The sequence below is a fragment of the Cetorhinus maximus genome, chromosome 32 (genome assembly GCF_964194155.1).
Source record: "Cetorhinus maximus chromosome 32, sCetMax3.hap1.1, whole genome shotgun sequence".
Taxonomy (NCBI): domain Eukaryota; kingdom Metazoa; phylum Chordata; class Chondrichthyes; order Lamniformes; family Cetorhinidae; genus Cetorhinus; species Cetorhinus maximus.
Window position 1 is genome coordinate 15,131,825 of NC_135910.1, and position 134,884 is coordinate 15,266,708.

At 46.5% G+C, this 134,884-nt stretch overlaps 6 protein-coding genes and 1 long non-coding RNA gene across 10 annotated transcripts; 3 read left to right on the forward strand and 4 right to left on the reverse strand.

Annotated features, from left to right (window-relative positions):
• Positions 1 to 23,917: 23,917 nt before the first annotated feature.
• On the reverse strand, positions 23,918 to 31,977 carry mrpl28 (mitochondrial ribosomal protein L28). Of its 2 annotated transcripts, none has more exons than XM_078533344.1 (6): positions 31,917 to 31,977; positions 30,342 to 30,643; positions 28,634 to 28,786; positions 26,680 to 26,814; positions 25,584 to 25,670; positions 23,918 to 25,043 (listed from the first exon to the last, which is right to left on the reverse strand). In XM_078533344.1, exons 2-6 carry the CDS (start codon positions 30,627 to 30,629, stop codon positions 24,945 to 24,947), a joined length of 762 nt encoding a protein of 253 aa, XP_078389470.1. In that variant the 5' UTR covers positions 30,630 to 30,643; positions 31,917 to 31,977; the 3' UTR covers positions 23,918 to 24,944. The 2 variants fall into 2 exon arrangements, with proteins under 2 accessions (XP_078389470.1, XP_078389471.1); XM_078533345.1 differs by having other exon boundaries at positions 31,839 to 31,925.
• Positions 31,978 to 37,602: 5,625 nt separating this feature from the next.
• Positions 37,603 to 42,684, reverse strand: LOC144671300 (proton-coupled zinc antiporter SLC30A1-like). Its single transcript, XM_078533110.1, has 2 exons — positions 42,192 to 42,684; positions 37,603 to 38,316 (listed from the first exon to the last, which is right to left on the reverse strand). The coding sequence occupies exons 1-2, from the start codon at positions 42,682 to 42,684 to the stop codon at positions 37,640 to 37,642; spliced, it is 1,170 nt and encodes a 389-aa protein (XP_078389236.1). The 3' UTR covers positions 37,603 to 37,639.
• A 4,777-nt stretch (positions 42,685 to 47,461) lies between these two features.
• On the forward strand, positions 47,462 to 59,262 carry LOC144671441 (uncharacterized). Its single transcript, XR_013573937.1, has 2 exons — positions 47,462 to 47,497; positions 56,310 to 59,262. It is a non-coding gene; the product is annotated as an uncharacterized LOC144671441 (long non-coding RNA).
• Positions 50,187 to 81,266, forward strand: opa3 (outer mitochondrial membrane lipid metabolism regulator OPA3). Of its 2 annotated transcripts, none has more exons than XR_013573935.1 (3): positions 50,187 to 50,352; positions 53,150 to 54,600; positions 54,748 to 55,138. XR_013573935.1 is itself a non-coding variant. In XM_078533347.1 (3 exons), the coding sequence occupies exons 1-2, from the start codon at positions 50,211 to 50,213 to the stop codon at positions 53,473 to 53,475; spliced, it is 468 nt and encodes a 155-aa protein (XP_078389473.1). In that variant the 5' UTR covers positions 50,187 to 50,210; the 3' UTR covers positions 53,476 to 53,506; positions 81,245 to 81,266. The 2 variants fall into 2 exon arrangements, 1 of the variants encoding a protein (XP_078389473.1); XM_078533347.1 differs by lacking the exon at positions 54,748 to 55,138 and adding an exon at positions 81,245 to 81,266 and having other exon boundaries at positions 53,150 to 53,506.
• Positions 59,007 to 88,768, reverse strand: ccdc61 (coiled-coil domain containing 61). Of its 2 annotated transcripts, none has more exons than XM_078533341.1 (13): positions 88,528 to 88,768; positions 86,821 to 86,903; positions 84,364 to 84,524; positions 80,724 to 80,876; positions 79,468 to 79,684; positions 76,537 to 76,619; positions 71,902 to 72,197; positions 69,372 to 69,450; positions 67,938 to 68,074; positions 66,495 to 66,573; positions 64,975 to 65,038; positions 64,189 to 64,261; positions 59,007 to 62,430 (listed from the first exon to the last, which is right to left on the reverse strand). In XM_078533341.1, the coding sequence occupies exons 1-13, from the start codon at positions 88,673 to 88,675 to the stop codon at positions 62,336 to 62,338; spliced, it is 1,668 nt and encodes a 555-aa protein (XP_078389467.1). In that variant the 5' UTR covers positions 88,676 to 88,768; the 3' UTR covers positions 59,007 to 62,335. The 2 variants fall into 2 exon arrangements, with proteins under 2 accessions (XP_078389467.1, XP_078389468.1); XM_078533342.1 differs by having other exon boundaries at positions 69,372 to 69,438; positions 71,896 to 72,197.
• Positions 88,769 to 99,273: 10,505 nt separating this feature from the next.
• Positions 99,274 to 105,088, reverse strand: LOC144671486 (gap junction delta-2 protein-like). Its single transcript, XM_078533429.1, has 2 exons — positions 105,010 to 105,088; positions 99,274 to 100,126 (listed from the first exon to the last, which is right to left on the reverse strand). Exons 1-2 carry the CDS (start codon positions 105,078 to 105,080, stop codon positions 99,274 to 99,276), a joined length of 924 nt encoding a protein of 307 aa, XP_078389555.1. The 5' UTR covers positions 105,081 to 105,088.
• A 13,265-nt stretch (positions 105,089 to 118,353) lies between these two features.
• Positions 118,354 to 130,018, forward strand: LOC144671488 (NF-kappa-B inhibitor alpha-like). The gene is made up of 6 exons (XM_078533432.1): positions 118,354 to 118,629; positions 122,797 to 122,896; positions 124,386 to 124,611; positions 125,941 to 126,029; positions 127,557 to 127,817; positions 129,410 to 130,018. The coding sequence occupies exons 1-6, from the start codon at positions 118,361 to 118,363 to the stop codon at positions 129,458 to 129,460; spliced, it is 996 nt and encodes a 331-aa protein (XP_078389558.1). The 5' UTR covers positions 118,354 to 118,360; the 3' UTR covers positions 129,461 to 130,018.
• Positions 130,019 to 134,884: the final 4,866 nt, after the last annotated feature.

The window sequence follows — 134,884 nt, forward strand, 5'->3', positions numbered from 1 at the left end:
AGGTGGCGGCACCCATGGGATCCAAGCCCCAGCAAGAGGGGGAAGAGGAAAAAAGAAGTTAGAGCCCTGAGGGGCAACCTGTGCTGATGCTAACTTGAGTGTATTTCCATAACAGGGCACCAATAAAAAGTTTCAAAAACAAGATTTGGAGTTTGCTAGTTGCTAAGCAACACCTTGTCGGAGGGATTTTCGTGGTCCTCAGTTTCATATGCTTCACCTCAATAACAATTGACCAGAGTGTTGCCCCATGGAAAGCCCCACGGTAGGGGGATTCCCCACAACAACGATTATCTAGGGAATCTTAGCAACAGAAAAAAACAGACAATCCCGGAAACTTAGTGCATATTAACCCTTTGTGACCCGGAGGTCTCTGCACTGCCATTCAGATCAGAAACAAACCGACACTGCTTTTGAAACCTGTCAACAGGTTGCATTTATACGGCGCCTTTAATGTAGTCAAGTGACCAGAGGCACTTCACAGGAACATTATCAGGCAAAATTCAACACTGAACCACATTAGGATGTCTTAGGTCAGGTGACCAAAAGCTTGGTCAAAGAAAGAAATGTCTTTTTTTTTAAACTACTCGCTCATGGGATGTGAGCATCGCTGGCACGGCCAGCATTTATTGCCCGTGCCTAATAATCCCTCGAGAATGTGGTGTTGAGACGCCTTTTTTAAACTGCTGCAGTTCGGGTGGTGTAGGTGCACCTGCGGTGCTCTTAGCGAGGGAAATCCAGCTATGTGACCCCCGTGGTAGTGGAGGATCGGTGATATAGTTCTTAAAGGGGAGAGAGAGAGAGAGAGAGAGGTGCAGAGAGGCTGAGGGAGGGAATTCCAAAACAAAATAATGCAACTCTCAGAGTTGCACCCAAGCTCTCGCTCTATGTTCTGTGCAGCCTCAGTGTTCCTGGTGGTTACAGTAAGGAACCACATTGTCATACCTGACAGGTGTCACAATTCTGAACTACTCAACAAAGCGCAGACAGGGAGAGTCTGACCTCACCCACGTGGGGAATCGACTAACACCCCATGCTGCAGCAGACACATTTTGTGGGTTTTGTTTTGAAACTCTGATGTTAAAAATGACAGCGGGGAAGATTTCCTTTCTCAGTTTTTCCGTTGCTTGTGGTCAACTTTGACTTGGGCAGGGCTGTTTGGAACAAGATCGTCACCTTTAGCGCCCTCTTCCCCCCCAGCAGTTAACCCTTTGCCAACCCCTCTATAGTAAAAGAAAGGATTGGCATTTCTTACAACCCCAGGATGTCCCAAAGCACTTTACCGCCAGTGAAGTACTTTTTGAAGTGCAGTCACTGCTGTAATGTAGGAGCGGCGGCAGCCAATTTGCGCACAGCAAGATCCCGCAAAGAGCTATGTGATATTGACCACAGCATCTGTTTTTTGTGAAACAGAAACAAAAATACCTGGAAAAACTCATCAAGTCCGGCAGCATCTGCGGAGAGGAATACAGTTAAAGTTTCGAGTCCGTATGACTCTTCTGAGTTTTTCCAGGTATTTTTGTTTTGGTTTTGGATTTCCAGCATCCGCAGTTTTTTGCTTTTATCTTACTGTTTTTTTGTGACGTTGCTTCAGGGGTAAATATTGGCCAGGACCCTGGGGACAGCTCCCCTACTCTTCCTAGAAATAGTGCCATGGGATCTTACTCATCCGCCCGAGAGAGCAGACAGGGCCTCAGTTTAATGGCTCATCTGAAAGTCAGCGCCTCCAACAATGCAGCACTCCCTCTGTGGAAGCGTCAGCCTGGATTTTATGTTCAAGTCTCTGGAGTGGGGATTTGAATCCACAGCCTTCTGGCTTAGAGGGAGAAATACATCTTATTGCTTTCTCCCCATCATATTCCTGCCTCATAGAGGTCTAGAGTCTGGATGATGGGCTCTCTGCCCACTCAGGTGAATGTAAAAGATTCCATGGCACTATTCTGAAGAAGATACAACATTTGACCAACATCTCATCCTTTGTCCAACATCTCAAAGGGATGTTTGCTGTGTGCAAACCATTCCAACAGCCATTACACTCCAAAAGAACTCCATTGACTTTAAAGTGCTTTGGGACGATCAGAGGTTGTGAAAGACGCTATATAAATGCAAGTCCTTTCTTTAGTAATAGGTTGACTTAAACATGCATTGGGCCCACAACCAGGTCTCTGGGTCTGCAGGCAGTGCCAGCCAATGGCTCAGTGAGTAGCACCCAGACCTTCTTGAGTTAGAAGGTTCTGGGTTCAAGACCCACTTTGGAGACTTGAGCACAAAAATCTAGGCTGACGTGCCCAGTGGAGTACTGAAGGACAGCTGCACTGTCAGAGGTGCCACTTTCAGATGAGACAATAGAGGCCCCGTTTGCCCCCTCAGGTGGAGGTAAAAGATCCGACAGAAGAAGGAGAAAAGTTGGGGAGTTCTCCCAGTGTCCTGGCCAATATTCATCCTTCAAACTACGGTCTTAAAGAAAGATAATCTGGCCATTATCCCATTGCTGTTTTTGGGAGCTTGCTGTGTGCAAATTGATTGCTGCATTTCCTACATTACAACCGTGACTGCACTTCAAAACTACCTCATTACAGAATGGTTACAGCACAGGAGGCCATTCAGCCTGTCATGTCTGCATCCGCTACTCGAAGGAGCAATGCACTTAGTGCCTTCTCCCTGTAACCCCGCACATTCTTCCTTTTCAGATAGTAATCCAATTCCCTCTTGAATGCCTCAATTGAACCTGGCTTCATTACCCTCTCAGGCAGTGTGTTCCAGATCTTGGCCACTTGCTACATGAAAACGTTTTTCATGTCACCATTGCCTCTTTTGCCAATTATCTTAAATCGTTGCCCTCTTGTCCTCGATCCTTCCAACAGTGGGAACAGTTTCTCCCTATCTACTCTGTCCAGATGCCTCATAATTTTGAACACCTCAATCAAATCACCTCTCAACCTTCTCTTCCCCAAGGAAAACAGTCCCAACTTCTCCAATGTACCTCTGTAACTGAAGTCCCTCATCCCTGGAACCGTTCTCATGAATCTCCTTGGCTGTAAAGCGCTTTGAAATGTTGTGAAAGGCGCTATTCAAACGCAGGCCTCTCTTTTCACAGTGAGTTCTCTTGTTAGCATAGTCAAGAAAGCGTGAGATGACGAAAGATAGGGGACTACCCAGCCAACATCTCGAGTCAATTTGGATGAAGTTGTGATGAATGCAATACCTGAGGAACAAAGGGACCTTGGTGTGTGTGCCCATAGGTCTCTGAAGGCAGAGGGGCATGTTAGTGGGGTGATGAAAAGGGCATATGGGACACTTGCCTTTATCAATCGAGGCATAGATTACAAAAGTAGGGAGGTCATGTTGGAGTTGTATAGAACCTTGGTGAGGCCACAGCTGGAATACTGTGTGCAGTTCTGGTCGCCACATTATAGGAAGGATGTGATTGCACTGGAGGGGGTGCAGAGGAGATTCACCAGGATGTTGCCTGGGATGAAACATTTAAGTTATGAAGAGAGGTTGGATAGACTTGGGTTGTTTTCGTTGGAGCAGAGAAGACTGAGAGGTGACCTGATCGAGGTGTACAAGATTATGAGGGGCATGGACAGGGTGGATAGGGAGCAGCTGTTCCCCTTAGTTGAAGGGTCAGTCACGAGGGGGCATAAGTTAAAGGTGAGAGGCAGGAGGTTTAGGTGGGGGATGTGAGGATAAACCTTTTTACCCAGAGGGTGGTGACGGTCTGGAATGCACTGCCTGGGAGGGTGGTGGAGGCGGGTTGTCTCACACCCTTTAAAAAGTACCTGGATAAGCACTTGGAATGTCATAACATTCAAGGCTATGGGCCAAGTGCTGGTAAATGGGATTAGGGAGGTAGGTCAGGTGTTTCTCACGTGTTGGGTGCAGACTCGATGGGCCGAAAGGGCCTCTTCTGCACTGTGAGATTCTGTGAACAGGGTCAGAGAGGTAAAACAACACTGTGAACCAACCCAGGCAGGAGAAACTGCCTCGATATCTGGCTGCTGTCCTTGAGTTACAGCCTCACATACCATGCCGTCACCTCAGGGCCATCCCTAGGTGGGGGGTCCCAGGGCAAATCACACCGTGTGGGCCCCACGTAACATTTTTATATAAGTTTCCTCTGATGGCTGGACCCCTGAGCGTGTGTGTGAAGCGTCCCAGTTACCGAGCGCTGGGTGCCAAGCACGTACTGCACCACTGACTGTGATAAGTGTGTCGCAGGTAAAACTACACCTTGCTTCCAGGACTGGAACATAATTGTTGGCTCTCCTTGTGTTAAGGAGAAATCCATGATCTCGAGGGGATTCCACTATAACCTTTTACACAAACACACCCCACACCCCAGCTGGACCAAACTTTGCGGCCGGAATTTTCCAGCCCCTTACACCCCGCGGGATGATCAGGTCCCTGCCCATGTGGACAGAGATTTCAATGGTTTGCCAGCCCCACCGCAGGGTGGGGTGGGTGGGGGGCTGGGGAATTCTGGCCTAAATGTTGGAGTGAGGACATTCACTGCGTTCAACTTTTTTAAAAAAAATGATTACAGATGCGATGCAATAAAATAATGACGACTTTAAAAAACAAAAAAAAATGATTGTCCACCTTCCAACGTTAAGCAAATGTTAGTTGCGAATGTGTACTGGAAGAAAAGTGAAATAAGAAGCAGAGGGTTTTAAATTGCCCGGGACCAAAAATTAACACAGCAAAGTGAGAGACATACCCCGCAGATCAGACGCGATGCGCTGAATGCCCCCTTTAAAGATGCTTAACTAGTTCCAAACAGCATTACATCTGACACTGTGATGACAGAGTGCGGGGGCCCCAAAGCCATAGCCTAGGGGCGGCTCTGCTCCCCTGAAATAATAACCCAGGCACCGAGTGGCAGAGCAGGCCTCGACTGACATGCTTGCGGAAATTCATAAACCTGTATCAGTGCGGTGGGGTAGTGCTAAAACCAACAGGCAAGCTGCTACAGAATGGAAACAAACTCGAAGCTGTCCAAAAGCCACACTGGAAGAGGGTTCCTCCCAATTTGCCACAATCTCAGTAGTCCTGACAAGCCCATTCAAAGAAGAGCAAGAGGTGTTCTCCCCGATTTATCCCTCAAACAACATCACTGTGTTGCCACAGAGAGCGGCAGGGCCAAGGACATCAGGTCCATTTGGAGAAGCTGTAAAGTATTGCAATAGGGGAAGAAATGGAATCACAAGAGCTTCCTCATCGCAACCCAATTGTGGGGGAAGTGTAGCAAGAATATAAAATAAAAACGGGTCCCTCCCGTTAGTTTTTTTTAAAAAAACTCATTCATATAAAGTTCAGTTTGAATTTGCACCTCTGGCAACACAAGAGCACGTGGTTCCCACAGTGTGGGCTGTGGGCCACTGCTGGTCAGTGAGGGTCCTCCAGGCGGTCAGCGGGCTGGTCCAAAATGCTAAGTCGCAATGCCAGGGCCGAGGCCATACAAGTGAACAGACCAGAACCCACGACCCCACCACCCACAGGACGTTGCACTATCAGACCAGCTCTTGTGAGAATGGCACAAGTTGTCATATGTGTGAGAGACAGCAATGTTGTTTTATCAAAGAGATTTACAGCACTGTTGATTTTTGTTCCACATTGATATCGACGTAAGGTAAACATTAGTTTCTCAGGCGTAGAATATGGTGATAATTTTGTAACATATTAGAATGTTTCAATTAAACAAGTTCTCTCGTAGTATCAATATTTTTGATATGAAAACGTCTATGCTTTTGTGTCTGGCATGAATTAATAGTCTACTAATGATATTTGGTAAAACAAAAGTGCACATAAATTTAATTTATTTAGCAGTGAAAAGGCAACAAAATATTTATAGTTTCCAAAAGTTCCCTTGAATTCTGATGAGTACTTCGGGGTTGGCAAGCAAATGCATGTGGGGTAGGATCATTAGGTCTCTTCTGTCCTAAGTAGTCCACAGACAAAAATGTTTGATAACCACTGCATGATGGCATAGTACTATTGTCACTGGACTGGTACTCCAGACACCCAGGGTAATGCTCTCAAACCCGGGTACAGATCCCACCATGGCAGACTTTAAAATTTGCATTCAGCAAAAAAATCTAGAATTAAAAGTCTAATGATGACCATGAAACCACTGTTGATTGTCATAAAAACTCATCCGGTTTACTAATGTCCCTTTAGGGAAGGAAATCTGCCGTCCTTACCCGGTCTGGCCTACACGTGACTCCAGGCCCACAGCGATGTGGTTGACTCTTAAATGCCCTCTGAAATGGCCTAGCAAGCCACTCAGTCCTCAAGGGCAATTAGGGATGGGCAATAAATACTGGCCCAGTCAGCGACACCTACATCCCATGAGCGAATAAAAAAAAAAACATTTTTTGGTTTGTCCATTGTTCATTAAGTTACCCAAGAAACCTAAAGCGATGGAGTGTAATCATTTAAGAATTATAAGCTCAATGAGTCATCTCATTAAAAATCCTGAAAATCATAATGGAAAACACTTGAAGCAGAAATTGATGAAGCACAGTCTGGATTTAGACTGGAGTAGGAACAAGAGGGAGAATATTTAACTGAAGAATAATCTTCGCTAAATATCGAGAAGTGAACAAGAATATTTACATATGCTTCATGGGCTATGAAAAAGCAATTGATTGTTTTTAATCACCATATGTTAATAGACATGTTGCTGAAATGTGACATTGACAGTAAAGATGTGAGATTTATCCAGAGCCTATATTACAGCAAGCATCAGGCTAGAAGAGAGGCAATCAGATATGTTTCATGTAGAGAGAGGAGTACGACAAGACTGTGTACTGTTGCCAAAATAATTCAAATCCATAAACAGAACAATTTTCAGAGAATTAGATGTAGTTCCAGGGGTAAAAATTGGAGACAGGGACATAAACTTGTGGTACGATGACTTACAGAGTCAGAAGAGGCCCTACAAAATGTCACAGATCTGGAAACTTAGAATATGGATTGAGTATTAACACCAAAATGACAAAAAGAGTGATCGTTAGGAGGAATACATTAGAAGAAACTACAGTGAAGATTGAAGTGGATGGTGTCATACTGGAACAAGCAGATAAGTTTATCTATTTAAGACAAAGGATAACAGGATACGGCAAATGTGATGCAGAAGTTAGAAGGATTGAAATAATTTTGTGAAGATGAAGGATGTGTTAGCAACAAGAAAACTCAAGCTTGTAACAAGGGGAAAAACTCCTAAGATGCTACATTCTATCCACTTTCCTGTCTGCCTCAGAAACCTGGACAATAAATAAAGATCTGTGGAAGAAAGTAGAGGCCTTTGAAAGGTGGATGCTAAGACATACATTAAAAATTCTACATACAGACCCCAAGACAAATGTCAGTATCTTGTCCATTTAATCAGAGCTGAAAAGTTACGGAGATCTCTCCTGGAGGGAGAGTGGAGGGCAGCAGAAAGAGGGGTCGATCTAGGTGTAGTCGGATGACGGACGTCACAGAGCGGTTTCAGGCGAGTTATAGTGGATGTGTGAGGAAGGCGCGAGACAGACGGGTGTGGTGAGCCATGACAGCAGATCTCCTGGTAGGAGTAGCTACAAGCAGCAGCAGCAGCATCAAGGGAGAAGGAATGGAGAGAGTGCAGACTAGAGAGTAACAGTGCAATAAAATGTCAAAAATTTTCCTTACGTTACTCATACACAAATCCAACTGGAATTTCCCTTCAGATCCGCATTTGAGTAGTGACGATCGACCAAAGAGCAATGTCTATTACAGAGCTCAGTCATTAAAAAGATAGAGAATGCAGGGTTGCTGATTCTCCTGCTCCCTCAATGTAAGCCTTGGTCCAGTGCATGGGCGTTTGGAAGAATGGGAGGTGTTCTTGTTGAAACAAGTAAGATTCGGAGGGGGCTTGACAGGGTTGCTTTTGGGAGGATGTTTCCCTTGGTGGGGAAGTCTAGAACGTGGGGCACAGTTTTGAATAAGGGGTCTCCCATTTAAGACAGATTTGAGAAGGAATTTCTTCTCAGCCGGTTGTGAATCTTTGGAATTCTCTACCCCAGACAGCAGCGGAGGCCAGGTCATTGATTACATTCAAGGATGAGGCAGACAGGCTGTTGAGCTACAGGGCAGTCAAGGGTAATGGGGAACAGGCAGGGAAGTGGAATTGAGGCCAAGATCTGATCAGCCACGGTCTAATCGAATGGTGGAGCAGACTCGAGGGACTGTGTGGCCTGCTCCTGCTCCTATTCCTTGTGCCACTCCAGCCCATGCACATGCCAAGGAAGGCCTGAATATTAGTACCTAGCCCAGTAGCTAAATGGAACCGTGAGAGATTTAGAAAAATTCACTTAGGGTCGAGCCCTCACAGCCCCTTCACATCCCTGAGCCAGTTGCCAGTATATCTTGGAACCGTATATAGCTCATGATCTCATCTGCTCCCATTTAGTTATCTTGGCCCACAGCCAGGGAAACTCCGCACAATTGGCTTTCTGTCATTTACATTCCAGCTTCCTTCAAGGCTGTGACACAGTTTCCAGTCAACCGAAGAATAGGAAGACATTGATTCTAATATAAGCATTTCAAGACTTTGCAAAGCAATCTGACAAAACAGTGTAATCAGAAAAGAGCTTCATAGAATCGTAGAGATTTGCAGCAGGGAAGAAGGCCATTCAGCCCATTGTGTCTGTGCCAGCTGGTAACTAGCCATTCAGCTTAGTCCCACTTTCTAGCTCTTGGTCTGTAGCCTTGTACAATCAGAGAAGTGGAGAGTGGTGACAGCACAGAAGTGGGCCATTCGGCCCATCGTGTCTGTGCTGTCACTCTGTGAGCACAATGTACCGACTGTCACTCTCTTCCTTGCCTTTTTCCCTGTAGGTCAGCACGCTTTTCCTCCTCAGATAATGATCTGAGTCTCTCTTAAAAGCCGCGATTGAATCTGCCTCCACCACACTCTCAGGCAGTGCACTCCAGACCCTAATGACTCGCTGTGCAAAGAAGCCTTTCCTCGTGCATATCCAAGTGCTTTTTAAAATGTTACCACCTTTTCGGGCAGTGAATTCCAGACACCCATCACCCTCTGGTTGAAAAATATTTCTCCCAAATCCCCTCTAAACCTCCTACCGCTTAATGTAAATCTTTGCCCCCTGGTTATCAACTTTTCAAACAAGGGGAATAGATCCTTCCAGACCCCTTATAATTTTATACACCTCAATTAAATCTCCCCTCAGCTTCTGCTCCAAAGAAAACAATCTTATCCTGTACAATTTTTCCTCATAACAAAAAACCCTAGTCCAGGCAACATCCTTGTAAGTCTCATCTGTACCACATCTTTCTATGGTGCGGTGACCGGAATTACAAGCAGTACTGGAGCTGCGGCCTATTGAGTGTTTTACACACGTCCAGCATAACCTTCCTGTTCTTACATTTTATGCCTCGGCCAATAAAAAGCATCCCGTACGCCTTCTCCACCAGCTTATCGACCCGCCTGCCTTGCATTTATTTCACACCTCATCAGGTCCGCAAGTGTTTCACCGCCAATAGGTTGCTTCTGAAGTGCAATCACTGTTGCTATGGAAGCCACGTGGCGCCAAGTGTAAAGCAAGATCGCACAAAGAACAAATGGGTAGATGGTGGCCTGTCGGTAATGTTACTGGGCTAGTAAGCAACAGGCCCAGGCTAAAGTTCTGGGGACATGGGTTCAAAGCCTACCGCAGGAGCAGAAAGCTGGTAATGGTGACCATGACAACTATCATTGATTGTTGTAAAAATTCATCCACTTCACCAATGTCCTTTAGGGAAGGAAATCTGCCACCCTTACCTGGTCTGGCCTACATGTGATTCCAGGCCCACAGCAAAGTGGCTGACTCTTAACGGCCCTCTGAAATGGCCTAGTAAGCAACTCAGTTCAGGGCAATTAAGGATGGGTGACAAATGCTGGCCTTGCCAGCAACCACCACACCCCATGAAAGAATAAAGAAAAAAAAAATGGCATAAACGTCCAGATAAATCGGTATTGTTGGTGTCATTGTTTGAGGGGGGGGGGAATGCCAAGAGCAAAGACTTGGGCCAGAATGTTTCGCTCATCAGGTGGGCGCGCGCCCGAACGAGCGTAAAATGACGCGCAGTGGCGTCGGGTGAGCGTCCCGATGTCATTGCGCACTCAGGCGATATTTTGGTCGGCGGGCATGTGCGGGGGTCGGAGCTGTGCCCGCCATTAATTAAGCGGCCCTATTAAGGCCCTTAAGAACCCAATTGACTCGCATTCTTCGCTGCCCGTCCAACCGTTCGGTGGGCGAAAAGGCCAAGCGGCCTTTGTATTTTTGGCGAAACCTCATCCGCGGGCGGGATGAGGTTTCGACCAAGTGCTTAAGAAACTTTTTAAACTTTTAACGGTCATGTTTAACATGTCCCTGCTCACGTGACAGGGTCGCATGAGGGGACCTGTTTTCATTATTTTTAATATGTTTGTTTTTATTGTTAAAAATCTTCAGCTTCCTGAGGCACTCTGGGCTTTTAATGTGCATACCCCTCCTGTGCATGTGCACACTTCCACACTCACGTTCCTCCTCCCCCCCCAACCCCGGCAGCGCTCAGCGCGTGTTTCACGCTCGTTGCCCGTTAATTGTCCAGCCGACGTGGAATCCATGTCGGGGCCTGATGGCGGGCAGCTTCGCAACTGCGCCCAGGCCCGTCCACCCGACAAGGGCAAGATTCCGCCCTTGCCCTTATATAGCATCTTGGCCGTGCTTGAAACTCCAGCACTAAGCTACTATCTGAATGCAGGCTTCTAACTAATAGATCCTCCCAGTAATATAACATCTGAGCTCCACTGAGCTTCTGAAGCAGAACTGTTGGTTGCGATAGTCCGTGGTATGAGGAACCTGCATACAAACGCGCTCTGTGGCATGTTTCTAACAAGCAGAACCCAGAACCACAGCTTGCATTTATACAACACCTTTAACATGATTCAAAAACAACCTCAAAGCGCTCCACACGAGCATTATTAAACAAAACCTGGCAGTGAGGTGCAAATGATATTCGGAGCGGCGAATAAAAGCTCGGTCAATCGGTTCGATTAAAGGACCATCCTAAAGAAGGAGGCAGAAGAGGTTTAGGGAGAGGATTCCAGCGCTCAGGGGGCCCAGGTAGCTGCAGGCATGGCCGCCAATGGTGAATCAAAGTAAATCAGTGATGTGCAAGAGGCCAGAATTGGAGGCGCGCAGGGATCTTGGGAGGGTTGTAGGGCTGGAGGTGACTACAGAGAGATTCGAGTACAGGTTTGAGAATGTTTTAAACTGAGGCCCAGTTGAACTGGGAGCCAATGTAGGTCAATGAGCACAGGGGTGAAGGGAGGGCATTGCAAGTTAAAGTGCGGGCAGTGAGCGTGGCTGGAAATGTCACAGAGGACTGATCTGAAACGTTTACGGAGATGAACGACAGGTCACTGTACAGAAGAGGTCGGTGGGGTAACAAAACATGGACGTTTGGGTGCCATCTTCCAGTTTTACTGCACAAACCTGTGGATGCTATGGTGACAGAGCTGGCCCTTTGCCAAGTTTCGACTGCCAAGGTCAAAGAGATTATAGTTTTCATGTTGCATTTCAAAACAAAAGGCAGTTCAGCTTCAGGGGTCAGGAACAATAAGATGAGTCAATGCAGAGAAAGGCTGGAATCCAGGTTTGCATTTTTTTTTAAGATTAAAATTACATGTGGCTTTTCTGGGAGAGAAACATGGAACATTCCATCCATCAACATTGAGCAAGCACTGGCTGGAGGCAATGTCACAGAGGCACTGATCTGAAACGTTGCTCAATATTAAAAGGGTGATATAGGCTGGATTAAAGCCTGTTAATGAGGGATCTGAATGGGGTTTATCAGAGTGTTACAGTGAGGGGTGTGGGGTATATCAGAGTGTTACAGTGAGGGGTGTGGGGTATATCAGAGTGTTACAGTGAGGGGTGTGGGGTATATCAGAGTGTTACAGTGAGGGGTGTGGGGTATATCAGAGTGTTACAGTGAGGGGTGTGGGATATACCAGAGTGTTACAGTGAGGGGGTGTGGGATATATCAGCGTGTTACAGTGAGGGGTGTGGGATATATCAGAGTGTTACAGTGAGGGGTGTGTGATATATCAGTGTTACAGTGAGGGGTGTGGGATATATCAGAGTGTTACAGTGAGGGGTGTAGGATATATCAGAGTGTTACAGTGAGGGGGTGTGGGGTATATCAGCGTGTTACAGTGAGGGGTGTGGGATATATCAGAGTGTGACAGTGAGGGGGTGTGGGATATATCAGCGTGTTACAGTGAGGGGTGTGGGATATATCAGAGTGTTACAGTGAGGGGTGTGCGATATATCAGAGTGTTACAGTGAGGGGTGTGGGATATATCAGAGTGTTACAGTGAGGGGTGTGGGATATATCAGAGTGTTACAGTGAGGGGTGTGGGATATATCAGAGTGTGACAGTGAGGGGTGTGGGATATATCAGAGTGTTACAGTGAGGGGTGTGGGATATATCAGAGTGTTACAGTGAGGGGGTGTGGGATATATCAGCGTGTTACAGTGAGGGGTGTGGGATATATCAGAGTGTGACAGTGAGGGGTGTGGGATATATCAGAGTGTTACAGTGAGGGGGTGTGGGATATATCAGAGTGTTACATAGAGGGGTCTGGGATATATCAGAGTGTTACAGTGAGGGGTGTGGGGTATATCAGAGTGTTACATAGAGGGGTGTGGGGTATATCAGAGTGTTACAGTGAGGGGTGTGGGATATATCAGAGTGTTACAGTGAGGGGTGTAGGATATATCAGAGTGTTACTGTGAGGGGTGTTGGGTATATCAGAGTGTTACAGTGAGGGGTGTGGGATATATCAGTGTGTTACAGTGAGGGGTGTGGGATATATCAGTGTGTTACAGTGAGGGCGTGTGGGATATATTAGAGTGTTACAGTGAGGGGTGTGGGGTATATCAGAGTGTTACAGTGAGGGGTGTGGGGTATATCAGAGTGTTACAGTGAGGGGTGTGGGGTATATCAGGGTGTTACAGTGAGGGGTGTGGGGTATATCAGAGTGTTACAGTGAGGGGTGTGGGATATATCAGAGTGTTACAGTGAGGGGTGTGGGGTATATCAGTGTTACAGTGAGGGGTGTGGGGTATATCAGAGTGTGACAGTGAGGGGTGTGGTATATATCAGAGTGTTACAGTGAGGGGTGTAGGATATATCAGAGTGTTACACTGAGGGGTGTGGGGTATATCAGAGTGTGACAGTGAGGGGTGTGGTATATATCAGTGTTACAGTGAGGGGTGTGTTGTATATCAGGGTGTTACAGTGAGGGATATGGGGTAATTCAGTGTTACAATGAGGGGTGTGGAATATATCAGAGTGTTACAGTGAGGGGTGTGGGGTATATCAGACAGTGTTACAGTGAGGGGTGTGGGATATATCAGAATGTTACAGTGATGGGTGTGGGATATATCAGAGTGTTACAGTGAGGGGTGTGGGGTATATCAGAGTGTTACAGTGAGGGGTGTGGGATATATCAGAGTGTTACAATGAGGGGTGTGGGGTATATCAGAGAGTTACAGTGAGGGGTGTGGGATATATCAGAGTGTTACAGTGAGGGGTATAGGATATATCAGAGTGTTACACTGAGCGGTGTGGGGTATATCAGTGTTACAGTGAGGGGTGTGTTGTATATCAGAGTGTTATAGTGAGGGATTTGGGGTATATCAGAGTGTTACAGTGAGGGGTGTGGTGTTTTTTTAGAGTGTTACAGTGAGGGGTGTGTTGTATATCAGAGTGTTATAGTGAGGGATTTGGGGTATATCAGAGTGTTACAGTGAGGGGTGTGGTGTTTTTTTAGAGTGTTACAGTGAGGGGTGTGGTGTATATCAGAGTATTACAGTGAGGGGTGTGGGGTATATCAGACAGTGTTGTGTTACAGTGAGGGGTGTGGGATATACCAGTGTTAAAGAGAGGGATGTGGGATATATAAGAGTGCTCCATAGAAGTGTGTGGGGTACTTTAGCGTTACAGTGAGGGTTATGGGGTCTATATATTATGTATATTATGGTGTTATATTGAGGGGGTGTGGGGTACATCAAAGAGTGTTACAGTGAGGGGTGTCGGGTCTATCAGTGTGTTACAGTGAGGGGTGTGGGATATATCAGAGAATTAGAGAGAGGGGTGTGGGATATATCAGAGTGTCACAGTGAGGGGTGTGGGGTATATCAGTGTTAAAGAGAGGGATGTGGGATATATCAGAGTGTTACAGTGAGGGGTGTGGGGTATATCAGAGTGTCACAGTGAGGGGTGTGGGATATATCAGAGTGTTACAGTGAGGGGTGTGGGGTATATCAGAGTGTTACAGTGAGGGGTGTGGGATATATCAGTGTCACAGTGAGGGGTGTGGGACATACCAATGATACAGTGAAGGGTGTAGGGTATATCAGTGTTACATTAAGTCTATGGGTTATATCAGTGTTATAGAGAGAGGCATATGGGACATGTTCCAGTTTCCTGGAAAAACTTGGTTGCCTTTTGGCAGGTATATACCAACCCCCGCCATGTCTGAATGGTGTCCAGGATTTACGAGCTAGCAGCAAGATGGAATGATGTAACGCTAGTTCAGTGAGTGAGCTTCAGTCATGGGGAAACTCCAGCACACACATTACCGAGTCACAGGTTAACCAGGATTCGATTTTTATTTGACGTGTCCCAGATCGGAGGGGGTGGTGAAAATTCCACATGTACCACAGCCAGGGAGCACTGCACTCCCAAACCTCTAAGATACAAATGATTTCAGCAGGAAAGAAACTGAGAGTAAATGAAGAACTTGCATTTATATAGCACATTTCGCAGGTTGTCCCAAAGTGTTTTACAGCCAATGAAGCACTTTTGAGGTGTAGTCACTGCTCTAATGTGGGAAATGCAGCAGCCTATTTGTGCACAGCAAGCTCCCACAAACAGCAAATGTGATAATGGCTGTATAACCCTGTTATTGTGATGTTGATTGAGGGATGAATATTGCCAAGCACACCCCGGGAGAACCCCGCCACTCTTCTTCAAAATAGTGGCTGTGGGTTCTTTTATGTCTGCCTGAGAGGGCGGATGGGGCCTCGATTTAACATCGCATCTGAAGGACGACATCTCCCCGAGAGTTCTGCACTCCTTTCTAACTGCAGCGGTTAATGTGCCTGGACGATGAGCTCCTGGAGTGAGGCTCGAACCTACAACCTTGATACTCAGAGGTGAGAATGCCACGCAATGAGCCACAAGGCACTATGTGGTGGGGGTGGGGGGTGGGTGGGGGTAGATAGGAATGAAAGGCAGGCTTGCATTTCTACAGCACTTTTAAAATTCTCAGGATGTTCCAAAGCACTTTACAGCCAATGAAAACCTTTCAACATCCTGGAGGTTACCGTTGACCAGAAACTGAACTGGGCCAGCCATATAAATATGGTCACATTAAGAGCAGGTCAGGGACTGGGAATCCTGCGGAGAGTAACTCACCTCCTGACTCCCCAAAGCCTGTCCACCATCTACAAGGCATAAGTCTGGAGTGTGATGGAATAATCTCCACTTGCCTGGATGAGTGCAGCTCCAACAACGCTCAAGAAGCTGAACACCATCCAGGACAAAGCAGCCCCGCTTGATTGGCATCCCGTCCACTACCTTAAACATTCACTCCCTCCACCACTGATGCACAGTGGCAGCAGTGTGTGTACCATCTACAAGATGCACTGCAGCAACTCGCCAAGGCTCCTTCCACAGCAACTTCCAAACCCACGACCTCTACCATCTAGAAGGACAAGGGCAGCAGATACATGGGAACACCACCACCTGGAAGTTCCCCTCCAAGCCACTCACCATCCTGACTTGGAAATATATCGTCATTCCTTCACTGTTGCTGGGTCAAAATCCTGGGACTCCCTCCCTAACATCATCGCGCGTGTATCTATACCACATGGACTGCAGCGGTTCAAGAAGGCAGCTCACCACCACCTTCTCGCAGACAATGAGGGATGGACAATAAATGCTGGCCCAGCCAGCGATGCCCACGCCCCCTGAAAGAATAATAAAAAGTGTAATCACTGTTACAACATTAAGAAAGAGTGACTGTCTGGGCTGCGCACACCCGAGGGCACCTGCTGCTTGTGGGGCTGGACCTTGCCAAGAGCCAGTGCCTCTGGGGAAGGAAGGAAAGGGGAGAAACTGTGGAAGAAGAGGTGACAGCAAACCCTTCTATTGCAGGCCCAGTGGTGTGAGCAGATCTCCCTCTAGAGGAGCTCGAGAGGTCTCGGGTCTGACTTCTGCAGCAGTCTCAGCTCGGAGCGCAGGACGGGGAGAGGAAGGGGAATCAAAGTGGCGAGCCACTTTCCTGTCCTCCTCCCTTGTTGGCAGGTCACGAGCATAGCAGCTGATGCCCTAATGGGTGACAGTGTGGGGGTGGGAGGGGGCGGAACTTGTAACACAAATCTTGGCTTGTCAAGCTGAAAGGCCACCTGAGTAAGTTGCTTTCCTGACACTGAATGGAAATCTACATCATGTGCAACTCAGATGACTGCGACAATGTGTCACCAAGACTAAATTTGAACCCCGTTTACTTTCTGCCTCCCCCACACAGCAGTGACAGCTGGGCACAGACCACATACATCAGCTGATTTACCTGTATTTAATATCAGCAGCTATTAACAATCATAAAAACATATTTTCTGCGATGATGTTTCCTTCGGAGTTGTCAACACCAGCTTTTTACAAGATACGGGGTTTCTGGGGGAGTGTGTCAACGCTTGAGGGGGTCCCATAAGACCATAAGACATAGGAGCAGGAATTAGGCCATTCGGCCCATCGAGTCTGCTCCGCCATTCAATCATGGTTGCTAAGTTTCTCAACCCCATTCTCCCGCCTTCTCCCCGTAACCTTTGATCCCCTTACCAATCGAGATCCTATCTATCTCGGTCTTAAATACACTCAATGACCTGGCCTGCACAGCCTTCTGTGGCAATGAATTCCATAGATTCACCACTCTCTGGCTAAAGAAGTTTCTCCTCATCTCTGTTCTAAAAGGTCTTCCCTTTACTCTGAGGCTGTGCCCTTGGGTCCTAGTCTCTCCTACTAATGGAAACATCTTCCCCACATCCACTCTATCCTGGCCTTTCAGTATTCTGTAAGTTTCAACCAGATCCCCTCTCATCCTTCTAAACTCCATCGAGTATAGATCCAGAGTCCTCAAACGTTCCTCATATGTTATTCCTGGGATCGTTCTGGTGAACCTCCTCTGGACCCTCTCCAGGGCCAGCACATCCTTCTTGAGATACGGGGTCCAAAATTGCTCACAATATTCTAAATGTGGTCTGACCAGAGCCTTATAAAGCCTCAGCAGCACATCCCTGCTTTTATATTCTAGTCCTCTCGAAATAAATGCCAACACTGCATTTGCCTTCCTAACTATCGACTCAACCTGCAAGTTAACCTTAAGAGAATCCTGGACTAGGACTCCCAAGTCCCTTTGCACTCCAGATTTCTGAATTCTCTCCCCATTTAGAAAATAGTCTATGCCTCTATTCTTCCTACCAAAGTGCATGACCTCACACTTCCCCATGTTGTATTCCATCTGCCACTTCTTTGCCCATTCTCCTAACCTATCCAAATCCTTCTGCAGCCTCCCCGCCTCCTCAATACTACCTGTCCCTCCACCTATCTTTGTATCATCTGCAAACTTAGCCAGGATGCCCTCAGTTCCTTCATCTAGATCATTAATGTATAAATTGAAAAGTTGTGGTCCCAACACTGACCCCTGCGGAACTCCATTAGTCACCGGCCACCATCCTGAGAAGGACCCCCTTATCCCCACTCTCTGCCTCCTGCCAGACAGCCAATCTTCTATCCATGCTAGTACCTTGCCTCTAACACCATGGGCTCTTATCTTACTGAGCAGCCTCCTGTGCGGCACCTTGTCAAAGGCCTTCTGGAAGTTCAAGTAGATAACATCCATTGGCTCTCCTTTGTCTAACCTACTCGTTACCACCTCTAAGAATTCTAAAAGATTTGTCAGGCATGACCTCCCCTTGATGAAACCATGCTGACTTTGCCCTATTTTACCATGCACTTCCAAGTATTCTGAAATCTCATCCTTAATAATGGACTCTAAAATCTTACCAACGACCGAGGTCAGGCTAATCGGCCTGTAATTTCCCGTCTTTTGCCTCACTCCCTTCTTAAACAGGGGGGTTACATTAGCGATTTTCCAGTCCTCTGGGACCCTCCCTGACTCCAGTGATTCCTGAAAGATCACCACTAACGCCTCCACTATCTCTTCAGCTATCTCCTTCAGAACTCTGGGGTGTAATCCATTTGGCCCAGGTGATTTATCCACCTTCAGACCTTTCAGTTTTCCTAGCACCTTCTCCTTTGTAATGGCCACCATACCCACCTCTGCCCCCCCAACTCTCTTGAATTTTGGGGACATTACTCGTGTCTTCCACCGTGAAGACTGACGCAAAGTACCTATTCAGTTCCTCCGCCATTTCTTTGTTCCCCACTACTACTTCTCCAGCGTCATTTTCCAGCGGCCCGATGTCCACTTTTGCCTCTCTCTTACCCTTTATATATCTAAAAAAACTCTTGCAATCTTCTTTTATATTACTGGCTAGTTTACCTTCATATTTAATCTTCTCCCTCCTTATTTCTTTTTTAGTTGTCCTCTGTTGGTCTTTGTAGGCTTCCCAATCCCCTGGTTTCCCACTGCTCTTCGCCGCATTGTATGCTTTCTCTTTAGCTTTTATGCTGTCCCTGACTTCCCTTGTCAGTCATGGTTGCCTCGTCCTCCCTTTAGTATGCTTCTTCTTTCTAGGGATGAATTTTTGCTGTGTCTCCCAAATTATTCCCAGAAACTCCTGCCATTGCTGTTCCACTGTCTTTCCTGCTAGGCTCATCTCCCAGTCAATTCTGGCCAGCTCCTCCCTCATGCCTCTGTAGTTGCCTTTATTCAACTGTAATACCGTTACATCTGATTCCAGCTTTTTCCTCTCAAATTGCAGGGTAAATTCTATCAGTCCCCTGGAATATGCCAATGTTTAAGGGGTACCCAAAGACAAGCCAGCAATTGAGAGGGTCCCCAGGAATGTCCCAGTATTTGAGAGCCCCCCCCGAGAGTGTGCCAGCATTTGAGAGGATCTCCGGGGGATGTGCCAGTATTTCAGAGGGTCCCCAAGAGCGTACCGGTATTTAAGGGGTCTCCAACTGTGTGCCAGTATTTGAGAGGGTTCCTGGGGGGATATGCCAGTATTTGAGGGGAATCCCTGGGAGTGTGCAAGTGTTTGACGGGGGTACCGGGTTGGTATTTGCCTGGTACCTTCTGCCATTAAACCTGGTAAGTAGCTGTGCTCCGACTCTCTCCTAGGGGAAGACGCTGCATCTCAAACGTGGGCATCAGCAGAGTGTCCTGTTCAGAGAGGTGTGGTGAGGTGGGGCCGTGGGTAGTGACTGTCTGAGCATGTTGCTTATAGTGTCCTAGAACACTGGGGATAGTTACCACCCTAACACACTGGGGCAGTGACCGTCCTATCATACAGCTGTGGGATCAGTCATTCTTTTCAACAAAAAAGCAAATTTAATTACATGCGTCAGAATACATCACAAGCAACATATTGTACCAAATAAAGAGTTCACTTGCAGATTAATCACAGACCATGCAATCGACACACTCAGAACTCAATCTGGCTGTTCGCTTTTAGATTTTAATTGCAAGATTAATGCAGCCTCCACTAAAAGATCCCTCTACGATGTGACCAATGGATTTTAACAGCTAATGTATAGTCCAAGGTATTGTTGTTTAACTTCCAACCTGGATATTTCCTTAATCGCTGCTCTAAATAGACAAATCCTGCTAATTATTTCAACTTGCAAACAGATGAGGTCAACCAGAGAGCAACTTTATAGAAGGAAAATACTGTGAATGCTGGAAATCTGAAATCGAAACAGAAAATACTCAGGAGGTCAGGCAGTATCTGCAGAGAGAGAAACAGAGTTAATGTCTTAGATTGATGATCTCGCATCAGTTCTGACGAAAGAACGGTTCCGGGGATGAGGAACTTCAGTTACGTAGATAGATTGGAGAAGTTGGGACTATTTTCCTTGGAGAAGTGAAGGTTGAAAGGAGATTGGAGAGAGGTGTTCAAAATCATGAGGGGTCAGGACAGAATAGAGAGGGACAAAGTGTTCCCATTGGTGGAAGGATCGAGAACCAGAGGGCATAGATTTGAGATAATTGGCAAGAGAAGCAATGGTGACATGAGGAAAGACTTGCGAATGGTTAAGGTCTGGAATGCACTGCCTGAGAGTGTGGTGCAGGCAGGTTTAATCGAGGCATTCAGGAGGGGATTGGTCTGTTATCTGAAAAGGAAGGATGTGTAGGGTTGTGGGGAGAAGGTGGGGAGTGGCACTAGGTGAATTGCTCTTTCAGAGGGCTAGCACAGACATGATGGGCTGAATGGCCCCCTCCTGTGCTGTAACCATTCTGTGATTCTAAGGTCATCGATCTGAAACGTCAACTGTTTCCCTCTCCACAGGGAGCAATTTTAACTGTTTGGAAATTTCAAGCCCGCAGGTCAACTAGCTGTGTTTGTTCACATTTGCAACAAAATGGCAGCTGGAGTGTAATAGTTGGGCACTTGACAAGAGTCTTTCTGTTTAAGATATTTGAAAACGTATTGTGAGTGGGGATTCACAGGATTCGCTGTTTTACAATAATTTAGAAGACAGAGAGGCGACTTGATTGAAGAATCTATTCACATAGAAATTCACATTTCTATGTGAATAGATTCTTGTTAGGCGAGGGAATCAAAGATCCTAAAAGGTCTCAACAAGGTGGACATTGAAAGGATATTTCCTCTTGTGGGTGAGTCCAGAACTAAGGGGCACTGTTTTAAAATTAGGGGTCGCCCTTTTAGAACAGAGATGAGGTGAATTTTTTTCCCCTCAGAGGGCTGTGCGACTTTGGAACTCTCTGCCTCAGAAGGCACTGGAGGTGGGGTCATTGAATATTTTTAAGGCGGAGATAGATAGGTTCTCTGAAGAAGGGTCATACCGACTGGAAATGTTAACTCTGTTTCTCTCCCCGCAGATGCTGCCAGACCTGCAGAGATTTTCCAGCATTTTCTGTTTCTGTTTCAGGTTTCCAGCATCCGCGGTATTTTGTTTCTATGTGAATAGATTCTTGTTAGGCGAGGGAATCAAAGGTTATCGGGGGTAGGTGGGAACGTGGAATTTGAAACACAAGCAGATCAGCCGCGACCTGATTGAATAGCAGAGCAGGCTGGAGGGGCTGAATGGCCTACTTTTGCTCCTATTTCGTACGTTCGAATATCAGATCAAACACTTGTAAAAATGTGCGTAGGTGCCCATCTCAAACTTGAAAGTCTAATTCGCATTAAGTAAACAATGGGCGAGCTCGAGCTAAGGGAAAGAGGGTACAGAGACTATGGTTCTAGTAGTTTCTGTTGCTGGAGATTAAACATTGCAAATAACCCCGTTAGGTTTCTGCATACCAAAACAAATTTGCAGTAGAGACTACATGATGTCTGTGGTTTTGGAATTTTTGTGGCAAACACACGCAAGTTATTATAAAGTTTGGAAATATGTATTTCAGCAACATCCCACTCACTTTGGATATTTGTCAAATCTCGGAATGAAACACCACAGGAGGTCATTCGGCCCATTGTGCCTGTGCTGGCTCTTGGAAAGAGCTATCCAATTAGTCCCACTCCCTCTGCTCTTTCCCTACAGCTCTGCAAATCTTCCCCCTTCAAGTATTTACCCAATTCCCCTTTTTAAAAAGTTACTATAGCATCTTCTTCCACTGCCTGTTCAGGTAGTGTGCTCCGGATCACAACAACTCATTGAGTTAAAAAAAAAATGAACAACTTAAGAAAAGGGAGCAGGAGTAGGCCATTTGGCCCCTCGAACCTGCTCTGCCATTCAATACGAACACGGCTGATCTTCTGCCTGAACTTCTCTCTCCCACCCGCTCCCCATATCCCTCGATTCCCTCGAGATCAAAAATCTTTCTACCTCAGCCTTAATATATTCACCGATGGAGCATCCATAACCCTCTGGGGTAGAGAATTCCGAAGATTCACAACCCTTTGAGTCAAGTAATTTCTCCTCATCTCAGGTCCTAAATGATCGGCCCCTTATCCTGAGGCTGTGTCCCCTTGTTCTAGATTCCTGAGGCAGGGGAAACAATCCCTCACTATCTATCCTATCGAGCCCCTCCAGAATCTTGAGTGTTTCAATGAGATCACCTCCCATTCTTGTAAACTCCGGAGAATATAGACCCAATTGGCTCAGCCTCTCATCATAGGACAACTCCTCTCATCTCAGGGACCAACCTAGTGAACACTCATTGCACCATCTCCAATGCACGTATATCCTTCCTTAAATATGGGGACCAAAGCTGCGCACAGTCTCCTTTTACTGCAGTCACTTGTCTCAGTTGCATTCCTTTCCTCCTCACTTGTTGGTTTATAAAGGACAGTTTGAGAATTGGTGAAACGCTGTGACTTTTATGATCATTAAAGCCTCTTTCCCCCAGCACATCCACCTTGAACAGCAGAAAATTCAGCACAATTTTCTTTTCAATCTAGTGCTCTGCTTTAATGCTAATTACTCCTCTTCTCCTTTCTCGATTAAAAGAAGCTTCATTTCTATAGCAAAACAAAAGCAACAGATGCTGGAGGTTGGAAATAAAGACAGAAAATGCTGGAAAAACTCAGGTCTGCATCTGGGGAGAGAGAAGCAGAGTTAACGTTTCAAGTCTGTATGACTCTTCTTCAGAGAACTCTTCTTCATTTCTATAGCAACTGACACAACCTCAGGACGTCCCAAAGCCCTTTACAGCCAATGAAGGACCTTAATGAGATGGAGTCACTGTTGTAATGTGGGAAACACAGCAGTCAACTTCTGCACAGCAAGCTCCCACAAACAGCAATGCGATAATATGATTTTTTTAAGCGATGGTGATCGAGGGATGTTGGCCAGGACATCGGGGAGAACTCACCAGCTCGTCTTTCAAATACAGCCACAGGATCTTTTACTTCCATCTGGGAGGGCGGGCAGAGCCTCGGTTTAATGCCTTATCCCAAAGGCGGCACCTCCGACAGTGCAGCACTCCCTCAGTACTGCATTGGGTGTGTTGGCTTAGATTGTCTTGGCCTAATTTCTGGGGTGGGACTCAAACCCAAAGTCTTCAGAGTCAGAGGTGAGAGTGCTACCAACTGAGCTACAGCTGACTGTGTGGGTTGACTCCCTCAGTCGCCATTGGTTCTCCAAAGCTCTGCTGCCATGGAGAAGACAATTGAGAGTTGCCAGCCATACACAATCGCTCAAGTAAGGGATAATGGTCAGGAACAAGAACACTGGCCGATGGCCTCCATGCCCAGAAAGTGGCAAACTATAGCACCTTGGTTAAGACCAGGTAAGGCAGCACTAGCTAGGGCTGGAACCTGGACATGCTAAGGTCTGCATAGCTTACTGTCGGAGACCCTGCATCTGACCTATTGAGGCAGCAGTGACCTGATCTATTCCATCTCAAGTGACTTCAGCTCATTGCGTTTCAAACACTGCCCTTCACCCCAAATAAGATGATCTTTTCATACACATTTCTATTGATATGGAGCCAAAAATTTACAAGGAACTGCCAACATGTAGACTTTTCTCACCAACAGCGATTAACTCTGATTGGCTTCAAACTTTATAGGTGAGGTCAGCTGCACCTTCACACAGAATGTTCACTTGTTGCAATGCTCCTTTGGCTAGGAAATGAAACGTTTATGCTTACATAGCATTTTACCTGAGAATCTTGCTGAAAGGAGAGACATGTTGCCAAAGTTTTTCATCTTGCACTCATCAGGACAAACACAAGAATACCAAATTTCAAACAATCACAACGATTTATATTACAGGAAAAAAGGGTGCTGATTGGTTGGTAAGTTGGCTCTGATTGGACGAGCTGTTGCCATGGAGAAAGCCACGGGGAACTATAGGCTTCCCAAGCTCCCGGGTAATTCGAAAAAGGTGCAAGGCTTAAACATATTCCTTTTGTTTGCAGAGAATGGGTCCCTTCGTATGATTGCTTCTAGCATATGTAAATGAGCCACATTACAAGCTTGACTGATTATCCTAAATTGGTTGCTACTTAGGAAACATCCCATAGTGCTTCAACTGCAACAGATTAATGTGAAGTGCAGTGCCCATTATACCTGTATAAGTAAGATCGGCAGCTATTTTATGCACAGTAAGCTCCAACCACAATGCCGGAAAAGAGAGACATGTTGCTGAAGTTTTTCCACTTGCACTCATCAGGACAAATGCAAGAATACCAAATTTCAAACAATCACAACAATTTATAGTATAGGAGAAAAGTTGCCAACCAATCAGCACCCCTTTCTCCTGTCGCATAAATTGTTGTGATAATTTGAAATTTGGCATTCTTGCATTTGTCCTGATGGGTGCAAGACGGAAAGCTTCAGCAACATGGCTCTCTTTACAGCAATACGCAGGTTCTGTCCTACCAAACGAAAGGTAACTTAAGTGTCTGTACCCATTGGATGTTTAAAAGGGATCCCAGTCGCGTTTCCCTGATAGAATGAGAAACACCAACACATTAAAATATTCTTCATCTTATTATTGTTAGGAAATAATGTTAATTAGCAACCACATTTTACAGGGTGGATGCGCTGACACCTTGGACACTTTTAAAAAAAAACCTCAGCGTTTTAATTTGGGAGTTCGGGTCAAGAGTTCGTCGTCACTTTAACCTTTGCCCCTTGGCCTTTGAGGCAGTTTTGTCGGCGCTCTCAAACAGGTAGGCTAACATCAGGGAGCAAGTGTTGTCAAAACAAATCTTTCTTTGGTTATATAACCTGCGGCTCTGAAGATCTTAATGGGCCCAAGCTGAGTTACGACTTCTTTCCTATAATCGCTGGCTCCGACAGTTTCAGCATGTTCAGTTTGTGGACGAGTTCCTCAGTGTAAACCTTAAACAGTGGCAGAGGATCCTGAAATACAATTTTCAGAAAGGTGTTAGGATCGCCTGGGTGGCAGCCATTTGAAAGTCACTACCCGAGATTCCGGTCACTTAAGAGGTCAACTGTTCAGTTTGTCAACTGGACAAGAAGCTGGACATGCAAAGGGGGGTTTTCATGTTGTAGCTGAGAAGCAGGCACATCATTCAGAGTCTGTCTGACATCTTTAACAAGTTGGGATGTGTGGAGCCTTGTAATATCTTGTATTTAAATAAACAGCCTTTCCCAGCAACTTTAACACTGCAAAATCCAGCCACCATGAGCTGAACTTGCTTTTCGTAATTCTTTATGTAAATGATCAAATTCCCTTTTCGTGGAATGATACAAAACCGAAGGAGGCCATTCTGCCCATTGTGCCTCTGCCAGCTCGTTGGACGAGCTCTCCAATTAATTCCTGCTCACCAGGTCTTTCCCCCGTGGCCCATTTTAGATATAAACGTAACCTAGAATTTTTAAAGGGGAAGGGGGCAGTCGACACGGGGTTAAAGATTTAACTGGGATTTTCTCCCTTACCGTCTTCTCCAACAGCCTCTGTTTCTCCACAGCTTCCTCGAGGCTCAGACCGACCCATTCCGCCTCCTCTTCAGGAATTACAAACTCCTGCAACTCAAAAGAATTCGACACCAGTTTAACTTCGGAGCATCATACAGCACAGAGGAGGCCACTCGGCCCACCACATCTGTGCTGGTTCTTTGAAAGACCTATCCAATTAGTCTCACTCTCCCTTGCTCTTTCCCTGCTCCCCCGCATATATCTTTCCTTTTCCAAGGACTTAACCAATTCCCTTTTGAAAGCTCCTGTTGGACTTGCTTCCACCAGCCATTTAGGCAGCACATTCCAGAACATTATAACTCACTGCGTAAAAAAAGATCCTCATCTCTTTTGACAATTATCTTAAATCCATGTCCCTCCCTGCCAGTGGAAATAGTTTCTCCTTACTGGCTCTATCAAAACCCCTCATGATTTTCAACACCTCTATTAAATCTCTCTTTTTTTTTTCTTTCATGGGGTGTGGGCTTTGTTGGCTGGGCCCAGCATTCATTGCTCATCCCTAATTGCCCTTGAGAAGGTGGTGGTGAGCTGCCTTCTTGAACCCCTGCAGTCCCTGTGGTGTAGGTACACCCACAGTGCTGTTAGGGAGGGAGTTCCAGGATTTTGACCCAGCGACAGTGAAGGAACGGCCGATGTATTTCCAAGTCAGGATGGTGAGTGACTTGGAGGGGAACTTGCAGGTGGTGGTGTTCCCAAGCGCCTGCTACCCTTGTCCTTCTAGGTGGTAGAGGTCGCGGGTTTGGAAGTTGCTGTTAACAGAGCCTTGGTGAGTTCTTCCGTACTCTAAGGAGAACAGCCCCAGCTTCTCATGGAGTTAGGTCGCAGATCAGTCTTGATCTTACTGAATGGCAGGACAGCCTTGAGGGGCCTCCTCCTGTTCCTTAATTCAAATGTCCCTCAGCCTTGATCTCCACATCCCCCCCACACATCTCTTGCTCTAAACAGAATAATCTCAGCTTTTCCAGTCTCTGCGTGTAACTGTTCCTGCAAGGGAAATTTAAAACGTCCCCGCATTTTAAAGCTAATTGTGGCACACATCCCGAGTCTAGAGTCGTACCTTATATTTGTTGTAGACGAGCTCCCGCTTCTCCGCATCGTCGGGGTAAAGCTCGGTGTCCTTGCGAGCAAGTCTCAGCAGCATCGCACGTTTCAGGTCCATCCCCAGCTTCGAATTCAGGTCGACCTTGGGGGTCTAGGGAACAATTGGCACCAAAAGAAAATAATAAACTCCAGCTCTCCCTGGGAAGTGAAGTTCCCACAATAATCCCAGGCCGGCCCAATTTCCTGGAATCGAGCACATAATCCAGGCCGACACTCTCAGTGCAGTACTGAGGGAGCGCTGCACTGTGGTAAGTGCTATCTTTCGACTGACAATTTAAACCGTCCGCCCCCCTCAAGCGAATGTAAACAAACCCCACGACCACCATCTGTAATAAGAGCAGGGGAGGTCTTCTCTGTGCCCCGAGGTCAATATTTATCCCTCAACGATTATCATTAAAATGGACTCATCCGGTCATTCATTCATTCAAAAGGAAGGGGTTAATTCCCTCCCTAAATCTGTGTCTCTCTTTACTCCTTTTAAGGTGCTCCTTAAAACTTACCTCGTTGACCAAGCCTTCAGCCTAGTAGTCCTGAAATCTCTTGAATCCCACCTCCTATCGCCGCTATCTCTCTCGACACAACCACACAAAAGTAAATTTGCGATGGAATGGCTCTATTCCGCAAGTAAGATACAGAAAGAACGGACTACGAGGCAGCCCAATCCCCTACTTTATCAAACTCGTAAATATAATGTAAATGATTGAGAATTTAATGAACTCAGACTGGCTACATGTGATCTATGGACTTTAATACAAAATGCAGAAAGCAGCAGACCTTTCATTTTTATTCTGTAAATTAAGGGGACCTGCATCTTGCAACGTTTTATAATTATTGTATGTTCATAATTGTACAATCCCTTTTATTATTTTAGGGGAGATGGTGGTGTAGTGGTAATGCCACTGGACTAGTAATCCAGAGGCTCCAGGCTAATACCCTGGGGTCACGGGTTCAAATCACCACCACAGCAGCTGGTGGAATTTAAATTCAATTCGGAAAATCTGGAATATTAAAACTAGCCTCAGTAATGGTGACCCGGAACTATCATCGACCCATCTGGTTCACTCATGCCCTTTAGGAAAGGAAATCTGCCGTCCTTGCCCGGTCTGGCCTACATGTGACTCCAGACCCACAGCAATGTGGCTGACTCTTAGCTGCCTCTCTGAATTGGCCGAGCAAGACACTCAGTTCAAGGGCAATTAGGGATGGGCAACAAATGCTGGTCTTGCCAGCGACACCCACACCCCATGAAAGAATAAAGAAAAATATATGCTTTATTTTTATTTCAACGATTGCCTATGAATTATGATTACTTGTTTCATTTGTATTCATTACAATTTGGTACCCGTCACCAGGATGATTTTCCAAAACCATCTCTCTCTCTCTCTGTCTATCCATCTCTATCCTTACGGAGCTCAATGTCAGATTTGTTTGGTAATGCTCCAGTGAACCAACATTCCCTCTAAGCTGGGTGGTTGCGTGGCTACATAGCGACGGCCCACGCAGTTCAATAGGCCATGTACCACGATCATTCCTTTTAAGATGATGGGCTTGCAGCCATCTTAAAGGGGCCTCACAGCGCACGCAAAGCGGAAAAAAGTTAGAGGGGGCATTGCTGTGAAGAGCTTTGGGGCATTTTACTGGTGCAAATTATTGCTAGGGATTTGCTTTCTCTTTTTACACGGAGGGTTATCAGGACAGTTAGAACGAGAGGAAGTGAGTGGGCTCTTTCAGACAGGTGCCCTAAACGCTGGAAAATTCTATGATTCCGTCTTCCGCTCCCCCCCACCCCCCTCAACCACCCCCTCACTTCGGCTTTCCTGGTTTCAGGCCTCCGGAAGGTTGAAGGAGAGAATGGGTGTCTGATCGAGCAAAACATTCTCCAGCTCAAATCAATCCGAGGAGCCTCTTACCTTCAAGATATAGAAATCGAAACCGTAGCAAGTGTCCACCAAGTCTAGGGTCCGCATGGTCACCTGGATGGTGAAGGTTTTGTCCAGGATTTCACTGTAAAGCTCTCGCACAAACAATTGCGGCTTCCAAGTTTTCCTCAGTCGTGTGGAGAGCTGCGGAGGAGACAAACAGAAACGGGCTGTGACAGGCCGAACTGCACCAGACCGGGCTCCAAACGGAAATGCAGCCAAAACAATCCATAACCCTCCAATCCTGGCCTCTTGCACACCCCCAAGTTCCATCGCTCCACCATCGGCGGCCGCCCCTCAGCTGCCTGGGCCCCCAAACAAGTGGAGCTCTCCCCCCCCCGCCCATCTCCTCCACTTCAAGGTGTTTCACTGGAGAATTATTAGACTAAATTTTGACGCCAAGTCACAACAGCCGACAGTTTAAGGGATTTCTTGACGGAGGAGGGAGAGGTGGAAATTCCGGAGCTCGGGGCCCAGGCAGCTGAAGGCACGGCCGCCAATGGTGCAGTGATTAAAAATCAGGAAGGCGCAGGGGGGTCAGAACCAGAGGAGCGCAGAGATCACTGAGGGTTGCAGGACAGAAGGAGGTTCCAGAGATAGGGTGGAGGGATTTGAACACCCACCAGAATGAGAATTTTAAATTTGAGGTGGGGATTGCCCAGGTAGCCAAGTACTGGGATTCTGTGTCGATCTCCAATAGAGGACGGAGGAGATGGTGCTGAAGTGCTAATGTCACTGGACTAGTAATCCAGGGGCCCAGGCTAATGCTCTGGGGACATGGGTTCAAATCCCACCATGGCAGCTGGTGGAATTTAAATTCAATTAATAAATCTGGAATTGTCTCAGTAGTGGTGACTGAGAAATGATCATCGACTTGTAAAACAAAAACAGAAACAGACATACCTGGAAAAACTCAGCAGGTCTGGGCAGCATCGGCGGAGAAGAGCAAAGTTGACGTTTCGAGTCCTCATGACCCTTCAACAGAAACGTCAACTTTGCTCTTCTCCGCCGATGCTGCCAGACCTGCTGAGTTTTTCCAGGTATTTCTGTTTCTGTTTTTGTTTTGGATTTCCAGCATCCGCAGTTCTTTGCTTTTATCGACTTGTAAAAACCTGATTTGGTTCACTAATGTCTTTTAGGGAAGGAAATCTGCCGTCCTTACCCGGTCTGGCCTACATGTGACTCCAGACCCACAACAAAGTGGTTGACTCTGAACTGCCCGAGCAAGACACTCAGTTCTCTCAGGCTGAAGTGACACCAATTTTCTTTTCTCTTTATTCTGTCACGGGATGTGGGTGATCGTAGCAAAGGCAGCCTTTGGTTGCCCGTTCCTAATTCCAATTGCTCTTGAGTGTCTTGCTCGGCCGTTATTGGGGGGGGTCTGGAGTCACATGTAGGCCAGACCAGGTAAGGATGGCAGATTTCCTTCCTTAAAAAGGACATTAGTGAACCAGAGGGGGTTTTTATCACGATCAGTAATAGTTTCGCAGTCACCATTACTGAGGCCAGTTTCCAATTCCTGAATTGTTGATTTAGTTTAAGTTCCACCAGCTGTTGGGTTTGAACCTTTAAACCCAAGCGATTTAGCCTGAGCCTCTGGGTTACTCGCCCAATGACATTACCGTCACCGCCATGTCCCTATTCAGGGAAGTTAATGCAAAAATTAGTCAACGCTGTGGGTCATATTGTGACTCCATACCTTGTCGTTGTTAGCATATCTGAATCCTCGTACGTAGCCCTCGCCCCCCCACAGCCCCTGCTGTGACTCTGGTGGGTGGTAGATGGGAATCGGTATGTCTTGCACGCGTTCTGGCTGCCCGGTGTGTGGGTTCCGTTCGTACTTAACCCCGTGGGGTTTAAAGTGAACGGGCGTGGGCTCCTGGGTCTCCTCGAGGGAGCGGAGGTAATGAGCCGGTAACCGGGCGTAGATTCCCTGCTTCAGCCGCAGTGCCTGCCAGATCCGGGGTGGGTACTTGTGGAGGGGCATCGCTCAGCTGTGACCTAGGGTGGAGTCGGAAAGAGGGTGGTTCAGAGGAAGGTTACAATACACAAGCGAGACTCAGCTCCTGTCTATTCCGGTGCTAACATTGCAGCCTCAGAGCCAGAAGGCACTGGGTTCAAGTCCTACTCGAACATTTACTCCAGCTGGCGCCCCCGGTGCAGTACTGAGGGAGTGCTGCAGTGTCAGAGATGCCGTAGGTAGCTTCTTCCCAAATGAGTTGTTAAAGCGAGACCCGGTCTGCCCTCTCGAGTGGATGTGAAAGATCCCACAGCCACTGTTTCGAAGAAGAGCAGGAGAGTTCTCCCCAGTGTCCTGGCCAATATTTGTCCCATAACCAATACCTGAACCAAATTATCTAACCATTTATTTGATTGCTGTCTATGGGATCTTGCTGTGCGCAAACTGGCTGCCACGTTTCCTACATTACAACGGTGATTACACTTCGAAAACGTACTTCATTGGCTATGAAGCGCTTTAGGGCATCTTAAGGTTGTGAAAGGCGCTACATAAATGCAAGTTCTTTCTTTCTATACCTGGCGCTATCTGAAGAAGTAAATATCACTGCCAGCTAGATGAGGATAAAGCAAGGGGTGGGGGGAGGGTGCGACTAGCTGGGTCGCTCTTTCAAAGAGCCAGCACAGGCATGAAGGGCCAAATGGCCTCCTTCTGTGCTGTATGATTCCATGGAGCCTTTCATAAACACCCAGCCCAACCAATTCCCCCCCATTCCTCGCAATCCAGCCTTGATCTAATGGAACAACTGAGCCCGGGTTGAGGGGCTGAATGGCCTCCTCCCGTTCCTGCGACCAAAGTACGGACAACAGAGGCAGGTCTGGAGCTCCCTCTCCCATTATAAAAGCCCACGATGCTGCCTCCAATAGCCCCTTTTGCCTTCACCTTTTGGGTTCGGTCCCACGAGCACTTCCACATAGGTGGCCTATTCAACCACAGTAGGCATCACAGACTATGTTTTGACCCCCCTCCCCCCCATGCCCTTGGATGGCATTTCCAGCAAAGGAGGGGAGAGTAGATGGAGGGTCACTGTCCCCACTCTCTCCACCCCCAACCCCCCCCCGCCGGGCTGGTTTATTACCCCCACCCCCCAGGGTACTGAGGACCACAACCCCCTCCCTGAGGGCAGCCAGCTCAGGAAAGGCCGGGGATGCAGCCGGGTGCCAGGCCCAGAGGCCTCACCTAAGGGGGGGCAGAGGAGCCTCCCTCAGACCCTCCTCCTCCTCATCCCCACCTCCAACCTGGGCTCCCCTCACTTACTCGAGCCTCAGGCTTCACTCTGCCCACCAGGCCGCGCCGGCCAGCGACCGGAAATCCCGCCTCCCCGTGGCTTCTCATTGGTCAAGCCCCTCCGAGATCTGCACTCTGATTGGATGCGGGGTGCGTCGCTCACAGCGGAGACCCGCCCCTCACGTCTAGGGACCGTCTCAGAATTGGCGCCCAGTTTAAAAGCAAGGGAACGTCACCAAATTGCATCAGCTGCCAAAAACGCAAAAAAGATTAAAACCCTGCAATCATGGGTTAATGAGTTGCTTAATATTTATTTTATCTTACAATTAGTAATTAATAAAGTGTTTATTTATAGTTGCTTGATAGTACAGAATTTGAGTATTTTTGAAAAAAGAGAGGCATGCTGTCGTCGCTTTTTGTCTTGTGCTCATCAGGACAGATGCAAGAATACCAAATTTCAAAGGAAGCCACCATTTACATTGCATAATCATGGGAGCAAAATGCTGTGGGCGCTAGAGATCTTTCCAGCACCAGATTTCCAGCTTGAGATTTTTCTGTTTTTAATTTATATTGCATATTTGGTTGGCAAATTGACTCTGGTTGGTTGAGGGGTTTGATTGGTAAGGGGATCAAAGGTTATGGGGAGAAGGCGGGAGAATGGGGTTGAAAAACTTATCAGCCGTGATTGAATGGCGGAGCAGACTTGTTGGGCCGAATGGCCTAATTTCTGCTCCTATGTCTTATGGTCTTATGGTCTTATTGCCCCCAAGTTTTTGTTTAATTCAAAAAAGGCGCAAAACTGGACATGCTCTTTCTACTTCCAGAGGACAAGTCCCTGCACATGTAGCTTGTAGCAAGCATAAGTGAGCTACATTGCGAGCCCAAGTGATAATCTTAAATTGGCTGTTAGTATAATTCTTAGCACACTAGGGAGTTTTCAGTAAGTGCTGTCCAATTGAGGAATCGCACTAACATTAGACATTATATCCTGAATTTTACAAGCATGGGATAGTTAAGTACGCTCAGTACACTACCTGTTGCGAGCAGCCAAAGGGATGTGTTGCTTGGTATGAACCGACAGTCGCTGGAACATAAAGAAACTATTAAAGAGCTGCTTCATATTTATTTCATCCTACACTTGGCACTTAATAAAGCGTTTATTGTTAATGTTACTTGGAGAGGTAAGGGAGAACAATAACATATTTTTGGGGCAAGGTGACAGGATATAATGATATAATAATCGATGACGGGTCAGGACAGAGTAGATGGGGAGAAACTGTTCCCTTTGGCAGAAGGGCCGAGAACTAGATACCGGTTTAAGGTGATTGGCAAAAATAAACAAAGGCAACATGAGGAAAAACATTTTTTAGGGTTCGGTTCTGGAATGCACTGCCTAGGAGTAAAGTGGAGGCCGATTCAATTGAGGCTTTCAAAAGGGAATTGGATAATTATCTGAAGAGAAAATAAAGGTGCGAGGCTATGGGGAAAAGGCAGGGGAATGAGACTAGCTGATTTGCTCTTGTAGGGAGACAGCAGGGACTTAAAGGGCCAAATAGCCCCCTGGCTGGGCTGGTAACCATTCTATGATTCGATGATAACCTGTTCCCTGTGTTAATGGAGAGGGATGCCAAGGTTCTGGAACCCGGAGTCACTGTGGGGTGTAAACTGGGAGCCCCTACAGACCAGCGTAAGCTAAAGAAAACCGACAGAAGACATGAGACAGGCAAGTCCACCATTTCTATTACATCGGGGGCAATTTTATTGCAAAGAAAATTTATCCATAATCTGAGCTTTTTAATAAAGGTGATCACAGCCAAAGGGTTTGAGGTTAGCAACAGTGTCTGAACCTCAGCAAACAGTCTAGCCCAACGCGTGAAACCAGCTGAAGGTGGCAGGACTTGCATTTATATAGCGCCTTTCGCAGCCTCAGGATGACTCAAAGCGCTTTGCAGCCAATGAAGTACCTTTTTGAAGTGTAATCGCTGTTGTAATGTAGGAATCACGAGCAGCCAATTTGCGCACAGCAAGCTCCCACAAACAGTAGTGTGATAGTGGCTGCGTAAATAATCCGTTTTTGTGATGTTGATTGTGGGATAAGCGTTGGTCAGGACCAGCGGAGAACTCCCCTGCTCTTCTTCAAGATAGTGCCACCGGATCCTTTACACCCACCCGAGCAGGCAGCTGGGCGCCTCAGTTTAATATCCCATGCAAAAGACAGCGCCTTCAACAGTGCAGCACTGCTCTGGAGTGTCGGCCTTGCTTTTTTTGGCTAGTGTGCAGGTACAGCAAGTAATGAGGAACGCTATTGTTTATTCTGAGGGGAATTGATTACAAACGTAGGGAGGTTATGCTTCAGTTGTATAGGACACTGGTGAGATCACATCTGGAGTACTGTGTACAGTATCGGTCTCCTTGTTTAAGGAAGGATGCAAATGCGTTGGAAGCAGTTCAGAGAAGGTTTACCAGACTCATACCAAGAATGGGCGGGTTGTCTTGTGAGGAAAGGTTGGACAGGTTAGGCTTGTATCTGCTGGAATTTAGACGAGTGAGAGGCAACTTGATTGAAATTCAATGTCCTGAGGTGAGTCTACTCCTGCTCCTAAATCAGATGTTCTAGATGTCCTGGTGTGGGCCTTGAACCCAGAACCTGGATGATTCAGAAGCAAGAGAGTAAAGAAGTGATCCACAACTCAGCTGATTCATGGCGGCATTGATTCCCTGGTGTTTACTCCTGTCACAGTGAGTTCCAGAACGTTCCGCTTATTTGATCGGGGGGTGGGGGGAGGGGGCTGCAGGCTCCGAATTGTGTGCACATCAGCGGGGGCCAGAGAATCAGCGCCCGGAGAGGGAGGACTGGGTGCCGGGGGGGGAGGTGGGCAGGTGGGTAGTCACTCTGGTAAAAGATGCAAATGTTCAGGTAAAAAATGAGCAAGCCAGGAATAAAGCTGTGACATTGGAGGGAACTTCTTGACTTTGAGAAGGTCTCGGCTGTGGTTCAGACACTCTCGTCTTTGAGTCAGAGGGCTGTGGTTTGACGTCCTGCCTCAGAAACCTCAGCACAAAATCCCAGCTGACAGGCCAGGAGAAGGCTGCACTGTCGGAGGTGCTGCTCTTTTTGGTGCGACGTGAAACACAGGCTCCTGTCCACCCTCTGCGATGCATTTCGAAAAAGAGCAGGGGGACCCCCTCCGCGGTGTCCTGGCCAACATTTACCCCCTCAACCCGACATCACAAAAACTGATCATCTGCTCATTTTGCTGCTTGTGGGAGCTTGCTGTGCACAAATTGTCGGCCGCGTGTCCGACATTATAACAGTGACGACACCTCACTGGCTGTGAAGGGTTTTGGGACATCTCGGGTCTGTTTAAATTCGAGTCCTTCACCCTCTCTCTGGCATTTTTAATGCGGTGGAAACATCACAAAGCTTTACATGGACAGAAAGAACAAAATAAATACTAAAAGGTAATACAAAGGCTGAGAAGGAGGTACTTGAGCCTGATTTTAACTCACTCGAAACCCATTCTCTTACACACGGTTAAAATTAGGTGCTCGAGAATGTACAACAGGAGGCTTGGCCACAGGGCGGGTTTTAAAGGGGATGTCACTGTCCCTCATGTACATTCCCGCAAATACAAACATGAGCAAACACGCATAATCATGTACATTCCCGCAAATACAAACATGAGCAAACACGCATAATCATGTACATTCCCGCAAATACAAACATGAGCAAACACGCATAATCATGTACACTCCCACAAATACAAACATGAGCAAACACGCATAATCATGTACATTCCCGCAAATACAAACATGAGCAAACACGCATAATCATGTACACTCCCACAAATACAAACATGAGCAAACACACATAATCATGTACATTCCCACAAATACAAACATGAGCAAACACGCATAATCATGTACACTCCCACAAATACAAACAGACACAAATACACATAATCATGTACACTCCCACAAATACAAACATACACAAATACACATAATCATGTACACTCCCACAAATACAAACATACACAAATACACATAATCATGTACACTCCCACAAATACAAACATACACAAATACACATAATCATGTACACTCCCACAAATACAAACAGACACAAATACACATAATCATGTACACTCCCACAAATACAAACATACACAAATACACATAATCATGTACACTCCCACAAATACAAACATGAGCAAATACACATAATCATGTACACTCCCACAAATACAAACATACACAAATACACATAATCATGTACACTCCCACAAGTACAAACATGAGCAAACACGCATAATCATGTACACTTCCACAAATACAAACATGAGCAAATACGCATAATCATGTACACTTCCACAAATACAAACATGCACAAATACACATAATCATGTACACTCCCACAAATACAAACAGACACAAATACACATAATCATGTACACTCCCACAAATACAAACATACACAAATACACATAATCATGTACACTCCCACAAGTACAAACATACACAAATACACATAATCATGTACACTCCCACAAATACAAACATACACAAATACACATAATCATGTACACTCCCACAAGTACAAACATACACAAATACACATAATCATGTACACTCCCACAAATACAAACATACACAAATACACATAATCATGTACACTCCCACAAGTACAAACATACACAAATACACATAATCATGTACACTCCCACAAATACAAACATACACAAATACACATAATCATGTACACTCCCACAAATACAAACATACACAAATACACATAATCATGTACACTCCCACAAGTACAAACATGAGCAAACACGCATAATCATGTACACTCCCACAAATACAAACATACACAAATACACATAATCATGTACACTCCCACAAATACAAACATACACAAATACACATAATCATGTACACTCCCACAAGTACAAACATGAGCAAACACGCATAATCATGTACACTCCCACAAATACAAACATACACAAATACACATAATCATGTACACCCCCACAAATACAAACATACACAAATACACATAATCATGTACACTCCCACAAATACAAACATACACAAATACACATAATCATGTACACTCCCACAAATACAAACAGACACAAATACACATAATCATGTACACTCCCACAAATACAAACATACACAAATACACATAATCATGTACACTCCCACAAATACAAACATACACAAATACACATAATCATGTACACTCCCACAAGTACAAACATGAGCAAACACGCATAATCATGTACACTCCCACAAATACAAACATACACAAATACACATAATCATGTACACTCCCACAAATACAAACATACACAAATACACATAATCATGTACACTCCCACAAATACAAACATGAGCAAACACGCATAATCAGGTACACTCCCACAAGTACAAACATGAGCAAACACGCATAATCATGTACACTCCCACAAATACAAACATGAGCAAACACGCATAATCATGTACACTCCCACAAATACAAACATGCACAAATACACAGAAGCACACTTCTGTGTGCACAGACACACACACTCCTAACATGAACATACACAAAAACATACAGACACACATACAGACACAGAACACACACACACACGCTCTCACTCACACACGCTCTCACTCACACATGCTCTCATACAGATGTTGACGTGTTGTTGGGGTATATTGTGTGTTGTTCTATGATGAGATGGTTTGACAGTGGATTACACTCAGTCTCCCAGCCACTGGTCTGCAGCCGAGTTTGCCACGTCCTCCGCTCCCTCTGGCCAATCGCAGCAGAGCTTCTTCGTGCAGAGTGGGCCGCAGGCCAGTTGGCAGAAGCCCCTGTCGGTGGGGCTGATGAGCTCCAGCTGCACGGTGACCGAGTGAAGCCCCTCACTGCCGAACACCCGCCTCAGGTCCTCAGCCACCCGGGTGAAGCTGGCGAGGCTGCGGCACCGCACGTGGGCGCTGGCGAGCACCCGGCGGGCCGAGAGGCGCCAGATGTGGAGCTCGTGGACCCCGAACACCCCCGTCACGCCCGCCAGCCGTCGGGTCAGCCTCCGCAAGTCCACCTCGGGCGGGACGCACTCGAGCAGGAGCAGGACCGACCCCTTCAGCCGGGGGGCCGCGGCGGTCGCCAGCGCCAGCGCCGTGAGCAGCGAGAGCCCCGGGTCCAGGTAGGGTAAGCTGCCCCGGTGCCAGCTGCCGGGCGGCACCCCCGGGAAGCGGTGAAGGAGCCCGACAACGAGAGCCACCGCCGAGCTCAACACCGACTGAGCGACGCCGACGAAGCAGGTGAGGGTCTCCCAGCAGCCGCTTGCCGAAACCCTCTCGCCGTGGGCGCCCCGCCCTCCTGGGCCTCTGGCCGCTGCCAAGTCGCTCCCCCATCCAGTGACATCAGCACCTGGAAAGAGGGGAGGCAGAGAGAAAACTTGGTGAAGCAACACAGTCTGTGTGGAATTTGCAGGCAAGTCTGCCATCTAGTGACGTCAGGCAGTAGCGCGACTTAAAAAAAATGAAACCAGCAGCTTTACGCTTGTAAATCTGCAGCAAGTCGATCACAGAATAATCAAGCACAGTAAGAGACCAAAACAAAAAATAAAAGCAAAAAAATCTGCGGATGCTGGAAATCCAAAACACGTATAAAAGTACCTGGAAAAACTCAGCAGGTCTGACAGCATCTGCGGAGAGGGACACAGTTAACGTTTCAAGTCCGTATGACTCTTCAACAGAACTGAGGAAAGTCATTAAGAGACCATTCGGCCCATTGTGCCTGTACCAGCTCTTTGAAAGAGCCATCCAATTAGTCCCATTCTCCCTGCCCTTTCTCCATAGCCCTGCAAATTTTCTTTATCAAGTATTTATCCAATTCCCTTTTGAAAGTTATCATTGAATCTGCTCCCGCCGCCCTTTCAGGCAGCACCTCCCAGATCACGACAACTCGCTGCGTAAAAAAAATATTCTTCTCGTCTTCCCCTCTGGTTCTTTTGCAATTTAAAAACAAAATTGGTGTCCCTCTAGTTACCAACCTTTCTCCCACTGGAAACAGTTTCTCCTTAATTACTCTATAGAAACCCTTCACCATCTTGAATACCCTTATTAAATCTCCCCTTAGCCTTCTCTGTTCTAAGGAGAACAATCCCAGCTTCTCCAGTCTCTCCACATTAGCTGAAGCCCCGACTCCCTGATGCTATTCAAGTGAATCTCCCCTGCACCCTCGGAGGACCATGTGTAATTTGCAGGCGGGTCTGCCATCTAGTGTTGTCAGGCGGTGGTGCACCTTAAACTAAAACCTGGGAGCTTCTTCTGTAAATGTACCGTAGGTCACTCATAAAATGGCACAGCGCAGACGGAGGCCATTTGGCCCATCATACCTTTGTCAGCTCGCTGAAAGAACTATCCCATGTGCCCCACTATCCCTGCTCTTTTCTCATAGTCCTGTAAAACTTCCCCTGTGAGGTACTTTATAAATTCCTCTTCGAAAGACATTATTGAATTATGAATTCGGCATCTGTCCAGAGGCAACTGAGGATTGCAGGTGACCCCTGCAGTCTGTCCATTCTTGGGGCATCAATCGACCATTTATCCCCCCCCACCCCCCCCACCATCTGCCCTCTCCTCCCCTTCTATTAAAGCACCTTCACGTCCTTCACTATTGAAAATATTTTGACACCGATTTGCATTTATAGATTCATAAAATCGTTTATTTTTATCTTTCATGGGATGTGGGCGTCGCTGGCAGGGCCAGCGTTTGTTGCCCGTCCCTAATTGCCCTTGAACTGAAGCCATTCTTCAGAGTCAACCCCGTTGCTGTGGGTCTGGAGTCACATGTAGGCCAGACCAGACCGGGTAAGGACGGTAAAGGACATTAGTGAGCCAAATGAGTTGTTACAACAATCGATGATAGTTGTCATGGTCACCATCACTGAGGCGAGCTTTATAATCCCCGATTTATTAACTGAATTTAAATAGCACCAGCTGCCGTGGTGGGTTTTGAACTCGTGTCCCCAGAGCCTTAGCCTGGGGGCCCCTGGATTAGGGCCCAGGATTTGAACCACAAAATCCACCCCGACGCTCCAGTGCAGTGCTGAGGGAGTGCTGCACTGTCAGAGGTGTTGCCTGTCGGGCGAGACATTAAACCAAGGCTGCCTGCCCGGGTGGATGTGAAAGATCCTGTGGCCATTATCTCGAAGAAGAGGGGGGTGGGGGGGAGGGGGTGGAGTTCTCCCAGTGTCTTGGTCAATATTTTTCCCCCAATCCACATCACTAAAAACAGATTCTCCAACCATTGTCACATTGCTGTTTGTGGGATCTTGCTGTGTGTAAATTGGCTGCTGTGTTTCCTACATTACACCAGTGACTACACTTCAAAAGCACTCCCTTGGCTGAAAAGCACTTTGGAATGGGCTGAGGTTGTGAAAGGCGCTATAGAAATGCGGCCCATTTATGCTTGTTCTTTTGATGAGAAATCCAGTTGGTCTCACTGCCCCCACTCTTCCCCCACACCCCTAATGACTCCTACCCTTTCGAGTGTTTATCCGATTCAATTTTGAAAGTTATTATTGGAGGTGTTTCCATGGCTCTTTCAGGCAGTGCATTCCGGACCACAACCAGAGTCACAGGATTGTTACAGTGCAGAAGGAGGCCATTCGGCCCATTGAGTCTGCACCGGCTGTCCGAATGAGCAACTCACTAAGTGCCACACCTCCACCTTATACCCGTAACCCTGCACATTCTTCCTTTTCAGATAATAACCCGATTCCCTCCTGAAAGCCTCGAATGAACCTGCCTCCACCACACTCTCAGGCAGCGCATTCCAGATCCTAACCACTCGCTGCGTGAAAAAGTTTCTCCTCTCGTCTCCATTGCTTCTTTCACCAACCACCTTAAACCTGCGCCCTCTCGTTCCCGATCCTTCCACCAAAGGGAACAAAGTTTCTCCCTCTCTACTCTGACCAGCCCCCTCATGATTTTGAACACCTCTATCAAATCTCCTCTTAACCTCCTCTTCTCCAAGGAAAACAGTCCCAACTTCTCCAATCTGTCCACGTAACTGAAGTTCCTCAACCCTGAAACTATTCTAGTGAATCTTCTCTGCGCTCTCTCTCTCTCTCTCTCTCTCTCCCTCACGTCCTTCCCAAAGTGCAGCGCCCAGAACTGGACACAATACTCCAGCTGAGGTCTAACTAGTGACGTATACGAGTTTAACATAACCTCCTTGCTCTTGTACTCTTTGCCCCTATTAATAAAGCCCAGGACACTGTAAAATTTATTAACTGCTCTCTCCACCTCTCCTGCCACCTTCAGGGATTCGTTCACATATACCCCAATGTCCGTCTGCTGGACTTTCCCCTACGTTACCTCCAGCTCCTCTGCCAATCGTGATTGAGAAACAAATAAATCAGCTTCCGCCCTCTCCCACGACATCTTGTTGACAGTTTCAGGCTGAGTTCTGACCACGTGGTTGGGGACCCTAACTTTACTTTCAAGGCCATAGAACCATAGAACACAGAAAACAGGCCATTCGGCCCTTCTAGTCTGTGCCGAAATATTATTCCGCTAGTCCCATTGACCTGCACCCAGTCCATAACCCTCCAGACCTCTCCCATCCATGTATCTATCCAATTTATTCTTAAAACTTAAGAGTGAGCCCGCATTTACCACGTCAGATGGTAGCTCGTTCCACACTCTCACCACCCTCTGAGTGAAGAAGTTCCCCCTAATGTTCCCCCTAAACCTTTCCCCTTTCACCCTAAAGCCATGTCCTCTCGTGTTTATCTCTCCTAATCTAAGTGGAAAGAGCCTACTCGCATTTACTCTGTCTATACCCCTCACAATTTTGCAAACTTCTATCAAATCTCCCCTCATTCTGCAACGCTCCAAGGAATAAAGTCCTAACCTGTTTAATCTTTCCCTGTAACTCAACTCCTTAAGACCCGGCGACATCCTAGTAAATCTTCTCTGCACTCTCTCAATCTTACTGATATCCTTCCTGTAGTTAGGCGACCAGAACTGCACACAATACTCCAAAGTTGGCCTCACCAATGTCTTATACAACCTCACCATAACATCCCAACTCCTATACTCAATACTTTGATTTATGAAGGCCAGTATGCCAAAAGCTTTCTTTAAAACCCTGTCTACCTGTGACGCCACTTTCAGGGAATTATGTATCTGAACTCCCAGATCCCTTTGTTCCTCCGCACTCCTCAGTGCCCCACCATTTAACCAACCACAGAATTATTTGTTCGCGAATTAGGAGATGAGAAAAGCACTTACCCTTGACTTTGGGATGTTGGCGTTCTCCAGTGGTGTCCAGCTGACCCTGTCTGCAATCCGGACTTGGGCCGTGGCTCCAGCCGCTCCCGGTCGATCGGAGCCACAGGCGGACTCCCAGGTTGAGGAAGATCCCAGCAGCCCCCACGGCGACGGGCAGGGAGGGCCTGTGGAAAGGGTGAGGGCTCAGGAAGCGGGCCGTGGCAGACACGCTCACCGAGCAGCAGAGCGAGAGCGACAGCACATCCGCCACCAGGGCGCCCACCAGCGCCAGCCTCTCCCAGCCGAAGGTGTGCGAGCTGGGGACGGGCCGGCGGCCCAGCCATTCGGCCAGGACAGGCGTCGCCAGGGCCAGCAGCACCGAGAGGCTGTGGAAGGAGTCAAGGAGCAGGGTGAGGGAGTCACTGAGCTGGCTGAAGATCAGCTCCAACAGCCCAAAAAGAGACACGAGGACTATCCAAACCCAGCGAGCGCTGCTGACCCCACACCCGGCCATCACAAAGCAAGCTCAGACCCCTCTGATCAGCGCTCGATTCAATCCAAGCACAACCATTGGCCCTCTCCCTCCCAAACCAATAGGAACCAGCCAAAGACCATAGTCATCAAACGCTGGGCCAATCGGAAGGGATTTGACAAAGTCCCTGAGTTTTGTTTCAATGTGACCTTTCTTTAAAAAAACAGAATTTAAAAAAAAACCTTCTCTTCCCCAAACAAAAGACGTTTTCTTTAACAAGAGATTTGTCAAACTCAGAAACAATCTTATCGCTTAGGAGATAAAACTTGCTGTGTGGGCAAGTTTACTGCTCTTGTCTCTCTCTCTCTCTCAATTCCAAGCTTTCAATTTCCTTGCTTTGCTCCCTCTGTCTCCCTTATTTTCTCTCCCTCTCTCTGTCCCTCTCTCTCTCTCTCTCTCTCTCTCTCGCCATCTTTCTCTGTCTCCTTTCTCTCTCTCTCTCTCATGGTTTCCCTCTTTCTCTCTCTCTCCTTCTCTGCCTCTCTGCATCTCTCCTTGCTTCTCCACCTGTCTTCCTCTTATTCTCTCTCTCTCTATCTCCCTCTCTCTTCCTCTCTGTCTCCCTCTCTCTCTTTCTCTCTCCATCGTTCTCTGTCTCCTTCTTTCTCTCGCCCTCTCATGGTCTCCTTCTTTCTCTCTCTGTCTCCAGCTTTCTCTCTCCCTCTCTCTGTCTCCCTCTTTCTCTCTCCCTTTTTCCATCTCTCTGTCTTCTCTGTTTTTCTCTCTCTGTCTCTCTTTCTCTCTCCCCCTCTTTCTCTCCTTATATCACCTTGTTACTCTCCCTGTATTTCTCTCTCTCTCTCTCTCTCACTTTTTCCTCTCTCTTTTCCTCACTGAGTCACAGATTATTACTGCACAGAAGGAGGCCATTCAGCCCATCATGTCGGCACTGGCTCTCCGAATGAGCATTATGACCTGGTGGCGTTGCCCTGCCTTTTCCCAGTAACCTTGCACATTGTTTCTATTCAAATAATCATCTACTGCCCTCTTGAATGCCTCTTTTTCTCTCTCATCCACACACACACTCTGTCTCTCCTTCAATCCCCTCATGTTTAGCTACGATTCTGTGATCAGTATAACACTACTCGTCCGCCTGAGCTGACAGTTGACAGCCTCGATGGGATTTGATGGGGCAAAGAATATAAGGGGCCAGTTAACCGTGTGTGTGTGTGTGTGTGTGTGTGTGTGTGATCCCACCGACAGAGGCGGAGAAGAGGGAGAGAGACTCACTCACCACAAACCCGATTGTCAGCCAGCACAGCTTCGGAGAGCCATTTGCCTCAGACAGCTGAGCTACCGGCAGGTGAGTGAAGATTGTCCTGGGCTGTTTCCTCGCACAATTACATCCACGGCCCTGAATACTCACTCCTCAGCCTGTCTGTGGAGGGAAGGCTGTAACCCCCCTACTGCTGAGAGACAAAGGTGTGCATTTATATAGTGCCTTCCACAACCACAGGACATTCCCCCCAAAAATCTCACAGCTAATTTTTGAAGTGTTGTAATGCAGGAAATGCAGCAGCCAATTTGCGCACGGCAAGATCCCACAAACAGCAATGGGGTGACTAGGTAACCCTATTTTCACTGAGTTTGGCTGAAGAGGTCAATATTGGCCAGGACCCCTCCCCCCCCAACAACCTGGTGGGGGAGGGGCCTCGGTTTAATGTCTCATCCAAAAGATAGTACGTCTGGAGTAACCCTGCCTTGACGAACCGCACCCAATGGCTGAGGCAGGATCGGATTCAGCTGTGATGCCTCCCACTGCCAAATAGCAAACAGACAGTCTCACTTTCACACACACGCCTGGGTGAGGTGTAGGAAACGAGTGCCTGTGGAACCTGCACACCCCAGAGACAGTCACTCTGAAATTCCCTCCCTAAAACTCATTATCTTCCTCTCCACCTTTAAGCTTTTTCATTAACAAACCCTTTTTGGTTGTCTCTCCTTATATTCTTTCATGGGATGTGGGCATCACTGGCAAGGCCAACATTTGTTGCCCATCCCTAATTGCCCTTGAGCTGAGTGGCTTGTCAGACCATTTCAGGGGGCAGTTGCTGTGGGTCTGGAATCACATGTAGGCCAGACCAGGTAAGGATGGCAGATTTCCTTCCTTTAAAGGGGCATTAGTGACCAGATCAGTTTTTACAACAATTGATGATAGTTTCATGGTCACCATTACAGAGATTAGCTTCCAATTCCAGATTTATTAATTGTATTTAAATTCCACGAGCTGCTATGGTGGAATTTGACCCCTTGTCTCCAGGGACATTAGCCTGGTCCTCTGGGTTACTAGTCCAGTGACATAACCACTACGCCACCATCTCCCCACCTCTGGCCCAGCGGTGAATTTTATTTGATAATCCCTCCTCTGACGCGCCTTGGGACACGTTACTCCATTAAAGGTGCTACAGAAATGCGAGTTGTTGTTGTAGTGGGGAGGCTGGTGGGTAAGCTGATTGACTGCGAGTGGCTTCACACCGGGATTTCACTGGCTCTTTGTAAAAGGCGACTGCGGAGGTGAACAAACATCAGTTCTGTTTTTGAGCATCGAACGGGACTTCTGACCAACCTGCTGGTGTTTAAGGAATTCCATGGCTCCCAGGTGATTTCAAATCTTCGCTAGCGTTTTCCTGACACGTTGTAGAGTTTCCTGGGCTGCAGCACATCTGCCGCCGAATCCCTCGCCCATGCCTCCAGCCCTGACTGCTCCCATCCTCCATCCTCCGCCTGGCCTCCAACTCCCTGTGAACCTTTGCTGATTCCAACCTCTGCTGCCTGTGCCCAGACTCACACCAAAGCCTCGTTCACCCATCGGCCTCGGTGCTCGCTGACCGACAGTCTGACACGCGCCTCAAATCCCTCCACGGCCTCACCTCCTCCCCATCCCTGCCATCGCCTCCAGCCCTACAACCCCAGCCCCACCCCCCCCGCCCCGAGGCATCCACACTCCCCCCCCCCCCTCCCGATTCTCGTGGCAGGGAGCTGGCATGTACCTGATGGACCGAATGGTCTCCATGTAAGATGTCACCCAACCACGATGCTGACCTCTTGAGCATCCTCCAACCACTGGCGGCCGGGCCTTCAGCTGCCTGGGCCCTAAGCCCTGGAATTCCCTCCTTAAACCTCTCCGCCCCTCACTCTCCTCCTTTAAGACCCAACTCTTTGACCAGGCTTTTGGTCACCTGACCTAATATCGCCTTATTGCAAATAAGCCAGATTGCAAAGTGTGCAATGAGACGCAAATGCTTGTTTCGATAGTCTGTTTATTTACAGAGTGCAGCGTCACATGCGTCTGCCTCCTAGCTGTTAACTTTCTTAGTGTCCCAGCAGTCCTCTGGACTGTCCGCAAGCATTACCCAGACCTGCCTGTCGCTTGCCATTTCAACACCCCACCCTGCTCTCATGCCCACATGTCCGTCCTTGGCCTGCTGCAATGTTCCAGTGAAGCTCAATACAAACTGGAGGAACAGCACCTCATCTTCCGACTAGGCACTTTACAGCCTTCCGGACTGAATATTGAGTTCAACAATTTTAGATCATGAACTCTCTCCTCCAACCCCATCCCCTTTCTCCAATAATTTATATAGATTTTTCTTTTCCCACCTATTTCCATTATTTTTAAATGTATTTCCATCCATTGTTTTATCTCTACCTTTTAGCCTATTTCGATCCCTTTCCCCCACCCCACCCCCACTAGGGCTATCTGAACCTTGCTCGTCCTGCTTTCTACCCTTAATTAGCACATTCCTTAGATAATATCACCACCTTCAACACCTCTTTGTTCTTTTGTCTGTGACATCTTTTGGTTATCTCCACCTATCACTGGCCCCCTATCCAGCTCTACCTGTCCCACCCCCCCTTAAACCAGCTTATATTTCACCTCTTTTCTATATTTCTTTAGTTCTGATGAAGAATCATTCGGACTCGAAATGTTAACTGTGTTCCTCTCCGCAGATGCTGTCAGACCTGCTGAGTTTTTCCAGGTATTTTTGTTTCTGTTTTGGATTTCCAGCATCCGCAGTTTTTTGCTTTTGTCCTTCTTTATATCCTCTTTTAAATTAAACCAAAAAACAATCAATAAAATAAACTAATTAAAAGTGGTGGGGGTGCAGGGGGGTTAAACAGCTCCTGCTGGGGGCACTGTAACTAAAACAAAACCTCAAAGGAAACTTACAACATCAAATCAAAATATCATTCCCGGGGGTGATAATGAACCCCCAGCCCCACAGTGCCCACCGATCGCATCTGGTATGCCAGTGGGCACCGTGTGGTCCCTCTCCAGGGCCCTCTGGCCGTGAACATAGCCGCGGTAGAGGGGCAGGCAGTCGGGTCAGACCACCTGGACCTGTTGATGGCCACCTTGGCCAGGCCCAAGAGCAGGAAGTCCTTCTTTATATGTGCTCAAGATACTTAATCAATCAATGCCCTCCACCTGTTTCTCCTTAACCTCAACAATACAATCAACATAACGTTAACGTCTGTCGAGTGTTGTTTATTGAAATTCCTGTGAAGCACCTCGGGCTGTTTTATTCCATTAAAGGCGTTATATAAATGTAGACTGCTGTTGCTGTCACTTGATTATAACCAGGAGCGGGAACTCTGGTTATCTCTAGCCCACGGCCGCCAAGACAAATATTCATCCCCACTGAGAGCTGACAGAGTCCAACTCAAACCTCGAGCTTTGTAAAGATGCATTGATAAAAGTGACGTGTCACTGAGTCTCACCTCAGTCTTTTTTTAATTCAGTTTTTATGGGATGTGGGCATTTATTGCCCATCCCTAATTGCCCCTTGAGAAGGTGGTGGTGAGCCGCCTTCTTGAACCGCTGCAGTCCATGTGGTGTAGGTACACCCACAGTGCTGTTAGGGAGGGAGTTCCAGGATTTTGACCCAGCGACAGTGAAGGAACGGATGATATATTTCCAAGTCTGGATGGTGTGGGGCTTGGAGGGGAACTTGTAGGTGGTGGTGTTCCAATGTGTCTGCTGCCCTTGTCCTTCCAGATGGTAGTGGTGGTGGGTTTGGTAGGTGCTGTCTAAGGAGCCTTGGTGAGTTGCTGCAGTGCATCTTGTAGATGGTACACACACTGCTGCTACTGTGCGTCGGTGGTGGAAGGAGTGAATGTTTGTGGGTGGGGTGCCGGTCAAGCGGGGCTGCTTTGACCTGGATGGTGTCATCCTGTTTACAACATCAGCAGAAATATGTGATTGATTTAGCCGTATATAGGTCACTCCTGACCTACATTATCCAGTGTTTGATCTGTCCAAGATAGCATTGTTAATGTGCTCTGGCCGCAGGAGAAGCAATTTAAATATGCTGGCAGAATGATAGGCATCCTCTCTGCACTGGGTCCATTTAGAACAGCTTAATAATCGAAACGCTTTCAATAGTCGATTGATGGGACATCCTCCTTACCCCCTCTATTTGCTGCTGACCATGGCTCAGTCCGTAGCCTTGTCTCTGAGTTAGAAGTTTGTGGGCTCGAGCCCCACTCTCGAGCAGCGAATCCAAGCTGACAGGTCCAGTGCAGTACTGAGGGAGTGCTGCAAATGCCGTCTTTTTGATGAGACGTTAGACCAAGGCCCCAACTGCCATCTCAGGCGGATGTAAAAGGTCCCCTGGCAGTATTTTGAAGAAGAGCAGGGGGGTTCTCCCTGGCGCCTTGGTCAATATTTACCCCTCCATCAACATTGCAAATAACAGGTTATCTGGCCATTATTGCATTGCTGTGTGTGGGAGCTTGCTGTGCACAAATTGGCTGCTGAGTTGCCTACATTACAACAGTGACTGAACTTCAAAAGGCACCTCATTGGCTATAAAGTTCTTTGTGATGTCCTGTGGTCATGAAAGGTGCTACATCAATGCAAGTCTTCCTTTACTCCAGATAAACATCTCACCTTCCCTGTCAATGTCACATTTCAGCAGCACATCTATCAGCTTTTGGTGATAAACACAATCAAACACTTTTTCATAGTCCATGGAGTATATGTAAATGCTCTTGTACACATCTCCATATTTCACAGAATCACAGGATCACAGTGCAGAAGAGGCCCTTCGGCCCATCGAGTCTCCACCGACACGTGAGAAACACCTGACCTACCTACCTGATCCCATTTACCAGCACTTGGCCCATAGCCTTGAATGTTATGAGGTGCCAAGTGCTCATCCAGGTACTTTTTAAAGGATGTGAGGCAACCCGCCTCCACCACCCTCCCAGGCAGCGCATTCCAGACCGTCACCACCCTCTGGGCAAAAAAGTTTTTCCTCACATCCCCCCTAAACCTCCTGCCCCTCACCTTGAACTTATGCCCCCTTGTGACTGACCCTTCAACTAAGAGGAACAGCTGCTCCCTATCCACCCTGTCCATGCCCCTCATAATCTTGTACACCTCGATCATGTCACCCCTCAGTCTTCTCTGCTCCAATGAAAACAACCCAAGTCTATCCAACCTCTCTTCATAACTTAAATGTTTCATCCCAGGCAACATCCTGGTGAATCTCCTCTGCACCCCCTCCAGTGCAATCACATCCTTCCTATAATGTGGCGACCAGAACTGCACACAGTACTCCAGCTGTGGCCTCACCAAGGTTCTATACAACTCCAACATGACCTCCCGTCATATTTATTGAAGATCGTTCTTAGATTAAATATTCTCTCTCTTGTTCCTACTCCAGTCTAAATCCAGACTGTGTTCCTCCAATTTCTGCTTCAAATGTGTTATTATTTTTCTGTTATGCTTTTCAAGATCACATTAATCGCCTGAGCATTGGACTTAAGAGCAGGAGTAGGCCATTCAGCTCTTCAAGCTTAGTCCTCCATTCAATAGGATTACTCCTGATCTGATTGTGGTCTCGACTCCACTTTCCCACATAACCCTTGACTCCCTTGTCAATCAAAAATCTGTTGAATTCAGCCTTAGAACATATTCAATGACCCAGCCTCCACTGTTCACTGGGGAAGAGAATTCCACAGACTGGAATGGCCCTGGAAATTATAACTTAAATTATAAAAATTATAACTAAATTGGAGAGGTTTGATTAGCATTTGGACTTCATTGTTGGCGCTGCTTTTAAAGGAGGAAATTAATCAGACTAATTGATGGACATGGAGGGAGGGTGGGGATGGCCCTTTAAGAGGGTGGGAATGGCCCTTTAAGAGGATGAGGTGACCCTTTAAGAGAGTGGGGATGTTCTTTTGAAAGGTGGGGATGGCCCTTTAAGAATATGAGGATACCCCTTTAAGAGGATGGGGATGGTCCTTTAAGAGGATGGAGAATGGTCCTTTAAGAGGGTGGGGGTGGTCCTTTAAGAGGGTGGGGGTGGTCCTTTAAGAGGGTGGGGGTGGTCCTTTAAGAGGGTGGGGAGGTCCTTTAAGAGGGTGGGGGTGGTCCTTTAAGAGGGTGGGGGTGGTCCTTTAAGAGGGTAGCGATGGCCCTTTAAGGGGTTGGGGGTGTGGTTTCTCGTGTGACGTCATGGGTGGTTGGAGGACGGAAGTGACGCAGCGCGGTCGCCATGGTGGTCGGCGCCTTCCCCATCGCTAAGCTGCTGATGCTCGGAGTCCGGCAGGTCAGCCGGCCGCTCGCCAACTCCATCAAGGCGAACGCCCGGAGGAGCCAGTTCTTCAAGCGCTACGTCTGCCTGCCGCCCGCGCAGTGTGAGTGAGTGAGGGAGAGGCCGAGGCGCCTGAACCGACTAGGCCGCGAGTGGGCGGGGCTGTCGCGCTCTAGCCAATGGGGGCTGAGCGGGCCTGTGTGGTTGGCCAATCAGCAGTTGGCTCAGGCAGATGGGCAGGTGTGGGGGCGGGGCCTGCGGGACAAGGTTTGAGAGAGGAGGAAAAGTCACATTGAGGATGGAGAATAGGGAGGGAGCAAAGAATAGACCATAAAACATAGGAGCAGAAATTAGGCCATTCGGCCCATCGAGTCTGCTCCGCCATTCAATCATGGCTGATAAGTTTCTCAACCCCATTCTCCTGCCTTCTCCCCATAACCTTTGATCCCCTTACCAATCAAGAACCTATCTATCTCGGTCTTAAATACACTCAATGACCTGGCCTCCACAGCCTTCTGTGGCAATGAATTCCATAGATTCACCACTCTCTGGCTAAAGAAGTTTCTCCTCATCTCTGTTCTAAAAGGTCTTCCCTTTACTCTGAGGCTGTGCCCTCGGGTCCTAGTCTCTCCTACTAATGGAAACATCTTCCCCACATCCACTCTATCCAGGCCTTTCAGTATTCTGTAAGTTTCAATCAGATCCCCCCCTCATCCTTCTAAACTCCATCGAGTATAGACCCAGAGTCCTCAAACGTTCCTCATATGTTAAGCCTTTCATTCCTGGGATCGTTCTCGTAAACCCCCTCTGGACCCTCTCCAGGGCCAGCACATCCTTCCTGAGATACAGGGCCCAAAATTGCTCACAATATTCTAAATGTGGTCTGACCAGAGCCTTATAAAGCCTCAGCAGCACATCCCTGCTTTTATATTCTAGTCCTCTCGAAATAAATGCCAACACTGCATTTGCCTTCCTAACTACTGACTCAACTTGCAAGTTAACGTTAAGAGAATCCTGGACCAAGTCCCTTTGCACTCCAGATTTCTGAATTCTCTCCCCATTTAGAAAATAGTCTATGCCTCTATTCTTCCTACCAAAGTGCATGACCTCACACTTGCCCACGTTGTATTCCATCTGCCACTTTTTTGCCCATTCTCCTAACCTATCCAAATCCTTCTACAGCCTCCCCGCCTCCTCAATACTACCTGTCCCTCCACCTATCTTTGTATCATCTACAAACTTAGCCAGGATGCCCTCAGTTCCTTCATCTAGATCATTAATGTATAAAGTGAAAAGTTGTGGTCCCAAAACTGACCCCTGCGGAACTCCACTAGTCACCGGCCACCATCCTGAGAAGGACCCCCTTGTCCCCACTCTGCCTCCTGCCAGACAGCCAATCTTCTATCCATGTTTGTGCCTTGCCTATAACACCATGGGCTCTTAACTTACTGAGCAGCGTCCTGTGCAGCACCTTGTCAAAGGCCTTCTGGAAGTCCAAGTAGATAACATCCATTGGCTCTCCTTTGCCTAACCTACTCGTTACCTCCTCAAAGAATTCTAACAGATTTGTCAGGCATGACCTCCCCTTGATGAAACCATGCTGACTATGCCCAATTTTACCATGCACTTCCAAGTATTCTGAAATCTCATCCTTAATAATGGATTCTAAAATCTTACCAACGACCGAGGTCAGGCTAATCGGCCTGTAATTTCCCGTCTTTTGCCTCACTCCCTTCTTAAACAGGGGGGTTACATTAGGGGCAATAGGGGCAAATATTAATATCAGGGCAACGGGGGAATGCAAAAGGGCAAATGTGCAGTGGGCAATGGGGTAATGGAGGGCAATGGGGGAATGGAGGGTAATGGCGGCAATGGAGGGGGGTAATGGGGGGGCTGGGGGAAATGAAAAGAGGGGCCAATGGGTTCAGGTCATTTGATCAATGGGCAAAGTGGTGACTGAGCAGTAATTGTTTAATATTGGTATTATTGACGTGGGATGTTTATACACATTCACCTAATGAATGATCTTGCAAATACTGAAAGGACACTGAGGGAATCTCTCACACACACACTCCACCTTGACTCGAACGCCCAAGTGAGCAGAAACCTTCCTTTCCGCCTGAAACACTGACTCTCTGTTTCAGCCGCAGACTCTGGTCACCCCACAAGCTGCCCGTGTAAGGCTAGGCTCTGAATGCTGGCTAGCGATCATGTCTTTTTAAAAAAAAATTATCTTGTGGGCATCGCTGGCAAGGCCAACGTTTGTTGCCCATCTCTAATTGCCCTTGAACTGAGTGACTTGCTAGGTCATTTTCAGAGGGGCAGTTAAGAATCAACCACGTTGCTGTGGGTTCTGGAGTCACATGTAGGTCAGACCAGGTAAGGACGGCAGATTTCCCTTCCTTAACAGAGCAAAACAGATGTGTTTTTACAACAACTGATGAGTTTCATGGTCACCATTACTGAGACTAGCTTTATAATTCCAGATTTTATTAATTGAATTTAAATTCCACCAGCTGCAGTGGTGGGATTTGAACCCATGTCTCCAGAGCAATAGACTGGGATGCTGGATTGCTAGTCTAGTGACATTACCACTATGCCACCATCTCCCCTGCACCCTTTCAGGGAGGGGGTGGTGGTTGGATAGTGATGGGGGGGTGGGGGGGGTTTGCAGAAGCCCTGGTTGATTTTTATTTAAATTTTGGGATGTTGTCCACACAATCTGTGGTCTGGCTGAGAGAAACCAATTCGGCACAGACAGGGGATAGAATCTGTGGCCTTCCGGATACTGAATATTGATCTTTGAGTTTGACAGAATTCCTGTAATAAAACAGCGAGACAGAGATTGTGACCCTGTTGTGTCTTGATTTGACCTCAACTAGTGTTCTTCCTTTTTGCAGTCTATCACTGGATTGAAATGAAGACAAAGATGAGGATTATGGGACTCAGAAGTGGTCTGGTCCAACCCTTAAGTGAGGAGGTGGCGGCGGACCTGGGCGCAGAACTCCTGGGAGAGGCGATTGTTTTTATCATCGGAGGGGTTTGTGTCTTGGCTGAATACGTAAGGCAGTCGTCCAACAGCGCGAGGAAGGAGGAAGAGCTGAACAGCACGCTGCAGAGCTTGCAGGAGCAGGTCGCCCATCTCTCCTTGACCTTTGAAGAACTTGATGCCCGTGTGCGTGAAAACAATCGCCTCGTTCACTCGCTCCCCCCAGCCTCGAAATAGCGCTCGGAGCTGAGCTTTGCAAGAGAACAGGGTAAACTCTGTCAATAGGGTTGGAATTTGTCCCAATTCAGACTGCTGCTTAAGTTAAAGAACCACACTTCCCAAGGGAGTCCTGTTGAACTGGGGTGTGGGGGTACAGGGAGCAGAGAGGTTGGGGCACTGATGAGTAACTAACTGCCCGCTGTAAATACATCAGATTTTGACATTTGTTCACACATGTCAATGCTGTAAAACACTTTGTCATTTGTGTACGCACATGTCTACATTCATGGCTGCGTGACCTTTGTGCCATTGTCACGTGTGTGAAAGAGCAGCATGTTTGTGCGCTTTGGGTCCCATTAAATGATTTGTCAATCATGCAAGTTTAAATTCTGCTGCGTTGAAACTTACCCCTCCCCTCCCCCGCACCCCCCAAGTTAAGACTCTGTTCGTTAAAAGGCTTGTGTTAATGCGGTAGGTTTGTGTTGGGGAAGCAGCTGTTGGAAGGAGTTACAGATGCAGGGAGTGAAAAGCGCGGTCTCGCACAAACTATGTTTAGGAAACTGCATTCTTGACCTGTGTCGCCCCCAAATGGCTTAATTTGATCAAAGCGAATCTTGCACTAGCCCACAACAGTCTCTGCTGCCAGGTAAACCATGCTGTCTTTGGGAATTTGGGTCGGACAGGGTGTTTCGTGTGCAGAGTTTCCACCGTGCCTGCTTTCTGCTCCCTCCCTCCGACATTTTCTTCTGTGTACGCTTAGAGCGCAGGAGCAACTTGAATTGAGAGTGAACAGACCACGAAAGACACCATTGAGAGAGGCATGATTTTTTTCCCTTGCAGCCTTTCATACCAGAACACTAAACATGTCCAGTGACAACAGGACAGCGGGCAATATTGTGAAGGATATCAAACTCCATTTTATATTCAAAAAAAATGTCGGCATACGCTGACAATCTGCTATCCAAAACTTCAGAGTTATAGTTGCCCACCTCCCGGTCTTATATTCAAGTTCAGAAAAAAACCTCGACCGCACATATAGTTTTACATGCCTGGATGTAGTACTCTTTATACCAAGCCAGTCATTGTTTTAAAAAAAACACGAATCATGTTTCTTCATTTCTGCTGGAATTATAAACTCCAGCAGTAAATGACTGGATTTGATTCCCACTCTATTGGCTGTAGCGCTGTGTGTGTGTGTGTGTGTGTGTGTGTGTGTGAGAGTAGATCGAGGCTGCCTCTCCACCCCTCCCTTTCCCTTGCCCTCTTTTACAGTGGTAAGATTTTAGCAAGTGCAAATACAGACTGTACTACTCCATTAACTTGAGCTGCGAGAGTCATTCTGCAGCAAAATGCCTTTCCGAATCGGTGGTCTTATCCCAAAGAGCATTTTGAGTTGGGTGACGCTAGAGTAACTGGTGGGAGCTGTCTAGGGTGATGAATTAAGGGTACATTTAAACCACAATTTTAGCTTAGTACTAATCGAAGATTGGCGACGCAATGGAGAGAGATTATCTCCATTTTGCAGTCATGTCAGGTGCTGAATTTAGACTACATTTACTTCATAACCGACTTTCACATCAGTGCCACTGTTTGTATTGTAAATGCACTTTTGAGAATGAAGCAAGAATCGCGTTGGCTTAACTGAGATGTTTTCCCACCCTGAATAAATTTTAAATTCAAGGAGGCGAAATTGTCACTTGTAATGGTGAATTGGTATGAATGACCCAGTGACTACACTAGCATTTTTAATTGTTACATTTTCATTAACATTACAGTGGCTGGGAGCAGCATAGCATTTGCACTGTAAAATGGTCAAAGTACTGTATTACCCCCAGATATTATCTGCAGGTCAACTGTGACTCAGTGGGTAGCACTCTCGCCTCCCAAGTCAGAAAACCGTGGACTTAGAGAGTGGAGTCTCTTCCACTCCAGAGACTTTAGCACAAAATGTTAGGCTGACGCTCCCCAGTGCAGTACTGAGGGAGCGCCGCACTGTTGGGAGATGCTGTCTTTCGGAGGAGACATTAAACCTAGGCCCTGTCTGCCCCCTCAGGAGGATGTAATAGAGCCCATGACTCAAAGAAAGGCGAGGGAATTCTCCTCATTGTCTTGGGTCAATATTTATCCCTCAACCAACATCACAAAGAACAGATTATCTGGCCATATTCACATTGCTGTTTGTGGAAACTCGTGCGCGAATTGACTTCTAAAAGTGCTTTGCGACATGCTGTGGTTATGAAAAGTGCTACATAAATGCAAGTCTTTTTCTTTTGGCTGCATTTTGGGGGGGGTGGGTGTTTATCTCTGACTTATTACCCATAGGCCTCGAAACATTTTCACAGCCACCTTGCTACTAAGAGAAGCTGCTGTCAATATGACATCATGGCATAGGGAACTTGATGACTGAAACTTGCACCAAACGTCCAATGGAACACCCCTAAAGATAGCCAGCCCTTCCTACTGGCTGGACAAGAGCCTGGAAAACGTGCACCTTATTCTGTGGCAAATTCTGTTCTCGAGGGAACGTTAGCCCCAGAGAATGAAACATTTTCAGTTTTAGGCAAGTGCTGTCTGCTCAGGCATAGCAGAGTCTGGCGGGGGATCTGGTTTTCCGCAGATCCAGGGATCCACCCAACCAAGTGCAGGCTGCTCCAGGGAGCCAATCACAATGGCCGGTCAGGTTTTCTGCCCCTCCGCAACCTGTTTGTGGGAAGGTGGAGGAATGAAGAGAAAAATAAATAACTCCAGTGCAATCTGTAATTCATTTATCAGCTTTTTTTATTTATTCAAGGGACGTGGGCTTCACTGGCTAGGCCAGCATTTATTGCCCATCCCTAATTGCCCTTGAGGAGGTGAGGGCGGGCTGCCTTCTTGAACCGCTGCAGTCCGTGTGGTGTAGGTATAAGCCTCAATGATTAAATCTGTCACCACCTGGCCTGTACAGTGTGCACCTTGAAGTATGCTGAGGGGGCCAAATGAACCTGGACCAACCAGCTAACTATACAAACCAGGAACTTAACACAAGGCGCCTAGAATTGTGCAACACAGGAGGCCATTCAGCCCATGATTTTTGAACAAGCTATCCAATTAGTCCTATTCTTCCCCCCCCCACCCCTTTCACCATAGTCCTGCAGCTTGTTTATTAAATATATGTCAAATTTCCATTTGCAAGCTATCTGTAATATCTATCTTTAACATTTTTTTAAAATTTAGGTTCACAGGTATGTTTTCTAGAGATGAAAGGCATATCATGGGGCAGGTTGTGTGTAACACCTACAAACTTCTGATTGTGGTCGCAGATATGGTTAAAATATCCACAACAATAGAGAACTGATCAGTGTGGAACATCGGTATGGTGTCACCTTGTTAATGTATTGCACTTGTTTCTGAGTCACAAGGTTGTGGGTTCAAGCCTCTAGGTTTGGATCTAGGCTAAATTGAGATACTATGGGAGCAATCTCTCTGCACTGACCCATCAACCATTCCCAAGTCAGTTTGATATGGTTAGATGCAGAGTAAGGCCCCATTCGTACTCCCCTGCTGGTCCCCCAAATACAGAGTAGAGGCACTTGCACGCTCCAGCAACGAATCTTGGAAAAGAAGTAGGATCTTCTACCTGAAACGTTTCACCCGTCTCTCTTAAGATGCCCAGTTTGCCTTCCCTCCCACCGAACTGTTTAGCCAACCCTTGGCTTTGTATCCAATCCTTGTCGGGAAGTAGGAGGTAATTAATTGGAAAGTGTTAGCGCGGAGAACCAAGCGGGGGTGTGAGTGGGCTGGATGTTTGTCCATTTGTTGGTTTGCAGACATACACATCCTCTGAACATCATTTTGGAGCAGAGAAAAACCGTATTTGAGGAGAATTATTTTGTAAAAGATCCTTGTATTTAATGCCAAACCCTGTGAATCTCACTGGATGCCATGACTGATTATGAAGGCCCTACCTCTCCGGCTATGAATTTAATAATCTGCCTAAATGTAAAATCGTTTTTTAATTTTGCATTTACTCATATGGCACCCTGCTGTGCCTGAATTATTTGCCATAATTAACATAAATTATCCATTTGAGGTAAAATGCCTTGGGATGGTTGAGGGAAGTGGTGTACAAAGTTTGTTCTTTTCTCATTGCAGGTCTGGTCTATGGTTTGGGCAGCATCTGTCTGTCTGGTTGTCTTTCTGTACCAGTGACTGTGCAGCCGGAGTGCTTTTCCTGTCGGGGTTTGATGCTTGGAGACCCTGTACAGAAATTGCATCGTATTTAGGGCAGGGAGTGGGTCTTGATGCAGCCAAAATAGTGCCAGGAGTAGGAGTAAGAATGGATCAAGTAAAACTCCATCGCAGGTTCCTTTGGAAAATTACATGGTATTTGCCGCACACCAACAGGCCATTCAGTCCAACTGGTCTAGGCTGGTGTGCCACACAAGGTTCTCCCACCCCTCTTTATCTTACCTTATCAGTAACCTATTCATTGTGGGATTTTGCTGTCTCCTGCATTACAACAGTGCCTAGACTTCAAAAGTATTTTTTTTTTGCTGTAAAGGGTGTGTTGTGGTTGTGAAAAATGCTATATAAAGGCAAGATTTCACTTCTCCTTCCTGTGTCCACTTAGCTTCTCCTTAACTGCATCTACACTATTCACCTCACTACTTCATGTAGGAGTGAGTTCCATATTCTCACCAGTCTCTGGGTAAGGTAGTTCTTCCTAAATTCCTTATTGGATTTATTAGTGACTGTCTTATTTATGGCTGAGTTTTGGTCTCTTACCTATTCAAATTTAGTGATCGTGCCAAGGTTGCATCAAGGCTTCAGATTGCTTTAAATCTACCAAATGCAAGACTTACAACCATAGAAAAGTTACAGCACGAAGAGGCCATTCAGCCCATCATGTCTGCTCTGGCCAAAAAAGAAAAAAACAAGCTGCCCATTCTAATCCCACCTTCCAGCACCCAGTCCGTAGCTTTGCAGGTTATAGCACGTTAGGTGCAGATTCAGGTACCTTTTTAAATGAGCTGAGGGTTTCTGCCTCCACCATCAAACCAGGCAGAGAGTTCCTTCACCCAGAGGATGGTGGGTGTTTGAAGTTTTTCCTCATGTCCCCTCTAATCCTTCTACCAATCACCTTAAATCTGTGCCCCTTGGTAACTGACCTCTCTGCTAGGGGAAACGGGGCATCTGTTTACTCTATCTAGGCCCTCCCCCCGAAAATCTTGTACACCTCAACCAGGTCACCCTTCAGCCTCCTCAGTTCTAAGGAAAACAACCCCAGCCTACCTAATCTTTCCTCATAGCCGCAATTTTCAAGCCCTGGCAACGTTCTTGTGAATTTCCTCTGTACTGTCTCCAGAGCAATTATGTCCTTCCTGTAATGCAGCAACCAGAACTGTATACAAAATTCCAGCTGTGGCCTAACCAGTGTTTTTCAGTTCCATCATTGCATCCCTGAAGGATCATAATACATATCCAGCTTTGACTATCATTCAAATTATTTGGTTGAATCTACCTCTGTTACAGATCAAATAACTGTATTCTGTGCCATCAACAGAGTACTGTAGCCTCTTCAGCTTCTCCGTCCATTCCCTCCTAACAATCTCTGCTCACTCCAAGATTGCAAAGGATATGTCCAGAATGCCAGTGGTTGAAGACAGTGTGAGCAGAGTATGGTGGACTCGAAACGTGTGTGGTCTAAGCACAGCGATGTGATTTTTGCTTTAATGATAGACACGCTTATTTTATTGTACTAAAAGATTTATTTACAAAATGATTGTAAAATTGATACAAATAAAATCTATTGATGACATATAAAAAGTTTTCACCACAGCTGTTACAGTAGGGACACCAACAGACCCTGTGTGAGACAACAGCAAATTGCAGCTGTCTGCCAAACCCTTATAAGCACAGTTCCCGCTCCTGAAACCAAGAGGAGGGTAAGAGCAGAAGCTAAGGCTGATTCTGAAAGTGGAAGCAGTTTGCCAACCTAGAATGTTTACCATCACAGACCTACAAATAAAATAAACACCTCTCACTTTTATGAACTAGTTTGCTAGGCTTATGGTAGCTTTGCACCACTCACTAGTTAACTCCAAAGGGTTCGTTGTTAGGGGTTAAAGCTACCTTGGTGAAAACCAGACAGGTTTTTAACAAAAAGAACACGCATGGTCAAAGTCTGATATAAAGGCATCTAAAAATGAATTATGTCAAAAATGTCCTAAGTGTAGTGTTAACCTCGGATGCTGACACAGTTGTTGAGCATTTTCAGTTTCTAATTCAAGATTAGAGTTTGGTATCTCATCGCAAGGTTAGGAAGGCTACAGCTGGGAGGTTACCGAGTTGCCCACACATTCGGACACGAGATAAATTGCACCTCGTTGTCCAAATCAGATCAATGAGGAACAGGCCAAACCCAATGATGCAGCTTTAAAAGGCCAATGCTGCTCTCAGTAGCACTGCATGAGCTGATGGTGACTCTTATGAATGACAACTGACTCGGACTGAGCTCACCTGGACCCACACCAAAAAGTAATAATAAAAGTTAAAAAGCAATCTTAAAATGGAAATTCAGTGGCTGGGTTCCTCAAACTAATCAGTTACAATGTTTGAAGCACTGGACCCAGTTGTGGGTGGAGGGGGGGGTGAGGTTTAGGCACTTGGAATAAAGAATCGCTAATGTTTGCAAGCACGGACACAAAGTCATACAACTACTCACACCAGAAGCTGTGACACTGTTACAGATTTTACACACCCAGGCTTGGCCTTGACATGTCTCTTGCCAACCCCTCCCCCCAAAAAACTTTTAGAATGAGATTTTCACAGGACAACACAATCTTCCCACTAGTACGTCTGGCTCCTGAATTACATCCAGCCTATATCTAACATCATTACATTTACCTCAAAAAAATAATTTTTAAAAATACGAATAAAACACATGTTCAAAATGTGACATGAATCAGTAAGGTCAAAACATGCAGTAACTGGTCAGACTGCGCCTGGAATACACCAGCTCTGGCCACCAGTACATAAGGCAGACTCAAAAGGCTGTGCGTCTTTGGAATTCTCTATCCCAGAGGGTGGTGGATGCTCTGTTGTTGAATACATTTAAGGCTGGGATAGACAGATGTTTGGCCTCGCAGGGAATTAAGGAATATGGGGAGCAGGAAAATGGAGTTGAAGCTCCAAAATCAGCCATGATCACACTGAATAGCGCAGCAGGCTCAATGGGCCATATGGTCTACTGCTCCTACTGTGTTCTTGTATTTAAGCGCTGGAGGCAGCGCAGAACAGACATGTGGCCAGCTGATCCTTAGAGTCAAAGGTCTGGGTTGACTGGAAGGTTTTGAGTAGTAATCTTACAGGGACACGAAAGAAAAATAAAGGGAATAGAAAAAGGTCAATGCCAAATAGTACTTAAATTACTACAGCTGTATAACAGAGTCACTGGCAGAAATTGGTAAAAGGTAAATTTTGGAGTGATATTGGGGAATTCTTCAGAATGACACACACAGAACGAACTTCCAGATATCGAGTGAAAAAAGGCAGGAAAACTCTGGAAACATTACAAAAATAATTGGATGCTAAAATAAGGTCACTAGAATCATTCTGGCCAAATGGCCTTCATCCATAATAGCCCTGCGAAGCAAATTCATTGAGAACGCAAAGTGTATTATCGTTCTACTACCCTCTTGCCTTCTATTTTACGATATGGTACTGGCTCCAGACCTCACTGGAGTGGGGGTTAGAAAATACTTCCACAGGCAAAGGTGGCAGGAATAAAAACAGGAAGTGCTGGAAAATTTTAGCAGGTCAAGCAGCATCTGTGGAGAGGGAAAAATAGTTAACGTTTTGAGTCAAATGGCGTCTTCGGAGCTGAAGGGAGGTAGAAATGTGATGGGTTTTATGCTGTTGAAAGGGAGAATTGGGGAGGTGGAATAAAAGGGAAGGTCTGGGATAGGGTAGAGGACAGGTGAGATTAAATAACAAAGATGTCATGGAACAAAAGGCAAAGGGAGAGGTAATGGTTGGCAGATGTTTAGAATTCTGTTCCACAAAAAGCGACTGAAGCTAGCTAGATCAATTGTCAATCTTAAATCACAGAGACTTAGTTTTGTTAACCAAAGGTATTAATGAATATGGGGCAAAGGCAGGTATATGGAGTTTGGTTAGAGATCAGCCAAGATCTCAGTGAATGGCAGGACAGGAGCAAGGGGCTGAATGACCGACTCCCTTTTGCTCTGCAACCCTTGAACGCACAGTCACGTGTGCCCTCTTTCCCCGAAAGGCTCGGATGACTGTGCTCATGTGGCGTGGGACTCAGAACCAGGGAATAATTTCTCACACAGCTCCAGGAATGTTGTATTGAACACAGCACATGGGGAAGAATCACGGGCTGTGTTCACGTGAAAAGCACGGGGAGGCTGTTTTCACCAGCTGCTGGTTCCGTTCTCCCAAGTAAGAAGCTACCAGGATAGTCAACTATCTAGATATCGGTCACACTTTACCCACTCCCGCGCCTGGCACACGATAGCTTGTGTTGACCTCTTTGCTGTTGTTCAGGCAGAATCACAGCCAGTAACTGCATGCACCGTTATGTTGTCAAATAGTGTAATGGCCACATGATGGTGACACAGGACTCAAAATGTTCACCAATGTCCAGAAACTTAGGATTTTTTTTTAAAAATGGGATATTTACAGTAAACAAATAAAGAGGCACAGTTCTTCCATCTAGTTCGAGAAAAGGAAGCCTCGTTTAGTCCGCGTTGGCTTTGCTGATTTTGACCTGGTGATCAGTGTGGGCAGGTCGTGTGTCTGCACCCACGCGGTCCTAGCTCCCTACCCTCCCCTCGACTTGTCGTGCGGTGCCCGACTGAAGGATCTGCTGCTTAGCTCATTCGGTCCGTGCGCCAAGCTTCTCCATGTACTCCTGCAATGCGTTGAGCCTGGCATCGATTTCGGAAAGGTCGCACGAGTCCAAATAATTTTCTGGAAGGTTGAGGGGGGGACAAAAAGGCTTTTTATGCATTTAGATGATTCCATCTTTGGAAATCCAACTTGCTCTCAGAGCTGCACTAAATACATAAATACAATGTTGCTCCCCTCCTTGCTTGCTTGCTAAACTATGCAACTTCTGCACCAGATCTGCACAGCTGACAACTCCTCCTCTCCAACCTTCCCTCCCTCCGACAGGTATCTCGCACCCAGCAGTTGGGCTGACACGAGGAGTTCAGGACACACAAAGCCAGCATCTCTCAGCTACGTGGCACAGCTTGAACGAGCTAGATACCACCACCCAGGCAGGCTGACAAATCCTCAGTATATGATTTGGGGGCTCCCCCAATGCTTTTCTCCTTCTGTCCTGGTGTCGCCCAAGGATCGTATCCCACCCCCCTTCACCCACCACTCCTCTCATCTACTTGGTGCCTCTTGGCAGCATCGTCCAAAAGCACAACTTTAGTTTTGACGTGTATACCGATGACACCCAGCTCTACGTCACCATCGCCTCTCTCGACTCCTCCACTTGCTAAATTATCAGACTGCTTATCCAACATCTAGTATTGGATAATCAGATATTTCCTCTAATTAAATAGTCATTTGGTAGTACAGAACTTGAGTATTATTGAAAAAAAAAAGGGACTCTTTTGTCAAATCTTTTCATCTCACACTCATCAGGATAACTTGCAAGAAATGACCAAATACCAATCTACCACTGAGTCCACTTGGCAACCAATCAGCACTCTCCTTTCATACAGTATAAATATGTTGTTCCCCCCGACATTGGTAATGTTTTGTAAATTGTCCTGATGAGTGCAACACGAAAAGCTTCAACAAAAAAATGTCTCTTCTTTTCAGCAATACTCTAAATATTGGGAAGACATTTTCGGCTGCTGCTCCAAACTCCGTTCCCTAGCAACCGACTCCATCCCTCTTCCTGGCAACTGTCTGAAACTAAACCGGACTGTTTGCAACCTTGATGTCATGTTTGATCCAGACATGAGCTTTTGCTCACGTACTTGATCCAGATATGAGCTTCCGATCACATATTTGCACAATCACCAAGACCTTTTTTCACCTCTGTAACATCAGCCGGCTCTCCTCCTGTCTCAGCTCAGCTGCTACTGAAACTTTCCTTCATGCTTTTGTTACCTCTAGACCCGACCATTTCTATGCACTCCTGCTGGTCTCCCACGTTCTACTCTCCACAAACCTGAGGTCATCCAAAACCCTGCTGCCAGTGACTTTACCCGCAGCGAGTCCCATTCCCCTATCACCCCTATGCTCACTGACCTACACTGGCCCCTGGTCAAGCAACGCCTCGATTTTCAAATTCTTATCCTTGTTTTCAAATCCCTCCTTGGCCTCACCCTTCCCTATCTCTGTAATCTCCTTCAGCCCTACAACCCTCCGAGATCTCTGCGCTCATCTAATTCTGGCCTCTTTGAGCGTTCCCGATTTTAATCGCCCCACCACTGGCGGCCGTGCCTTCAGCTGCCTGGACCCCAAGCTCTGGAATTCCCGCTCTTAAACCTCTCCCTCTCTCTTTTCTCCTTTAAGATACTCCTTGAAGCCTTCCTCTTTGACCAAACCGTTGGTCATCATATGTGATTCGATGTCATATTTTGTTTATCCTGCTCCTGTGAAGTGCCTTGGGATTGCTTTATTATGTTAAATGCACTCTATAAATATATTGTTGCTGTTGTTCAGTGCAAGAAACTATTTAATTGTACAGGACCGCGTGCTTACCTTTGTCAGATGCTTTGCTTGGTTTAGTCGGGGTGCTGGCTAAACATTTCTTCTGTTTTGGCTTTCTCTGAGGCTAGGGGAGACGGAACAAGGAGGCTGAGATTTCATAGGATCACACAACATAGAAGGCCCTTCGGCCCATCTTTCCAGTTGTTTGAAAGAACTATCCAACCAGTCCCATCTCTCTGTCCTTTCAAAGTGGTCAGCAAATTCATCCCTTTCAAGTGTTTAGGCAGTTCCCCTTAGCTACTGAATCTGCTTCCAACCTCTGCCTTCAAGGCAGAGCATTCCCATTCATTCCCCAATCTTTAAGTTTAGAGATGGGGAAGGAATGGCAGAGAGATGGAGATAGAACCTGCAACTGTACCTCTCACAGTAAATCAGCACCAGTGCAATGCCTCAGTCAACACCAGTATAAAACAAATTACCCAGTCATTACCACATTGCGCACAGCAAGATCCCACAAACAGCAAACTGGTTGCCCTTGTTTCTTATATTAAAACTGTGACTGCACTTCAAAAGTACTTGATTAGCTGTGAGACGTCCCAAGATCGTGAAAGGTGCTAAATAAATGCAAATCTTTCTTGTTGTACACTGTGAAACTCAGATCTTCAGAAAAGGGGCTAACCCAAGATGTTGAAAGTTGCTGCTGGAAGAGCTTTCAGGGATGGTACGTGCTAGAGATGGAGACAGGATGTGGTGTGAATTAAATTAAAATCAGACTAAGCAGTGTGGGGAATGTGACTGGTGGGGATCCGGTTTTCCGTGGATCAGGGATCTACTCACCAAGTTTGGACTGCTCCAGGAAGCCAATCCCAACGGCCGCTTAGGTTTTCTGTCCCTCTGCAATCTGTTTGTGGGAAGGTGGAGGCGGGGGTGAGGTGGGGGGTGGGGGGAGCGAAAAAAGAATATTTTTCTTTTAAACTAATTACAAGATTGCACTTGAGTTATCAGCAAAGCCTCAGCAAAGACTTGATGATTAAATCTGTCACCTTCTGGTCTGTACAGTATGCACCTTGAAGTATGCTGAGGGGGTCAAATGAATCTGGACCAACCAGCTAACTATACAAACCTGGGACTCAAGACAAGGCACCTAGAATCATACAACACAGGAGGTCATTCAGCCCATCGGTCTTGAATAAGCTATCTAATTAGTCTCAGTCCCCACCTCTTTCACCAAAGTCCTGCAATTTTGTCTTTCAAATATATATATCCAATTTCCATTTGCAAGCTATCCATCGTCTATATCTATACTTTTTAAAAAAATTTAGGCTCACAGATACCTTCTCTAGAGGTGAAAGGCATATCACGGGGCAGGTTGTGTGTAACATTTATTCAATGTGGCCCTGCCAGCCATTGGGGTACTGGCATCTCACTACAGACTTCTGATTGTGGTCGTGGATATGGTTAAAATATCTACAACAATAGAGAACTGTTCAGCGTGGAACATCAGTATGTGCAACCTTGTAATTGTGACTCAGGAACGAGAGTGCCACAAGATCGCGGGTTCAAGCCTTACAAAATCTAGGCTGAGTTCAGTACGGAGGGAGCGATACACAGTTGGAGGTGCTGTCTATCAGAAGGGGCGTTAAATTGAGGCGCCATTTGTCCTCTCAGGTAGACGTGCAAGATCCCTCGGCTACTATCTGAAGAGCAGGGAGTTCTCCACAACACAAACTATCCAGATCTTGTACCGTTGTCACTAGGATGAGACTTGTGAACCTTACCCAGTTAAATCAGGGGGGGAAAAAAAAGCTGTGCAGTACAATTCTCAAAACCCATGCTGTGTTTAGAGAATAAGAATGAGAGGTGATCTTATTGAAACATTTAGGAGGACAGGGTTGATGCTGAGAGGATGTTTCCTCTCTTGGGGGTATCTAGAACTAGGGGGTATAGATTAAAGGGGTCTCCTGCTTAAGAGGCAGATGAGGCTTTTCTCTCTCAGAGCGTGGATAGTGTTTGGAATTCTCTCCCCCAAAGAGCAGTGGAGGCTGGGTCATTGAATGTTCAAGGCTGACTTAAACAGCTTTTTGATTGACAAGGGATTCAAGGCCTTGGGGGGCAGACGCAAAGTGGAGTTAAGGCCACATCAGATCAGCCATGATCTTATTGAATAGCTGAGCAGGCTCGAGGCTCCGAATAGCCTACTCCTGCTCCTATTTCCTGTGATCTCATGGTAGTTACTGCTGGTGGAAACAATTTTGGATGAATTTAGAAATCTCACAAGCAGCACATCAGACAATATTAAAACCAACTCACTAAACATAGGCAGCGGCAACACTGCCCACTTTGCGTCAAATATCTACCTGGACTTGGCATGTCCTCTGCTGTCTTCAAAATCACTGGCCGAGCTTGCGGAGGAGAATCTGCTCCGGTGAAATTCCGCTGCAGAAGAGGGGATGTAACGAGGTGAGTAACATCCCAATGTACATTGGCGAACCCACCCTTTAACCTGACAGGTGCTGAAGGGCCAACCCCATTCACAGGCGTTTCCCAAGGATTATCTTCTCTCAGACTCCAAGATGACGATCACTCTCTACCTTTCCACAGGTCGCCAGGAGGTTGGATAAACACCCCTTCTGCCCACCCAAGACACAGGATCTTCTGTTTTGAAGTAATATCCTGGGTTGATTTTCTCCGATACCCATTTAATATTTTACCTCCATCCATCAGGTGCCTTTCTTTAACCGTTTTCTCCAAAGGTTGGGGAACTTAATTCTCTAACTTTTCCTCATAGGTGTTTTCTGCATCCTGTGTCTCTCCTGAATCCGCATGTTTTAGGGTCATCAGCAACTTCGACGAGATGATAATCAGTTTATCATCCAAATAATTTATGCATACTAGAGATGACAGGGGGACTGCAAACATAGCCCTCTGACAGGCTCCACGACAAGGAGATAAAAACAAAAAACTGCGGATGCTGGAAATCCAAAACAAAAACAGAATTACCTGGAAAAACTCAGCAGGTCTGGCAGCATCGGTGGAGAAGAACAAAGTTGAAGTTTCGAGTCTTCATGACCCGGGTCATGAGGACTCGAAACGTCAACTTTGTTCTTCTCCGCCGATGCTGCCAGACCTGCTGAGTTTTTCCAGGTAATTCTGTTTTTGTTTTCCACTACAAGGAGGCTTGTCAGGCCAGGATCCTCGTGTAATGTTTAACATCTTTTAGCAGCTCTAATGATCCCGACCAGAATTCTCACCCTTTTCCATTGTTGACCATATAACGTGTTTTTTTGTTGTTGTATTCTCAGTGCATTATTGATTAATTTGAGGTAGCCTGTTCATTACATTTTAAACAAAAGAGAGACAAGAACTCCATCAGACGAGAGTCGGGAGTGGGGAAAGCTTTCTCAGTCTTCCCTGTTAACCTGAAGAATTACTTCAGTCGGTGAAGTATGAAACTAGTCACTAATACTTTTCTTGATAATAGATTTATTCACGGATTGCAAAAATTACATATGTCTGCTTCCTACCTACCAGTGCCCAGCAGTCTCTCTTCATATGTGCTCTAAGAACTTAAAAAGGGCCATTCACCCATATATCTTAACAATACAATTAACATACCCTTAACATTCCCCACTGTTTCATGAAAGCTGCAAAAGCCAACAGAATTTCTAATAAATTCAGTCCGCCAGAGTCTGGTTAAAAAGGAAAATCTTCCGACATTCTTCCCATTGCATGGATCCCAGGCTCATCCTCAAGGGTGACCCGCCCTCATCTGCCTTCCTGGATTCTTCCCCAGCCCCTACCTGACGAGCTCCGACCGCGACTTCGGCTGCCTGCTTGTATCTTCCCAGCGCTGCCTTCACGGGAGCAGTTTCTGGATTTTGACCTTCCTCGTTCCTCGTTGGTCAGGGAGTTCATGCTCCTGTATACCTTCCTCAGGCTGCATGAGAGAGAGAGAGAGAGAGAGAGACAGACAGACAGATGGCAAACATGAACATTATCTCAAAAATACTGCACAGGCCTCAACCATGGCTCAGTGCTCTTGCTTCTCAGTCCGTGGGTTCATGTCCCACTTTAGAGACTGGAGCACAAAATCTATGCTGACAATCCCAGCGCAGTACTGAGGGAGTGCTGCACTGTCAGAAGTGCCGTTTTTCTGATGAAGCATTAAATGGGATGAACGTAAAATATCCCACAGCAACTGTTTTGAAGGAGAGATCGGGAGTCCTCTCCAAGTCCCTGGCCAGTATTTATCTCTCAGCTGACATCTCAATTCTGACCAAAGATATTGATCTGAAATGTTAACTGTTTCTCTCTCCACACACGCTGCATGATCTGCTGAGTGCATCCAGCAGTTTTGTTTCTCAATTCAGATTTCTGGCATCGGGAGTATTTTGCGACAGAAAGTATGTAGTCGATTTTCCACGCTTCCCTCTAATTACTGCAGCCCCCTCAGGATTGAAGATGGGAGGGGAATAGAAGGCAGGTTTGATCAATGACGGGGAAATTCACAGGATATTGCGAGAATCTATGCTAAAGTTTAGTCCCGGTGTTCCCCACAGGTAACGTGCAGGAGACCAGAAGTCTCACAAGGCACATTTGTTCATTTTCACCATAGCCTGAGTGGAGCCGGAGGCATCATTTTGCTTCTCCTCTGGTTTTCTTCAATCCTCCCTCAGTCCACGTCTCAATGTTATCCACCCGTATGATTTTTCTTCTTCCTCTTCTGTTTTTACCCTCAATTTCTCCTTCAGTTGTTGCTGGGGCAAGGCTTCTGGGTTTTCGGTTCCAATGTCCATCCTTGGCTGTCTTTCTCTCTCTAACTGTGCTCAGCAATCCTTTTGATTCCTGAACTTGAGCTATCCCACTCATTTGTCTTTCTGTCCATCCAGCTGACTCTGAGCATCCTCTGCCATGCCCACATTTCAAAAGCTTTTCTCCTCCCCCCATCCCCTCTCTTCAGAGTCCAACTCTCGCATTTAAAGGAATGCAACACTCCACACTAGTGACTATACTGGACATTTTTTTCCACTTCACGCTAATGCTTTTGGACTTCCATTTCACAAAACACAGTGACGTAGAAATACAGAACCGACAGATTTCTACATCGCCACAGCGGCGAAAGGAGACCTCGCTCACCAGCTCTGTCTGCAAGCTGCAATGTAAAGGCTAGGTCCCTGTCACTAAATGAACCACACAGTGTTTTTACTTAGCAATTTCCCCTTTCAATAACTTACTTTCTCTGCTCTGTCTCCTTCTGCTTCCGCTCCTTGTCATGCACATATGCAGTGGGATTAAAGCGGGGTTGTCGGGTGCCTGAGGAGAATAAAGGAGTGAGAACAGTTTGGCTACACCCTGCTACTGAAGCTCTGTTCCTTAATAACATTGAGCGTCCTAATGCAGTGGTTCTCAAACTCTATGATCCTATGATTCTTTGGTTGATTAGTAATCACGGAATGCTCCCGCCACCCATCGAAATTATAATACTACATAGTAAATACTTCAGGTGGAGGCAGTGGCATAGTGGTAATGTCACTGGACTAGTAATCCAGAGGCCTAGGTAATGCCCTGGGAAACACAGGTTCAAATCCCATCATGGCAGCTGGTGGGAAAATTAATAAGTCTGGAATATAAAACTAGTTTCAGTAAGGGGAACCATGGAACTATCATCAATTGTTGTAAAAACGCATCTGGTTCACTAATGTCCTTTGGGGAAGGAAATCTGCCGTCCTTACCTGGTCTGGCTTACATATGACCCACAGTAACATGGTCAACTCTTAACTGCCCTCTGAAATGGCCTAGCAAGCCATCAATTCAAGGGCAATTAGGGATGGGCAACAAATGTTGGCCTTGCCAGCGATGCCCACATCCCATGAAAGAATAAATCAAAAAAGTATTCATAACACGAAGAAGGCTGGACTCACCTCACCTCCACCCGCCAGCCTTGGTAACTGTGAGTCCGCCTGGCAATTTTCCTGTTGTCGGCGAAGGCTCCCTACCCCTAGGTAAGACAGCTATCTGCCTCCAGGCTCCCAACACGCACCAAGCCTGCCTCTGGCTGTCGCTCAACTGTTTCGCTGGAAAGTCTCGAAGACCCTCAGAGATCTGCAAAGCCCAGTTTAAGAGCCACTGTCCTAATGCACTGTCACTAAGGGAGACTTCAGGTTTCTGTCTCCCTTGAAGTGGGACCACTAGGAGAGGTCATGGATACCTAGTGACAGGCCTGATAGGTAACTGCAGCCAGCATTTGCAATACCCAAACACCAAACATTCTGCTAGTGGACCCGTTGATACCAAGAGACTTCCTTAATCCTAGCAGCTGCAAACTACCAAGTGTGAGACTCGAGAGCCACCACTGTTTTATCAGGTTTCAAGTACTGACTGGAATTGTACATAATTCAATCTGGGCACAGGAAAAATATAATTACATAGAGTTAACAGCACAGAAACAGGCCATTCAGCACAAATGCTGTGTGCTATATGTGCCTCCTCTCACCTCACCCTATCAACATATCCTTCTATTCCTTTCTCCCTCGTACGTAGCTCGCTTCCCTTCAAATGCTATTCTCAACCACTGCTTATAGTGGCGAGTTCCGTTCCATATACTCACCACTCTCTGGATAAAGAATTTTCTACCGGGTTTCCTATTGGGTTTATTAGTAGAATCACAGAAAGTTGTGGCACGGGAGACATGGGAACACAGCTGTCCCAACAGTCTGCATGTGCCAAGCCCAAAGTTTACGGCATCATATTAAGGAAGGCTTCCATTCAGGTTGGATTGGCTTATGGGGGACAGTATCTTCATTACAGTTAATCGTATTAGTCACAAACACACATGCGTGTGCGCATGCGCACACACACGTGCACACACACACACAAGCACACACACACACAAGCACACACACACACAAGCACGTGTGCACATGTATGCATGCGCACACACACAGACATGTGCGCGCACACAACTGGTAATCTTGCCCAGAGTCATCACAAAATGTCTGGTGCGATGAATAGAAAAAATACACTGGTTTAGTGTGAGGCACACTTCTGAAACTAGGGCTGAAACACATTGGTAGGGCCAGAGAAGAGGGAGTTTTCCATTGCATCTAACCTGTTAACACGTCTGGCCTCGGGAATTTCATGACACAGACACAAGATGCCCAAAATGGTAGCGTTCCTATCTTAAATGCTAAACGTCACCTTCATAAGCTCAAATTTCACCTCGGTGAGAGGGAATATGGGGGATGTTAACACAATGCTTAACTAAAAAGGACTGCGAAGGGTTTCAGGCATTACCATTATGTAGATAGACTGGAGAAGCTGGGGTTTTCTCCTTAGAGCAGAGAAGGTTAAGAGAAGATTTGGTAGAGGTATGAGTTTTTATGATCTAGTAAATAAAGTGAAGCCGTTTCCAATGGCTGAAGGGTCGAGAACTAGAGGGCACAGATTTAAGGCAACTGGTGGGGCAAAACGACAAGGGGTGACATGAGTAAAAAGCCTTTTTTAAAAAGTGGTTAGGGTTTGGAATGCACAAGCCTGATAGGGCAGTGGAAACAGATTCAATATTAGACTTCAAAAGGGAACTGGATAAAGAAGGAGAAAGAATGACAGCAGCATGGGGAAAGAGCAGGAGAGTGTGATGAATAGGATTGCTCTTCACAAGAGCCAGCACAGACTCAATGGGTTGAATGGCCTCCTTCTGTGCTGCATTATCCCAAGATTCTCACTTGACACACAAGCGTTTTTCTCTTTTGGGATAAGCTGTACCTGTTGGAGACGGAGACGGAGACAGTCCGGGGACACGGCAACGATTCCCTTGCTGGCTCTCCCTGGAGGAGGACCGTTCCCTCTCACGGAACGTTGACCATCTGCTACTTCTCTCTCTGGACGTGGATCGCTCCCTCTCTCGGGATCCTGACCACTGCTTGCTCCTTTCCCGTGAGGCCGAGTGACCGTCCTCTCGAGCTCTGCCGGCCGAGTCTGTCCTGGTCTGAGAACGCCGGCCGGAGCTGAGATTTAAATTCGATCGGTTTTGTGGAGAGGGTCCCGCTGGAGTGAGGCGACTGAAAGTAACAAAGCAGAACGTCAGATAGACAAGATGTGGGGAGTGGGGGAAAGGAGGGAGAATATCTTTTAAATGTGCAGCTGCGAACATTGTGATCTAATGACATAACGTCCTAATGCGCTTTACAGGAGCATCCACATGCAGAACTGCACAGTGGAGGTCACAGACATGAGGCTGAGTGGAATCGTGGCTTACAAGACAAAAGGGTCACATTATTGAGAAGGGGGAAGGTGGAGAAAGAACAGATAACAGTTTGGATGGTTTATACATAGAGAATAGTAGTTAAAGGATATTATTAAAATATGACGATGAAGATCAAGACAAAAAGATTTTTTCTACACAGAATTTACATCACAGAAGCAGGCTGTTCAGTCCAACCCATTCAAAGCAGTGCAAAAACAGAATTTCCTGGAAAAACTCAGCAGTTCTGGCAGCATCGGCGGAAAAGAAAAGAGTTGACGTTTCGAGTCCTCATGATGCGGGGCTGTGCATGTGCAGGGAGCGCTTTCCCCTAGTGTGGCACAAATGACGCTCCCTGCACATATCCAGTCCCCGCCGATGCTGCCAGACCTGCTGAGTTTTTCCAGGTAATTCTGTTTTTGTTTTGGATTTCCAGCATCCGCAGTTTTTTGTTTTTACATCCAAACCAGTGTCTGTGCACCACTTGAGCTGCTTCCTATCCATTCCTCATCTAGCTCTATCAGCATAACCTCCTATTCCCTTTTCCATCTAATTACACAGCTTCCCCTTAAAGGTTCTCCTTAACTGCTCCCTCCGCATTCTAAATGCTCTCTGGGATAAAGATATTTATTCTGAATTCCCTGTTGAATTTCTCGGTGACTATCTTGCATTGATGAGCGTTGATCTTCACCACAAGTGGAAACACGTTTTCTCTGTGTCTACACAGCTAGAAAACTTGCCAACTGGGCATCTTGAGTGGCAACTAAATTTTGACGTAGCTAAATGTGAGATGAAACACTTCGCTAGGTAAACATCACCTACACTTTAAAAATAAACTGAATGGGATAGAAGAGCAAATGGGTATAGGGATACAGGTGAACACATCATTAAAAGCAAAAATGTCAGGTCGGTAAAGCAATTAAAAATGCTGAGCAAAGCACAGATTTATTTCCAGAATTCAGAAATAGTGGTTATTTTAAATTTGTAATGGAACTTGATCAGGCAACACTCAGAACGCTCTGCACAGCTCTGGTCTCCATACAGTAAAGAGGACATAGAAGTACCGAGAAAACAGAAAAAAAGAGATGTGGGCTGTGTTCATTTGTGCCACACTAGGGGAAAGCGCTCCCTGCACATGCACAGATGCAGTGTCAGTGTCAGTGTCAGAGCCCCTGATTGTTTAAAGGGAGAGATGTTTTCAAGTACAGCTCTGTCTTCTGCCACTGAATCATGCATTTTTTTGAAAGATGGTGTCTTACAGCTGTCTCCTCTACAACAAAATCAGTTAATAGAAAATAATTGTAACTACTCGGAGAGCAACCATTTTAAATGTCTGTTTAAATAGCTTTCCATGTAGTGAATACAACATATCTAGTAGTGACAGGTAGATTATTTCCCTGAGTAACCAATTAGTGCTCAGAACTGTGGAGTTTCAGCACTGGCAAAAAAGAAAATCAAATATTTAGGGGGAAAAAAAATTATCACCCAATGTGAGGCTCAAAACCATTTGGGATTAAAATTCCCATTATCTAACAAACTAAGCTAGCCAGGCTATGGAGGAACTCCTTGCACAACAGACTTCCCAACTTGATCACTTGTTCAGATATTTATTTATTTATACAAAATATCATTTAGTGGTTAAAGTTGCGGTTAAACTAACTGGCCTTTTTTGCAGTGTTAAACTGGCCTGGGAGTAAAAACAGCACACAACACCGCTCCCCCCGACCCCCACCCCACCGTCTTGGTGGGAGAATCTGTGCCTTGACCGATGGCGCAGTACAAGCCAGATGTGCACGTGTAACTGTTCCTGGCACCTTTCCAGTGAAAAAGTTTACAAGGATGGTACCCGAACTGAGAGATTGGGAAAGATTAAACAAACTGGGGCTTTTTCCTTTAGATTAAAAAAAAGGTTCGGAGCAGTCCTGATAAAAGGTCTTTAGGGTTATAAATTAGGAGAGAATATTTCAACTTGTGGGAGAATCCAAAACTAGGGACCATAAATGCAAGAGAGTTGCTAATAAATCCAATAGGGAAATAAGGGAAAATGTCATTCCTGGGGAGATGGTGGGGGACTGGTGTCATATGGACTCGTATTCCAGAGGCCCAGGCTAACTTTTCGGGGACATGGGTTAAAAAGTTATGAGGGGAATAGATAGAGTGGACAGGATAAAATTGTTTCCCTTGGTGGAGAATTCTAGAACCAGAGGACATAGATTCAAGATAAGTGGCAGAAGGTGTAGGGGGGGAACATGAGGAAGAACATTTTTTATGCAGAGGGTAGTGGGTGTCTGGAATTCTCTGCCCAAGTTGGTGGTAGAGGCAGAAACTTTAAACTTTTTTAAAAAAGTACCTGGATCTGCACCCAAAGTGCTGTAAGCTGCAGGGCTATGGGCCGGGTACAGGAAGGTGGGATTAGAAAGGGCACCTGGGTGTCCTCGGGCTGGCATGGACAAGATGGGCCGAATGGCCTCCTTCTGTGCTGTAACTTTTCTATGGTTCTATGGCAGCTGGCAGAATTTAAATTCAATTAGTTTAACACAAAAAAAAAAATCTGGAATTGAAAACTAGGACTCAGTGCTGGTGACGAGAAAACTATCATCGATTTTTGTGAAAACCCATCTGGTTCACTAATACCCTTTAGGGAAGGGAATCTGCCATCCTTACCCGGTCTGGCCTACATGTGACTCTAGACCCACACAATGTGGCAGAATCTTAACTGCCCTGAAAGGGTAATTAGGGATGGGCAACAAATGCCAGTATTGCCAATGACGCCAACATCCCATGAAAGAATAAAGAAAAAAAACTCGAGTGTGGTTAGAACGTGGGACTCTACCACAGGGAGTGGTTGAGGCAAATAGCTCAGATGCTTTCTCTCGTGTCCATTTTGAAAGACAGGCTGAAAGGCTGAGCTGGGGCAGACGGAATGGGAGGGGACTCGTAGGCAGTATGAACACCAGTATGGACTAGGCGGGCCAAATGGCCTGTTTCTCTGCCATATGTTCTACGTAAATCTACATAGCAACTCGTCGGGGTAAAATCCCACAGGTCCCAGCCACCTGTCTGAACTTCAAGCGTGCACTGTGCACAGCAGGAAGGATGTGATCACACTAGAGGGGGCACCAAGGAGGTTTACGAGGATATTGTCAGGAATGGAGAAATTTGGTTAGTAGGAAAGATTGGATAGACTAGGATTGTTTCCTTTGGAACCATGGAGACTGAGGGGAGATTTAATCAAGGTTTATAAAATTATGAAGGGCCCAGATACAGTGGATAGGAGGACCTTTTTCCCTTAGTTGAGAAGCCAATAACCAGGAGGGGGATATAATTAAAGTAGTTGACAGACAGATTAGAAGGGTACTGAGGAGAGGTTTTTTCACCCAGAGGGTAGTGGACACCTGGAATGCATTGCCTGAAAGGGTGGTAGAGGCAGAAACCCTCATCGCATTTAAAAAACTTTGAATATGCACGGAAGCATTGTAACCTAAGGACTAAAATCCTGGAAAGCAGGGTTTAGCCAAGTTAGTCCTTTTCTTGACGCATTGACTCAATGGTCTGCATGGCTGCTTTCTGTGTTGCATATGCACTATAGTTCATAGCACTTACCAAGGCTCCTTCGACAGCACCTTCCAAACCCGTGACCTCTACCATCTAGAAGGACAATGGCAGCAGATACATGGGAACACCACCACCTGCAAGTTCCCCTCCAACCCACTCACCATCCTGACTTGAAACTATATCGCCGTTCCTTCACTGTCGCTGGGCCAAAATCGTGGAACTCCCTCCCTAACAGCACTGTGGGTGTACCTACACCACATGGACTGCAGCGGTTCAAGAAGGCAGCAGCTCACCACCACCTTCTCAAGGGGCAATTGGGGATGGACAATAAATGCTGACCTAGCCAGTGACGTTCACATCCTATGACCAAATATAATTTAGGAAAAAACAGGCTTGGGTAGTGATTGTGAGCAAGCTATGTGTTCATCTCAGCATTACAATCAAGCACAGTCTAACCCTAGCAATGGCCAACGGGGTGGTTTTCCCCTCCCTAGTCAAGGGGTTTGGAAGATCATTGCAGGGATCAGCTATCTCAGTGGAAACTTGGGAATCAACAGGTGGGGATAATCTGGGTATATATGGATATTCTGTCACCAACTCACCCCCTTTTATACAAGCTCAGCTCAGTGGTCAGGCTCTTCATTCGCACCTTGAGTTTCCGCTCCGAAGCCTTTACCTCTTCCAGCTGGAAAAAACAGGGAAAGAAAAAAAATCAGTTGCGTGGAAAAACTGGAGAAGTTGCTCTCGTTAGAGCGCAGAAGGTTAAGAGGAGATTCGGTAGAGATGCTCAAAATCATGAAGGGTTTTGATGGAGAAAATAAGGAGAAACTTTCCAGTGGCAACAGGGTCAATAGTCAGAGGGTCAGAGATTTAAAGGTGATCAGCCAAAGACCCAGAGGGGAGATGAGGGAGAAAAGAAAATTGCGCAGCGAGTTGTTGTGATCTGGAACACGCTGCTGTCTGAAAGGGCAGTGGAAGCAGATTCAATAGGGACTTTCGAAAGGGAACTGGATAAATACTAGAAGGGAAAAAAATTTACAGGGTTACTGGGAAAGAGCACGGGTGTGGGGCCAATTGGATAGTTTAACTGAAGAGCTGGCAGAGGACAATGGGCTGAATGGCCTCCATCTAAGTTAACACCGCAAAATCCAACACAATCGTGAGAAAAAGATCCAGTGTTGAATGGCAACAGAAATGGACAGCAAAGCCCCATCGATAGTGACACTTGGGATTTCAGAACAATACAAGCCCAGCTTATCCAACGCTAGTGCTGTCTTATTTTTAATTGGCACCTCTGCTTTCATCCCAATGTGCTGCTCTGTCAATAAAGCCCATTCATTAACAAAACACACAGTTACAAGTCAACTCACTCCCTGAAACACAGTTAAACATCCACAAGAGACAAAATTAGAGAGAATTGAGAGGGAGGCAGAAGTCACGGGTATTCACAAAGGTTAATTTTTTTTTAAAAAAGCATTGTAAATAGGTCAGACTGACGACAGTGACTAAAGCCGAACAGGCACAGTGGGTGTCCAACACCACGTGGACTGCAGCGGTTTAAGGCAGCGCTCGCCAGGACCTGCTCCAGAGCAATTAGGGATGGGCAGTAAATGCTGGCCTTGCCAGTGATGCCCACATCCCATGAATGAATATGGAAAAAATAGCACCATCAGTTGGTACTGAGAGCAATCGCAGCTATATAAATAAAAAAATAAGTGAAGTAGAGTGGGAGGAAGCTCGTGTGGAGCAGTTGGGTCAAGCTTGTGTTGCATATTCTGTGCGGTAAATATCGAGAAGGCAATTCAACCTGTATATTTTAGCCTTCCCTATATGTGCTTGACAGGTGAAGGTAGTGTAAAGGTGGCTTTACTCTACCTCTAAGCCAAGCTGTAGATGACCAGAAGGTAAAGTGATTAATACTGTCTTATAGAATCATAGAATGGTTATAAGCACAGGAGGCCCTTCAGCCCATTGTGTCTGTTCCGGCTCCCCTTTCCCCTCCCCCTTAAATGTCACACCCAAAGTCACCTGTATATAAAACTGGTTCAGTCCCAACTGGAGTAGTGTGTCCAGTTCTGGGCACCACATGTTAGGAAGGATGTGAAAGCATTGGCGAGAGTGCTGAAACGATTCACAAAAATGGTTCCAGGGATGAGGAACTTCAGTTACGTAGATAGATTAGAGGAGTTGGGACTGTTTTTCATAGAGGAGAGAAGGTTAAGAGGAGATTTGATTGAGGTGTTCAAAATCACGAGGAGTCTAGACAGAGTAGGTAGGGAGAAAACAAAAACAGAATTACCTGGAAAAACTCAGCAGGTCTGGCAGCATCGGCGGAGAAGAAAAGAGTTGACGTTTCGAGTCCTCATGACCCTTCAACAGAACTGTGTTGTGTTCTGTTGAAGGGTCATGAGGACTCGAAAGGTCAACTCTTTTCTTCTCCGCCGATGCTGCCAGACCTGCTGAGTTTTTCCAGGTAATTCTGTTTTTGTTTTGGATTTCCAGCATCCGCAGTTTTTTGTTTTTATCTCTAGGTATGGAGAAACTGTTCCCATTGGCCGAAGGATTGAGAACCAGCAATTCACCTAGTGCCACTCCCCTGCCTTTACCCCACAGCTCTGAAATGTTTTCTTCTTCAGCTAATGATCGAATTCCTTTTCAAAAGCCACAACTGAATCAGCCCCCACATTCTCAGACAGTGCATTCCAGATCCTAACTACTCACTGCGTGAAGAAAGCTCTTCATGTCACCGTTGCTTCTTTTGTGTTTGGGAACACCACCACCTGCAAATTCCACTCCAAGGCACATGCCGTCCTGACTTGGAACTATATCACTGTTCCTTCACCATGGCCCAGTCAAAATCCTGGAACTCCCTCCCTAACAGCACCGCGGGTGTACCCACACCACACAGATTAGACTGCAGCAGCTCAAGGCAGCAGCTCACCACCACATTCTCAGGGGCAATTAGAGACGGGCAATAAAATGCTGGCTTAGCCAGCAATGCCCACATCCCATGAATGAATAAAAAATAAATCATCTTAAATCGGGTGCCCAATCTTTCTCCTTATCTACTCTGTCCAGACCCCTCATGATTTTGAATACCCCTTTCAAATCTCTAAACCGTCTCTCTTCCATGAAAAACAGTCCCAACTTCTCTAATCTATCTACGTAATTGAAGTTCCTCATCCCTGGAACCATTTTCGTGAATCTTTTCTGCACTCTCGCCAATGCTTTCACATCCTTCCTAACATGTGGTGCCCAGAACTGGACACGCTACTCCTGTTGAGACCGCACCAGTGTTTTATACAGGTGACTTTGGGTGACATTTAAGGGGGGATGGGAAAAGTGGGAGTGTTTCGGTTCTAGTCAAAGGCTCCTCACTTCCAATGAACAAAATTTAACAAGTAGAAAATCTCAATTTCTAGATTTCTGCCAAATTGCTTATTTCCTTTTAAAACTTATCAACAGGCAAGACTCTGTGATATCTATATCCAACACAAATGCTGCTGTCCTTACTCAATCATCTGAAGTCTCACCTCATCCAAGACCTGTCGGTATTCTTGGTTCCGCTTATTTGCTGCTCTCTGATTTTTCGTTTTCTCCTTCATCAGGTCCTCCTCCAAACTTTGAATGATCTTTTTCAAGATTTTCACCTCTTTGGATACGGACGCCGTGCTGGAGAGTTTCATCTGCTCCTGGAGCTGCAGGATCATGACTTCCAGCTCCTGTTTCTCCTGCAGCAACTTCTCAAACCTGAGGGGCACACAGAGGAACGATTGCGTATTGCTGAAAAGAGAGACATGTTGCCGAAGCTTTTCGTCTTGCACGCATCAGGACAAAGACAAGAATGCCAAATTTCAAACAAACAACAATTTATACTGCAGGAGAAAAGGATTGATTGGCAAGTTGAATCTGATTGACCGAGGTGTTGCCATGGAGAAAGCAACGGGGAACTATAGGTTCCCCAAGCTCCAGGGTAATTCAAAAAAGGCGTAAGGCTTGAACATATTCCTTTTGTTTGCAGAGAACAGGTCCTTGCATGTGAATGGGTGTCACTTCTAGCAAGTCCAAATGAGCCACATTACGAGCTTGACTGATTATCTTAAATTGGTTGTTAGTGTAGCTATTAGTGTACTCAGGATTGTTCAGCAAGTGCTGCCCAGTCATGGGAATCACATATAACAGCAGATGTTTTGATTTGGGTTTTGCAAGCGTGGACTGGTTGAGTGCAGTCTGTACTCTGCCTATTGCGAGCAACCAAAGGAACATGGTGTTCGATTTGATCAGCCAGTCGCAGGGATGTATCTGGCATTGCACCGGCTATGGTGGCAACACCTCGGCCAATCAGAGTTGACCTGACAACCAATCAGCATCCTTTTCTCCTGTACTTTACGTTGTTGCGAGCGTTTTGAAATTTGGCATTCTTGTATTTCTCCTGCTGAAGGCAAGACAAAAAGCTTCGGCAACATGGCTCTCCTTTTAGTGATATTCAAAGTGTTAAAGGGGCATGGGTTCAGCTGGTAAATGCCAACACAGACTAGTTGTGCTATGTTTCTACGTTGTCATTTCTATGTAAAGGGGGCCTGCTATTAAGGATTGTGAGCCCCAGCCAAATCCTACCTGCATGCTGTCATAATACTACCTCAAGTACAGACTCTGCACATCTTGTAGTAAAGGGTGTTAGTTCTATAGTGTCGCTGCTGAGAGGTGGGCAGTGATGTGAAGGAATGAAATTTGGGGTGGAAGAGAAAGGAGGAAAACAGGAAGGAGGGAGGAAAAGAAAGAGACTCACTCTGTTCTCAGCCGCCTGAGCTCTGTGTCGCGGTAATCCTTGCCCTGCTTCGATCTCACAGCGGCGAGTTCCTCCTTCAGTCCTCGGATGACTTTCTGGAGAGCGACTGGATCTGGCTTTCCTGCGTAGGGCAGTGGCAGTGGATAGTGTATTCTGCAGACATCAAAAAGAAGGCTCAGGGGCTGCTTCAATCATTTCAGTCTTTGCAATTCTCTACCCCAGAGAGCAGTGGAGGCTGGGTCATTTAATATATTCCAGGCTGAGTTAGACAGATTTTTGATCTACAAGAAAGTCAATGGCTATGGGAGACAGACAGGAGAGCGGAGTTAGGGCCACAATCAGATCAACCGTGCTATTATTAAGTGGCGGAACAGGCTCGAGAAGCCAAATGGCCTATTCCTGCTTCTATTTCTTATGGTGTTAGGTTTACCTTTTGGTCAGACAGGGTAAGGATGGCAAGTTTCCTTTCCATCTGTCAGCTTCATGGCCATTTTTAAACTGATATCGCTTTTTATTTCCAGATTCCTCCACCATGGAAGTTTGAATTCACATTCCCTGGATTATTAGTTCAAGACACTGGTTTACCAGTGCAGGATCCACCCCTACAAATCCTCTCCTGATTGAAACTTAAAATTGTATGAGTGGCTAAAGTGACAGCCAATTTTTCCAAGATGCACTGCATAGCTTAACAAAACCATTTATTCTCCTTGGCTTCCTGATCAGTAGCCAAGGTTGCATAGAGAAAAGTTAAGCTGATAGATACAGTGAAAAATGCGATGAATCAAACTTGGACGACACGAAATTTCAATGATGTCGAAGTTGGCAACTATTCCTGCCGGCAGGATAGCAAAACCATAGAATGAAGCCCGTGATAAGCCGAGATTCCGCACTGGTAACTCTGGATTAGCCGAACTTGTCTAAGCTTGTCATATGACCGCACCAACCAGCCAGAGCGGGAGTTAGACACACAAGAGCGCGAAATCACAGAGCGCTGGGCAAGCCATCATTTGACATCGAGATCTCTCTGCGAAAGGGCCTGCAAAACCTGTGAGCGTGGCTGAACCTGTGAGAAAGTTAAAAGCGCCGTCGAACGGAAAGAAGGTGAAGTTGATACAGCAAGTGGAAAACTGTGGCCCAAAGCGGAAACGCAAAGGTGTGGCAGAATGTTTGTAGGCATATCAGGTTACACAGAGACACATGCATGTGGCAATGGCGCCTCCTTGGCTATTACAAAACTCCACTTAACATGAATTTGGAAGCTGGACTCCTGGAATTCAATTCATCGAGATTTTATGGTACAATTTTTCAGCACATTTTCCTAGTTCAATGGAAGACGAACAAAAGGGGTTTAATCTCCATGGTCTTGTTGCTGATTGTGTTCTAAGTGCTTGAAATGGAATAAGATAATCGGTCAGATTATGCTGTTACATTAACTTGATAACTGGAACTTCACTCTTTTGACAGTGTTTTTAAGACCATCAGTGGCAATAGACTTACTTGCCACAAATGGTCCCGCAGGCTGTAGCGGTGTTAATTTGTAATAGTTTAAGGCTTCTCTGGGAGCCTTTTGGGAGAGATTTGTGCAAACATTTTGGGAGTACAAGGGTGGGAAGTAATGAAAAGTAATTTGCCGCACAAAAGATTAATACACAAGATGAGATCACACAGAGTTAGGGGTAATATATTAGCTTGGATAGAGGATTGGCTAACCAACAGAAAGCAGAGAGTCGGGGTAAATGGGTCTTTTTCTTGATGGCAAGCTGCAATTAGTGGGGTGCCACAGGATTCGGTCCTTGGGCCCCAACTATTTACAATCTATATTAATGGTTTGGATTCAGGAATATAAGGTACTATAGCTAAATTTGCAGATGACACCAAAATAGGTGGGAAAGTAAGTTGCAATGAAGAAATAAGAAATTTACAAATGAATATGGACAGATTAGGTGAATGGGCCAAAATTTGGCAGATGGGGTTTAACGTGGATAAGTGTGAGGTTATCCATTTTGGTCGGAAGAATAAAAAGGCGACTTATTATTTAAATGGAGAGAAACTTCAGAATGCTTCAGTGCAGAGGGATCTGGATGTCCTCGTGCATGAATCAATGAAAGCTAATATGCAGGTACAGCAGGTAATAAAGAAGGCAAATGGAATTTTGGCATTTATTGCTAAAGGAATAGAGTATAAAATAGGGAACTGTACAGGGCATTCGTGAGACCACACATGGAGTACTGTGCACAGTTTTGGTCCCCTTACTTGAGGAAGGATGTAGATGCATTGGAGACGGTTCAGAGGAGGTTTACTAGATTGATTCCAGAGATGCGGGGCTTGTCTTGAGGAGAGATTGAGCAGGTAGGCCTATTCTCGCTAGAGTTTAGAAGGATGAGAGGGGCTCTAATTGAGGCATACAAGATGCTAAAGGGGATGGACAAAGTAGACGTGGAGCTGATGTTTCCCCTTGTGGGGCTTTCTAGAACAAGAGGCCATAGTTTTAGGCTAAGGGGTGGTAGATTTAAATCAGAGATGAGGAGGAATTACTTTTCTCACAGGGTTGTGAATCTGTGGAATTCACTACCTCAGAGTGCAGTGGATGCCGGGACGCTGAATTAGTAGCAGGTTGAAAGGTTATGGGGAGAGGACAGGAAATTGGAGTTGAGGCCGAAATGAGATCAGCCATGATCATATTGAATGGCGGGGCAGGCTCGAGGGGCTGAATTACCTAATCCTGCTCCTAGTTCTTATGTTCTAATAGCTAAATCAGTGGATCATTGAATGCAACTCAACTGTTCATGTTAATTTATTCTTTCATGGAATGTTGGTATCGCTGGCAAGGCCAGCATTTGCTGCCCATCCATAATTGCCCTTGAACTGAGTGGTTGCTAGGTAATTTCAGAGGGCAGTTAAGCATCAGTCACATTGCTGTGAGTCTGGAGTCACACGTAGGCCAGACCGGGTAAGCGCAGCAGATTTCCTGCCCTAAAGGACATTAGTGACCAGGTGGGTTTTTACAACAATCGATGATAGTTTCATGGTCACCATGACTGAGATTAGCTTTCAATTCCAGATTTTATGAATTGAATTTAAATTCCACCAGCTGGCGTGGTGGGATTTGAACTCACGTCCCCAGAGAATTAGCCTGGGGGCCTCTGGATTACTGGTTCAGTGGCATTACCACTACGCCACCATCATGAATCGGTTGCTGCGCGGATAAGGCCTTAACATTTTTCATTAAAAACCAACGTTAGAAAATTAACTGAAACAGGGCTACTCTGCTAAACATATGCTGTAACCTTGAAAACTAACCCTTAATTTTCATGCTGGATCAAACCCAATTAATGCTGTGATACTTGTATGATTCAGAGTCTCTGAACTAAATTAAGTATGACCGTTAATTGTTGGTACTGAACGTTATAATGGCGGCAATCACAAGATATGGACAGAGTTAAATAAAGCAGTTTTGTATTATGGCCTTGATATCTTCCAAGTGGGTTCAGTCTGAACTATTCTCATGCTAGCCACTAGCTGGGGATTTCTTCTGGTCGGTTGCTTTATGTGGATGTTAAGCTACACATGGCCGCGTGCAGAATCTTGGACTTGGCCGATAAGTTCCGGCGAGAGTTGGGATTCAATACTTCCTGCATACCTGTCAAACTCCACCGAGTAAATGAGAATGAGGTAGCGTTTGGCATTGAGTGCTCCAGATTTCGGCGGCGGCATGTGCCTCATTGCGACTCCAGTTTTCCGGTTCCTCAACAACTCCAGGTCGGAATAGGTCAGCAGGTCGAGGGTCACTGATTCGCTGCTCTGAAAGAAAATAAATAAACCCGTCGCAGTCAGCACTCCTGCCCTGACCCGCGCAGTTATCAAGAACAACCAACCTACCCAGGCGTAAACTCCGAGATCTAAGTCCTATGTCTCCACTCCCTGTCCCTGCACGTTTATCCTGAGACACAGTTTTGACAAGGAGAGCTTGGAACGAACACCGTGCGTAACAGTTAGGAAATGACAGCCTCTGAACATAAAAACTATTTCACTGCAAATGCAATTCTGTGTTTTATTCCCATTTTGGAAACAAATAGAGGTGAACAAACAGAAAGCAACATAAGGAAGCTTAATAAAACCCCTGAATCCATTTCATAATTGAAACCAACTCCACCGTTCAACACTCCAAATGATCTGCTGTCACAATTTAACTCATTATTCACATTCAGTACAAGTTATCCAATGATTCCACCTTTATCAGGTACGAAGTTCCCATTTTGTTGTATTATTTACATTGCTTCGTTCAAATAATTGGATAATTTATTTTTTTTAAGCACAGAGTAAATCGTAGGGATACTGTGCACGAAAGAGGTCGTATGTTTAAAAATTAAAAATCAAAGTTAAAAACTTAACCTAAAGCGCACTGTAATAAGGACTTGCATTCATATACATGCCAACCATAAAAGATGGTCCCAGACCCCCTTCGCAGAATCATAAATCAGACTAAACTGGACAGTGGGCCAATGTTAGGAATAGTGTTACATTTCACTCTCAGTTAAAGGAAAGAGACTTGTGCTTACATAGCACTTTCCACAACCAGCGGATGTCACAAAGCGCTTTAAGCCAATTAAGTACCCTTCGAAGTGCAGTCACTGCTGTGACGTAGGAAACACTAACTAATTTGTGCACAGAAAGCTCCCACAAACAGCCATGTGATTATGGCCAGATAATCTGTTTTTTGTGATGTTGATTGAGGGATAAATATTGGCCAGGACACCGGGAAGAACTCACCTGCTCTTCTGCGAAATAGTGTCATTGGATCTTTTACATCCACCCAGGCAGGCAGATGGGACCCAAGTTCAACCGAAAGATGACACCTCCCACGGCACAAGCCTCGATTTTCTTCTTGCACTCAAGCCCTGGAGTGGGACCGAAACCTGGAACCTTGTGATCCAGAGGCAAGAGTGCTACCCACTGAGCCACGGCTGACACACTATCCCAAATTAAGAAAGTAACCTGGAGACTGAATTTTAATCAGTGTTGGGTCAGTAGTATCCTGAATCACGTACCCTTGTCTTCTGGATGAGCAAAGACCTGTGTATGTTTACCCGGAGCGCAGCCGATCCTTTGTAAATGGGACAAATAGGGGTGGCTAAGAGTTGCCCCAGTATTGTTTGGTAGAAATCAGCACTGGAAGTGCCCCTTGTGAATTATTAATTAATACAATAAACTAACACGTGGTCCAATTAAACTGAAAGAAGTTTGAAATAAAACCAAATCAGAATATTGCCAAAATCTGCGCAGTATATATCTTTATTTTTTTTTAAAAATGATCTGTAAAAATTGCTCCAATGTCATCAACAGAGGGACAAATTTGCTCGAGCCCCTATGTTTTAAGTTGGCAAAGCCGATAGAGGAGTAGAAACTAACTCTGCTTTCAACAGATCCAAAAGCAAGCTTATAAAACGTTGACATAACGTTATTACATGTGTCCAGTGGGGACACTATTCCCTGCAGAGCCCACCGATTGCAGAAGCGGAGCGGGAGTGAAGTATCAGCCTGGCTTACTGGGTAGCAGCACTTTTACCTCCAAGTCAAAGGGTTTGTGGGTTCGAGTCCCACACCAGGGGACCTGAGCACCGAAAATCGAGGCTGACGCTGATCTTGTGGATGTGACGTTAAAGCCAGGGCCCCAACTGCCCTCGGAGGTGGATGTAAAATATCACGTGGCACTATTTTAGAGGAAGAGCAGGGGAGTTCCCCTCGATCTCTTGGCCAATATTTATCCCTCAATCAACATCACCAAAGCAAGATTATCTGGCTTTTATCATTTGCTGTTTGTGGGAGCTTGCTGTGCATAAATTTGCTGACACATTCCCTTACCTTGCAGCAGGGACCACATTTCAAGTGTACTCCATTGTGGAGAGAGAAAGAAAAAATGAGAACTGGAGGCTGGAGATGAGAGCAGAATTTCTCATCTTATTTTCTGATCAGTAACATGAAAGAGGTATTAGAGGTATTCTTGGGTGTGACAGACATACCCAAGTCATGTCTGGGCTTTAAATGGTGCAGAACAGACAGCAGCTGCAGACGTCTGCTCCATCAAACCAAACTGTACCTTTGTGATGGCTGATTCCAACATGTTGCAGAAGATTGAGAACTGTTTGAAGTTTCCAGTTTTATGAGTGACATCCTCAATATCTGCAAAGCAGAGAAATCAGACAGACAGAGTCAGTTAGGTATCTGCTAACCTCCCCCACGAGGTTTATTCTCCCGCTACCTTACATACCAGTGCTTCACAACAGAATGCCATGAACGATGTGGTGCCATAAAGTACAGATCCACAGACTCCTCCACTGGATACTCAAAACTCTTGGATACTGTGTCTAAAAATATTTCTTTCTGAAATTTTTTTCCAAGTTCAAAATCATGAGGGGAGTCCAGGAGAAGCTGTTCACATTGACAGAAGGGTTGAGAACCAGAGGACACAGATTTAAGATGATTGGCAAAAGGACCAAAGGCAATATGAGGAAAAACTTTTTTTTAAACGCAGTGAGTGGTTAGGATCTGCAACGTACTTCCTGAGAGGGTGGTGGCGGAGGAAGATTCAATCATGGCTTTCAAAAGAGAATTAAATAAGCACACGAAGGGGGGAAATAATTGCAGGGCTACAGGGAAAGGGCAGGGGACTAGCTAAACTGCTCTTGCAGAGACCTAGCACAAACTCATTTAGAATATTGTGAGCAATTTTGGGCCCCGTATCTCAGGAAGGATGTGCTGGCCCTGGAGAGGGTCCAGAGGAGGTTCACGAGAATGATCCCAGTAGTGAAAGGCTTAACATATGAGGAACGTTTGAGGACTCTGGGTCTATACTTGATGGAGTTTAGAAGGATGAGGGGGGAACTGATTGGAACTTACAGAATACTGAAAGGCCTGGGTAGAGTGGACGTGGGGAAGATGTTTCCATTAGTAGGAGAGACTAGGACCCGAGGGCACAGCCTCAGAGTAAAGGGAAGACCTTTTAGAACAGAGATGAGGAGAAACTTCTTTAGCCAGAGAGTGGTGAATCTGTGGAATTCATTGCCACAGAAGGCTGTGGAGGCCAGGTCATTGAGTGTATTTAAGACCGAGATAGATAGGTTCTTGATTGGTAAGGGGATCAAAGGTTACGGGGAGAGGACGGGAGAATGGGGTTGAGAAACTTATCAGCCATGATTGAATGGTGGAGCAGACTCGATAGGCCGAATGCCCTAATTTCTGCTCCTATGTCTTATGGTCTAACTCGACACGCCAAACGGTAACCTCCTGTGCTTTAACCATTCCTTGATTCCATTTTGAATCCAGACTGTGTTTGAAGGCTGTATGACCATGAAGGACAGCAGAGTTGGGACCCACATCCACACAAGTACATCAGCGCTGCATTTTTAAAAAAAAAAATTCTTTCACCAGATGTGGGCATTGCTGGCTGGGCCAGCATTTATTGCCCATCCACAGTTGCCCTCGAGGAGGTGATGATGAGCCATCTTCTCAAACCGCTGCAGGCCATGTCCGGACGATGATTACAAGCAAGAAACCTTTCCATTAGGGACACAAGAGGCCCCTTGCAGCAATCCTACTACCCACTGCCCTGAGATCAACAAGCTCAGCACAGATAAGGCCGTGAACCTCGCTCAGTACAACTGGGCATTCAGCTACAGAGCTGTCAAAAGGGCTTGGAAAAATACATCCACACTATACTAGTATTAAAAACGCCCCAACCTAGGAAGTAGGAGAGGCAGGCTGAAGATCATACTGATCACACGAGAAAGAGCAGCTTTGAACTTACAAACAGCCTCAAATTCTCCTCGCCACTGCTCAGAAGTCAGCCGGTCCTCGACTTCCACCTCCAACACACCTCCAGTCACCATCATCGTGACAATGTACTCGATCCCCCGGAAAACATAATTTGCTTGCACAGAAGAACCTCCTTCCATGGTGCAGGCAGACAAGTGGGCTGTACTTCAGGACAAAGGTGATAAGACCCAGGGAGCCTCAAAAGAGGCAACGAGCAGTTAGATCTTTTAAGCTGCGGATAGTAAATTAAATGATTAGAAATGAGATAGAATGATGTTAAATGTCACCAACAGGCTGCCCAGTTTGTTTTTTTGTTTGTAGCATATACTGGGAAGGATATCCAGATGGAACAGCCTCCTATATAGACCCAGCTCTCCCTCACAGCATCTAAGTAAGTTCACTACCCAATGTAGCATAGATTCCAACATATCAGGGTGAAAGCAGGGTAGAGGAAGCTTGCCTTTATGTCATTATGCAGACCTAAGCAGTTTCAAATCCAGTTTATATACTCTTTTGGTATGTGTACAGCCCGCATGCTACTGAAGTAGACAAGGAAGATCCCAGGGCAGGTCACGACACCCAGACCTGCTGAGTATTTCCAGCATTTTATTGAGGAGGATCCCAGGCTTGGTCTCCAAGTCCTAACTGCTTGTTGGGGGAGATGGGGAGAGGGGAGCAGCCAAGGGCTACCACAACTTGGGGCACCGCATAACCCGGTTAGGGGGTAAATTGGCCAGGATCGCAGCTCCTGATCAGGGCTGAGGAACAATGCTGGGCGCCATCAATCGAAGCCTTCAAGAAAGAATTGGATAATCACCTGGAGAGAAAACATTTGCGGGACTACAGTAGGGAAGTGGAGGTGAACTGCTCCTGTAGAGAGCTGGCATGGACACGACAGGCAGAATGGCCTCCTTCTGTGCTGTAATCATTCTACAGGTGATGGGGGGGTGGGGGGGGTGGCATCACGGGAGTTTGTTAAATTTCCTGTAAATTAAATTGGTTAATTTACAGTTTATTGACCGTGGCCCATTAAGAAAGGGGGGAGAACCTTTATGCCTTTTTAAATGAGTAAAACCCGCCAATCATCGTCAATGTAGAAGGAATTGGATTAAGCGGTGATGCCTTCCGCTGTCGAATTGCCAAGCCGTTTTTTTTTCAACACAGGGACGCAAACCGGAGCCCGACAACATCTCCGCCCCATATCTCCGGGACCGTCCGCGACTCCCGAGGCCCCGTTACCCGAGCGTCCAGTCACCGTCGTCCTCCTCCCCGCCACCGTCGTCCTCCTCCCCGCCACCGTCGTCCTCCTCCCCGCCGCCGTCCTCCTCCTCGGCCCGCGCCTCCGTCTCCAGGCGGCGAGAAGCCCGGGCTCCGCTGAGCGCAACCTAACCCGTCAGCATCCACCCACCCTCGCCCCGCCTCCTGCTAGCCTTTATTCGCCCCTCGCCCGCCATCCGCATCTACCATTGGCTAACGGTCGACGTCAATCAAGAAGAGCGTTTGGTTGTCGCGTAGTTAGCAACCGGACGCACCATTGAACGAATAAAGAAAGAGGGGGGAAGAGAAGGGAAATTATATTACAAGTCTCTTCAAATTGCATGAAAGAAATAGAAAAATCCGTAAAACATCGATATTTTCATAGTTTGAAAATATTGATCAGGTTAGCCACTCTCTTTATATACCTATTTATAAAACATTACTATTTATTGAATGGTCCACCCCTATCATGTGTTCAAAATGGTTTAATAGCGCAGTGGGCGCTGCTGTGATGACGTAATTCGCCTGCGACAGCACAACCAGCTGTCAATCAAAGAGTTGGGGCAATGATTGGCCATAGCAACAAGCAGGTGCTGAGTATTCAGGTAAACTTTAATGAATTTGCCTGGGTGAGTGCGGCTCCAACACCGTCCAGGACAAAGCAGCCCCGCTTGACTGGCACCACATCCACAAACATTCACCCCATCCACCACCGATGCACAGTAGCAGCAGTGTGTGTACCATCTACAAGATGCACTGCAGGAACTCACCAAGGCTCCTTCGACAGCACCTTCCAAACCTGCAACAAAAACAGAATTACCTGGAAAAACTCAGCAGGTCTGGCAGCGTCGGCGGAGAAGAAAAGAGTTGACGTTTCGAGTCCTCACGACCCTTCAACAGAACTGAGTAAAATTAGGAGAGGGGTGAAATATAAGCTGGTTTAAGGAGGGGAGGGGGGGGTGGGGGGAGAGAAGTTGGGGGGGTGGGGGTGGTGGTGGTTGTAGGGACAAGCAAACAGTGATAGGAGCAGATAATCAAAAGATGTCACAGGCAAAGGAACAAAGAGGTGTTGAAGGTGGTGATATTATCTAAGAGAATGTGCTAATTAAGAATGGATGGCAGGACACTCAAGGTACAGCTCTAGTGGGGGTGGGGTGGAAAGACTGACAGGGCATTACAGGTATAGATTTAAAAATAATGGAAATAGGTGGGAAAAGAAAAATCTATATAAATTATTGGAAAAAACAAAAGGGAGGGGGAAGAAATGGAAAGGGGGTGGGGATGGAGGAGGGAGTTCAAGATCTAAAGTTGTTGAATTCAATATTCAGTCCGGAAGGCTGTAAAGTGTCTAGTCGGAAGATGAGGTGCTGTTCCTCCAGTTTGCATTGGGCTTCACTGGAACAATGCAGCAAGCCAAGGACGGACATGTGGGCAAGAGAGCAGGGTGGAGTGTTAAAATGGCAAGCGACAGGGAGGTTTGGGTCTTTCTTGCGGACAGACCGTAGGTGTTCTGCAAAGCGGTCGCCCAGTTTGCGTTTGGTCTCTCCAATGTAGAGGAGACCGCATTGGGAGCAACGAATGCAGTAAACTAAGTTAGGGGAAATGCAAGTGAAATGCTGCTTCACTTGAAAGGAGTGTTTGGGCCCTTGGACGGTGAGGAGAGAGGAAGTGAAGGGGCAGGTGTTGCATCTTCTGCGTGGGCATGGGGAGGTGCCATAGGTGGGGGTTGAGGAGTAGGGGGTGATGGAGGAGTGGACCAGGGTGTCCCGGAGGGAACGGTCCCTACGGAATGCCGCCAGGGGGGGTGAAGGGAAGATGTGTTTGGTGGTGGCATCATGCTGGAGTTGGAGGAAATGGCGGAGGATGATCCTTTGAATGCGGAGGCTGGTAGGGTGATAAGTGAGGACAAGGGGGACCCTATCATGTTTCTGGGAGGGAGGAGAAGGTGTGAGGGCGGATGCGCCGGAGATGGGCCGGACACGGTTGAGGGCCCTGTCAATGACCGTGGGTGGAAAACCTCGGTTAAGGAAGAAGGAGGACATGTCAGAGGAACTGTTTTTGAAGGTAGCATCATCAGAACAGATGCGACGGAGGCGAAGGAACTGAGAGAATGGGATGGAGTCCTTACAGGAAGCGGGGTGTGAGGAGCTGTAGTCGAGATAGCTGTGGGAGTCGGTAGGCTTGTAATGGATATTGGTGGACAGTCTATCACCAGAAATTGAGACAGAGAGGTCAAGGAAGGGAAGGGAAGTGTCAGAGATGGACCATGACCATTACCATCTAGAAGGACAAGGGCAGCAGACACATAGGAACACCACCACCTGGAAGTTCCCCTCCAAGTCACTCACCACCCTGACTTGGAAATATATCGCCGTTCCTTCACTGTCACTGGGTCAAAATCCTTGTTCAACTTGTTCAATCCATGCCACTGATCATAAGACCATAAGATATAGGAGCAGAAATTAGGCCATTCTGCCCATCAAGTCTGTTCCACCATTCAATCATGGCTGATAAGTTTCTCAACCCCATTCTCCCACCTTCTCCCCGTAACCTTTGATCCCCATACCAATCAAGAACCTATCTATCTCCATCTTAAATACACCCAATGACCTGGCCTCCACAGTCCTCTGTAGCAATAAATTCCATAGATTCACCACTCTCTGGCTAAAGAAGTTTCTCCTCATCTCTGTTCTAAAAGGTCTTCCCTTTACTCTGAGGCTGTGCCCTCGGGTCCTAGTCTCTCCTACTAATGGAAACATCTTCCCCACGTCCACTCTATCCAGGCCTTTCAGTATTCTGTAAGTTCCAATCAGATCCCCCCTCATCCTTCTAAACTCCATCGAGTATAGACCCAGAGTCCTCAAATGTTCCTCATATGTTAAGCCTTTCATTCCTGGGATCGTTCTCGTGAACCTCCTCTGGACCCTTTCCAGGGCCAGCACATCCTTCCTGAGATACGGGGCCCAAAATTGCTCACAATATTCTAAATGTGGTCTGACCAGAGCCTTATAAAGCCTCAGCAGCACATCCCTGCTTTTAAATCCTGGAACTCCCTCCCTAACAGCACTGTGGGTGTACCTACACCACAGGGACTGCAGTCGTTCATGAAGGTGGCTCACCACCACCTTCTCATGGGGCAATTAGGGATGGGCAACAAATGCTGGACCAGCCAGCGAAGCCCCCATGCCATGAATGAAATTTTTTAAATCCCACCACGGCAGCTGGTGGAATTTGAATTCAATTAACGAATAATTCTGGAATTGAAAGCTGGTCTCAGCAATGGTGACTGTGAAACTGTCACTGATTGTCATAAAGACCCATCAGGGAATGAAACTTCTACTGGTCTGGCCTACATGTGACTCCAGATCCACAGCAATGTGGTTGACTCTTAACTGCTCTCAAGGGCAATTAGGGATGGGCAAGTAAATGCTGGCCTTGTCAGTGATGCCCACATCCCATGAAGGAATAAAAAAAAAAGGATAAATCAGGGCCATTAAAGGCATCGTGTGACAACAGTGGAGATGGTGCCAAGCTCATAATCCAAGAGATATCCCTCAGCTGGGTACAAATCCAAACATGTTGCTTATTAAACACTTATCAACTATTAACCAACAAAACAAGAGAAGATATGATTCCAAAATGCAACTCTACTACTTACAGAGATAAGACCATAAGACCATGAGACACAGGAGCAGAAATTAGGCCATTCAGCCCATCGACTCTGCTCCGCCATTCAATCATGGCTGATAAGTTTCTCAACCCCATTCTCCTGCCTTCTCCCCGTAACCTTTGATCCCCTTACCAATCAAGAACCTATCTATCTCGGTCTTAAATACACTCAATGACCTGGCCTCCATAGCCTTCTGTGGCAATGAATTCCACAGATTCACCACTCTCTGGCTAAAGAAGTTTCTCCTCATCTCTGTTCTAAAAGGTCTTCCCTTTACTCTGAGGCTGTGCCCTCGGGTCCTAGTCTCTCCTACTAATGGAAACATCTTCCCCACATCCACTCTATCCAGGCTTTTCAGTATTCTGTAAGTTTCAATCAGACCCCCCTCATCCTTCTAAACTCCATCGAGTACAGACCCAGATTCCTCAAACGTTCCTCATATGTTAAGCCTTTCATTCCTGGGATCATTCTCGTGAACCTCCTCTGGACCCTCTCCAGGGCCAGAACATCCTTCCTGAGTTACGGGGCCCAAAATTGCTCACAATATTCCAAATGTGGTCTGACCAGAGCCTTATAAAGCCTCAGCAGCACATCCCTGCTTTTATATTCTAGTCCTCTCGAAATAAATGCCAACATTGCATTTGCCTTCCTAACTACCGACTCAACCTGCAAGTTAACGTTAAGAGAATCCTGGACTAGGACTCCCAAGTCCCTTTGCACTCCAGATTTCTGAATTCTCTCCCCATTTAGAAAATAGTCTATGCCTCTTCTTCCTACCAATGTGCATGACCTCACACTTGCCCACGTTGTATTCCATCTGCCACTTCTTTGCCCATTCTCCTAACCTGTCCAAATCCTTCTGCATCCTCCCCACCTCCTCAATACTACCTGTCCCTCCACCTATCTTTGTATCATCTGCAAACTTAGCCAGGATGCCCTCAGTTCCTTCATCTAGATCATTAATGTAAAAGTGAAAAGTTGTGGTCCCAACACTGACCCCTGCGGAACTCCACTAGTCACCATCCGCCATCCTGAGAAGGACCCCCTTATCCCCACTCTCTGCCTCCTGCCAGACAGCCAATCTTCTATCCATGCTAGTACCTTGCCTCTAACACCATGGGCTCTTGTCTTACTGAGCAGCCTCCTGTGCGGCACCTTGTCAAAGGCCTTCTGGAAGTCCAAGTAGATAACATCCATTGGCTCTCCTTTGTCTATCCTACTCGTTACCTCCTCAAAGAATTCTAACAGATTTGTCAGGCATGACCTCCCCTTGATGAAACCGTGCTGACTTTGCCCTATTTTACCATGCACTTCCAAGTATTCTGAAATCTCATCCTTAATAATGGACTCTAAAATCTTACCAACGACCGAGGTCAGGCTAATCGGCCTGTAATTTCCCGTCTTTTGCCTCACTCCCTTCTTAAACAAGGGGGTTACGTTAGCGATTTTCCAGTCCTCTGTGACCCTCCCTGACTCCAGTGATTCCTGAAAGATCACCACTAACGCCTCCACTATCTCTTCAGCTATCTCCTTCAGTACTCTGGGGTGTAATCCATCTGGTCCAGGTGATCTATCCACCTTCAGACCTTTCAATTTTCCTAGCACCTTCTCCTTGGTAATGGCCACCATACTCACCTCTGCCCCCCGACTCTCTTGAACTTTGGGGATGCCACTCGTGTCTTCCACTGTGAAGACTGACGCAAAGTACCTATTCAGTTCCTCCGCCATTTCTTTGTTCCCCACTACTACTTCTCCAGCGTCATTTTCCAGCGGCCCAATGTCCACTTTTGCCTCTCTCTTACCCTTTATATATCTAAAAAAAACTCTTGCAATCTTCTTTTATATTACTGGCTAGTTTACCCTCATATTTAATCTTCTCCCTCCTTATTTCTTTTTTTAGTTGTTCTCTGTTGGTCTTTGTAGGCTTCACAATCCCCTGGTTTCCCACTGCTCTTCGCCGCATTGTATGCTTTCTCTTTAGCTTTTATGCTGTCCCTGACTTCCCTTGTCAGCCATGGTTGCCTTTAGTATGCTTCTTCCTGGGTATGAATTTTTGCTGTGTGTCCCAAATTACTCCCAGAAACTCCTGCCATTGCTGTTCCACTGTCTTTCCTGCTAGGCTCATCTCCCAGTCAATTCTGGCCAGCTCCTCCTTCATGCCTCTGTAGTTGCCTTTATTCAACTGTAATACCGTTACATCTGATTCCAGCTTTTTCCTCTCAAATTGGAGGGTAAATTCTATCATATTATGGTCACTTCCTCCTCAGAGTTCCTTCACCTTAAGCTCCCTTATCAAATCTGCCTCATTACACATCACTAAATCTAGAATTGCCTGTTCCCTAGTGGGCTCCACCATAAGCTGCTCCAAAAAGCCACCTCGTAGACATTCCATAAATTCCTTTTCTTGGGATCCACTACCAACCTGATTTTCCCAGTCTACCTGCATATTGAAATCCCCCATGATCACTGTAACCTTGCCTTTCTTACACACCTTTTCTATCTCCTGGTGTATCTTGTGCCCCACATCCTGACTACTGTTTGGAGGCCTGTACATAACTCCCATTATGGTTTTTTTACCTTTGCGGTTCCTCAACTCTACCCACACAGATTCTACATTGTCTGACCCTATATCATTTCTTGCTATCGATTTAATTTCATTTCTTACTAACAAAGCAACCCCACCCCCTCTGCCAACCTGCCTATCTTTTCGATAGGATGTATATCCTTGGATATTTAGCTCCCAGTCCTGATCCCCTTGCAGCCATGTCTCCGTCATACCCACCACATCATACCTGCCAATTTCAATCTGCGCCACAAGCTCATTTACCTTATTTCGTATACTGCGTGCATTCAGATACAACACCTTCAGTCCTGTATTTCCCATCCCCTTTCTCATTGTCGTCCCTTTATCTGATGTGCTTGAAGTTAGATTCCTAGCCCTTTCCAAACACTCTGTCCTATTTTGTGTTCTGGAGATTTTAATAGCCTCTCCTGGGCTCTCCTTTCTTTTCAGTTTTTTTCATAATTTTCCATGAAGTTGAAGATATAGTATTGCAAATTATTAAGTGATTATGGTTAATACCACACATTAGCCACTCATTGTGACTTTGGGGTCCTTTGGAGAAGACAAGAGGGAGCTAACCCTGGATTGGGGTACCGTCAGCTCTCTGGCAGCTCATCCAGAGATCCTGGGCAGAGAGAGTGCTGCTGGCAGCCATGGAGGGCTTTACAGTTGAGCAGAGCTGGTTACAGCAGACGGATTTTGCTGGCATACGGGCAAGGAGTCAGGAAAAGCAAAACCTAAGTTACTAGAGAGGCACCTTTTGTGTAAGAGGGTGTAATTGCAGTGTGACAGGTTTACATAGGTTGTTTCATTATTATAAGCGACTTAGGAATCTATAATGGAAAAAAGTTGACAGCGTGCACAGAATCATAAGAGTTTTTAATATTTTATAGATATATTATGATATGAAATCAACACCTTGTGACACCGCTTTATTTGATACACAGAACACAAATGGTGCACAGTAAAACTGTGGCCTTATTGCAATTTCAGAAAGCTCTGAATATTTAACTGGATGTTAAGACATCTCCAAATGGAGGGCACCATGTGACAGGAGCTGGCATTGAGCTGTTCGTTTCAGCAAACCTTCCTCCAGGCACCTGTCCAAACCCTCGACTTAAATCTCGTCAACCATTAATCTACAAAACACCAAAGGGCTCACAGGATTTGAAATGCAATTGGAAATCTTACATTTGCATGGAGAAAAGTGCTTGACAGCAACAATGTACCTTTCTCTGCTGGTCTTAAACTGTCTCTCTCTGCTCCCCCTCACTCTCTCTCTCTCTCTGTCCCTCTCTGCCCCTTTTCGCTAGGTCTCTTGCTCTCTCTGTCCATCTCTTGCCACATCTTTGCCCCTTTTCCTCTTTTCCTCTCTCTTTCTCTGCCCCTCTCATCTTCCCTCACTCAAGTCTCTTTCTGCCCCTCTCGTGCGCTCTTTCTTCGACTCAGAGGTGGTCCCGGAGGACTGGAGAATTGCAAACGTTACATCCTTGTTCAAGAAATCAAGAAAAGGTGTAAGACCAGCAACCACAGGCCAGTCAGATTAACTTCGGTGGGGAAACATCAGGAAACAATAATTCAAGACAAAATTAACGGTCACGTGGATAAATGCGGGTTAATTAAGGAAAGCCAGCATGGATTTCTAAAGGGAAAATCATGTTTAACTAACTTGCTGGAGTTTTTTGAAGAGGTAACAGAGAGGGTTGATGAGGGCAATGCTGTTGATGTGGTGTACATGGACTTCCAAAAGGCGTATGATCCAGTGCCGCACAAGAGACTTGTGAGAAAAGTTATAGCTCATGGATTAAAAGGGACAGTAGCAACATGGATATGGAGTTGACTGAGTGACAGGAAACAGCGTGCAGCGGTTAATGGGTGCTTTAGTGCTGGAGGAAGGTTTATAGTGGAGTTCCCCAGGGGTCAGTGTTGGGACACTTGCTTTTTCTGATATATATTAATGTCCTAAACCTCGTTCTGCAGGGCATAATTCAAAGTTTGCGGATGGTACACAACTTGGAAGCATTGTGAACTATGAGGATGATAGTGTAGAATTTAAAAGGGACAGACAATTTGGTGGAATGGGTGGACAGGTGGCAGGTGAAGTTCAACGCAGAGAAATATGAAGCGGTTCATTTTGAGGCAGAGAAAGAGAGAGAATTGTCACAGAATCACAGAATTGTTACAGTGTAGAAGGAGGCCACTTGGCCCATCGTGTCTGCACCAGCTCTATAAATGAGCAATTCACCTCGTGCCATCCTCCCGCCTTCTCCCCTTAACCCTGCACATTCTTCCTTTTCAGATAACAGTCTAATTCTGGAGAGACAATATTAAATAACTCTAAAGGGGGCACAGGAGCAGAGAGACCTAGGTGCATACGTCCATACGCCATTGAAGGTGGCAGGACAGGTTGAGAGAGCAGTTAATAAAGCATACAGTATCCTGGGCTTTATTAATAGGGACATAGAGTACAAGAGCAAGGAGGTTATTTTGAATTTGCATAAGTCCCTAGTTCATCCTCAGTCAGTGTATTGCATCCAGTTCTGGGCACCACACGTTAGGAAGGATGTGAAGGCATTAGAGAGGGTGCAGAAAAGATTCACCAGAATGGTTCCAGGTATAGGACCTTCAGTTTGGAGATACATTGGAGAATTTGGGGCTGTTTTCCTCAGAGAAAAAGGGGTTGAGAGGAGATTTGATAGAGGTTTTCAAAATCATGAGAGGTCTGGACAGAGTAGATAGGGAGAAACTGTCCCCACTCCTGAAAGGATCAAGAATGACAGGGCACAGATTTAAAGTAATTAGTAAAAGAAGCAATAATGATATGAGGAGAATCATTTTTATGCAGTGAGTGGTTAGGGCTTGGATTGCATTGCCTGAGAGTGTGGTGGAGGCAGGTTCAACTGAAGCTTTCAAAAGGGAGTCAGACAGTTATCTGAAAAGGAAGAATGTGCAGGGTTATGGGGAGAAGGCAGGAGAATGGCACTAGATGAGTTGCTCATTCCGAGAGCCAGTGCAAACATGATGGGCCGAATGGCCTCCTTCTGTGCTTTAACAATTCTGTGATTATCTCTCTCTCTCGCTCGTTTTTCTCTGTCTCTCATTTTCTCTCTCTGCCCCTCTCTCTCTCTCTCTCTCTCACATGCTGCAGTTGTAGACCAAGCGCAGATTTTTACCATTCGATATGGTATTCCCGCTGATGCATTTGGTCGGCTTTAGGTTTAAAGGGGCCTCAAATGGAGACCTGCCGCTCAGACGTATGCAGACTCGCTAGATTGGGTCCTCCCCTGGGCACTGAAATATGGCGGGACCTTCTTCCTGATCTCGAACGTGGACTTCCTCTTGGCTTGTACTCCTCTGACCGCTGCCTTGATCTTCCTCCAGCCCAGGTGGTTGAGCTCAGCTAGGTTGAGAACCACGCAGACTCCACTGACGGCGAACATGAAAACCAGGAAGATTGTCTTTTCCGTTGGTCTGGACACGTAGCACTCCACCTCCTTGACGCAAGGATACCTGTCGCACTCAAAGATCGCAGGAACATTGAACCCATAGAGAAAGTATTGTCCCATCAAGAAGCCAATCTCCAAGGCATTCCTGAAGACCACTTGGATAACGTAAAATCTCGATATGCCCTCTTGATGTTTCATCTTCATGTTTTTGTTACTGATCCATGCAGAAAGGTTAGACACCTTCTTGCTCTCTACGTGGTCTGGTTCCGGTGCCTTTACAGTTCCCTCTGGGACCTGGCCCAGAATCCCATTGACGAAACTGCATCTCGGCTTCTTGTCCTCCTTCTGTTCCAGGGACATCCTGGTGAAATCCCGATCCAGAAGTGGGTAGAGCATGGAGAAACGCTTTTCCTTCTGTTTGGACAACTGGTGCACGGAGTACGTGATGAAGCAGAGGCTTGGAGTGCACACCAGGATGATCTGGAAGACCCAGTATCTGATGTGAGAGATGGGGAAAGCCCGATCATAACAGGCCTGGTTACAGCCCGGCTGAAGAGTGTTGCACATGAACATGGCCTGCTCGTCTTCGTAGACTGTCTCCCCGACGATGGCAACGATTAAAATTCGGAAGATCACCACCACCGTGAGGAGGATTCTGAAAATAAGACAAGAAGTTACTTCGGCAGATCTTACAAATATTGCTGAGAAAAGAGACATGCTGTCAAAGCTTGTCATCTCGCACTCATCAGGACAGATGTAAGAATGCCAAATTTTAAAGGCAGCAACAATTTATACTTCACGAGAAAAGGGTGCTGATTGGTTGGCAAGTCGACTCTGATTGGTGGAGGGGTTGCCATAGAAAATGCGCCAGGGAACTATTGTACCCCCCCCATGCTTTTGTTTAATTCAGGCGCAATGCCTGGACATGTTCCTTTTGCCTGCAGAGGACAGGTCCCTGTGTATGAATATACGTAGCTTCTAGCACGTGTTAGTGAGCCACACTGTGAGCCTGACTGATAATCTTAAAATGGTCATTAGCGTAATTCTGAGCACATTTGGGATTGTTCAGCAAGTGCTGTTCAATCTTGTAAAGCTTACAAGAGAGCACAAGCACATTAACCCTGCAAGCCACAGGGTCACACGTCACAACACTTCTAAAGTATTTTATCGGTCATATTGCACTTTGGGACAATTTGAAAGGTGCTAAATAAATGCAAGCCTTTATAAAACCACACCCAGCCAAATCGCACATTTTGTTATGAAAGTAGTTCAATAGCCATGTTACTTTCCAAGCATATAAACATATCATCATTTTTTAAAAATTATTTCATGGAATGTGGGCATAATCAACAAAGCCAACATTTGCTGCTCAATCCCAAATGATTGCAAATGCTTGCTGAGGGCAGTTAAGATTCAACCACATGGCTGTGGGTCTGGAGTCACATGTGGGCCAGACCAGGTAAGGTTGGCAAATTTCCCTCCCTAAAGGGACATTAGTGAACCAGATGAGTTTTTACGACAATTGTTTAATGGTCACCATTACTGGGACTTGATGGGCCGAATGGCCTAATTTCTGCTCCTATGTTTTATGGACTAGCTTTCAATTCCAGATTTTATTAATTGAATTTTACTATGGTGGGATTTGAACCCATGCCCCAGGTCATTAGCCTGGATCTCTGTTCCAGTGACATTGCTACTATGCCACCATTGCCCTATACCAAATTACATTACATAGGATCAGACAGTGCAGAAGGAGATTATTTGGACAACTGTTCCTGTGCTAGCTCTTTGAAAATACTCCCCCATTGCCCTGAATGCTTTTCCTTTTCCAAGTATTTATCCATTTGAAAGTGACTTTTTAGGCACTACATTCCAGATCACAACAACTTGCTGCGTAAAAATGTTTCTTCTCTCCCCCTCTGGCATTTTTGCCGATTATCTTAAATCCGTGTCCTCTGATTGCGGACTCCCTATTACCAGTGGAAGCAATTGTTCATTAAAAGCAAATCAGTTAGGAACTTGAGCTACCTTTAAGGAGAGCAACGGCTGACGATTTCTTGGGAGTTCTTTGCGCAGGGGTTTTCCAGATACAGGGCTGTGCATGTGGTTCCGTCTGATTGATGTTTGCAAATGAAGCATGTGCTTAATTATTGGGCATGTTAAAAGACGATGGTGAAAATGCACTTATGTGACTCCTTCGACAGCACCTTCCAAACCCGCGACTTCTACCACCTAGAAGGACAAGGGCAGCAGGCACATGAGGACACCACCACCTGCAAATTTCCCTCCCAGCCCCACACCATCCTGACGTGGAAATATATCGGACGTTCCTTCACTGTCGCTGGGTCAAAATCCTGGAACGCCCTCCCTAACAGCACTGTGGGTGTACCTACACCGCATGGACTGCAGCGGTTCAAGAAGGCAGCTCACCACCACCTTCTCAAGGGGCAATTAGGGATGGGCAGCACATGCTGGTCTAGCCAGTGACGTTCACACCATACAAATAAATAACAACAAAAAAAAACGAGAGTAAGGACAGGGTCAAACTCAGCTGCGGTAGCCTGCATCATGATTAAATAACACGCTAACAATCACATATGAAGAATGAGGACAGTGTAGAGAATGCCTGATGCCCCAGGCATCAGCGCCTTCTGGTTGGGAACAGAAGGGAGGGTGGTAGGGAAAATGAACACAGTTAAGTAACATCTTGGAAATCAACCAACCAGAAAACTGGCTGCTGTGCTTTAATTTTAAATCACTGACCCACAAGTCTTTCTTCAGTCCATTTCATTCACCTCACAGAATGTACAGCTCTGACTGTTTGATTTCACACAGTCCCAATAATGCTCTTTGGCTAATTTCTGTCAACAGAAGTTGCCCTAACCTCTGATTATGACCAACATGTGTCCTCACATGTTCCATTATAATAATTACATGGGTATTAGCCCTTGCTCAGTGGGTGTCACCTGAGTCAGAAGGCTGAGGGGCCCAAGTCCCACTCCAGAGACTTGAGTGTTAATAAAATCCGAACCGGTTGGTGAAGTCAAAAGCAAGACACAGAGCTTTTCTTTACTGAGAGAGTTTATTGACTTTGTTCAGCCTCATAGCTCTCCTCATACCCAGTGTCCCAGTTTTCCCCTATTTATACGTGCTCAAAGTACTTAATTAAACAATGTCCTTCACCCATATATCCTAACAATATAATTAACGTAACATTAACATTGAGCATCACAGTTGAGACTGACACTTCCCAGTACAGTATTGAGGGATTGCTGCGCTGTCCAAAGTGCCAGCTGTCAGATGAGACATTAAACCGAGGTTCTGTCTTCCTTCTCCAGTGGACATAAAAGTTCCCATGGCATTATTTTGTAGAAGACCAGGGGGGGGTTCTCCCTGGTGTCCTGGCCAATATTTATCCCTCAACCAGCATCACTAAAAGCAGATACTCTGATCAATTTCACATTGCTGTTTGAGGGGGCTGACTGTGTGCAAATTGGCTGCCATGGGATCTTTTACATCTACCTGAGAGGGCAGGCAGAGCCTCAGTATGACATCTCACCTGAACGACAGGAACTCTGACAGTGTGGTACTCCCTGAGTACTGCACTGGAGTGTCAGCCTTGAGCTTGTGCTCAAGCCTCTAGAGCGGGACTTGAACCCGGTAGCGAGGGTGCTACCAACTGAGCCAGGGCTGGTGCACAGAATTGACAGAAATGGGTCACAGCCACCATCCCCTCCGTCTCATCGTCCTCCACCATTCCTCCTCGTTATTTTAAAGGAAGCATCAACAAGGTATAAACAATAGCAGACAGTAATCAGTAATCTTCTGTTATATATTTTTTCATGGGACGTGGGCATCACTGGCATTTGTTGCCCATCCCTAATTGCCCTTGTGCTGAGTGTCTTGCTAGGCTATTTCAGAGGGGCAGTTAAGAGTCAATCACGTTGCTGTGGGTCTGGAGTTACCAGACCAGGTAAAAACGGCAGACTTCCTTCCTTAAAGGACATTAGTGAACCAGATGGGTTTTTACAACAATCGATGGTAGTTTCATGGTCACCACTACTGAGACTAGCTTTCAATTCCAGATTTATTAATTGAATTTAAATTTCTCCAGTATACCCCCAGAGCATTAGGATGGGCCTCTGGGTTACTACTGCAGCCACAGTACCAATACGCCACCGTCTCCCCTTGATTCTAATTCCTGAATTGTATTCACCATTTTGGTGTGTAAACAGCGATTTAATGAATTAAATGGAACCCAATTTGATTTAATATTTAGGTGAAGATTATTAAGCCCCTAAATTACCACTTGTAAATTCATCAGATGGGTGTGGATCAAAGGACAAGGGCACATACACTCACTGTCACACACACACCCTCTCTCTCACTCACACACCCAGACTCACTCACATTCACTGTCACACACACAGCCCCTTACTCACACACCCAGACTCACTCACACTCACTGTCACACACACACCTCCTCTCTCGCTCACACACAGAGACTCACTCACACTCACTGTCACACACACACCCTCTCTCTCACTCACAGACCCAGACTCACTCACACTCACTGTCACACACACACCCTCTCTCTCACTCACACACCCAGACTCACTGTCACACACACACCCCCTCTCTCACTCACACACCCAGACTCACTCACACTCACTGTCACACACACACCCCCTCTCTCACTCACACACACAGACTCACTCATACTCACTGTCACACACACACACCCCCTCTCTCACTCACACCCAGACTCACTCGCACTCACTGTCACACACACACCCCCTCTCTCACTCACACACACAGACTCACTCTCACACACTGTCACACACACACCCCCTCTCTCACTCACACACACAGACTCACTCACACTCACTCTCACTCTCTCATGTAGCGGTAATGTCCCAGGACCAGAACTCCAGAGGACCAGGCTAATTCACTGGGGACAAGAGTTCAAATCCCACCACAGCAGCTGGTAGAATTTAAATTCAATTAATAAATCTGGAATATAAAGCTAGTCTCAGGTGATGGTGACCATAAAACTATCATCGATTGTTGTAAAAACCCATCTGGTTCACCAATGCCCCTTTGGGGAAGGAAATCTGCCGTCCTTACCCAGTCTGGCCTACATGTGACCCCAGACCCACAGCAATGTGGTTGACTCTTAACTGTCCTCTGTAATAACCTAGCAAGCCACTCAGTTCAAGGGCAATTAGGGATGGGCAACAAATGCTGTCCTTGCCAGTGATGCCTGCATCCCATTGAAAGAATAAAGAAAGAAAAGCACACACAGACAATTTTTGTAAAATTTGCTAAATTCTCCATATAATGAAAAAAAACCCCTCACATTTCAATAGATGCAAAGGAATCCAGGAGTGAATTTAAGGCTTTTTTTTAATTTAAATGCATGAATAAATCTTACAGATACTGGAAAGACTGCAGCTAGGGTTTTCCCAGCAGATTCTCTGTGGCGTTTACCCCCCCAACAGGTGAACAGGTACATCCGCCCTCCCCCCAAAACCTCACCTTCCAATCATCGTGGAGTGTTGCTGGACCGCAGTCTCCAGGAGCCTCTCCAAGATTGTCCACTCCCCCATGGCCGGGCGAACTCCTAAAAGGCACAGGTCAGAGAAGAAGGGATGATTAAGGAGTTGTCAGACCACCAACTCCAACCCCACCCCACCCCACCTCACCTCACCCCACCCTTTTCCTGATCTCTGGTTTCCAAGATCCTGATCTGTGGTTTCCAAGATCCTGATCTGTGGTTTCCAAGATCCTGACCTCTGGTTTCCAAGGTCCTGATCTGTGGTTTCCTAGATCCTGATCTCTGGTTTCCAAGATCCTGATCTCTGGTTTCCAAGATCCTGACCTCTGGTTTCCAAGATCCTGATCTGTGGTTTCCAAGATCCTGACCTCTGGTTTCCAAGATCCGGATCTGTGGTTTCCAAGGTCCTGATCTCTGGTTTCCAAGCTCCTGATCCACAACTGAAGGGGTGGAGGGGCAGGTAAGGGGCAGTGAGAGGGTCTTCACGAAGCGACCACCTCTTCTGCAGAGCTGTGTCCTTGTCCACTCGCCCTCCAAAGCCATTGGACTCCACGCCGTGAACAGAGTAACTTTAATCCGATTCAGAATCACTCGCAAAAAAAAAGGGGGAATTTTAATTCCCTGATTTTTTTTTTAGAGAATAATAATAATAATAATAATAACCTTTGCCTAAATGGATTCCAATCGCCAGCATCCGATGACTCAGGGAAGCTTGACCACAACCAACCATTTAAATCCCCTCGTCTTTGAGCTGGAGTTAACACAAGAGGGTCTCACTCTCTCTCTGTCTCTGTCTCTCTCTCTGTCTCTGTCCAGCCTCTTGCTGAATGAAACTACACTGAATTAAAGGTTGGCGTCCTTACCCTTCATTGCAAAGCCCCAAAGGCTTGATTTTCTAACCTTAATTAACTGCGATGGCTTTCTCTCCCCTGACTTTTTTTTGAAGCCAACCCACCCTCGCCATCTGTGCGCGCACAGAACCCGGGCTTGCATTGACCTAGCGCCTTCCGCGGCCTCCCGTGGGAGGGGCGGGGGGCACATTTCCCGCTCCAGCCCGAGGGCAGGAGGCAGCCAGTCGGGAGCACAGCAAGATCCCAGGCCACAGGCACGCGGGCAACCAGCGGAGGACCCGGCTGAGGGGGACCGGTCGATCCGAGGGAACCCCCACGTCGGAGGAGGCCGTTCGGCCCATCCGTGTCCAGGCTGGCTCTCCTGAGGAGCAATTCACGTCCTTGCCTCTTCCACACATTCCTTTCTTTTCAGATATTTGCACTGCGTGGGATGTATATAAAAAAAAAGGTCACAGCACACAAGGAGGCCACTCTGCCCATCCTGTCTGTGCTAGCCCAAAAACAAGCCCCCCACCCCCGCCCCCCCCACCCCCTCAAGCTTAATTCCAATTTTGCAGCACTTGGTCCTTGGCCCAGGAGGTTACAGGACTTCAGGTGCATATCCAGACACCTTTTTAAATGCTGTGAGGGTTTCTGCCTCTACCACCCTTTCAGGCAGTGAGTTCCAGACCCCCCACCACCCCCTGGGTGAAAATATTTTTTCCTCATCTCCCCTCTAATCCTTCGAACAATCACTTTAATTCATGCCCTCTAGTCACTGACCTGTCCGCTAAGGGAAATAGGCCCTTCCCACCCACTCTATCCAGGCCTCTCACAATCTTGTGCATCTCAATCAAATCGCCCCTCAGCCTCCTCTGTTCCAAGGAGAACAACCCCAGCCTATCCAATCTCTCATCATAGCTGCAATTTTCCAGTCCTGGTAACATCCTCATAAATCTCCTCTGTGCCGTCAGTAATGCGATTACCGCCTTCTTGTAATGAGGAGACCAGAACTGCACACAAGTACTCAAGTTGTGGCCTAACTAGTGTTTTGTATAGCTCCACCTCCCTGCTCTTATATTCTACACCTCAGCTAATAAAGGAAAAGATTCCATATTCCTTCTTAGACGCCTTATTGGCCTGTCCTGCTACCTTCAGGGATCTGTGGGCATTCACTCCAAAGTCCCTCATTTCCTCTACAGCTCTCAGTATCCTCCCATTTATTGTGTAATCCTTTGCCTTTTTGACATCCCCAAATGCATCACCTCACACTTCTCCAGGTTGAATTCCATTTGCCACTTTTCTGCCCACCTGACCAATCCATTAATATCTTCCTGAGGACTACAACAGTCAACCACAGAACCAATTTTTGTGTCATCTCCAAACTTCTTGATCATGCCTCCTACATTTCAGTCCAAATCATTAATATATACCCAGGTGCTAGGACAATAGGGAGAGCTCCCCTGCTCTTCTTCAGAACAGAATCTTTTATGTCCACCTGAGAGGGCAAACAGAGCTCGGTTTAGTGTCTCATCTGAAAGACGGCACCTCCGACAGTGCAGCTCTCCCTCAGTGCTGCGACTGGGAGGTTTTTTTAAAATTCATTCACGGGATGTGGGCTTCATTGACTAGGACAGCATTTATTGAGCATCCCTAGTTGCCCTTGAGAAGGTGGCGGTGAGCTGCCTTCTTGAACCGCTGCAGTCCCTGTGGTGTAGGTACACCCACAGTGCTGTTAGGGACAGAGTTCTAGGATTTTGACCCAGCGACAGTGAGGGAACGGCCAATATATTTCCAAGTCAGGATGGTGAGTGACTTGGAGGGGAACTTCCAGGTGGTGGTGTTCCCAGGTGTCTGCTGCCCTTGTCCTTCTAGATGGTAGTGGTCATGGGTTTGGAAGGTGCTGTTGAAGGAGACTTGGTAAATTCCTGCAGTGCATCTTGTAGATGGTACACACTGCTGCCACTATGCATCAGTGGTAGAAGGACTGAGTGTTTGTGGATGCCAACATGGTGCCAATCAAGCGGGCTGCTTTGTCCTGGACAGTGTCAAGCTTCTTGAATGTTGTGGGACCTGCACTCATCCAGGCAAGTGGAGAATATTCCATCACACTCCTGATTTGTGCCTTGTAGATGGTGGACAGGCTTTGGGAAGTCAGGAGGTGAGTTACTCATCACAGGATTCCCAGCCTCTGACCTGCTCTTGTAGCCACAGTATTTAAATGGCTAGTCCAGTTCAGTTTCTGGTCAATGACAACCCCCACGATGTTGAAAGTGGGGGATTCAGCGATGTTAATGCCATTGAACTTTAAGGGACGATGTTTAGATCCTCGCTTGTTGGAGTGGCAGCTTAGACTTTGTGCTCAAGTCTCTGGAGTGGCACTTGAACTCACCACCTTCTGACTGTCATGAAAATATAATAATTTTCACAATATTATTGTGATTTATTGTAAAGCTAGGTTAATAGTGGGGTTTGCATTAGTTTCTCTGTGTGAGGTTGTGTGTGTGTGTGTTGTGGGGGGGGGGGGTGGTGGTTTAATTGAATTAGAGACAGCTGGTCTGGAGCTTTTGAGTTATCAAAAGAGGAGCTAGGTATGAAATGCTAAATACCTAAACACGGCTGAAGTTTTAGAATGTGAGGTGTGAAGAACATTTGCATTTTTAGATAAACCAGAGTAGCGAATTTCAAAGAGATGGTATGATGTTACACCTAGCCAACAGAGGCTAAGCCAAACAGTGTGTTTATTTTTCCCAAACATTACTGATAATATGAGTGTTATGGAAGATTTATATTATGGAAAAAGTAAAGTTGCAAAGACATATTGGGATAATGGAATTTACATTAAAAGGGAGATACCTGTATAAAGGAGATGAGATAATGTGTGAGGGGAAGGAATTCTAAGATCTAACAAGTGTGAAAAGTCTCCAGCCTCTATGCATCAAGTCACTGTCTACAGGAACTGAAGCTAAGAAAACTCACTATGAATATCACTGTCCAGGGTGTTGGGTCTGTTGAAGTTTATTTGTTTTTAGTGTTGCCTTAATGGAGGTGTAACTGGGAGTCAGATTAATTAGGGAAGTTAGGAGTTATTATAGTAGTAATTTGTAGACCTATGTATGTGCTTAAAATCTTTTCTTCAATTAATAAATGTTTAATTTAGTTTTGTAAAGAACCTCTAAGTCTTGGTGGTCTTATTACTACTGAATTCAAGGCATGCATCTCGAAATAAAAATACAAATTGCAAAAACAGTCGTGGCAGCTGTTTCAAGTTTCCCTCTGGGATTTGAGCAGCTCAGCATTTACCGTCCGCTGTGCCATAACACCGACTCAGAGGCAAGAACGTTACCCGATGGTGAAGACACTGGGGTGAAGCGGGAGGAGTTGGAAGAAGGTGGAGCCCGAGGGCAGAACCGTCCACGCGGTGACTGACGAGGGCCGCTCAAGCTGAGCACCGCAACGCCCGCGGGCACGTCTTAAAGAAGGGTTTGATTGCCCTTCTGCCCGCTGAATTGAAGAGTTGGATGCAGCCCTTGGCAAAGCTGGGGTGGGGGAATTCTCCTGCCGTTTGGAAAAGCTACTACGCAATGTTGCATCACAGGGCATGAATCCGGAACGCTCAGTGGCAAGGCAACGCCGTGAGTGAACTGAGCCTGGCAGTGCCCACCACCACCATGGCTGGCAGCTAAAACTGCTTCACACCCTGACTGAGGGCATCAGGCATCCTGGATCCAGGAATGAGGGAGCTGCCTCCTTGCATCGAGTCAAATTGGTAAGGAAAGGGGGAGGGCTTGGAACAATTGGAACCTATTCCATTTAGACAGAGTTGGCCGCCGCGGCCTCACTTCTCTCCGCAAAGCCACCCGTGCGCTACCGATTCAAGAGCAAAATACCGCCCAACGCTGTCTGAAATGAAAACAGAAAATTGCTTTGAATGCCGCGGAAGAAAGAAGGAATTGCATTTTCCATAGCGCCTTTCCCAGCCTCACAACGTCCCCAAAGCACTTTCACAGCCAATGAAGCGCTTTAACGTGGGAAATGCAGCAGCACAGATCCACGCACAGCAAGATCCCACAAACTGCCACGTGATGATGGCCTGTTTTTCAGGTGCTGCTTTGTGGGGGGGTTGGGGGGGTAAATGTCGGCCAGGACACCAGGGTGAACCCCCCACCACCCCCCCCCCAGGCTCTTCTTCGAAACAGGAGGCATGGCATCCGAAAGACGGCACCTCCAACAGTGCAGCACTCCCTCAGTACTTCACTGAAGTGTCCGCTTAGGGGGTCTGTGACCTGGAGTGGAGTTTGAATCCACAGTTTTCTGACTTTGGGACAGTTGTACAGTTGCGTTTGTGTCACCATAATAACCTACAACTGGACTTGAACAGGAGCGAGTTGCTGTAATACCTTTAAATGCCCTACGCTGGTGCTACCCTGCTGGGTACCCCTCTCTCTCTCCTTCCAATTGTCCCTTAAAGCAGGGATGGGGAACCTATGCAGCCATTGCATTAAGACAGCAGGTGAGTTGAATGTTTCTGTATTCTCCCTAAAAATTAAGTTGATTTTTTACGTGTGTGTGTGTGGCCCCTGACTGATTTTGTCTAGACGTGAATGGCCCCTGATAAGAAGGTCCGCCCTCACACCTTCTCCTCCCTCCCAGAAACATGATAGGGTCCCCCTTGTCTTCACTGATCACCCCACCAGCCTCCGCATTCAAAGGATCATCCTCCACCATTTCCGCCAACTCCAGCATGATGCCACCACCAAACACATCTTCCCTTCACCCCCCCGGCGGCATTCCGCAGGGATCGTTCCCTCCGGGACACCCTGGTCCACTCTTCCATCACCCCCTACACCTCAACCCCCTCCCACAGCACCTTCCCATTCAACCGCAGAAGATGCAACACCTGCCCCTTTACTTCCCCCCTGCTCACCATCCAAGGGCCCAAACATTCCTTTCAAGCGAAGCAGCATTTCACTTGCACTTCCCTCAATTTAGTCTACTGCATTCGTTGCTCCCAATGCGGTTTCCTCTACATTGGAGAGACCAAACGCAGACTGGGTGACCGCTTTGCAGAACACCTTCGGTCTGTTTGCAAGCATTACCCAGACCTCCCTGTCGCTTGCCATTTTAACACTCCACCCTGCTCTCATGCCCACATGTCCGTCCTTGGTCTGCTGCATTGTTCCAGTGAAGCTCAACGCAAACTGGAGGAACAGCACCTCATCTTCCGACTAGGCACTTTACAGCCTTCCGGACTGAATATTGAGTTCAATAATTTTAGATCATGAACTCTCTCCTCCATCCCCACCCCCTTTCCATTTCTTCCCCCTCCTTTTCGTTTTTTCCAATAATTTATATAGATTTTTCTTTTCTCACCTATTTCCATTATTTTTAAATGTATTTCCATCCATTGTTTTATCTCTACCTTTTAGCCTTTTTAGATTCCTTCACCCCACCCCCACTAGGGCTATCTGTACCTTGCCTGTCCTGCTTTCTACCCTTAATTAGCACATTCCTTTAGATAAGATCACCACCTTCAACACCTCTTTGTCCTTTTGTCTGTGACATCTTTTGGTTATCTCCACCTATCACTGGCTCTTTACCTAGCTCTTCTTGTCCCAACACCCACCCCCCTCCCCCCCCACCCCCCGCTTAAACCAGCTTATATTTCACCCCTTTCCTATTTTTACTTAGTTCTGTTGAAGGGTCATGAGGACTCGAAACGTCAACTATGCTCTTCTCCACCGATGCTGCCAGACCTGCTGAGTTTTTCCAGGTATTTCTGTTTTTGTTTTTGTTTTGGATTTCCAGCATCCGCAGTTCTTTGCTTTTATATAAGATGGTTCTCCACCTCTGTCTTAAAGGGGCAGAGGCTGAGAGCTGCATAGGCTCCCTGAAGATCTGACTCTGAAAGCCCATTCATTGGCTTCAGAGCCATGTAAGAAGGAAACTGGAGGCTGAATGCTCTTTCTCCTGTGCACAAGGAGGCAAAAAAATTGTAACTCCCAGCATAAATGGCCGTTAAGTGCAAGCAGAACTGGAGTTCGTTGTGATGCACCCCACAGTCAAATAGCCAGCTAACACTCACTGTTTGGGCTCAGGCCTGACATGCGGCCATTCAAAATGAGACACCAAAGGGCATCCCGAGCTCATGAAAATGAGGTTGGAGGAGGGGACAGAGTGGACATACCAATGCTGTACCTCAATTAAGAAGCATGTGCTCTTGTGAATGCTCTGAGTTCACACATGTCAGATATCTGAAGCGAATGTCCCTACATAAAGATCACTGAATCCTGAAGTTAGCACCTATATTAGAACAGTGGATTCAGCCTTGAGGAGCTGGTTAAACAGGATATGGAGCTAACAGGTTAATCCACCAATATTAGAGGTTTTTAAATTCCTTTATGGGATGTGGGCATCGCTGGCTGGGCCAGCATTTATTGCCCATCACTAATTGCCCCTTGAGAAGGTGGTGATGAACCACCTGCTTGAGCCGCTGCAGTCCATGTGGTGTAGGTACACCCACAGCGCTGTTAGGGAGGGAGTCCCAGGATTTTGACCCAGCGACAGTGAAGGAACGGCGAATTATTTCCAAGTCAGGATGGTGAGTGGCTTGGAGGGGAACTCCCAGGTGGTGGTGTTCCCATCTATCTGCTGCCCTTGTCCTTCTAGATGGTAGTGGTCATGGGTTTGGAAGGTGCTGCCTAAGCAGTCTTGATGAGTTGCTGCAGTGCATCTTGTAGATGGTACACACACTGCTGCTACTGTGCGTCGGTGGTGGAGGGAGTGAATGTTTGTGGATGTGGTGCCAATCAAGCGGGGCTGCTTTGTCCTGGATGGTGTCAAGCTTCTTGAGTGTTGTTGGAACTGCACTCATCCAGGCAAGTGGGGAGTATTCCATCACACCCTTGACTTGTGCCTTGTAGATGGTGGTCAGTCTTTGGGGAGTCAGGAAGTTATTCCCTCTTCAGCCAGGATTCTCTGCTGGGAGGTTGGGATCGTGTCAGTTACACTGTAACCTTCAGGACGATGAGACCAGCTCAGCCTGTGTGCAGTTGCAATTTTATACCAGCAGGGGGAAGACGTGGCTTACTTTAAGCAGTCAAGTCAGTCCAGAATATTTCCAACGTCTGCTTTTCTGAACACTCACTTAAAACAAGACTTGCATTGATATAGCGCTTTTCAGGACCTCACAATGTGCTAAAGTGCTATGTCACCAATTAAATACTTTTTGAAGTGTAGCCACTGCTGTTATGTAGGAAAGATGGCAGCCAATTTGCGCACAGAAAGCTCCCACAAGCAGCGATGTGATAATCTTTTTCCACGATGTTAGTTAAGGGTTAATATTGACCAGAATATTGGGGTGAACTCCCTGCTCTTCTTCAATCGTGGCTGTGGAATCATTTACATCCACCAGAGAGAGGTCTTGGTTTCACATCTCATCCAAAAGATGGCATCTCTGACAATGCAGAACTCCTTCAGTGGAGCGTCAGTTTAGACTTGTGTTCAAGAGGAATTGAACAGAAACAGTTAATGAGAGAAATTTTATGAAATATCAATTAATTTGCTTTTGTGGTGTGGGTTGATAGAGAAATTGTAAGCTGGGACAAACCCCTCATCTGTGAATAGGTCCTTTCCCATCTATCTAGACAAGTAAGAAGTCAGTTTCACATCCCATTTCAAAGCAGCATGCCTGACAGTGAAGCACTCCCTCTGCACTGCACCGAATTGTCAGCCTAGATTATGTACTCAAATCCTGGAGTGGGGCTTAACCTCCATCCTTCCCCCTCAGAGGCAAAGGCCTCTGCCAGTCTAGAGGGTGCTCATTTCTTGCCTTCGAGAGAGAATGTAACCAGTTCCGGGCCATCAAATAGAAGGTCAGTGGATTAACAGGTAACCCTCGGTCCCTGTAATCGCCTAGACTGCTTTTGATCCCCTCGGGGGCTGGTGGAGCCAGTGAGCTGAGAGGAATTTTCCAGAGTAATGTTTCCCGACTTATTGGCCCTGGGTTTTTCTATTCAAGGTGATCACATGCCTGTGGTAGGGGACAGGGTTAGGAAGTGTTTACTCACCATGCTGCTGCCAGCATGGGGTGAGGGGCAGTCTTGGTAGGGCAGCTGATCTTTCCCTGTATGTCAATGATGCTTGATCAGATTTGAGCTTTCCCCACAGTCCCTGAGAGCCTTGTATTTATATAAGACTTTTCATGACCATCAGGTATCTCAAAGCACTTACAAACAATGAAGCTCGCGCTTGAAAAGCCAAAAACAAAATGTGTACTATTAGATGTGATTCCCACGATTGGGCAGCACTGGCTGAACAATCCCGAGTGCGCTAATAGCTACACTAACAACCAATTTAAGATAATCAGTCAAGCTTGTAACATGGCTCATTTATGCTTGTTAGAGGCAACATACATTCACACGCAGGGACTGCAAACAAAAGGAATATGTTCAAGCCTTGCGCCTCTTTTGAGTTACCCTGGAGCTAGGGGGAACTATAATTCCCTGTTGCTTTCTCCACGGCAATGCCTCAGTCAATCAGCGTTGACTCTCCAACCAGTCAGCACTCTTTTCTCCTGTAGCCTAAACCGTGGTGATCGTTTGAAATTTGGCATTCTTGCATTTGTCCTGATGAGTGCAAGACAGAAAACTTTGACACCGTGTCTGTCTTTCCAGCAGTATTCAAGTTCCGTACTTCCAAGTGAATACTTTTGAAGTGTAGTCATTGTTGTGATGTAGGGAATGCGGGGGCCAATTTGCACATGGCAAGCTTCAGCGAGCAGCAATGTCACAATGATCGAATTGTCTCCCTGTGTGACGCTGATTAAGGGATAAATATTGTCCAAGAGACTGGGGAGAGCTGCCCTGCTCTTCTAGGAAATAGCCAACCATGGGATCTTTTATGGCTGCCCGAAAGAGCAGATAGGACCCCAGTTTAATGTCTCATCTGAGTCCCTCAGTACTGCACTGGAGTTTCAGCCTTGATTTTTGTCATCAAGTCCTGGAGAGGAACTGGAACCTGAACCTGAAACCTTGTGACTCAGAGGCGGGAATGCCAACGACCGAGCCACACCTGGCGTACAGCACGTATTCCCTTATTCCAAATATAAACTACTCAAGCACCTCAATTACACTCCAGCTGGCAACTTTGGTGGAACCCTGAGTGACACAGCCAGCAAGTTAATCACGCTCAGGGAAGACCACAGATCGACTTCCCAGCCTGTGCTTGAGTCATTGTTTGGGAAAGATGAAACCAATTTCGCTTTCCATATTTCCTCACTGAGCTGGGGAATGTAGGAAAAACCAGCACTTATGCCTGTAAAAGGGGCGTGAGAACCCCTAGTGGAGTCTCATGTAGGTTTGAAGCCGTACTCTGGATGTAACAGGAATGAGCAGCAATACCAAGTAATGCGAATATTGAATAATGATGATAATAATAAGTAATATAAATATATAATAAATATCATAATAACGATATAACAATTATAATTGATAATATAGAAAGAGAAAGAAGTAAAAAGAAAGAAATATAACTTTATTGAAAGGAGAAAGCACTTTATATATATCAGAAGAAAAAAGACAGATTTTTTTAAAAAGCATAAACAATAACCCAAACTTCATCTGTTCCATGGCAGGACGCTAAATTGGTAAAGATTCCCCTTGATACGCACATGACCAAGTTTCTGTGTAACCTGGTATACAGGGCTGGACTCTCTGGCTAGTCACTCCAATAACCCTTCCTCCATAGTCTTCAGTGCTTGACGCAATACCGAATGCATCTGTGGATGCAAAGGAAAAGTTACCCGAATGGTACCAGGGATGAGGGGCTTCTGTTATGCGGAGAGACTGGAGGAGCCGGGATTGTTCTCCTTAGAGCAGAGAAGGTGAAGGGGAGATTTAATAGGAGCATTCAAAATTATAGAAGTTTTTCAAAATAAGGAGAAATTGTTCCCGGTGACAGGAGGGTCCGGAACCAGAGGTCACAGATTTAAGTTAATGGCAAAAGAACCAGGCAGGGAGATGAGGAGAATATTTTTTAATGCAGTGTATTATGATCTGGAACGCATTGCCTCAAAGAGCGGTGGAAGCAGATTCAACAGTAACTTTCAAAAGGATATTAGATAAATACTTGAAAAAACATTGAGGGGCTGTGGGGAAAGGAGTTGGGGGAATGGGGCAAACTAGGTAGCACTTTCAAGGAGGCAGCATGGGCATGATAGGCTGAATGGACTCACCCTGTGCGGTATGTCTCTTGAGTAGAATTGGATACTTACACTTGAGGGGGTGCTTGTGGCACAGTGGGTTAGTGCCCCTGCCTCTGAGCCAGAAACTCTGGGTTCAAGTCCCACTCCAGGACTTAAATAACCAAGAAAGGTGTGGTCATAACACAGCCAAACAGGTTGAGTATCAACCTGCAAATCCTTCCAACACATGCCAATGGCAGGCAGCAAGAGTGGGAGAGATCCCTGGTTGACCATGTGATGGAAAGAAAGTATCATCACAACCCATAGCTACAGATTGCAAAGGGCCTGTTTTGTCATAGCAACCTGGACTCCCCTAAGTGAACTGTGTCACACCACCAAACATGTCCTGGCCAGGCAGGCAGCATGCATGGAGAGAAAGTTAACATTGTAGGTCAACAACCTGAATGAAAGGTGACTGACCTGAATTTTGTTTTTAATATTCTTTGATGGGATGTGGGTGTCATTGGCCCAACATTTTGCTGCCCATCCCTAATTGCACTTGAAGTGGCTTTTGCAGAGGGGCAGTTAAGAGTCAACCCCATTGCTGCAGGTCTGGAGTCATATGTAGGCCAGACTGGGTAAGGATGACAGGACGGGGCATTTGTGAACCAGATGGGTTTTTACGACAATCGATGATAGTTTCACGGTCACCGTTACTGAGGCTGGCTTTCAATTTGGGATTTTTTTGTTAATTGAATTTAAATTCCGCCAGCGGACATGGTGGGGTTTGAACCCAAGTTACCAGAGCATTAGCCTGCATCTCAAGTTTACAAGTCTATGCCACCCCGTCTCCTCCTTCACTTAGGAACACAGGAAATAAGAGCAGGAGTAAGCCATTCGGCCCATCAAGCCTACTCTGCCATTCAAACAGATCATGGCTGATCATTTACCACATGCCACTTTTTTCCACTATCCCCATATCCCTTGATGTCACTGGTATCCAGAAATCTATCAAATCTGCCTTGAACATGTTCAATGATTGAGCTTCCACATGACCTCTGAACCAGCCAGGGGAAACATCCTATCCACATCTACCCTGTCACACACTAACAATCATGTAGGTTTCAATGCAGTTACCTCTCAATCTTCAAAACTCTGGAGAATACAGCCCCAGTTTCCTCAATCTCTCTTCATAAGACAATCCCGCCATTAGTCTGATGAACCTCCATTGTGCTCCCTCTATGGCAAATACATCCTTCCTTAGATAAGGAGACCAAAACTGTACACAATCCCCCAGTAGTGGTCTCACCAAGGCCTCTATGCAACTGCAGCAAGACATCTTTACTCCTGTACTCAAATCCCCTTGCGATGAAGGCCAACATACCATTTTCCTTCCTTATTGCTCGCTGCACCTGCATACTAGCTTTTCTTCCACCAACCCCCCACCACCATTCACTGTTTATCTCACCACAGATGCCACCAGATCTGCTGAGCTTTTCCAGCACTCTTATGTTCTCGTTTCAGACCTCCAGAACCTGCAGCATTTTTCTTTTGTTATCCTGGATTCTGTTCTCCTGGGAAAGAGCTGCAGCTCTTTTACCTGACCCCAAGAGGAGGAAATTAGGGGGAGGGGGAAATGAAAGGAAACAAGGATTTTTTTAAAAAAAAACGCCTCTATTTTTTTTCTGTGGAAAATCTCATTCAAGATCAGCCCCTAAACCCACCTCCTCTTTGTAACCGAACTACATGTAAAATCCATCAATGTTCTGAATTTTAAAAAAAAACCACAAAACAAAGTTCTGCAATTATATATATGCATGGGAGGCGAGAGGGCTTCTGTTTCAAGTTAAAAGGGGCCCATTTTTCTTCTTTTTTTTGTTGAAAAATGCAGGAAATGATTAAAACTCATTTCCTTCCCTGTGACATTTTGTCTGCAATGTCACACCTCGGACAGCTAGTTTATAAGAGTAAAAAGGTTTGGGAGTTTTTTATAGTTAAAAAAGACTCCAAGATGAGGAAACTGGTAAAAGGTGACAGGGGGGGTTTAAAAAGGACAGTAAAGTACAGTAATATAATTAGTCACATCTAAAAAAGCACCCGGAATCACGTATGTGGTATTCCCCCTATTCTAATCAGAACAGAGAGGCGGGGTTTTTATATTTGTATATAAGTGTCTCCGCCTACATTTGCTGATTCTCAGTTTGAGAGTGATATTCAAGAGAGGTGTATGTGTGTGTGTATTGTGTGTGTGTGGTCTGTCTACAAAAGTAGCCCCCCCCAACAAAAAAAAAGTAGTTACAGCAATCTTTTGTTGCTTTTATGAATGAAAAGGAGATGACTGACCCCTCAGTCAATTTCAGAGGTCAGGAAACTGACAGGGTCCGGCGCAGGAATGTCAAACCTTTGGATACAAAGCTGGGGCTCGAAGGGGAGAGGCTGGACAGTGGGATCGACTCCATGCAAGAAGCGGACGAGACCCTGGGCAGTGTCACAGACCAGATGAGGAACCTGAACGTCAGCTGCGCCAGTTTGGAAGAGCAGAAACCGACCCAGAGCTGGACCATGTTCAGGAGTGAAGATGGGGACACGTAAGTTTCCGTTTGCACAATCCCCCCCCCCCTCCCCTCCCTCCAATTTGCCTGAATGGGGGAAACAAGGAATTTCTGAGGTTTGAAACTTAACTTTTTAAAGCTAGGGGGTTCTTCGAGAAGCAACTTATTTGAGGTTTGAAACTTAATTTTTAAACTAGGGATAATTGGAGAAACTATTTGAAGTTTGAAACTAACTTTTTAAGAAAGGGATTATTTAAGAAATAATTTAATATAGTGCCCCTTCCCCATTTGAAATATGTTTTTTTTTTAAAAATGTAGTCACTGTTGTAATGCAGGAAACGTGGAAGCCAATTTGTGCACAGCAAGATCCCACAGAGGAAATGTGACAATGATCAGATAATCTGTCTTAGTGATTTCGACTGGAGGGATAAATGTTGGCCAAGGCAGACAGGAGAACTCTTTGAAAACATATGTTTTACTATCCACCTGAGTTAGCAGCACGGGCTGAACTAAAAGCAAAATACTGCAGGTGCTGGAAATCTGAAATAAAAACAGAAAATGCTGGAAAAGCTCAGCGGGTCTGGCAGCGACTGTGGTGAGAGAAGCAGAGTTAACGTTTCGAGTCAGGGCTCTGAAGAAGAGTCTCACAGACTCGAAACGTTAACTCTGTTTCTCTTTCCACAGACACTGCCAGACCGACTGAGTTTTCTCCCCCCCAGCATTTTCTGTTTTTATTTTATATTAGCAGACTCGGGTTTAATGTCTCATTCGGAAGACAGCAGCTCTGATGGTGCTGCACTCCCTCGGTACTGCAACTGGGAATGTTGGCCTGGAACTTGGTGCTTAAGTCTCTGGAGTGGGACCTGAACTCATGACCTTCTTACTCAGAGGGCTCCTGGCTGACTTCCTAAGTCTAGCCTATGGTCTGGTTAATCCAGTTTTGTTTGGTGCAGATCAGTCCCCTTTGATAGATGTGTTCTTGCCTTGACTATAGGGAGGTAATGTGCAATCCGATAAGAATGAAAGGGGGAGGTTTAACTTGTTCTAAGATGGAGACACAAAGGGCAAAGAGTGTGGAAGAATGTGTGTGGGAGAGTGCGAGACAAGGGAGTGATGCAACCTTCCTAATCAGAATGAATGTATCTTAACAGTGAGCCTGATTAAACAGATCGAGCTGATACCTTCACTCCAGGCCCTGGGGAAATACATGACGGAACCTTCCTCATGTGTAAAATAGGAACAGGAGGAGGCCATTCAGCCCTTTGAGCCTGTTCTGCCATTCATGGTTGATCTCAGGGGTGCCCAGATAGACTGTCGATGGGCAATTTGAGTGTGGAGACCATGTGCAACCAAATCCCAAAATTCCAGCCGCCATTTTTTTTTTATTGGTTCCTGGGATGTGAGTGCCCTTGGCAAGACCAGCATTTATTGCCATTTAATTGTCCCTTGAGAAGGTGGTGGTAAGCTGCCTTCTTGAACCGCTGCAGCCTGTGTGGTGTAGGAACACCCACAGTGCTGTTAGGGAGGGAGTTTCAAGATTTTGACCCAGCCACAGTGAAGGAACGGCCGATATATTTCCAAGTCAGGACAGTGTGTGACTTAGAGGGGAACTTGCAGGTGGTGGTGTTCCCATGTATCTGCTGTCCTTGTCCTTCTAGATGGTAGTGGTCGTGGCTCTGGAAGGTTTCACTGGTTAATGATCAGGACTGGGAAACACTAACTGATTTCCTCCCACACCTCATTAACTCAGGGGCCAAGGACATCATTTAGTTATCTCAACATCCACCACACTATTCAAACATGATTGCTTTCAATCATCAATCAACTTTTACTGGAAATGAGCCCATTAGTTGCATAAGAGGAGAAGGGAAGTTAAAAGCACCATTCTGTTACATCTGGAATTTTGTTTCCTTATCCAATTTCGTCCCTCATGCCTCGCTCATCCAAACGACAACAACAACAACTTGCATTGATATATCGCCTTTAAATGTGGTCAAACGTCCCATGGAGTGATCTCAGGCAATATTTGGCACTGCTCGTACTATTTTTCCCCTCTAACAAATGCAATGAAATATTGGAAGCAAACGCATTCTAACTGAGGATATAAGAATGCAGAATGACTGAAGAGGCTAAGGTTCTTTTTTCTTTACCAAGAGAAGGTTACGGGAGCCACCTGATAGAGGTCATTAAAAATTATGGAAGGGTTTGACTGGGGTGGAAGTAGAGAAGATGTTTCCCCTTGGTGTGGAAGGCCAGAACTAGGCACCATAAATATAAAGGTAATCGCTAATAAGCCCAATGGGGAACTCGGGGGAAACCTCCTTGCCCAGAGAGTGGTGAGAATGTGGAACTCGCTACCACAAGGAGGCATATAGCAGAGGTGCATTTAAGGAGAAGCTGGGTGAGCGTGTGAGGGAGAAAGGGAAAGAAGGATATGCTGATAGGGCGAGGGTGAAGTAGGGATGGGAGGAGACTCATGAGAAGCTTAAACACTGTCACGGACCACGTGGGCCAAATGGTCTGTTTCTCCGCTGCACATTTTAGCTAATTTCCACAGTCATCTTGTTCCTATTTTCTTTCAAAGCATCCCATGCACTGTAGGTAAAAGTCCCTGCGTTTTTTGATGAAGTCCAGGGAAATTCCCTACAAGGAAATGTTGGGAAAGTTCCTTATGTTCCCTTGGGTATTCCTAAGTGACCTGCCTGTGGGTTGAGAGCAGGTTTCAGAGCTGTGGAGATAGAGATAGTCTGTTCTTGTACAAAGCAAGTTTAACACGTCCTTGCTACAACAACATGAGTCATCATTTCTTGCCCTAGTGTTGCTAACCTATATTCACAAATAAATATTTGGGAGCGTACTCACCTTGCTCTAACAGGTTCCAGGCAGGTACATAACACTATTCTTACACTGTACGATATGTTATTAAGTCAGGGACTCCCGCCTTCTATCCCTGATAGTAGTTATCCTGAATCAGATTAGCTAACTCAGAATAGACTAAGCGAGTGAATGTGAACTATTTGTGTTATGATCTGGCTGGGTTTCAAGGTAGGCAGCCAATTTTTTTTTCACACACTGACCGCTGGGGAAACCCAGGTGGAAATGCCTTGATAGGAATGCTCACAGGAAAATAAAATACCGTCACCCCCTGAGAGGACACAGAATGACTGTCGTAGAAGTGAAACACTCATGACCTCGAACGAAATGACTCACCTGCACATTTGTTCATGTTTCGGCGACCTTTGACCGTGGACACGTGCTATTTCAGTGACTTCCCCAAATCTGGGCGACCATTTCTCACCCATTAACCCGGGCAAAAGGAGGGTGGTGCAGCCCTCTGCAGTGTCGGCTTGCATTTGTACAGTGCCTTCAACATCAAGTGAAAAATGTCCCAAGCCACACCTAGTGATGTTAGGGCAGGCAATCAGAGGGGTAGGTATTAAGGAGGTTCTTGAAGGAGGAGAGGTGGAGAGGTTTAGGGAGAGAATTTCAGAGCTCGGGGCCTTAAGCAGCTGAAGGTACGGCCACCAATTGTGGGGTGAAGGAAATAAGAGGTGCTCAAGAGATTTAATATCTTCTTGCTAATGTCCTAATAATGCCCTATGTGCTGGAATTCCCTCCCTAAATCTCTGCCCCTCATCGCCTCTCTTTCATCCTCTAAGACGTTCTTTCACCAAACTTTTGGTCATCTGTCCTAATATCTCCTTTGATTTGGCTCAGTGTCAAATTTTATTTGTCAAGCACCTCAGGACGGTTAAGGCACTATTTAAATGCACGTTGTTAGTGCCAACTATTGCCTGAGATCGCTCCTTGGGACATTTGATCCCATTTAAAGGCAATGCAAGTTGTTGTTGTTAGATGAGAGAGGCATGAGGGACGAAATTGGATAAAAAGGAAGCAAAGTTCTAGGTGTAACAGAATGTTCTTTTAACTTCCCTCCTCTCCTTATGAAACTAATGGTCTCATTTCCAGTTAAAGTTGATTCTGGAATTCCCCTTAGATTTAAATGATGCGTCAATATTTCGCCTGTGCTTAGTTTTCACTGTGCAGCTGCCAACTGATGTGGAAATAATTATTCACTTCCAAAGCGGGAAGCGCTCGAGGCGGGACTGTGATTTCTCAGGAAATTTGTACCCTGTGCGTTTTCATCCTGATCCTCCGTTAGTAATTTCTCTTCTCTCTCTCTCTCTCTCTCCTTTCTCTCAGGTTTCTCCATTTGGCAATCCTGCACCAGCGCCCAGACATTGCCAGTTTCCTTCTGTGGTCTGAACCATCTGTTATAGACGTTTGCAACAAGTCCCGACAGGTGAGTCTCCCTCTTTGGCTCCTCCCACCTGCAGGTGTTTTCGAGAAGAGATTTAGAAAGAAGGAACTCTGCTGCAGTATCCCTAACCACCTGAACCCCCCTCCCCCACCGTGCTCCCTGTCCGCCAACATCTCAAAATTAAAATGCAATGTCGGAACGAGGATTGGTTTTGATTGTGCTAAATTAAATTTTTGCAAAGGACCAGCTCTTTCGCCGTAGCAATTGTGGATTTGTGCAGTAAAGTTGAAGATGGAATTAAATTTTCCAAGCCTTATTTTCCTCTCGATTTGACCAATCCAATACCCTCCTGCCCGACTTCCCATCCTTCATCCTCTGTAAACTTGAGCTCAGTCAAAACTCTGTTGCTCTATATCTTAGCTTGCAGAGTCCCATTCACCCGCCACACCCCAGTGCTCGCTGACTACACTGTCTCCCTGTCCAGCAAACACCTCAAGTTTAAAATTCTCACCCCCCGACCCCCACCAACAAAAATGTTGAAATTCCGTCCGCGGACTCACCCCTCCCTATCACTGTAACTTCCCCCAACTCTACAACCCTCCAGGATACCTGCACTCCTATAGGATTCTCTTGCACATCCCCACTCTCTATGACCCACCATTGGGGGCCGTGCCTTTAGATATCTGGTCTCCAAGATCTGGGATTCCCTCCCTAAAGCTGTCCACCTCACTTCCTTTACCCAGATAAGACCATCCTTGACCAACCTTTTAATCACCCCTCCTACAATAGTGGAGGTAGTTCATTGGTATTGGTTGAGGGTGTATTGGGAGGTGGGCAGATGGCGAAGCAATTAATTCTTTCAGCCTTAAAAGGGGGACAGCATCTATTTTACATGAACGAAAGCAGCAAATACTGGAATAGCAAAGCAGGTGTAGGTGTGTGCTGTCAAAGAGCTGGCACAGAGACAATGGGCCGAATGGCCTTCCAAGTATGGTTACACAGGGCTGATTGCATTCCAGGTGATTATGGAGGGGGAATGTCCCTAGACTAGTATTCCAGAGGCCCAGGTTAATGCCCTGGGGGCAGGGGTTCAAATTCCACCACGGAAGTGGGTGGAACTTAAATTCCATTAATAAATCTGGAATTGATCAATAGTGACCATGATAATTATCATTGATTGTTGTTTAAAAAAATCCATCTGCCCCACAATTCCCTTCAGGGAAGGAAATCTGTCATTCAGACCCGGCCTGGCCAACATGTGACCCAAGCAATGTGGTTGACCCTTAACTGCCCTCTGAAATGGCCAAGCAAGCCACTCAGTTCACAGGTGATTAGGGATGGGTAATGCCTTGACAGCGATGCCCACATCTCATGAAAGAATATATTTTTAAAAATCACACTCTCCTGACACCTGTAAACTGCCATTTTCTCGGAGATCTATTCGCTTTATCTTTGCGCCCGTGGCATGGGGAACCTGCCTTCCATTACTCTGGCGATCTCGCTCATTCTTTACTTCCTCCCGTTTCTCCAGAGCCCTTTGCATTTGTCGGTGATCATGAGGATGCCAGGGGTGACCGGGGAGCTGGTGCAGGCTGGGGCAAACCTGGAGAGTTTGGACACCTTCGGGAATACCGCATTGCACCTGGCCTGCGAGCGGGGAGACCTGGACTGTGTTAATTCGCTCCTCAACCCGACGGGCACCAGCGACTTCACGCAACAGCGCCTGGCACAAGATCTGGAACAGCGCAATTACTGCGGTAATTTATTTGCTTGCTTATTGGGCCCACACACTCGCGCGTTGCAGAATAGATAACAGCGACGCACGATTGGCAGTGCAGTGAGGCTGAGTGACAGTCCTCCTTTCTTGCCAACTCTCTCCCAGATTGCACGCTCCTGGTCTCTACACCTTCAAAAGGTCATGGAAGTACTGCTCCCATGAAGCTGCATGGATGCGCAGTGAAAGGTGCCGTGCAGACCCTGTTCTGTGACAAATAATGCGTGGGTGGAGCCATGCATTGAAAGGAGCCGTGCGCAAAATACAGGCTGTGCGCAACAACTCGATTTTAAAAGAAGCGTTGGAGAAAGTGCAATAATGATTTACTGGGATAGTACCAGAACTGAGAGATTGTGGCTATCAGGAAGGATTAAACAGGTTAGGTGTTTTTTCCTTTGGAGTGAAGGAGCTGTAGAGGATCACAGGATCACAGAGCGCAGAAGAGGCCCTTTGGCCCATCGAGTCTGCTCCGACACGTGAGAAACACCTGACCTACCTACCTAATCCCATTTACCAGCACTTGGCCCATAGCCTTGAACGTTATGACGTGCCGAGTGCTCATACCAGATGGAGGTTCTGAAAATGGTCGATGGGGAGAGAAAGGTTCCTTTTGCGGGAGAATCCAAAACTAGGGGCCGTAGGTTTAAAGTAGTCATTGATAAATCGAAGAGGGAAATAAGGGGAAATTTCTTTATTCAGCCTGTGGTTAGAATGTGGAACTCATCACCACAGGAACTAGGCGAGCCAAATAGCTTAGATGCTTTCAAAAAGGAAACTAGATGAGTTCATGAGGGAAAAAGGGATAGAAAGAGAGGCTGAGGTGAGGTGGGTGGAATGGGAAGAGATTCATATGGAGTATAAACATCAGCACAGAGTTAGGCCAAATGTCCTGTTACTGTGTTGTACGTTCTGTGTAAGTCCCTGACTCCTTGCTGGGGTACAGTTATACCAGCACTGGGGGGTGGAGGGGCTCTTTGCTAATTGACCCAGCCTCCTGTTCCTTGTGTGCAACCCTTTCAGTTATTAGACTATTCAATAGCAGGAGCATTACAAGTCTGATCCTGTCCTTACCTGATTTGTGTGCACAGGCAAACGCACTTCCCTTTGGTGACTGCTGATATCCCACCCCGACCACTAACCTCGGGCTGCTGAGGCCAATTAAGTGCCCAAACCGAGTTCAGCTCACTCAGGATAGTCCAGAGAATGGAGTTTTCTACTCACCTGGTGGCAAGGGAACCTAGTAGAGTATGGGTTCGCATGTATGTGCCTCACTGTGAGCTGAGTGTTAAAGGCCGATCTCCTTCCATTACAGGTCACACATGTCTTCACATTGCAGCAATGAAAGGCGACTGTGAAACAGTGGAGCAACTGCTGTCTTCAGGAGCCAACATTAATGCTCAGGTAAGTCTCCCACTCACCTTCCAAGCTGCACATGCTGTTACAGTTCACTCAGGGAGTCCCTGTTGCTGTGGCAACACAAACATTTACATGCACCTTGTAGTCTGGATAGTGATGGTAGGGGCTCCAACTTTCTTCCCATCACATGGCTGACCAGGAATCTCTCTTCACTCTTACCACCTGTTGGAAGGATTTGCAGGTTGATACTCAGTCTGTTTCGGCCACGTTATGAACGCACCTTCCTTGGCCATCCAGTCCTGGAGTGGGACTTGAACCCAGAGTTTCTAGCTCAGAGGCAGGGACATTACCCACTGCGCCACAAGACCTCCTCCTCAGTGTATGGTGTACCTACACAACAGTATGGGCTACAGTAAACTTTTTGACAAAGGAATGGCTTTTTAAAAATTTGTTCCTGGGATGTGAGCATCACTGGTCAGCATCTAGTACCATCCCTAATTGCCCTTGACCTGAGTGGCTTGCAAGGGGTGTTAAGAGTCAACCACATTACTGTGGCTCTGGAGTCACATGTAAGCCAGACCAAGTAAGGATGGCAGATTTCCTTCCCTAAAGGACATTAGTGAACCAGATGGGTTTTTAAAACAATATGACTGGTGTTAATAGGACCAGCATTTTATTCCAGATTTATTATTAATTGAATTTTAATTTCCCCAGCCACTGTGGTGGGGTTTGAACTTGTATCTCCAGAAGCAGTAGCGCCTTTCACAGCCTCAGAAAGTACTCTACAGCCAATGGAAGTACTTTTTGAAGTTCAGCCACTGTTGTAAAGGGGGAAACTAGGCAGCCAATTTATGCACAGCAAGCTCCCACAAACAACAATATGACAAATGACCAGATCATCTGTTTTTAGACAGATTCTTGGTCCTCTCAAGGAATCAAAGAGAGTGGGCGGGAAAGTGGAGTTGAAGCCCAAGGTCAGCCATGGTCACATTGAATGGCGGGACAGGATCGCTGGGCTGTTTGGTCGACTCCTGCTCCTATTTTTTTATGTTCTTATGTCGGTGGAGGGATAGATATTAGCCCGAGGACACTGGGGAGACTCCCCAGCCCTTCCTCGGGGCAGTGGCCATGGAATCTTTCACCTTCCCGGGCAGAATAGGGCCTCATTTGAACGTCTCGCCTGTTGTAACGTGGGAAACGCGGCGCAGGCAATTTTGCGCACAGCAAGATCCCACAGGCCAGCCGTCGGGGGTGCGGTGAATTTGATGCACAGCAAGATCCCACGAGCCAGCTGCTGGCGCATGGGGAGTTTTGCACACAGCAAGATCCCACAGGCCAGCTTTTGGTGCGTGGGGAATTTTGCGCACAGCAAGATCCCATAAAACCCTCTACACGTTTGAGTTGGTGTCTTCAGGATGGGGGCGGGGGTGAAACAAAGAGTTGATGGGGGTGGGGGGGGGGGGGTGCGCGTGGAGTGGTGGGTGGGTAAGAAGGACTGCCTTTCTGTCATCTTGCTGAAATCCCAGCAGTTGGAATGAATCATAACCTTTTTCCCTGTGGCTCCTCCAACAGGAACCGAGCAGCGGGAGGACGCCCCTGCACCTGGCAGTTGAGTTCCAGCATCGAGAAGTGGTGCAGCTCCTCATCGAACGCGGGGTGGATGTGAACCGGCTGATGTACAACAGCTGCACAGCCTTCCACCTGACGGCAGGACGGCCGGACCTGGTGATCCGGGAGCAACTTGCCCAGCTGACCAACTCCTCGCTGATCCCGCTGTACGATTCTTCTGATTCGGACTCTGAGGCGGAGTGGGATGCCCGATCAGACTGTGAGGTGAGCCTCTCCCCATAAGATTGCTAATAAACATGGCCATCAATTAGTTATCAGAGTCAACCTGCCTGGTTTGAATTTAAACAAAAGCTTGGCAGTTAACTGTTCCCTGGTGCCTCCTCCATGGCAATGCCTCTACCAATCAGAGTCCACTTCCCAACCAATCAATACACTCATCTCATGCAGTATAAATTGTTGCTTCCTTTGAGATTTGGTATTCTTACCAATCTGTCCTGATGAGTGCAAGATGAAAAGCTTTGACAGAATGTCTCTTTTCTTCAGTACTACCCAATTATTTAGTGGAGGTGTGTGCATATAGCGAGATACCTCTGTCCACCTTGAACTACAAAGAAGAAAGAAAATCAGGGAAGGGAGAATTCCACTCTAGTGTATGATCTACGCAAGCATGAGAATGAAGGAAAGAAGTGCATTTCTGTAGCACCTTTTATAACCTCAGGACATCCCAAAGTACTTAATTGCCTGTAAGGTGCTTTGAGATATCCTTTGGTCATGAAAGGTGCTGTATAAATGCAAACCTTTCTTTCTTTCAAAGCCCTTTACAGCCATTGAAATACTTTTGGCGTCACTATTGTAATGTATGAAATAGACAGACAATTTGTACACAGCAAGATCCACAAACAGAAATGCAGTAATGACCAGCTCATATGTTTTAGTGGTGCTTGTTGGGATAAATATTGGCCAAGACATCGGGGAGCCATCTTTGAGATTGTGACCGTGGGATATTTTGCGGCCGCCTGAGGGGCCTCATTTTAACGCTTCGTCCGAAGGCTGGCACCTCTGTTGATGCAGCACTCCCTCAGTACTGCACTGGAGTGTCAGGCCTAGATTTTATGCCTCTTGGGAGTGTGGGCATTGGGTTAAGGTAGGGTTGGACAAGGCTGTGATGCACCCACAGTCGAATAGCCCAGGCTCTTCCTAAGCCAGGGCCTCAACGGCAGGCTGAAGTCTAGCAATCTGGCTCAACCCTATTTTCCCCTTAGATTTCTGACTTACAGGTTTATTCTAGTCTGAATTACATGGGCCTTTAGGTTTGGGTAAATGTGTTCTGTGCATTGTTGCCCCATTGTTGGATAAATCCTAAACTAGTACAAGATCTATGTTCCAACAATTTAATAAGCGTAGAAGTTACAACATGGAAATAGGTCACTCTACGTAACCAGTCCTTGTTGGCAATTAGCCTCCAGGCTTGGGTGGGAACAGTGCTCGGAGGGATTTATACTTTCTCATGCCATTGGAACATTGTTATGTGGTCAACAAGGGCCAAAGATTTGGACATTGCCCCATTTAGGCTCAAACACGAAGATTGGCTATTTGGTTGAGGTACCAAAGGGAGTATTGATGAAACGTAAGAAGATTAGGAGGCCATTCAGCTCCTCGAGCCTGTTCGCCATTCAGTCAGATCACGATTGATCTGCTTTTTAATTCCATTTACCTGCCATGGCTCCATAACCTTTACTGCCCTTACTCAACAAAAAATCTGGAATGGTGGGTGATGGCACTCTCAGGGGAGGGGAAAAGATGAGGCGGGGTTATAACAAAAAAATACTAACCTGCTTCTGATTCCTGCCTTACAGATGCCCCTAGACTATGATGATCTTCAAATTCGAGGCCATTCTCTCCACTGAATGCACAGCACACTCGGTGCTGTGCACTGGCTTACCTTGCAACTAAGACAATGATTGTATCATCAAAGGGGAACTACCAGCGGACTGTGGGTTCAGTGTCATCGTCTCCCTATCCACCCCACCCATCGCTCCTCGCCCCCATTCTTCCTTCAATCCCCAAAGAGGTGTGGGCATCTTGAGAACTAACCGCCACATTTCAAGATGCTGAGTGTACCGAACTGTAGCTCCGTGTAGCTCACTACAACTTTGAAGCCAGTGCCTTGAGAGAGGCTGCTAAAGGTGTTTGTGGGGGCGGGTGGAGGGAGAGGAGGACCAGCTCACACAGAAGAGAGGCTGGACGACGCACAAACACAGGGCGGGAATGAACGGAGTATCTTGACTAAAGACTTTTCCCCTGGCCTTTGACTAGGAGCAAGTATGTTAACTTGTTTTACATGATTGTGGGGGAGGGGACATCCTCCCCTCATTTCCGTTTAGCCCCGCCATTGTTGCAGTGGTTAACCACCTGCGAGGTGACTGCTGGCTACAAGGGCTAACTCGAGACAAACTCAAGAATAGAAAAAAAATGTCCCCATGAGGAAGGACTGGGTCACTCTTTTTTGTGGGCCACTGGTACTGAAAGTTCAGGATATCATAAACTGACAAGAGGTGAGGCTGCAGCTGGAGGAAGCAAAGGCAGCTTTAAGGCCCATCCTCCCATCCAGTCTCACCAATCGGGCACCAAGATTGGTTGCGAGATTGCTCACGGCATAAACGCAAGGCCAACGGTGTCGGGTGGTGCAATGGCCCAGAGGCTATCCTGTAACCTCAGCAACTTGGGTTCAAATCCTGCCTTGGGATGAAGGTCCCTCTTCTTTGACTGGAAAGAGAGGTGGTACAGGGAATGAAGCTGAGGTGCCACAAGCGCCAGTTTCTACTGAGCTTTGCTGCATGACGCTGAACCGCTACCCTCACCTAAGGCAGGCGTCAGAGTTGAAGGCTTTTCTCAGGATTGGGGTGAGCCACAGAGTAAATGGGCCAAGATGTGAATCACGTGACAAGGCATTGTCTTAGCAACTTCTCCCTGAGAGTTTAGCAGTTTTAACCTCATGATGGTTGGGGGTGGGGGCACGGTGGAATTTCTCAGGGTTTAAATAACATGAATGAGCCTGACTCTCCCAGACATCTCATCAACCACACCAACAGGCCCTTGGACATGTGTTTTGTATGGTCTTATGCCTCTCATGGGCCCTTTCCCAACACCTCGTTGAGCTGGTGATATGCCAGGATCCTCATTCCCTCTTGGTCATTGCCAACCCTGAATACCCAACTACGTCACACATGGAAAATCGCTCCTGCAACTCATCACAGGCAAAAATGGACACTAATGCTTTCATTCATATCTACACTTTGAAGACTGGGATGAATTGAGAACTCACTGTCGACTTGTACACGACCATCAGAAAGTTTGAAGTGGAAATTAAATATTTTGGTTTGTGTAAAGACTGATGGAGAAAAGGATGACGAATTGTTTTGAGTTGCTCTGTTAACCTTTATGATGCGAATTCTGACTTGCGTGTATTGTCACGGGTGGACGGGGGGGAGTGGAGGGGGTGCGGGGAGTATAAATTCATCTTCAGGTGTTCAGGCAAAACAGGCAATAGTGAATCGGACAAAGACAGTATCCAAAGATGAATTTGTATCCAAGCAAGAGTATCTGCCAGTGGAAAGTTCACCCCTAATGGGTTGGAACTGACGGGAAAAGTGTCATTAGTCCATCTAGCCTGCCCTACGCCTCATGACATCTTGACTAGGACACTTCCCACCTATCCCATGCAGCCATGCAATCTCCTGAGCGTGGCATAAATGTCAGAGAAAAACCCAGGGGCAATAAAGGGTTAAAAATAGACTGGGGAATTCTTCATTACCGCCCTCGGAAACCCACCCAGGATATCACATGGGCTCAGCGTTATCTATAAATAGACTTGCCTTTTATGTAATGGGATCTCCGTCTCCCAGGCAGGAAAGGGTCCAGGTCCCTGTTCGCTGCCTGAAGCACCACAGAGTTAAGGGGTCACCTCCCTCCTAAACAATAGGGGATGATGTTTTACGGGTCTCAGTTACAGTCTCATTGAGAGCTCTGAAGAGACAAGATGGGGATGGGAGAAAGATTGTTGGTGTACCAAGCGACATGGGGAAAATAATCTGGCGCCATCTTTATAATTCCCCCAAAATCATATTTCATATGTCAGTCCAAGAAGGAATGGCATTGGACTGCTCTGTTCATGGAATTAGCTGAAATACTTTATTCTGTTGCTGCTCTTTGGGATGTTTTTGATTGCTTTGGAAATAGAGTTGTACAGGTCATACACATTTGTACATAATGTCTTACAAATTTTATTTTTTTACATTAAATAATATAGAAAATGATCTAAAAATATTCTGTGTCACGTTCTGGTGTCTGAAGGGGCCGGGATTGAAATGTTTTCTAAGATAAAGGCAAAATACTGCGGATGCTGGAAATCTGAAATAAAAACAGAAAGATGCTGGAAAAACTCAGCAGGTCTGGCAGCGTCTGTGGAGGGAGAAACAGAGTTAACGTTTCGAGTCCGTATGACTGATCTTCAGAAGAAGTCTGAAGGCATGGCCTTTGTCACACCATCGCAGGACAGGTGTGGATGAAAAAGAACTCTGGTTTGAGGGGCAAGGCAGAAGATGAGGAGAATTTCTTGAACACAGTGAGTTGTTGTGATCTGAAGTGTGCTGCCTGAAAGGGATGTGGAAGCAGATTCAACAGATCCTTTCAAAAGGGAATTAGATAGTTGCTCAGAAAGGAAAAAAAAACATAGGGTGATGGGGAAAGGGGAATGGGATTAATTGGATGGCTCTTTCAAAGGAGCCAGCACAGACACAATGGGATGAATGGCCTTCTTCTGTGAGAAAGTTCACTTGGCCCTTTTTTCCTCGTCGGGTTCTCCTTCACCTCTTCCTAATGCAGTATCTAAGTGATACTTTTAAGTGATCCTTGTTTTTAACCCACTTCCGGCATCCCCCTTCAGCGGCCTGGGCCCTAAACTCTGGAATTCCCTTCCTAAACCTCTCTGCCTCTCATTCCCCTTTTAAGACACTCCTTAAAAATGACCTCTTCGACCAAGCTTTTGGTCACCTACCCTTGTGTGGCTTAGTGTCAAACTTTACTTTATAATGCGTCTGTAAAGTACCCTGGGATCTTGTTTTTTTTTAATTCTTAGTTGGGATGTGGGCATCACAGGCGAGGCCAGTGTTTGTTGCCCCTCCCTAATTACCCTTTGAACCAAGAGACTTGCTAGGTCACTTCAGAGGGCAATTAAGAGTCAACCGCCTTGCCATAGACCTGGAGTCACATGTAGGCCGCCAGATTTCTTTCCCTAAGACAACAATCGATGATAGTTGTCATGGTCGTCGTCACTGCTGAGACTAGCTTTATAATTCCAGATTTATTAATTGAATTCAAGTTTCACCAGCTGCCATGGTGGGGTTTGAACTCAAAAACAGAGGAGCAGGCCCGAAAGGCTGAATGGTCTACCCCTGTTCCCAAGTCCTATGCTTGAAACAATGGCCGTGGGATCTTTTACACTCATCGGCGGGGGCAGGCATGCTGCCTGTTTAACGTCTCACATCCGACAGTGCAGCACTCCCTCGGTACTGCACTGTGGAGTGTTGGCCTGGAGAATGGCTCAAGTGCCTGGAGTGGGGCTCAAAACCCACCACCTCCTGACGCAGAGGCGAGAATACACTCTTTCGATGTGCCCCTCGCGGCTTGTCAGGCACGAGTGAGTTCAAGGAGCTTGGGGGAGGGTGATTACAGTAAAAATACAATCCCTGCAACGGGCCAGAGATGAAGCCTGTCACTATATTTCACCATTCAATGCCAAATGGAGATGGGAAATGGGAATGTGCTGTTTGCAGCTTCTCTTTACAACAGGAAATAAGTTTTCACATATTCGTTACAGCTCAGGAGTTAGCTATGATTGGATGTGTAGCAGCTGACTTTGAGTCACGGTCCATTTTGACATTATTCAGTAGAATCCATTCAAACGTCACAGGATGATGAATCATGGCTGGAGTCACTTAACTCTAGGTCATCAGTTTCTATTACTGTCTGCTGTCAACTCAAGTTTTTCAATGTTTTAGTGATCTTGACTCAATCCAATCACAATGCAGTTCCGCGGAATGATACAGCACAGTGGAAGACCCTCAGGACACATACGAAACAGGACCAGGAGTAGGTCCATTCGGCCCCCTCGAGCCTGCTCCGCCATTCAATTAGATCAAGGCTGATTGGATTGTGGCCTCAACTCCACTTTCCTCCCAGCACCTGCTCCCCCCTGCACCACCACCCCCCTCTCCGTTTTAATCTTTGAATCCCTTGTAGATCAAAAATCTCTCTAACTCAGCCTTGGATATATTCAGTGACCCAGCTTCCACCCGCTCGCTGAGGGGAGAGAGTTCCAAAGATTAGCCACCCTCCGTGAGAAGGAATACCTCCTCATCTCGGTCTCATAAGTGAGACCCCTTATTTTGAAATTGTGCCCTCCAATTCTAGATTTCCCCAGGAGAGGAAACATCCTTTCAGCATCTACCCTGACAAGCCCCCCCTCGGAATCTTATATGCTTCAATAAGATTGTCTCTCATTCTTCTAAACTCCAATGAGTATATAGTCCCGGCCTGCTCAACCTTTCCTCAGGCACTGCATCTCCGTCCAACGCAAGATGGCCGTGCAAGATGGCCGCCGATACCTGAGTGAATCTGCGCGTGTGCGCACTTGGCCACGAATGCGCAGGATCCTGTGTCATCATTTGCGGGAGACACAGTGCCAGTTGGGAGATCTTCAACCGGCCTCTGAGCCCTGGGCAGTCCCAGTGCGATCTCCTCATGGTTTCCAAGGATTGGGATGGGGAGGGAGAGGGGAGGCTCCTGGCCCACCCGCGATTCCGTTTGCCGCTCCGGCACTCGCTTCTCCCGGCACGGCGCACCGTAACCACCGGCAGATGATGGAACGCGCGCCTAAATCGCACGCCCATCCCTCCCATCGCGCCGCTGAGGCATGCTGCTTGGACAAGACGGGTCTGTTGGAGAAAAGATGCCTTCCAAAAAGAATGGGGCAAAAAACAAAAAAAAACGTCAAGGGAATCAAAAGGGAGATAGGGAAAACCGTGGGAGCTCTGAGAGATTCTGCTGCTGGCGCTGTAATATTTGCAGTTCCAGGGCCGGTGATCACCGTGCATGCGCCCTGCTGCTCAATGACCCCCACCCCTCATAAAGATGGATGCCACGCATACAACCAAATACTGCCTTCCCCGTAGGGCAACCCTTCATCCCAGGAACGAACCATTCTACCCATCATGCCTGTGCCGGCTCTGTGAGAGAGCTATCCAATTAGTCCCCGATCCCTTCCTTGCTCT

Bases quoted from the DNA above. Each gene is read 5' to 3' on its own strand.
- mrpl28 (XM_078533344.1), bottom strand. From the start codon at position 30,629: ATGCCCCTCCACAAGTACCCACCCCGGATCTGGCAGGCACTGCGGCTG. The intron at 28,787-30,341 runs GTATGGAGTCAC...TCTCCTCCGCAG, and splicing joins GATATGCTAACAACGACAAG to CTCTCCACACGACTGAGGAA. The intron at 25,044-25,583 runs GTAAGGGAGAAA...ATTGTATTTCAG, and splicing joins AGAGGCTGTTGGAGAAGACG to GATCCTCTGCCACTGTTTAA.
- LOC144671300 (XM_078533110.1), bottom strand. From the start codon at position 42,684: ATGGCCGGGTGTGGGGTCAGCAGCGCTCGCTGGGTTTGGATAGTCCTC. The intron at 38,317-42,191 runs GTAAGTGCTTTT...CCCTCTTTCCAG, and splicing joins CCAACATCCCAAAGTCAAGG to GTGCTGATGTCACTGGATGG.
- opa3 (XM_078533347.1), top strand. From the start codon at position 50,211: ATGGTGGTCGGCGCCTTCCCCATCGCTAAGCTGCTGATGCTCGGAGTC. The intron at 50,353-53,149 runs GTGAGTGAGTGA...TCCTTTTTGCAG, and splicing joins CTGCCTGCCGCCCGCGCAGT to TCTATCACTGGATTGAAATG.
- ccdc61 (XM_078533341.1), bottom strand. From the start codon at position 88,675: ATGGAAGGAGGTTCTTCTGTGCAAGCAAATTATGTTTTCCGGGGGATC. The intron at 84,525-86,820 runs GTACAGTTTGGT...ATTTTCTTTCAG, and splicing joins TGGAATCAGCCATCACAAAG to AGCAGCGAATCAGTGACCCT. The intron at 64,262-64,974 runs GTGAGTAGATCC...CGTCTCCCCTAG, and splicing joins CCTGGAGCAGTCCAAACTTG to CCTCAGAGAAAGCCAAAACA.
- LOC144671486 (XM_078533429.1), bottom strand. From the start codon at position 105,080: ATGGGGGAGTGGACAATCTTGGAGAGGCTCCTGGAGACTGCGGTCCAG. The intron at 100,127-105,009 runs GTGAGGTTTTGG...TCTTATTTTCAG, and splicing joins CACTCCACGATGATTGGAAG to AATCCTCCTCACGGTGGTGG.
- LOC144671488 (XM_078533432.1), top strand. From the start codon at position 118,361: ATGAATGAAAAGGAGATGACTGACCCCTCAGTCAATTTCAGAGGTCAG. The intron at 122,897-124,385 runs GTGAGTCTCCCT...CCGTTTCTCCAG, and splicing joins TTTGCAACAAGTCCCGACAG to AGCCCTTTGCATTTGTCGGT. The intron at 127,818-129,409 runs GTGAGCCTCTCC...CCTGCCTTACAG, and splicing joins ATGCCCGATCAGACTGTGAG to ATGCCCCTAGACTATGATGA.